Raw genomic sequence first — 124,991 nt, 5'->3', positions numbered from 1 at the left:
AAGTACTATGATTAAAACAAAAGATTAATAACAAAAGTGAAATTGTTTTCATTATTTTGAACTGCAACTTTTTCTTATTTGAATGGGCAAGAACAAAAGCACTGTGTGTGTTGTTGAAAAACAACAACAAAAGACTTAGCTTGAGAAATAAATTACAGCCCAGGCAAAACTGGAGTGAACTTCTTAATTGAGGAAATTTGGAGGGGGGATGGGGGAGGGAGGGGGAGAGAGAGGGAGAGTGTATGCACGGTGGTATATTGTGTATGGTATTTGTTGTGGCTTTGTACTTACTGAGTGTTTAACTTACAGATAAGAATTAACCAATTAACCCATAGAGAATTTTTTTAAAACATTACATGCTCTGCTGTATCATGAAGTAAGAAACGTTTGCGTCTCACTAAAGATATGTAAAACACTAAAACCAGTCATAATTCATTAGCAAAGGTGCCTATTTGATATCCTGGCTGGAGTGGGACAGGCTGTCCTCAGTATACCCTTGTTATTAAGCAAACAAAAAATTTTAACAGATGCACATGACTTTTTTTTCTCACTTCCTATGCATTTCTTCAGTATATTCTGTGTAACTTTTCTTTCTGCGTGTCTCAGTGCCCTTAAATTTTCCTTTGTAGCCCAGAAGTAAAATGAGCAAATGTATATAACACCTGTCTGTAAAATACTTTTTAAAAGGAAACATTTATATTTATATTACAGCTTGAATTGACCACCTTGTGTACATAGATCATCACAGAGTATTATTTCACATTGAAAAGAAGACAAATATATTGATAACTGTAGAAGTTACGGAAGAGCTTCTAGTTTTGTATTAAGAGTTGATTGGATGAATTAAGTCCAAGAGTATGACACGGTAGCAGCAGTCTTGGTTTTTACTGTTTATATATTTGAAAGCTGCTACTCTGGTTTATTTTCATGCTTCACATGTTTTCAGCAAAACTTGGTTGCCTAGAATAGACTGTTAACTTTACAAACAACTTTGATAAAAAATGGTGATGTTTTTCTAGCGAATGAGAGGAACTTAATATTTGTAAGCACTAGGTTCCCAATTCCAGGTGAAGAGAGATATGAACAACCTAAGAAAAGAACTTGCTGGCTGTATAGCAAAATGCTATAGAATCATACTGTGTATATACTTCAGAAAGAAATTAGTTTAACAGTTTCCTCTGAGCACTATACAACATAGTGAAACTCGGTCCTGTACTGTATTTAATATGAAACATATATGCTTTACTATTTTTATTGAATGTGTGCATTAATGTTTTCACTTTGCATTTAACCATTTTGCTGCTAAAATGTTTCCACCTTTTGCTTTCCTCTTCGAAGACTCAATCCATCTGAAAAGGGTTACTGAGCTGATGTGTTCACTTTTTCTTATTGTTCTGGAAGTGTCAGCCTGCATGCCCAGTCTGAGAGCGGCTGAAAGAACTGCGAAGATCTGTGGTTACATAAGCGTTGGTTTTAGTAGGATGCACACGTACTTTTTCTTCTGGTGTTAGGGATCTTACCCACGTTAGGAAGTGAGTAGTGGAAGGTGGACATACAGCAAACCCATTCCAGAACAGGCTATTACATCTATGCATCTGTTGTTTTTCACAGCACATAATATTTATTCTGTCTCTTCTGAAATACTTGCTTAAGCATTTGGGAAAAGAGAAATTTCTTCCCCAATCCTTACTCCTCCCCTCGCCCTTAGCATCAGAACTGTAGTTTGCCAGGCATGTAGTTGCAGAGCTTTGTGTTGCTTGGAGGGGAAACCCAGGCCTTGGGAAACCGTCATTGAATATTAAGTCCCTTGCTTGTTGAAAGCCTCGGTTACGGTGAAAATTAAGTATTTCCCCTTGAAAGTGGGAGAAGAGGAGAAACAATAGCAGCACTTGGGCACCATCTGCCGGGGGAAAAACATTCAGCTGCATTCAGGTGTAATATTTGATTACATGGTAATTTAACTGGCTGTCTTAAGCTACAAAAATATGTAAAGCTTTAGTTATGAATTTACAAAATAGTAATTTGTACTCTTCCTGTGGTTCTTTATCTCATGCTTCTTAAGTTTCATTCTCAATACTGATTGAAAGTAAAAATGCTTTAACCTTATGTTTCGTTAGATTTAAAATAGTCACGATGGCCTGTTACAGAAGAGCATAAAAATCAGGAATTAAATGAAAATTCTTTTCTATCACTGGGTTCACAGGAAAGATATTATTTATTTATTTATTTATTTTCCCATTGGAGTTCTTTCCCAGCGAAGTGATGGAGTTTTGATGTTCGTGCAGAGGGTGTTTGGCCTTCTGGTTTGTGATGCGAATCGAGTTTTGAGCATGCACACATGGGTCTGTGCACTTGCACATGCGATTCAGTAGTTGTGAAGGGTCTGCCTACAGCTGTGTGCAAGATTAAAGCAATATTCTGATAATAATCTACAATTACTATGGTAACTGTGCAGTAAACAGCAGCAAATGATGGCATAAAAGTCAGATGCCTTTCTAGAGTTTATGTAAGAGATGTTCCGAACAGTCTTAACCAATGCAATTTCCTCTAGAGGAACAAAGGTATTCTGAAGAATGTCTTAATTTTGCATGTTGGGATATAACATTCCCATTTCAGATGTGTTCTCTTCAGAATGATCTGTTCATGTGTACCTGGAGGATAATGCTGAACTCTCGTGCAAATCATGCACAGGTTGCAATTAGACTTTAAATCTTTTCGGAGCTTCTGGCATAGTATGCAGCCAGTGCAGTGATACATTCGTGTTAATAAAATGAAGATCAAGGGTGGTGGCTGGCAACAGAACAAAAGATGCCTTGTGGTACTGTTAGTCCAGCAGCTGGGTGGATAAAACTTCCTTTTCCTTTGGTGCACTGATAAGTACAAGGAGGGATTGGGGGGGTTGTTTGGGTTGATTTGTTTGTTTGTTTTCCTGGAAGCTTCTCTTTCTTAATTGCAAAAGTTGTGGTTCGTTTAAGGAGTCGAAGCATTCAGTGAAGAAGAAGCCTTCATGTTCAAAGCTGCAGTATAATCTGTACATAGTTTTCCTTCTTTCGCTTGGTGCCATTTGCTTTCCACCCTAATGACCTCAAAGTGCCTCATGTGTATATTGTTTCCATTAAACCTCAACTGCTATTTCTTTCTACTAAATGATGTATAATTTAGTTAACTCACCCCATAGGTGTTTCCTTTATGAATATGAATATAGCTTGTTAGTTTGAGTCTATAATGTAAATATGCCTTTAAGTTTGTAACTGGTTTGTTACATCATGTCCTTGTAAGTTGACATAGCAGATAACACCATAAAAATTGTTTTAATGTTTTTTCCTGTAATTACCTGATTAAAACTATCTTGAAATGAAACAACTGATATGTTTTTCCATTCTGTATTGGGGTTACTCAGAACAGTGCATATCAAGTTAAATGTTGCAGCTCGAGAACAAAATAAAAAGATGTAAATGCAGGTAATCATTTTGCCGTAGTATTCTGCTTACTGGTTAAACAAAATGTTCATCAGATCATTTTATGATTTTTAAGACTGGTCAAACTTAACATTGTATTACCTTCAAGTTTCACCATCTTTCATCATAAGAACCATTTTTAAGAGTTGCTGTAATGTTTTAAACAAAAATGTGCCTATCCCAGCTTGCTTTGTATCTGCAGCAGTATTTATCTTTGACATCATGCTATGGAGGTCAAGATTTCTTCATATAAATCGTGTTTGAGTTCCCACTCAACCGCACCACAAAAATGTGTATCTTTGAATAATAAGTCTAAACTTTGTACAAGTTAGAGATATACACCAGAAAAGGAAGGAAAACTAATCAGTCCATGAAGAAAAATGAAGATGAACTTGTTAGAAACCTGTGAGACTATAACTTGAAAGCTCAGTGGTCAGGGTTTAGGATGGCTTATTGCTTCTGGCTTTTGCAAATGTTTTCTTATTAGTTACAACTGATAAAGTAATTCTCACTGTTCATCTGACCAGTTTCTAACTTGAAGAATGTTATTATTGCCAGATGTAATCATTACATGGACTATTAACTGTTCGGCTTTTAACTGATGATTTGAAAACGCAGCCCTACCAGAGAAATGAAACGGGCAAATTAGTTGACTAACAAGGTGAGCAGGTAATAGAGAATATTGTAGAACTATGTGAAGACCACATATGAGAAATTGACTCAGCATTAAACATGATTTCATAAAAATGAAAAACCTAGTGTTAGATCTCAGATAAATCCACTTTGAGGTTGATGGATAATGCACAATCTTCTGGTTTTGAACAAGAAAAAAAGGATAGGTAAGGGGCTCTTATTTTTCTTTTCTTCCTTTATTTCTTTTTTTGACAGGTAAGTCAAACTCAATCGCTGAGCTTTATAAATTAAATCAAAAACTGAAGTTAATCCAATCTGTAGACCAGCCCGTTTCTAAAGAGAGTTCATAAAAAATATCCCAATTAGTCCTTACCATATAGCAATTAATACTCAGTATTTCATATCACTGTTTCTTGAGCCTTTTGGCTTACTGTCATGGATCACTATGTGCTCCCGTACCAGAACAGAAAGACTTTAGTCTGTAGGGTTATGTTGTCACTTCTGTCATTTGGGAACGCTGAGCTATGTAAGGTCATTTAATATCTTGGAAACAGACATAATAAGTAAATGGAGAAGAATAAAAATTGATCCTACATTTCATACCTCTAACTTGAGGTTAGAGAGTGTGTGCATGCACATACAATGGCATCTGACTAAATTATGCTTTGAGTACTGCATAACATGAAAAACTACCAATGCTTCTTTTTACCTGGAAGGAAAAGAAGGAAAGAGATAGGTCAGCTCTTCAAGAAGCTTGTAGCTCTAGATATCCATGCCCTGACTTGAGAAATTTTGGAATTTTTGAGACGATAATGACACTTCACTGACAGAATAAGCTGCTCAGATGAATTGTGATTTCAGCTAAGTGGTGATTTGGCAGACTCCAGGCGCATCTCAGTACCCGCTAAATTATATCCGATATGTTTTTAGCAATGTAAAGTTATTTATGTCAGTTTGAAGTAATGCACAGGAACAATTATTTCATGTTTGGCATTTACTACTTTTTTAATTATTTTTTTTTTAAACCACCAACAAAAAAACCCTTCTGCATTCTGATTCTAAGTAATGTGTATAGAGGTAAGGTAAGCTGACCAAAAAGCTCAGTGTTTGGTGGGAGGATGGGTGGAGAAGAAAAAAAAAAAACACCCATGACCAGGAAAGCTCTTTTTAGTTCCTACCCAGGCCTACACGGTAGATAATGAAACAACTCCTAAATGAAAGCTGTTGCAGTATGACCTGCTGTCTAAAAATGGGACTTCACAGAAAGACAGATTTAGCTGCCTTCTATGATAATGAGCAGCCTTGCTAAGAGAGAGTTCTGATTTCACTATGAAAAGGATAATGTGCAGATGTTAATGAGCTTGCTAACAAGGAAAGTACTGGGGGTTTTGTGATGGTCGAACCACATTTAGAGGGATCAACAATAAGTGTTTGAAAGAGAAGGAATTATCCTTTTAAACATCAATCTGGTATTGATCGATCAAGTCTAGTTTTCCAGTCAATGCTACAATTAGTTGTAAGAAAGCCTGTTAAGATGATTAAACTTGCTGTTGCATGCAAAACTGGCCTTGAATTATGGGCTAATCTCTCCCTACTCTGATATTGCAACCTTCCAAACCATTCCTGTATGAGTTCTCTCCTTCCACTGCTACATTTGTAGAAAACAAATCCATTTACATATATTAAAGACCTCCTAGCCCCCAATGTAGGTAGCTTGCCATTTTGTACCCTATGTAAACAGCAAGTAGTGTAGTGAGCTATTTCTTTCAAGTTGAGGATATGAGACTATTTTTGTTATTTCTTAGGTAAAAGAGGGTTGTGAAAACATTACTGCTGTCAGCAGCGATGGCTGTCCCTTCACCAGAGCTGACTGTCCCTTCGTACCTGCCAATGTGCTCAGGTGCTTCTCTGGTTTTGCTCTATATTGCCTATGAGGGAAGTGTTACAGTGACTTTCTTTTCTATGTTTCGTCCATAAGTCGTTCCTTTTTCCTTTTACGGTCAAAGTCGTCTTTGGCTTTCTCTGCCAGCATATAGAGTTTTTACAGGCTGTGTGGGCATCTGATGATTACAGCTGCTGATTACTGAATGCCCATTTTAAACACTACTTAAAAGTTGTATTGCAAGGGCCAAAAGAGTATGGAATATTGCATCTCTCTTGAATGTGGTAATGCTGAGAAGTTTTCTCTGTTATGTGGGCATCCAGCCACAGGCTGACCAATCTGAAGAATTGGTTTCTGAGTCTGATATGGTTTTACCTAAATTTTCATTTTCTCTTGCCTATTTGCATATAACTGTCTATAAGATAGGTAATGGGATGAACTCTCCAGTACATTATTGGGCAACTCTTTCCAAGGGGAGGAGGGAAACCAAACCCTGAAGCTCTAAACAACTCGTGGTTTGCTCTCTTGCCCTAACAATCAGATCAGTAATACAGTTAAATAATTTTAGCAGTTGTTGAAACTATGTTGAACCCAACATGGTGGAACAAATTCGTTTGGGAGGGTTGTCACTGTCAGCCTTCAACAGTACTAGAAATGCTGTTGAGTCACCAGCTGTGCAGGATCCCCTGTTCTTATTTTCAGTGACGTTACAGCTATGTGTTAAAAATGTTGCTTGTGAAGGAAAGAGCTCTCTTCCTTTCAGGGCTACTTCTATCATGAGAATGATGAAATGACTATTCTTTCTTCCTTGGGCTTGGTGGTCTTCAGTGAGTTCTTAGAAGCCTGGAAATTGGTGGAGGCATGAGATATGAGAATGGTAATCCCTAAACTGAAGAGGTACAGTGTGGGACAGATGTTAAATTTTGTGTATGTGTGGAATAATGGGACTGGAGAGGGGGAGCAGAGGAAGAGGAGAATCGTCTGGGCCCTCTTCACAAAATTTAACTACTTCAGGATGAGTTGACAAGTGATACAGTATTCACAAGAGATTTCAAACTTTCTGAATGCAGCTATGCAGCTTCTGACTTCCCCAGGGCCTTTGAGCCTCATTGTGTACCTGAGTAAATATGTAAAGTCTGTTACAATCCAGATCCTGGCTCTTCCATAATAGGTACTGTCTCTGAAATCCACCAAGTCATAGGACAGAGCACTTCTCTTTGTAAATAGTGCTTGTCTGGGATTTGCACAGATGAATAGCTAATTGATTGATATTGAAGGTTGACTGCTCTCCAGACATTTCAATTAACACCCTGTTCTAAAGTGGTGGCAGTATTCAGACTGAATAATTTTAGCTTGTGGCAGACTTGCATAGGCATCTCTGTGTTAGCTGTGTTAGTAAAGTAAACTTATATTTCTAAAGTCATAGTTGTAGAGGAGTATCCAGAGGGCTTTAGTGTGTTTGGAGCTGGTTGCACAGAGAGGTGGATGAGTCTCTGTCCTTGGAGACCTCTAGAACTCATCTAGGCATGTCCCTGAGTAACCTGCTCAATCTGACCCTGCTTTGAGCAGGTGGGGTTGGACTAGGTGATCTCCAGAAGTCACTCACAGCGTAAGCGATTCTGTGGCTTGTTTTTCAATAAAATGAAGATTTTTGGAGAAGTAAGAGAGCAGTCTCAGAAAAGTGATGTGATTTTTGTGCCTGCTAAATCTGGTCTCTAATTTGGAGACAAATTCTACTGTTAATGCTTGAATGTTTCAAGTACCGCAGAAGGATTGTCATTTTAGTCATGTCATCGTTATACTTCAACATTTTTCACTGACAGAATTATTAAAATATGAATATATTTCATGAACAAAGGCTTCAATATAAGTAATAGGTATTAGCATAGTATTGAGGTGAGGGGGAAAGATATTCAAACTGTGAGTAAGCTTAAAAATATGCACAGGTGTTTGCATAAGTACTGAACAGCTGCTTCACATGCTTTTTTGGCACAGAAGATGTTTTCCCAGAGTTGCTAACTAACTTTAGAATGGTTTAGTAAAAAAAAAAAAACCACAAAAAAAACCCCAAAAAAACACAAAAAACACATAGGGCCCGCCAAACCTTTTCCAGATTACCAATCTAGCTTAAAAGCGTCTCTTAAACCTCACTCGAATCCGAGACAAGTTTCCTGAGTGAAGCCAGGCAAGAATGCCTGAGCAGGGTGCACTTGGAAAGCACACACACGTGCTCAGACTGAAGCATCAGCAGCGGGGTGAGACTGGACACGGGCATCCTAACGCACCCAGAGCTAGCAGCTAGTAATGGCCATGGCCCTGGGACCCTCTGCCTACTACAAAATTTATACTGCACTCGGTAGCCAGAGCCAAAGGATGAGTGGGGAGTTGAGGTTGAGTCATTCCCCTTCATGCCTCTCCTGAAAAATCAAAGTAATCTTACTGCACATGAACATCCATCCTGGTTTTAGACAGACATTTGGTTTAAGTGGTTACTAGAATAGATTTTAACTATAAAATTGCCAGTTCACATGTCTTAGTCCTGTCTCTCTCTTACAAAGTTTAGAATAATGAAAGATTCTGGAAACCTTGGCCTTTTTTTGTGTTTCTAGAAAATTCGAAAGTACCCGAACTGCATTGTTTGCCTGCTGGGTATCTTGTTGTCCATGGATGCCTGTAGCTTACCTCCAGCCAGTTCTGAAGTGGTAATTCTGGCTCATCAGCTTACTGAGTAACATGCTGATCATGACTCAAGTCCATCCTGCATGATCCTTGATGACTTCATGCTCTCTGTAGCTTTTCTCTCCATTGATCTACCAGTCTTTCAAAAAAATGCGTAATTATTTCCCTTTAGTCTCTCTTCCCTTTAGACCTTTTCTTTCCGCTCTGTCCTCATTTGTTCAGCCTGATACCTCTGAACTGACTCAACACTCACAAGTGTGGTGACAGTTCTGACCACTGACAGTATTGTCTTCCTGTATTTTTTAATTGCAGATCTCATTTCTTGGTAAACACTGCCTTGAGGCCTCACAGTAGTGTAAGTAAAGTAGAAGGTTTTTGCCTCAAGATCAAAAAAACCCAAAACATAAAGCAACTCCATCTCTTCTTGGACATCAGCGACATGGATGACGGCATTGAGTGCACCCTCAGTAAGTTTCCAATGACACCAAGTTGTGTGGTGCTGTGGATTCACTTGAGGGAAGAGATGCCATCCAGAGGGACCTTGATAGGCTTGAGAAATGGGTCAGTGCAAACTGCATGAGCTTCAACAAGTCAAAATGCAAGGTCCTTCACCTGGGTCGGGCCAATTCTAGGCACAAATACAAACTGGGCACAGAGTGGGTTGAGAGTACCCCTGAAGAGAAGGATTTGGGGGTGTTTATAGATGAGAAGCTCAACATGAGCCGGCAGTGCGCTCATGTGGCCCAGAAGGCCAACCGCATCCTGGGATGTATCAAGAGAAGCGTGGTCAGCAGGTCAAGAGAGGTGATTCTCCCCCTTTACTCTGCTCTTGTGAGACCCCACCTTGAATACTGTGTCCAGTTCTGGTGTCCCCACCATAAGAGAGACATAGATTTGTTGGAGCATGTTCAGAGGAGGGCACAAAGATGATCCAAGGGCTGGAGCACGTCTGCTACGAGGACAGGTTGTGGGAGCTGGGATTGTTCAGCCTTGAAAAGAGAAGACTTCGGAGGGACCTAATAGCTGCCTTCCAATACCTGAAGGGAACTTACAGGAAGGCTGGGGAGGGACTTTTTACAAGAGTGTCCACTGATAGGACAAGGGGAAATGGGTTTAAGTTGAAGGAGAACAGATTTAGATTAGATCTTAGGAAGAAATTCTTCAGTATGAGGGTGGTAAGACTTTGGAATAAATTGCCCAGAGAAGTTGTGGATGCCCCCTCCCTGGAGGTGTTCAAGGCCAGGTTGGATGGAGCCTTGAGTAGCCTGATCTAGTTGAGAGGCGTCCCTGCCCATGACAGGGAGGTTGGATTAGATGATCTCTAAGGTCCCTTCCAGCCTATGCCATTCTATGATTCTTCCAGCACGGTGAGAAGGAAGCTGAGGGAGGTCAGAGTGGATACATTGGTTGTACTTTTCCATGCTGTGTCTCCTTAATCTTACAGAAATATACCTTTGCGCAGGAGGAAAGGTCACACAGGCACCAGAGTTAACGATTGTCAGCCACTGCAGCTGTAAGACTTGCCCTGACTGCACACCCTGACCGTGTGTCCCATATGTATCTACTGAGACTCCTTCCTGGCAACAGCTCTCTCCAGTCTCTCTTCAGCTTCTCTGTTTCTACCTGTTTTTTTAACATACACATTTACATTTAAAGGGAAAAATAGGGTAAGAATGCTAGCAGATTTGTATGGTAACAGTGTGTTAGGACAGTTACTATTATTTAGAAGAATTTAGAGAACAGGCTCGAACAGTTGAGCTTTATATTTCTAGATGACTTAGAGTAGTTTCAGATCTTCCAAACTAACCTTTACAATGTTCTTTGTCTAGTGCAGGTATTTCTAATTGGCTATATATCTACTGAAGCGTGCTCTAGAAGTTACCTTTAACATCCTCCTAGGGTTTAGGCTTCACACATCTCAATTGCAAAGCTACCTGCTCTTGGCAACTGCTTTTTTCAAGTCCCTGCTCCCTTAATTTGTATTTTTTCACTCTCTTCCTAAGCACCTGCACTTGAAAATCTGCTTTTACTTTATAGAAGCCTTCCCCTTCATGGAGCAGCCCATCTTACTAGAGTCCTTTTGTAGACCTGGACAGAACACCGTATGGGCTTGCACTTCAGTTCACAAGTAGCATGTACTAAATCAGCAATGATTTGCGTTATTATCGTTTATCCAGAAACAAATTGTTAACAAATGTAGGCTTCCCTATCAGGCTGACGGTTAAAGAACTGTCCTTTGCAAGATATCGAAGCGATACAGATTTGCAAATGGTCAAACTAGATCCTGCTATGTGTGCAGACCTCTTCTGAGATCGTGTGCTTCTGAAAATTTTGCATGTGTGAAAAGCCTCACTTTGTGTAAATAATGATTATATTGTAGAAAAGATATTTAAGCATGGCCAGTTCAAAACTGTGTGTGGTAACTGGATGTAAGAACATTTAAATGAAACTGCTCCCTTGTGTTGCGAAGGTCATTTAGGAAAGGTTGACATCATGAGTGATTCATGTCTGCAAAAACAGAGCGACTGGCATACTATCACAACATCACTTGAGATGAAAGTCTTGGCTGTCAGAGCATTTGGTGAACATGATGCCAGGACTTGGTGGAACTTGGACATCTGTGATGCAGCCCAAGGGGAACTTCAGTTTGCATGTTTACATGGATGATCAGATGGCACCTCATCAGCCACAGTTCATCTTGCAATGAATTTTTTTTTTTCTATTTCCACTACATGGTGTAGTTAGGGCTTAACTCTGTCTTTGACTTGGAAGATCAACTCTACTTGCAGTAATCTTACCAGCCAATGACATGTTTGGATAATCACTTACCAGACTTTAAACAACTTCTGAAATGTGGCTGGTAACAACATGCTAATATAGTTTTTCAGTGAATTCTTTGTTTCCTTTTTTGGACAGTAAGTAGCTTGTCAATAACACACCTACAGTTACAGTTTAAAGAAGATCGTGAAAGATTGTCAGTTCACTCTTATCTTGATTTGTTACAAAAGTGGAGAAAGCTAGTCAAGAAGAGGCAGATATCAACGGGTGCTTCTTAGTGTCAGTGGACATAGCTAGAATGCAGAAGTATTGAAAAGCCTGCTATGTCATCGTGTATCATCACGACACCTGAAAAATTAGTGTCTTGTCTTTCTCTGTTTATGATACTGTTAGATGACAGTTGACAATAATCTGTGATGTCAAGTCAGGACTGAAGCAAAGATTCTCCCCAAATGGGTATCTTTCGGTAGCATCCCTCAAGTGAATTATATGTTGGAATGTCGCAATTTATAGTGGTCATAGAAATTAGGCATTCCAGATGTAAAATTGCTTAAAAAGTTAAGTGGGCTCATAAGTGGGGGCCTACAAGAAAGATGGAGAGAGGCTGTTCAGGAGGGCCTGTTGTGATAGGACAAGGGGTAATGGTTTTAAAATAGAGGGAGGTAGATTCAGGTTGGATATTAGGAAAAAATTTTTTACCATGAGAGTGGTAGAACACTGGAACAGGTTGCCCAGAGAGGTGGTGGATGCTCCATCCCTGGAGATGTTCAAGGCCAGGTTGCACGAGGCCCTGAGCAACCTGATCTAGTTGGAGATATCCCTGTTTGTTGCAGGGGGGTTGGACTAGATGACCTTTGAAGGTCCCTTCCAGCCCTAACCATTCTATGATTCTATGATTCTATATACAACATGGCGAACACAAAGAATTGCTGAGTGTACAATTTTGGTTTCTTTCAAAAACTTTAGCATGCTGAAGACTCTTATGTCCTGTAGCTATGCCAGTGAGCAAGCAGCAGTTTGTCAGTCAGCTAGATAACACTGTAGACAATGTCTTAAAATGGCTTATTGACAGTTGTCTTCAGGTGAAATAGCTCCTGATGAGTTATTGAGGGCTGATGCTAAACATCAGCGGTATAAGATTTCTTCAATTTTTTCAAGTCAGTAATGGACTAGAATGAGAAAGCTGAAATGAGGTTTACCTTGGCAGCTTGGTATTCAACCTTGCTCAACTCCTGCGTTAGTTCTGCTCCTGCAGCCGTTTCAGCTCTTCTACCAACACAAATATCTCACTCAGCGCTCGGCAGGGCATGAAAAGTTTCTTTTCAGTGGGGCAGAGCTTAGTGAACCACAGCACGTCCCCAGGAATGGCAAAAATATCCACTCCTATCTTGAAAGAGAATTGATGTCTCAAGCAAAATCTCTGCAGCCAGGTGATTCCGCTCCTCTTATCACCAAGTACATTCCAGAAAATTTTGTTGGGGTTTTGTCTTGTTCTCAGTCACTTGTTTGCTTACATACAGTGTTCCCTGAGCAGCAAATGTACATGGTTAAGCTCTTATGCTGTTTGCCACCTGTAGTATTAAAAGGACATCAACTTCGGGAACGTTTGTAGAAGTGTATTCTCTATATGTATGCTGCTTTAGAGTCCTTTTGACAGAGTCATGGCCAGCTCTTCAGGACATCTGTTATGAGCTTGAATCTCTGACAACAATCAGACAAGACCATGATCGATATCGCTTGTGGTCTTATAGGTCCCTGTGGTGTGAACTGAAGCCTCCTGATGCTTTTGTTAGTCTGGCAGTGACAGTGTTACATTTCATCAGGCACCCCAACAATTAAATTGCAATCTTGTGCTAAAATGTACAGACCAATTCAGAGTTTTCTACCAATCATGCCCTAGGAACAAAGAGAACAAACTTGCAAAAAAAGCATCTCCTAAACAACATTTCGGGAAAGTGTATATTAAGGTTTCCAACAATAATATCACAAAATTCTTCAGTTATCAGGTTAGAGGGCAGTGTACCTTCAGCTTGAGGTCTCAGCAGAGGAAATTGATCCTTTCCTTTTGAAATTATGAGGTCTGATTAGATGGACTCCCTAATCTCTTTTTTTTTTTTTTTTATGCTAGCTTTCCTTCTGTGGATGCCCCATTCTTGGAATTGTTGAAGGCAAGGCTAGATGAAGCTTTGAGCAACCTGATCTAGGGGAACGTGTCCCTGCCCATGGCAGGGGGGTTGGAACTAGACGATCTTTAAGGTTTCTCCCAACTCAAACCATTCTATGATTCTTGCCTCAAAACTTCCATTGTGACCCCACTCTATCACCATTTAGTGTTTTCATTATTTAAGTACATTTTTAAGTGCTACCTGTGCAGCTTCAAATGCTGCAAGGCTAATCTAGCCTTTTACCGCTCCCCCTACATGTCCTGATAGGCCAGGTGGGAACCCCTCACCCACTTCCTATCCTACCAAAGCTCCCAGATACCTAGTTTAACCTTTATAAATTGAATCACAACATAACAACGTGGAAAGTGGCACTGTCAATGCGTGACTCTCCTGTGTGTGGTGTTCCATTGGCCTTGTTGTGCTCTGGTTTTAGCTCACTTTCATACTGTGGTTGTCCCAATTCCACTTTCTCTCTGTTTAGCCCAGTACATCCATTCCAGCTGGTAACAGGTCTCATGAGTTTTTCATTCCTCCATGAATGAACCACATTGATAATGTTTTTGTAAGTTGCATGGAGAAACCCTGTTGTGCTTTTCCTCCTTTACTCCCTCTGCTGTAAGAAGCTTGCATAAATTTTAGTTTCACTTAGTCACACACAAATAAGACTCTTTCAGTGCCGTGGAAAAGAAAAAAAGTCATTGAAAACCCAGTCATGAAAACAGCTTTAATTTCCCTTAAATCCAGTAGTAGCTGTATATATTCATTTTAACTCTGGATTAGCCCTTTAGCTAGTAGAACGTCTTATTTAGGTGCTGTTATTGTGCTATACATTTTGAGTGAATACTTTTTTCAAGCAAAACTGCATAATTGTGTGGATTTCAATGTATGAATTGAGGAATATCAACAGAGAAACACATTGAATATTTCGAAAATGGTTTTAACCCAGAAGTGGTTAATGTTAACATTTGTCTAATGCCAATAAAGCTAAATTTATGTGGCTCGTAATTTAGGAAATTGAGTAGGCAGAGAGCTGGTGGATGCCTTCTTAGCTGAAAAAAAATGTTCATTTTCCGTTAAACGCTCACACACATTTGTCATAGCAACCTTGAAGGTGGCCATAATGCTAAGCAAAATAAACAGTGCTAGCATAATGTTCACTGTAATAACATGTCTCATGAGCTAGTTCAGTACTCCTTTTTATTACCTTATTTTCATTGCTCATTCACTGTGTTGGAGTTCTGTTTTGTGGTTTAATCATTATTACATCATTTTCCTTTCTTAATTTAAAGCCGCTGCCCTTTTCCTGTCATTCCAAGCCACCTCTTTACTACGTGCACGTATCCCTCTTAACTTGCTTTATTTCTTCACAGTGAGTTCTCTACTCTATTAGTTCCCAATAAGGGCTGATAGTTGGATAAATGTTGCATAAATGTAATTCGACGATGCTTTGTCATTAGGTGAGAAAAAATAAAACATGAACGATTAACAGGAAAAGGGCAATATAGTTAACAAAGTATGACAACACAAAATGCATAGAAAAGTTAATCAAAGTCCATTATAGTCACATCTATCTGAAACAAAATTCTGAAGTTTATAGCTAATGCTCATTGAATTTCGTAAGTCATAGTCAAAGCACTCAATATTTTGCACAAATCCTGAGTTTAAAGTAGAAAAACTGTTCTCTATTCCAGTCGTCTTCTATCCCCCTCTTCCTTTTGTAGATGAAGAAACCTAGGCAAAATTGAGCATGTTTACAGAACAACACGCCAGAGGTTTCCAGCAGATGGGCAATCGCTTCCCTATGTGCTTCCTCAATCACTCCTAATATGTACGGCAAAATCCCTGCTGACTCTCCCTGGGAAAGGCCACCTGCCAGGTCAGAACTGAAGAGGAGCAAGGATTCAGGGCTGGCACTCTATTTTACTCCTTTTACCCTTTAATAATCAGCATAATGAAATAACTGAACTGCTTATTCTTAAGCAGCATATATACGTACTGTATGAACAGAAAAAATGAAAATACTCTATTACTTTTTTCCCTAAGAAGAACATGCTAGTTCATCATTCAGGTAGCTATTTTTATCTGGTAATCCTCCTCATCTGAGCGATGAAACTCTGTTCACCTCAGATGGCTCATGTAGCAGAAAAGAAACTCTTTTCACTCTTCAAAAATGGGACTTCTGAGTCCCATTCACTCAATTCTATGTACACTTGGGAAAACAGCCAGTTTTAAACAAGTTTCATATTGTCCATCCTCTGATATTGTGTCCAAGTCTCTGTGCATAAATGTATGAAGAAATGACCATTGTAATGCCCAAAGTACGTCTCATAATGTTTATCCTCAGTGCTATATTCACGGAAAGACTATCTAAAAGTGAAGTAGAGTCCTCCAGGTTTTAGTGAACAGCAGAAGGAACCAACAGGATGACAAGAAATCAAATTTAATGATACATTATGTATATTCACTTTATAAAACCCCAAAGCAAATGTCACAAATCCTTCCCCCCAACCAAAAATATAATCCACACAAAATACACTTGTTTTCAGGAGCTTTTCCCAGGTGTTGATGCTTCAGCTTCAATGATTACCGATGCAAATGGTCCAGTGCGCCTAAAGCAGCAAAGTTGCTCTCATTTAACTGTCTGCACTGAAATATGATACCATTATTATTGCAATGGTTGTGTGGTTTCTCTCTTTTCTCACTAAGCCCCCTCTCCCTGTGCAATGCTCATCTACCAGAATAACAGGGAGGAAAAGTCATTAGGCAAAACTCATTTCCAAAGGTCTATCTCATGAGTAAGGACTTGCTTGCAAGAGTGCAGATTGAAAGTCTGGGTCAAATTTGGCTAAAGCATGATAGCTTCATTTAAAATGAAAACAAATAAAAAAAAACCCCACCTTTCTAATTCCAAATGAAACGTAAATCCATATAAGCAACATTCTATAAATGGAACAAAAGGTCTTTACTGATATTTTTTCAGCAGTACAATGTGACCAGTTATGGAATTTGGTTTATTTGAGTATATACACCCTAACCTTTTCATGCGATGGTATTCTGAAGAAAATAATAGATTAGCCAAAAACTGGTGGGCTAATGCTGTTTGTCTTTGTTTTATGATGTTAATTAGGTTTACTTGATCGTCTGCCATTTACCTCAGACCACAGGATTAACTGAGTGCCCTTCATATTAACTCTCTCATCAGATAATTATCATTGCTTTTTTTCCATGCAGTATTATTACATACAACATTTACTTTAATTTCCTCCAAATATTGAATAAAAAGTGTATTCATTATATAATGTATTTAATCTTAGAGTCATGAAGTCATGAACTCATTTTAAGGACTGAGGAAAAGAAGCAAATACAAAACGAGTATGGGCAAGACATGCTGTCTGCCTCAGCAGTCAGTTTAACGTCTCTCATGGAGAAATGTATTTTCCAAGGCCAATTGTGGCACAAGTATTTTTAACTTGCCCTTGCTTACACTGGTTTAAATCTGGAGTAACTCACTAAAGTTAGAGAGTAGAAGCCTGGATGAATTCCACAAAGTGAGAAAAGAATTTGGCTGCTAGCATATAAAACTAAAGCTGTTAATCTTCCTTTTGATTCTAGAGTTGGTCATTTCTTTATAAATGTTTACTACAGTTGTAGTACCTAGGAAGAAACTTAACATTTTCAGCTGAAAATATATTTTCTCCTCCTGAAATCTGTATCTCAAGAAAGTGTCTTTTTCTAGCAAATACATTAACCTCCCTCCCTTTCTGTACAGCTGTACTGCCTTTACACTTCTCAAACTTACCAAGTGGTTTCCTTTACAATACATCCGGGAAGTGAGCATACAATAGTATTCCCGTTCCATGGACAGCCACCTGAGTCTCATAGGGACTGTGGGCTAAATGCAGAGCAAGGATTTTTTCCTCAAGTGTCTCTGTAGGCACTCACAGAGACATTTAGTTGCCTTATCTACTCAACACGGAAAGGCACCTAAAGTCACTCAATACCTAATATTTTGTGTGTGAAGTTATGTCATCTCTTGGACAGACGCACAGGTGCATCAGGCTGCAACTATATCAAACAACTAGCTGCTGGGCAGCTCCAGAGCTCTACCAGGATTCACAAAACAGAGGCTCCTTATCCTTTTTTATCCATGATTCTTGATCGACTACCTAAATCTGGAGTATAAATTCTCCATTAAGACGGGCATATGAGGTGATCCCAATAGTTCAGCCTGAGTAACCCCTTGGGCTGTGGGTCCCAGGCTTGAGCCTCATCAGTGCTGGCATGATGGCTCCTACATGATTGCCCCGTCCACCAGGTGCTCTGGCACATTTCTTCAGTGGAGTTTGCTTTCTACAGAACACGTGTTTGCTATACCACAAAGGTGCGTTTTCAAGGCATGCAGCTGGGCAGGGGAGGCCTGGGTTCTAGATATTTCTCTGTGAAACCAATTTATTCATAACTGATCTAGACATTTCTCTGTGAAACCAATTTATTCATAACTGACAATCTTCAAGAAGAGGGCTTGCCTGAGAAAGCCTCAGCCTGTTGGCCACACAACAGAAGTTTGAATTTTGATCTCCCACAATACACAAAATGCTGGAATAGCGAGTTGAAGTATACCACCTCCAACCCTCTTTTCTGAGCTACTAAAAAAAGAATTTGACTGTCAATTAGAAGAAGAACAGCAACACTTAGACCCTTGCCCACCCCTTGATGTGTCCTGCTATCTCCTGCTCAGATCACTCAGTCTGATGAACTTCACCCTTCAACATCTAAGTCTTTTCATTCTTTATGGAGTATAGGCAGGGCACTTGCATCAAGGTGTGCATTACAGCTGGTAGCATGCAAAACCCATCTGAAGATTTGAGCACCTCCATTAACTTGCTTGCAAGAAGACTGACGGAGTCAAAAACTAACCTGGAAACTCTGCTCCAGCATGTTATCCTGATTTCTCCTTCTGTCCACCATATTCGTCATGTTGAAACACAGCAGTGTCTCAGTGGAATCACAAACTAACCCCCTTTTTTTTTTTTCCATCTAAAAATACTTTTCACTACCTTTATTTTGTCTTTATGTTTAGAAAGATAGCAGGCAGCACCAAACCTGTGTGAGAAAGGAGTGGTGAAAAGATCCTTGGGTGCCCACACGGTGTACTCAATTTGACTTAAAGAGCTTTTCCATTGACATCATGGGACTAGAGTGGGCCACTGACAATGTATACTTTGTACATGCTGTGATTTGTAACTGTTCCCAAACAAATAGCTTCCTGTCTTGCAAGACGCTGAATTCTTGATCTTAGTAAAGCCAATAGGAAACAGCATACCTCAAGGCTCGGTCGTGTGTCAATACTATTTACTTTTTCATTCCTGTTTATGATTGGAAATGTTATAGGTAGTCTGATGTCTGAAGGGATGTCTATATTGTAAAAAAAAAAAAAAAAACCAACACAAAATAAGCACGAGCAAAAGCTCCTACAAGAGAACTCTTAATTATTACTAACTTGTGTATAGGTGTCAACTAGTGATGGGAACAAATAAGAGGAATGATAATTTGTGAAGATCAGCATCGAAATGTATTAAAAGTAAGTTCATTGCCAAAATGAGGATTTTGAAAGACTATTAAGGAATATTATTCTCAGATAAGAACATAAATGGAGCTACATACTGAGCTACATATAGCTGTGTGTATGGGGCTTACAATGAGAATCCATGAAGTTGTGAAGCAAACTTGTTTGCTAATTTGTTTTTATTGACTGTCTTATATGCTGAAGCAGAATCCAGAAGATCTACTGAAGCAAAAACTCTCTAAGAGCATACCTGAACAGAAAGAGGAGTTAGCAAAAAAAAAATAAGGGGTAAAAAGTATATTTTAAGTTGATATAACTAAAATTATAAATACCTTGAATTTAATATACTTTTTCTCCTGATAAGTCCTTTCTATTCCACTAAGGGACAGCTACATAATAATGATTGTCTACAAAACCACCCTGTGCACACATGTGGTGTACGTAGATAGTATACAGAGCACCGTTTACCGACATACGAAGAGCATGAAATGTTCTTCGTTCCTAAATCATTTTCATTGCAGCTCATAGAATCATAAAATCATAGAATCATAGAATCATAGAATCATAGAATTTCTAGGTTGGAAAAGACCTTAGAGATCATCCAGTCCAACCGTCCCTAATCCCCCATTAAACCATGTCCCTAAGCAGTTCATCCACCCTTTTCTTAAACACATCCAGGGACGGGGACTCATAACTGTCTATGATTTTAGTTTTGTTTCACCCCACAATCTGTCCTTCATTTAGCTATATGTCTTCCAACTCTAATTCACACTATAACATGAAAAAGGACTATGACGCAAATGAAAATACATTAGGAAGTAATCAGGCTAAGGACTTGCTTTTCCTATGTCTCCAGCCAGCACATGTCCTCAATGTGATGATTTCTGTGAGTAATCACATCACGTATATAGTAATACAAATGTGAATTAAAAAAAACCCAATAATTTTATTGCATTGGCAGGGAGTAAAACATGCATTTGTAGAGGCCATAATCTCTCATTCATTTTCCCAGTCTGCATAACTTACACCAAATCCCAGTTTGGATGAATTCATCTTTCACGACAGTAGTCTTAACTTTGCTTGCTTGTGGGAAGAAACAGTCGAAAGTAATGTATTACAGAGATCACTGTATCAGCCTCTCCTGTTAAGCTGAGTTTAAAGGTTTTAGTAGACTATTTGAGAGCTGTAGATCAAGTATCACTGTCCTTACTTCCCTCAATCAAGAGGAAGTGGTGTATTTCGCAGTCCCTATTCCTCTGGCTTCCACCAGGCATACTGAAGTTGAAATTTCAAGACTGCTCGTAGCGGTTTTACTGCTGTCACCCTCCAGATATGAGCCTGTGTCCCTGAAGTGGCTCAGATAACAGTAGTTTGCTGATACGAGATAGTGCAGCTATGGGACAGCTGTATAGAGCTCTGTGGGCTAAATGTTTCCAATGTAGATTTTTTTCCTCTCAGTTTTATAGAAATGAAATGCAGCTCCACAGAAAGGATGTATGAATGACAAAAGATGCCTTGGAAATAAAAAGGAAGTTGTCTTCCTCACTTCTCTGTTCCATAGTATATTAAATTATTTAAAAATAAAATTAAAAAAAAAAAAAACAACAAAGAAAGGGAGCAAGAAATCCAGATACTTTTCCCTATCTGTGTAGTTTAGCAACTAGTTACTCTGTGTATGAATTAGCAATGCAAATAGTGAGAGGGAGAAGAGTATTTACGGAGTAGCTGGAGGATTTGTGGAAGCCGTCACGCATGCATGATGGCAGTGTCTTGGTTTCACCCACATTACTCCCTCTTCTCAGCTACAGAGCCCCCAGCTTTTTGAGGATCAGCCATATGGTTAGGGAGAGGGGAACTCATGCTGCACAGACAGGATTTGGGTGTTTTTCTGTGTTCTCAGACAGAGATCTCCTTGGGGACAAGCTGGCCTTAAGTGGTTTCATAATTTTGCTATATTTCCTAAGAAACTTTTTGCAAGATCCTTTTCAAAGGCTTGCACAATTCTGCTTTTCTTAGTTTATAATCTTATATTTTGGTTTCTGTCTTAATAACTTGTGTGAAGGTATGCTATTGGCAAAAATCTGTCATTGAACAGAGGCAGTCCTTCACAGCACAGCCAATATTCTGAAGGATCATACTAATATTAAGAGGACGCATAAAAATCCTGCCAGATTCTTTCTGAAAAAATTGAAAAATTTCTGAGCTTCCTGAGTATTCCCCTAAGGGATTTAAAAAAAAAAAAAAAAAAGTCATTTGTGGATGACCCTTCTGATTTCTTCTCACCAACAGCACGTTGAGGTCATCTGAGATTGATGCAATGCTGACATTTGGAGAAAGGGAGAGGAGGCTATTCTTAAAGAGCTTCGAGGGTGCTAATTATTGTCATTATATGTTACCAGTAAGCTCAGAAATATATTAGAAGCCTTCTAAGAGCATCAGCCAAGATGTTATCATTTGAAATTGGACCCCCAGAAGGAAAGCATAAGCAATAAACATGCTGGAAGGTCAGAGGAAGAATTTGGCACTGTCAGAATGGACTGAGTCTAAGCATTTTTCCTGATGGGGGAAAAATAGCCATTAGAAAAATAATTGTTGCTATTTATGAACATCAGGTTGCTAAGTGACATCATGTGACGTTCACTGCTTCCATCGGCCACCCACAGTTCTCAAGGAATAGCAACAGAGGGGGTGAAAGGGGTGAAAGAAAACCAAAAGGCTGAGTTACTATTAAAAAAAAAAAACAGGCCTGCAGTTCAAGGCAAAGCAAAATAAGCTTTCTAAAAATACCTTTTCTTTTTCTAGGAGAATCCGATAGAAATAGGTTAAGCACTTTTTACAAAAGCAGTACATAGGTGAATCATCTGAAAGAGAGAGCCTAAGAACCAAAACCTACTCCCAACCTCAAATATAAGTTAGTGACCTTCTCTTTCATATACATACGCATGTATGTGTGTTTGTATTAAATGTTTCCATGAGAGGAAGACTGTATGCGTTAAAGGCCACGTCACACATTTTTAATTGCTTCTGATGTTGTCAGACTTCAAACATTTGGGCTCAGATGCTTCATGCTCCTTTAATTTGCTCAATTTTTTATTACTTCAGCCATGTCAGCTCAGCCGCTTCACGTAGATTAGATTATTCAAGCAATGATTGCACTGAACCTTTAGCACTTCCTGTGCTTTGCAGTCTCTTGAAATTCATGAGGGGAACTGGGACAAGGACAAGATTGAGATGGAAAGGAGAAAATGTCTGGATCAAACACCCCAGGAAAGCATGCATGAGAAACTGATGAGCTTGGATGTAGAAAGAGAGAAGATGGAGGAAAGACAACCGATTGGACAATCCTTTTTTTTTTTTTTCTGTTGTCTTGTAAGAAAACCTCCAATGGCATGGGTTGGAGGCCAGCATCCTAATCCCCACCACTTCCTATTTTGGATGCTCCTCATGCTCAAGACTTGAGAGGCATGGGGCATAAGGCAAGTATGCTCAGCCTTTCTAGCCAGTGTATCTTTTTAGCCGTTAATATTTAGCAATTTTTTAAATCTTTTTTTTTTTTTAATCACCTCTCCCATTATGGTTTCTCTTTGATGGCTTTTTGAATGCTTTACTCTGAACCACAAATATTCATCTTAACTTTATTGATGCTTTGCTTTAACCTTTAATATTAATATATAAAATGATCATATATATATATATATATATATACTCTAAATGTCCCTTTTCCCACCCTCTCACAGCCTCCTGTTGCCTTTCTCCTCTTCAGATTCTTTCAGTCATGTTATCCACATACTCTGGCAGTTTTCATTTTTAATAAACATAAGTACAACAGGTTTGACGTCTGTTGTCCAGAGAAAGCCATTTAGGATATTGAATTAATTTTCTCTGTTCTCACATACAGTGATTAGAAAGGAAAGGCAATTGGCAGTAGTGAGTCCTGGGATAAATGTGTTAGCCAGGGTAAGTTAGGGGGAGTGTTTGTTGCTTTTTCCCTCGCACACACATGATTATCAATAAGTACCCATTATCAATACATCATTATTAACTCTCCGAGGCAGTATGCACAGAGGTGAGTAGCCTGTTTACAGTGTGAGAGTCACAAGTTTATGCTGACTTACATTCAGGTCACACTTTGATTTGGAGCTTAATTCCCTACCTAGAAGGGAATTTCTGTCAGAGAATGCAAAACGTCAGGTTCTAATCTTGCTTGTTGAAGCCTTTCCATTAGCAGGCTCCCTGAAAACTGCTTGTGCAGCACTACTGAAGCCTTTAAATTAGAAGTGTGTCTTCTTTTAGGGAGGGGAAAATAAGAATTTCATCTCACGCACGCTTCTTTGTTGACATTTTCATTTGTGCTGTTGAAAGAAAAAACCCAATGAAAAGACAAATATGCCCTCAGTTCATTTTCCCATGCTAACAGAGTAGCTTTTTTTCCTGTGGCAAACACACCTTCCAGACAGGGAGTTGCTTTAGGACTTCAGTGGTTTACTCCCTTCCTGTTGGAGACCAATTACGTCTCATTTGCAACACCATTAGTCAAGGAAGTGGCTACCCTGAGGTCACTCCTCAGCCCACCCTTCCTAAATGGCACTGGTATGCCTTTCTTCCAAGCCACCGGCCATGAGGTTGGGCCCTCTTTGTGGTGTAGGCTCCTCCGAAGGTACAAGCAATGTAAACCTTTCAGGACTGGCCACAACTAGTGCAAGTTGAAATCCTCCAAACTAATTTGAAACCTGTGGTTTGAAAAATGATGCTGGCTATTTATTAAAACAGCAAGTATGATCAGACCAAGCCAACTTGTTGGTTTAACAGATGGAAGCTTGTTAAAAATCTTTATTCCAATATGTTAAGAATCCAGTTTTGCTACAAATTGTGAAGTATGACTTGTGAGTCAAGCCCCAGTGAAATGGATGTCTCATACTTTGAAAGTCTCAGCTTTACATTCAAGACCCAACATTTGCCACTTTGTGATGTTTTGATTTGGGTTTTTTTTCAGAAGTAACCTATTCCCATCATTTAATAGTATTTCATGTTTCCTGTCTTTTATTTTAACCAGGACAGATATTCTGAGACTTTACATTTTATCAGTTGAGGAGAGGATCATGACGATTATTATTTCATAAATTTATTAAGATCTGGTCTTACCATCTTTACTACTCAGATAACACTGTTTTTTACACCTAAAGCGCAAAGAGTTTTAAGTGATTTCCCAAGGTCACACTGTGTACATGACTAGCAGAGAAATCATTTTGTCTTACTATATGCAAAAGATCTTCCTTTCTCGGATTTCTGTTCTCCTCATCAGAAAGAAGCTAATAAGGAGAAAAAAAAACCACAGAAAAGTCACTTAACTGTGACAAATTCATGGACTAAAGAAACAGGTAGTGATAAAAAAAATAAAAAAGAGTCGTGAGCTGAATGAGGGAGCTTTTGCAAATCTATATGCCTGGTTTCCCTATGGATGCAGCATATCTTTCCCTATGGAGGCAGCATAGGGCCTGTGGTGTTCTTGTACATATATATGCCTTCCTGGAGAACTCTGCAGCCTTCCAGTGTTATTCACATAGGCTGCAGGGACTCAGTAGCTGTTTTTTTTAACTCAATCTCTCAGGCAACTCACATACCTGGTCACTTACCCTCTTCACCATTTAAATATTCAGCATATTTTAATTAAACTGGTATTTGCATAAGAACTATCATAAGACTTTTGTCTGTTGTACTTTCTTAAAATGAAAACAAAATAAGTATCAAACCGGCACCTATGACTGTGTCATATATGAATATAAAAGCTTAAAATAAAAATTTGTGTACATTTATGAGGACACTAATTTTCAACCAGAAAACCTAAAAGTAGGAACACTTTGTGCTTGTTTTTTCACTCCTGTAACTCTAGTTTTGAGCTGAGATGAATAAAGTTACCCTTCAGTGAAATAAGTGAAAGAGGACAGAGAACGGCTGCAATACAGGCAGCTCCTCACAGCGAAGCCCCACCACTTAACTTCTAAGAAACAGTGTCAGTGTAAATCATGATGTGATGAATGCTTCACTGCAATGATTCACGCCATATGGTCTGAAGAGCAAAATGGGCAGAGTTTATTTTTAAAAGAATGAGAAATATGGGCTTGGAATATTCATTGCTTTGTCCTGCCAGGCTGAACATTTGCTGTAGCAGAGGCCAGGCTTACTGCAGGCCTGTCTTTTTTTGCTCACTTAATATGTTGCAGTAGTTTGAGGCTTCAATCTCATTCATAATGGAATAATGTCCACAAAATTATGATCGGTACTCAGCAGCCTCTTCTGCACACAAATGTTCACTGGGCACCTACAGACTAAATGATCCTCTTACTTTCTCTTTGAAAAAATCCATGAGAAACTTCAGAACTAAATCGTCCTCATGGTGTAATGACTATCTTGGTAGTGAGAAGACAATTAAATTGAGTCCTCTGACAGAGGTGACAGGTGCTGGCAATTCCATGAGTCACTCAGCTTTCCCTTTTGTAAAGCTGCTTATGGTCAACATCTTTCTTGCTATATTGTTGTGTAAGAATACTTTCAATGTGAGATTCCACTTAAGCAAAAAGAAAGCTAGATTCTTCCAACAGTCATAACGCTCCTCTTGTAATGCATCACTAGAAAAAAACAAAACAAAACAAAACAAAACAAAACAAAATAAATGTAGATGCCTGGTCTGCAAAGATTTTATCAAAGAACAGTACTTATCAGTGATGATTTATCAGTGATGCTAAAAGGTACAAGCACATCTCTCTGAAATATTTAGGCCCCACACCTACTTCTTCTAACGTAAATGACAAAAAACTCAGTAACTTCAACTATGTGCAATTAAATCTATTAATTATAAGCACAGAGCTAGACTGTGCCTTACTCATTTTATTCCAACTCAAGAACAGTGAAGAGCCACTGTCTCCTTAGACAAATACTGGAAGAAGAGGACTAGTCAGTATGTTGCAGTCATTGTGCAAAGTGTTGAGGACTGCCTGCTTCTGACCTCTCCCCCACCATCTCTGCAGAGAGGTGTGCCCCCAGAGAGTAGTTTGAGAGCAATCCATTTTCAAGAAATTTAATCTTTCAATCTGCACAATTTATCGCTGTGCGTGATTTCTCCAAATAATTCATTTTGGATTGAAAACTTTGATGTCATTTCTTGAGGTGGCTTGGCTTGATCTGGAAATGTTAGAAGGGTGCTTTCTAAATCAAATCAAATGTTTGTAATGGGAGATCAGCTTCACTTTCAGTAGGGTAGCCCTTAAATTGATGGGCAGGATTCTTGTAGCTAGTATAAATCTGTTCAGGTTCAGTGAAGTTAGTATAACCATCATTCACACTACTTCATTTGCAATAATGAAGTAATTTATATATAGATCAATTTTAAATTGCAGTCCAGTTCCACAATGATGTCATTAAGCTGATACTGCCTGGGGTAGGTACTCCCAAATCATTCTGAAAGATAAGAAGGGGTTTATAGAAGGATTAAAAGCAATTTAACCTTTGTTTTTAAAAAAGCAAGCTACACTTCTTTAAAGGTCAGCGAGTCTAAAGAACAGTACCTTTTTTTTTTCTAATAGGTTAAAAGAATGTACTGTGCTTATTTACAGATGGAAGCTGAACAGGTTTAACCTGTATCAATTTAAACTGATGCAAAAAAATCTGTGTAAAGTAGTTACTTCATTTTAACAGTTGAACCTGCTATTGATCTTTTTGAAACTCAGTTAATACCAGCTTCTTATATCGACTTAACCATGCATAAAGTGCTGTCTATTCTCAATCATTTTTTAACTGTGCACACACAGTAGTACCACATCGCACGCAGGCAAGCTTGTGTCAGAGGAAAACATTCATTATGTAGTATGCTCAATTCCTTCTCCACTCCTATGATCCCCTCTAGTGGTCAGTAATCGCCTGCTAACCGTTTCTAAGTGCTACAAATCATTTGTACCGCTTCTGCGTTAAAATAGAGACTGTCTCCTCCTCGTTTGAATTGAAGAGATCTGTTTTTTCATTCCTGTGCTGCCTGTGAGAAGGACAAAGCAACTGAATCGTTGGAAATACGCAGCTAGCATTTCTGTGGGCAGTTTTACCTCGCTTACTAGGAGCAGGCAGGTTGCACACACAACACGCAACCAAAAGCCTGCTCCGCTGGCAGCGCAGAGCAGGAGGTGCCGCTCTGCTGGCTGCAGCAGTAAGCAGGACCCTTCCACCCCACCCTGGCCGTTAGGCAGTACGAGAGCGTCCGGTGCCCGTTTGCAGGCCTGGCCGTGAGAGCACGTCTCCAGCAATTTTGAACAGCGTAGCGAAGTATGACTTGTCATATTCGTACAAGTAGTTCGGTAAGCGGTTGAGATTTACCTTAGTTTAATGTCAATAGGAAACAGAGTTATGTATTTTGGGTTTTAGTAAGATGACAGGCAACTTGCAATTGTAGAGATTTAATACCAGTTGGGAGAAGATCTATCCCCCAAATTCCTGTCTTCACCTTGCTTTCAACTCAGGGTACTTTCCAATATATTTGAGAGGTGTAGACAGCCACAGGTGCATGCACGATTAAGGTGCCATTTCGTATCAGTTCAAGTTGATTCCAGTCAGTGAAAAAGAAATCCTGGCCAAAACCGAAAAGCTCTAGGGTGCCGATGACCTAGCTGAAGCCATATATGCCTTTCGCGTGAAAGTAGTGGCTGTATGCTGAGACCTCTTCCTTTGGTGTTACTGTTTGTGTATTACAAAGGGCACGGAGCAAAGGTGAAGTCCACTCCTTGTGGGTGGAGAAACATAGGAAGGGACATGGAGAAAGTTGTGGACTGAATGAACAGCAAAGTTGTGAGAAGGTGTCAGGCAACCAAAATGCCTTTCACCTGTGGGTCTCAAGACACAATTTGTGAAATTCAGACTTGTATTTCCTCATATACATAATATCTCTACTATATAGAAGGGTTTGGATTTTTCAAGTAATTCTTGTGGAATTAAAACAGTGATTGATGCATATGCTTGGCTATCCTATATATGCAATGTTATCAAAAGACAGTAAGATAAATTACTGGTTTATGTATTGTCCTGTAACATAAATTAGCAAAATATGTTTATGACACATAGCAAAATTTACAGAGAGGCACCCAGGGAATAGTGCTGCCACCTACTTGTGCCACACAGTACCACTTAAATTACCAGATTACTTTTCAGTTTTAGATCATGTTATGACAGTTTCACTTCCAGTTCACTTCCACTTGTTCCCAGTTCTTTTTCTTAGCATGCACTGTTGAGCGGTATCTGTCCACTTGGTTTCTCAGAACAACTGTCACAACAGTGACAATTCACTGCGGGTAGCATAAAGATACGACACTAGATAGGAAAGGCAAAGAAAACTGTCTATTCCTGGCTATTTCTGCGTATCTTGTTTTCTCACTCTATTAACTGGACACTTTATTAATTGGACATTAATGTTGTTTAAACAGGAGTAAGAGTTCTTATTTTCAGAATCTCCACTCTCAGATGCATGCTCCTTCATTTGGAGAAATATTATGTTAACTCATTTGAAACAAAAGTCCTCTGAAAGTTCAGTCATATGGAGCGAGACACAGCTGAGAGTTGTGAAACAGACCGCTGGCTCTGGCACAGAGCTGCTGGCACTGATGTACATCATGTGGTCGACACAAGCCTATCAGACTTTAAGATGCTCTTCTTCACACCGACTGCCATAAATAGTGTTCTTAATTTCTAGATTTCTGTCTGTGTGTGTGGGAGGGTGTCATGGCTGCTCTGATTCCCATTTTTTGTTAAAGCTCAGTACTCAACAAAGCCATGTCTTGTGCTAAGTGGAAATAATTCAAAATAATTGCCTCAGAAATTGCGCAGATTTCACTCATGAAGAGTACCTGTGTTGTGCATACTTCCATCTGATTGCATGGCTTTACAGGTCTTCATCACGGATTCAGCTGCTGGATTTTCTGAAGGCCCATATAAGGCAACAACACTGGTAAAAAAAAAAAATTTAAAAAATATAATTTTCCTTCTAGTTAATAGGAAAGACAGGAGTCTATGGCTGAGCTAAACAAAAACCAAAGCTCTGAGGAGCTAATATAGTATTTTGGAGGGAATCTGGGAGATCTTTCAACCAAAATGGCTGTGAGTGTGGGATAAAAAGGGATAGTTTGGGACCAAACAGAAAAAATAAAGCTGGAGCTAGTTTATATCTCTCTCTCAACATTGCTGTTGCTAGGAAAAGCTTGGAAAAGAGGACCCAAACATCTCAAAAGAGAAGACGAAAAGAAAATCGAAGATCAAAGTCACGTGTTTTGAGAGACCTGCCTTCTAGTTTTCCAATTAATGGGTCCAATAGTGCTGAAACTGGTAACATCTGCAGGTCACAGGACAGAAAATTGACATTCTCAGCGAGGCCCAGCAGGTCGTCCCACTCCATTACATGCAGCACACAATTCCATATGGGCTACAGAGCTGTACGCCGCTTCCATGGTCTTCATAATCATGGCCACGCCCAGCTGGAAACCCTGCATTCCTTGGACAGGAGCAGCTGGCCATGCTCATTGCTGGTACCATTCCATGTGTCCGCACAACACAACGCACCTATCCCAGCTTTCCTCCGTAATTTGTTAAAAATACAATGAACAGCCTGGATTTTCAGCTCAACCAGGCTCTGGGAGCTTCCCACCAGGCCCACACCCCTGGAACTGGGCTGAGGCCTGGAAGGGCGGCCGCGGGCTCTCCCGGTGCTGTGTTTCTCCCGGCGGCTGGCAGCCGATGGAGGGGAGGTGGCGAGTGAGCGGACCGCAGCGGGCGGTGGTTCGCGGCCAAACCCGGCCAGGAGCCAAGCCGCGCCAGGGAAGGGCTGGAGGATGCTTGGATGCTCCTCCGCAAGGCAGGAAAGCACGGGCCGCCCTTTGCCGAAGATCACGTCCCGTTGTGCGACTCGGTGGCCCAGGGCGGAGGAGACGGGGGCAGCCCGGGGCCCGCGGCGGCGGCGGAACGCAGCGGCGGGCGCGGGTTGCGGAGGGCCGCTTTGAGGAGGGCACAGCGCGGCGCGGCGCGGCGGGTGGCGAGCCGCCGTGCCGGCATGAGGGAGCTGGCGCCCGGCCCGAAGATGGAGTGCGACATCTTGGACGCGCTGGAGGCTTTGGGGTAATGGAGGAGCGGCAGCGGCTCGCCCGTCGCGGGGCGGGGGGCCGAGGGGAGCCCGCTGCCGCGCTCCCCGGCCGTGCGCGGAGCCGGGCCCCTTCGCCGCGGGCGGGAAGCCGGGCCGGAGGCGGGGAGCGGAGCGGAGCGCGGCGCCGGCGGCGAGTCGCGGGGCGCCGGAGGAGGGACGGGCCCCGCGTTCCGGCGGGTGCCGCGGGAGGCCCGGTGGCGGCGGGGCCGGGCCCTGCGCCTCGCCCGGCGGCGGGGCCACGGGTCTGCGTTGGGCTCGCCCTGGTTGTAGCGGGAGAAGAGAAGGCAGCGCGGCTGCGCGGGCTTATCGCGGGGTGCAGGGGGTTTAAAAGCGGTGATGTTCCGTGCTGCGGGCGGGCCGGGTCTCCCACCGGCCGGGCTGCCCTCCTGGGGTGTTCGTGCCTCCCTCCCTGGCTGCCTCGGAGGTGCTTGAGATGCAGCAGAGCGGAAACAATGTCAAATTTCGTTTAATTTTCAGTTGTCTTGTTGCCGGTACTTTAGGCCAGCGAGCTGTTAATGTTTGTTGTCTGTTTAGTGTGTATCGAGACATGGTTTCACATACACACGCGATATGTGAAAACGCCTGCCTTTTTTTTCTGACAGACCGTTTTGTTTATAAATTACCACTCGTTTTCTGCTGTGTTTAAAAAAAGTCTGAATTATTCCTTGACAAAAGTAACTTACAACGATTAATTCTTTCAGTGTAGTTACTAACTAGTTTGCAATAAAATTGTTTTTAAATGTGTAGATTTTATGTTAAACTTGCTTCTTATCACTAATGTTTCTCTCTCCGTGCAGGTACACGGGTCCCCTGTTGGAGGAGGAGGCCCTGAACAAGGCGGCAGAAAATGGATTGTCTTCACCAGAATTTTTTGAGCTTTGCGTTTGGTTAGGTTCCCAAATAAAGTCACTGTGTAGTATGGAAGAAAGCATCACTTCAACGGATGGTATATGAACGTTAATTTATTACAGCAATTTAATGTTTGTGCAGTGGATTTAGACCCATATTGTTCAGCTGATAGTGAAATTACAGTGTTGAAGTTTAGAAGATAGCTGAAAGGTAACCAAACTGAGGCTGATATTTGCATTTATGTGGCTCTTGGATTAAGGTCTTGTCTTGTCAAGATTCTTTCAAAAGAAAAAAAAAAGATGCATTGGGATATCTACATAAATATGAAAAGTCCATTCATACATCCTGTGAGTGGCTGTTATATGTGATCATATTTTGATGGCTTAAATTCTAGTGCTTGGTATTTTCAGCTAGTTGGTCCAATGCAGTGTTCCATGCAGCACTTGTGTAAATACGTGAGTTGCTCATTAGCGCTACCTGATTCTTTCTGTTGAGTGCTGGAACTCAGATGAGATTTTATGTGACATTTTATATTTTCACAAAAAAGTAGTAAACCAAAAAACAACCATTGAAAATAATGGGCTCATGACTCTGGTAACTTGTTAATCAAGAAATGAATTGCATTGATATGCTGTTTTGTGACATAAACTTTTCGCTTCCTAGTGATGTTCATTTGCATTCATGTCTTCAAAGACTGCTGTAGCATCACTTTCTCGTTCAAAGCATGAGTACAATATTGCTCTAGCTATTAAAAGGCTTGTCTGCTTGTATACAGGACTTCTTTAAGAAGAAGGAAAATGTTATAAGGTGATAGGTGGTAAATCTTTGTTTGGGCTATTGAAACCTGCAATTTAAATGTGACAGTTAAGAAAATTAGATTACAATTTCATGTTTCTGTAAAAAGTCATTAGCTTTGCATGTATTTATTTCCGTAGGTGAAAAAGATATAGAGAGCTTCCAGCTTGAGATTAGTGGCTTTCTGAGAGAAATGGCTTGTCCGTATTCATCACTTATATCTGGAGACATCAAGGACAGATTACGAGAGAAAGAAGATTGTCTTAAACTCCTCTGTAAGTTATAACCATTTTTCCCATTTATAATACGGTATTTTACATGCATGCTCTATTGTGATTGTACAATTTACATTAATTAGTTCTCTATGTCCATTTAAGTATATGAATGCAATCATTACAACTTAGCTGAGGGTGTACCAGCTCACGTGTGCAGAAGTGGAAAATAGAAAACTATTAGAAAACTATTTTAGTAGAAATTAAAATTTCCTTATGAAGTGTGGCTCAATCTACTGAGGCCTCCTGATCCTTCTCTTGATCCAATTCCAGCTCAGCTCAAACTGGGACGTTGCTTCCCATGTTTATGAGAGATTTCTGGGCAGCTTGAAAGAAAATGTTATATTATTTGAAGGAGCTGAAAACAGAATTGAGTGAAGCAAAGTCTAGGTTGAAGCTGGATGTGGACAAAGCAGTAACAGCAGGAACTAGTGTGATAATGTGAAACTAGCCAAGGTCTGGTGGTGAAAGTGGTTGAATGTGATGTGTAGATGAAAGGTAGGACATCAAGTGAGAGTTCGTTCACATGAAGAATGGGAAACTGATACCGATCTGTCTAGGAGAGAACTGAGAAAGAGTCTCCCTTTTATCATGGTCTTATTATAAATGTATATATTGTGTTTGTATATGAGAACATGGATGCAGAAATATTCAAGTGTCTCTAAATCTGCTATTATGACACTTTTCTCTCTAGTATTTCTAAGTACAGAACTTCAGGCTTTAAAGATATTGCACAGCAAGAAAACTAAAGGCTCTCATTTGGAAAAGCACAATGAAATTTATCAGGAAGTGCAAGCCATTTGCGATGCACTGGGCCTGCCAAACTCCTCATCTTCTGGTATTCCTCCCTTGTTAACCAATGTGGAACAAAAGGTATGGGCTTCTATGTGTTCTGTCTGCTGTTGAACTGTAAGCATTATCTCTGTAAGCATTCATCTTAGAGTTAAGGGCCCAACAGTCTAATCCATAAAAGCAATATCTGACAAGTACAAAGGAATTTTTGTTCTGAAAGCCAGCTTAGTGTTTAAGTTAAACTGTTTTAGTTAAGATGTAGTATTTCAGCATTTCCCTGAGGATGCGATGTACCTGATGAGGCATACTTTGCCATGAAAATTTAAGGTATGAGTTGAAGTAACATAGTTTTCCTGTTACTCGTTCAGTTGTGCTGCAGCAAGCAGAAGACTTTGGGTAACAACTGATTGCACATTTATGTACCTGAGTAATTTCTGGGATGCATTTAAATTTAATATCAAAACCTTAAATTTTTGCTTTTTATTTTATGAATTTCTTGATTGCAAGTATTGATTTGTTAGTGCCGTTTCCTTAGTTGCAGAAGAGGATGAAAATACCTGAATTACCAATAGCCAGTGAGTAAGCCAACTTAAACCTTATTCAACAGTATAGTTCTTTCAGTTGTGTCCCACCAGTTTCTGACTCGTTTTGCTGATGTGATCCTTAATCTGACTTCCTCACTGCAGAATGTAAATTCTGCCCCAAGAGCCTATTTATCTTCTGTCAGGCAGCTGAAAGTTTTGCACTTTGTTTCTCCCTAGTATTTGGGGAGAGAATCATAGAGTGGTTTGGGTTGAAACAGACCTCAAAGATCATCTAGTTCCAACCCCACAGCCATGGGCAGGGAACCCGCTGCTACACCAGGTTGCCCAAAGCCTTATCCAACCTGGCCTTGAACACTTCCAGGGATGGGGCATCTACAACTTCTCTGGGCAACCTGTTCCAGTGCCTCACCATCCTCTGAGTGAAAAATTTCTTCCTTATACCTAATCTAAATCTGCCCTCTTTTAATTTAAAGCCATTGCCCCTTGTCCTGTCACCACATGCCCTTGTAAAAAGTCCTTCTCCAGCTTTCTTGGAGGCCCCCTTTAAGTACTGGAAGGCTGCAATAAGATCACTCCGGAGCCTTCTCTTCTCCAGGCTGAACAGCCCCAACTCTCTGAAACAGCCTGTCTTCATAGCAGAGGTGTTCCAGCCCTTGGATTATCTTCGTGGCCCTCCTCTGGACTCCCTTCAGCAGCTCCATGTCCTTCTTGTATTGGGGACTCCAGAGCTGAATGCAGTATTCCAGGGGAGGTCTCACGAGAGCAGAGCAGAGGAGCAGAATCACCTCCCTCGACCTGCTGGACACGCTTCTTTGAATGCAGCCCAAGATACGGTTGGCTTTCAGGGCTGCCAGCGCACATTGCCGGCTCATGTTGAGCTTTTCATCCACCAGCACTCCCAAGTCCTTTTCCTCAGGGCTGCTCTCAATCCATTCTCCGCCCAGCCTGTACTTGTGCTTGGGATTGCCCTAACCCATGTGCAGGACCTTGCACTTAGCCTTGTTGAACTTTATGAGGTTCTCACAGGCCCACCTCTCCAGCCTGTCAAGGTCCCTCTGGATGGCATCCCTTCCCTCCAGCATGTCCACAACACCACACAACTTGGTGTCACCTGTAAACTTGCTGAGGGTGCACTCAATCCCACTGTCCATGTCGCCAGCAAAGATGTTAAATAGCACTGGCCCCAGTACTGACCCTTGAGGAGCACCACTCGTCACTGGCCTCCACTTGGACATTGAACTGTTGACCACAACTCTTCGAGTGCGACCATCCAGCCAATTCCTTATCCAGAACGGGTGACTGATCCCCTTTAAGAATTATGAGAGATACACAGAATGAATCTTCCTCTGCTGCTGAGTCTTTGAGTTTAATAATTTTACATGATTATGCTTCTTCGTTCTTCCTCCTCTTCTCCTCGGCCAGTGGGCAGCTGAATGTTAAGAGATTTTGGGAAGAGGGCCTGTTACTTGCGTGTTTTTTTTAACATCTGTACGTCTTTAGTGTGTCGAGACAAAACCTTTAATAGATTTATTTACAAGAAGCAGCATCCAGGTGACAGTGAAAATGCCTGTTACCTCCACTGTTAACTGTGCTTGATCTATTTAGTTCTAATGAAAGCTTTATATCCAGCCTTTCCATTAAATATTTTTGAAAGGATGAAGAAACAATTCTAGCACTGTTTTCTGAGGATTACAGTGTCAGAGTTCCATCTAATAACTAATTGATTGAAACTTGTCTAGTGCTGTTGATCTCCCTCTCTGAGTGTTAGCTGTGTTCACGTCCGTGTGGATTTGTAGGCTGCAGCTACAAGGTCAGTGGCCTTCTCCCCTGTTAAAGGGGTAGGGCTCTAGTTCTGCAATTGCAGGACAGCAAGACCAGACCTGGGGGGCCAGTTCCTTCACGCACACATACACAGTCTAGAAAGTTTTCTTTAAATTATTAGACTCCTGGTTTCTGTCACCTTTTGCAAAGTCCAAGATTTCCTTACAGACAGGATCACAGGCTTGAATTGATGTGTAGGGTGTTACTGTTTATGTAAACTGTTACAGTTTCATAAGTACTAAAATAAGTAGAATCTTCAAAGTGTGTAATCTTTTTTTTTAATTTATTTTTTATTTTTTATTTTTTTTTAAATACTACTACCTGGGCTGTTTTGCTATGGTTTTCAAGTCTGTCAATTACACAGTGGTTATACCACTTGTACTCACTTCAGAGTATAGAAAGTTGGAAAAACTAGTTCGTTCATCTTCTGTGACTCCAGATTAATAGTGTAATTTGTTCTCTTCGTGTTTCATCCCTTACAAACAATGGATTTTTTTTCCCTACCTCTCAGAACTTTTTGTAGAATTTCTACTCTGTTTCCTTGTCCTTCATCCCTTACTTTAATATAGGACAGGTTCAGAGTTATTTTGATACAGTACAGAGTTAGACACCTACCTTGGTGGATGTAGCTGTGCTAGACTGGTTCTGATATAATCATGTTCTGTGTAAAATTGCACTATAGATTTTTAGTATTATACTATATAGTTTGCAATAAACTATGTTTATTGGAATGTTCAGTGGAACAGTTTGCCCAGAGAAGTTGTGGATGCCCCATCCCTGGAAGTGTTCAAGGCCAGGTTAGATGAGGCTTTGGGCAACCTGGTGTAGTGGAGGATTTCTCTGCCCATGGCAGGGGGATTGGAACTAGATGATCTTTAAGGTCCCTTCCAACCCTAACCATTCTATGATTCTATGAAAAGCTTACATACTAATCTAGTATTTTTATTGAATTTGCAAATGTGTCTGCAGCATTTCAACATGTCTACTTGTTGTCTCTGTCTAGCATCTTCAGCATGGTCAGTAGCTGTGGGAATAGTTCTGAGAATAGTTTGGCTGTGCAGCAGCAATCTACCAAAGGGACAGATCACACATTGTATTTTGGTATGGAATGTTAGACCATTGATTGTTATTAATAATTTGTCAGTTTATTTAAAAGACTAGTATAAAATCAGAATTGCTTTCTTCCTCCAAACTATGAGTTTTATAGTAGCTCAAACTTTGAATATGCAGTCCAAGGAAGTACCTTTGAAATTTGCATCTCCTGTAATAAACTGGGGCAGTGGTTATCAACATACATAAGAAAATGAGAGATGAATTGACAGTATTACAGCCTCCTACTACTAAATATATTTTATTTTATTCTATAGCACTGAAGAACTATTAGTAATTTTTTAGTTGTTTTTTTTTAAGGTGCTGTTCCCTTGAAGAGTATATTTACAAAGAGTAACTCTGGGAGGCATTCTGAAATTTAGTACCAAAAACCCCATAAATTCTAAATGAACATTGATCAAAGATTCAGAAAAGTTTGTGCTGGTGTTGTGCTTTGTAAATCATGCTCACATCTGGCTTTTTCCCAGTCAAGACAGTGTGAATTTCACACCTAATCACAAAGTGACATTCTCATACTGTTTATTTGAAAGACTTATTTGTACGATACTTGAGAGACTTATAAACTTTTTTTTGTCTGCATTACTTCTTTTCTAATATGTGAAAAGTAGTGCCTTAATAGTAGAGGTTGAAAAGAAACTATAAGGGGTTACCACAGGAATTAAACCAAAGCTAAGCTAAAACGAGATCTAAGTGAAACATGACAAGAATATCTTTGAAAGTATTTGGGAATACTTCCTAGCATTTATTCATGTTTAAGGTAGTGTGTTGCTTCTAACTGTTAGTGTTCAGTAATTTTACAGACATAATGGTGCCTGTACATTAAGTATCAATGTAGTTGCAGGGAACAAGACGAAAGCATTGTCCTGTTCACCAGACATAAAGGTCAAACAAAAATGGCTCTGAAGTTAGATAAATATTGAAATTAAAATGATCTGCAGGTAAATTGAAGAGAGGCAGAGCATGCATTAAGCACTAATTAAGACAGTGTTCCTTTCTTAAACTGTTGATAGTTAAATTAATAAAAAGACACCTTTCTCCAGGTCAGGTTTTTTCAAAATCTTAGAAACCCTGGAGGTGCATACATGTATAACGTTTGTCTGTGCAAATGATGTTAAACATAAAAATTAGTGCTCTTTTTTGGCAGATGGTAAAGATGATTAGTAAATATATGAAACATGGTAGTGAAATGTGAGCTAAAATCTTTTTTAAAGGAATGTAGACTTATAAAACAGGTGAGAAATGTCATGTTCAATACATAAAGATGTGCTTTATTTGGTAACAGTAGAATAACCGTATATTTTTGTACAGCAGGTTTTGAAGTCAATATTTTTGTCTCAAACAAGTCCAATAACTGATTTGTTTTTAAAGAATTTTTAGAGAGTGTGTGAACTTGCAAAGCAATGCCGTAAATATTTAATGCTACCAAGGTCATTGATTACACAGTATGTCGAACAGTCATACATAGTCATCTCCATCTAGCTTTTAATTTGTTGGTTTGCTTTCTACAGCTGAGTGTGTGAGAACTTTAGGATGGTTTGGCTGTTACAATTTGGTTTGCATTTCTATGAGTATGTTTTCACTGCTCTTTTATCTGGGCACTGCTTTTGGTGTTGTTTCTGCTTACATATACAAACTTCTTTCTGGGTTGTGGTGGTGGGTTTTTTAAACCTCTGCTTATCCTTCTTAATCTAGGGCAACTGTTGTGTTTAGGAATGTGGGTTATAGTGCAGACTCTCACATCAGTTGTATTCTTGTCCTCTGGCAGACATGTCTGTCAAAGCTCTTGTGCTCATAGCCCTGCCTTCAGTCAAGGCTGGATGATGTGTTCTGCGACTGTGAGGCAGCTCAGCTTGTTTCGCCATTATTGTTGTAGGATATGCTCTCAGAGTCCTGCTGGTGGAGTGAAGGAGTAAAGTAGAGATTCAGAAGCTCATCAGTGAAAAGATTCCTCTTTAAATGTTACTGGATTAATAAACCTGTCACTGGATAGAATTACGTAGGTATTCCCTTTAACTTGGAAAGAAAAGGTTGCAGAAATTTGAGGGCAGTTTCCCAGTCAATAAAGGATTGTTTCATTTAGCTGCTCTTATTTCTTCTAGCTCTGATTTTCACTGGTTCTCATCTTTAATTGTTCTCTTTAAACATCCCTTGATTTTTCAGTTTTTGGAAATCAGGAGTGTGCAGTTTAATTGTGATTGACTTGTGATGGCTTTTGTATGTGTTTTTTTTTTTTTATATGATGATTTTTGTATGTGGAGCCCAGTGTTGTATTTACCTCCTAGCTGCCCTTGCAGCTGCAAACTTGCAATAATTCTAATCTCTGGATAGTAATCAGCATCACTGGTTTCCAGATTTTCTTTCACTCTGTAGCTATAAATTACATTGAAGATCTGGTTTGATTTTGTTGTGTTGGTTTTTTTCTGGCAACCAGTCTCAGTTTAATAGTCTCTCTTCCTTTCAACTCATTAGAACCTTTCAGGTTGTATTTCTGACCTTAATGGTATATGGATAAACATCTCTTTTGTAATAGCATTATTAATTCTTCTGCTGTTTATTCCTTCTTCTATACTAATTACTGATTTCTTCATCTCTTGCTGTCCTGTGCATCTTATGATATTGTTGATTATTAACTTAAGGTTTTGATTCTTCAGACATTTGTTTGAATTCAAGCATAGTGTGTGCTTAGGTGTGTTTTAATTTTGAAGTAGACTATGAGAGGCTTCATGTACACACTTCACTAAAATCAAAACAAGTTGGCTACGTTTAGAAGAGAGGCAAATCAGTCAACCCTGGAGGGCTTTTTGTAAAGGAAAAAAAGGTTGCAAAGGAGCAAGAATTAGGAGGGAAAGACAAGTGTAGGGAGCAGCAGGGTACATGAAACTGAACTTCACCCCTTACTGTAACCTCTTTTGATATGGATGGAATATAATAGCAGGGGATATTACAGTAACTAGATGGCCACTTTCCAGATACTACTAGGCTGTCTCTTCTGCTGGAGTCAAAACACTGTTTTCTCATAATTTGCTCACTGCACAAAATTTTTTACTTCAGAGCGTTTCTGGGGTATTGTGTTTTTAACTTGCCACGGTGCTGCCCAAAAGTGGTGTAAGAAGAACAAAATACACACCTTGGTTTTCACGTAACATTTGAGATCAGATTCTTTCTTGATCTCAAATCATGCTGGGCTCTTGCGTGAATGAGAAATGAAGGGTGCTTTAGGTGACTAAGGAAAGGGTAGATGCCAAAAAAAAAAAAAAAAAAGGAAAATGAGATAATTACAGAAACCCTGAAATATGATCTTTTCCAAGTAGCTTCCTTTAGTCAATTAACTAGATGCTCTAGAATTTGATTTCTATCTCCTGGAGTTGTTTTTTTTTTTCCGTAGTGAGTAACGGAGATGATATTTCTATAGTATGTAGAGCTCACAGCTCTCACTAATATAATACTGGACGAGTGAGCTTTGAGCGGTACCTTTATGATAAATTTAATGTAAATACGTGTGTGCCTACATAAGGTCTTATAATCCTTGCAAACGTATCTAATGGCTGTCCTGAGCTACAGGTTTTATTGTAGATCATGCACTACCTTAATCCTTCCTTGTGACACGTAAAAGAAAATTAACTCTAGTTTTAGTCTTGTTTGACTTGCTTCCTCATAATTATTTACAAAAGCAAATGAAGATGTAGTTCTTCTCCTCATCAGACTGCATGCAAAACTTGCAGGAACAATAATGTGTATGCAGTCTGCTCCAGCTGAAAAATCAGTTGGCCAAAAAGTTGTGTACAAATGTGGGCATTCATGATAACGATTTTAGAATAGCTGTGTCAAAGGAAGTTCCTTCAAGAAGAGGAGGTAGAGGTTTCTTGTAATGAGAGAGAAGAATGCAGTGGAGTTTGGAAGGCAGAAAGAGAGAGCATGCTTTATTCCTGATTATTGAGGACAAAAAGTGATGGAAGAAGTATAAGCAAGGCTAATTTGGAGTGAGTGCAAAAGTCTTAAACATAATGTTAAATGGAATCAATTATAGGATTAGAAGAAAATTAGTGAGAGAATGACCGCATATGTATCACATCTCCTGCTTTTCTTACTCGCACCCATCACCTGATTTTTGTAGCCAAGTCTAGCATTTGGCAACAGAACTTCTAGCTTCCAATTGTTACGTTTCCTTAGTTGTAGTTACAATACTTAGTAAAAGGAATAATTTAACTAGTCCTACTGCCTATATGCACCTGATAAATTTGACATGTAGGTGTTGGTCTGTTATAATTGGGAGAGGAAGTGGTGTGCCATAAAGTATTTTTGTACAGAGGTTGGTCATATGGTAAAAGCATTAAGGAAATCTTTTTGTAATGGATGATAAGCCAGAAGATGCGTATTTGATTTTATGAGTCTGCTAAAATAAATGTGCTATATTTGATCTTATGAGTAGCAAATTGTAATTGCAGCAAATTGTGATGAAATAAATGTAAAGGAAATTTGTGTTCTGAGAAGAAGTATGTGTTTTGTTTCAGATAAAGGACGTTCTCTCGAAAGTTCAAAATAACCATGTGGGGAAATCACTGTTAACAAAACCTCTGAATTCTGACCAAGTGGTAAAAAAAGTCTCCATTTCTTTTTCATTACTTTGACAGCATGGTCAAAATTAATGCATATGGCTTCATCTAACTTCGTGTTTTACAGTCACTGTTCTGCTAAATACTGGTACTAAAATTCAATTGCTAAATATTAACAATGCTAATCAGATACTTCCAGAACTAATGTTATAAAACAGACTTTGTGTTGATTCATCCACTTACTAACTTTCAAAATATTTTGTATCTACATACTGCTGTAGCACTACACAGATGCACCCCTAATTTTATGCAGTTTATAGTGGTCACCTGGGGATAGACATCTTAGTTACTGAATGGGGTTAACTTTAAATTGACTGCTATAACTTTATAGATTTGAATGCTTGGATTTTTTTTTATTGTAACGCTGCAGGAAAGATTGGAAAAAATCAATGATGCTCTTCGCAGCGAGTACGAATGTCGCCGACGCATGTTAATGAAGAGACTAGATGTGACAGTCCAGTCTTTTGGCTGGTCTGATAGAGCAAAGGTAAACTTGCTGCATTTTTTGCTTCCTGTAGGTGGGAGTCTGCTACTACTCCCTAGATCTTACTACCGAATATACACAACATGTAAATCCACTTCATAACTGTTGTGGTCTTTCCAAACAGTTTCTCATCCCGGGTTGTAACATCTAAGTCCTAGATATTGAAGAAGGGAAAGATTTGACCAGATGGCAGAGTCTATCCTTTGTGACTCTTTATAGCTTCATAATTATAAATTCTAGCATCCTCCGTTGGGGTTTCTCACTTCAATAAGTTCACATCTCCCTTTTTCCTTTCCTATATCTACTCCCTTCCGATCAAGTAAGCAAGGAGAGAACATCAGCATTTCTCATGCAGATGCAAGAGGAAGACAAACACTGGGCCTTAACATAGATAGGGTGCAAAGAGTGACTGCCCATAAAGTCAGTGAGATCACAGTGACTGCTACCTATCCTGGACTCAAAGCTACTGAATAAGCCAGATGTCAGTTGAACAGGTTATTTGAATAGCAGCTTGTATGAGAAAAGCACAAAATTACTTGTAATCCATCGAGCGACTAAAAATTCCAAACCACTCCTCTGGATTTTCTCTGCTGGTATCATTTTAATGGCAGTCATTTCATATGTACTACTTTCTAGCAATCTGTATATTAAAAAATAGTCATGATTTAACCAGGCTGATGTTTCTGAGCTAGAAATATATATTGTTTCTATCCAAGAGAGTGGGGAGATAAGATACAAAAAGTTTGTAATTTGATAAATACACATGTGGGAAGCTGGAGGCAGAAGTTTTTGCTCATGACCAACTTTCCTTCCAAAGGCTTCTGTAGAAAGTTTAAGATGGATAAGTCTTAAAACTCGAAAACTCACTGAAAGTGTGGATTGTTCCAAGTATTTCCGGTGCTATAATTTGTTGTTGACTTGTGCAGAGAGAATCGGTTTCCTGAAGCTCACTAAGCATCGCTGGAAGACATGAGTCTGGATGCTGCTGTGCTGCTTTAGAGTGGCTCTCTATTTAAGTTTTGCAGGGGTTGTGAATGCTCTTGTGGTGCGAGGAAGGGAAAGGAGAGCATTAGCTCACAGAAGCCAGGAGGTGTCCCTCCATGTATAACTTCCTTATAGCTGTACCAATACAACTATATATTTTCAAATTTAAAGAATACTTCTAAAATGTAGCTGATGTTAACTGATGACTAACTTAAACAGACTAAAATTTTAAGTCACTTGATAGTACACCGTTCAAGCAATGTGAAAAACAATGAATACACTTTCACAACAGAACAATAGTTCAAAGAGATTTTTAATGATGTAAAGTAGTAAGATGATTCGCTTTCCTGTCTTATAAATAAGACTGTTGACGTGAAATAGTGGGCAGTCGTAGAAATAACCAGGTTACATATTAATTCAAAATTACACATGATTTTTAACTTTTTTCCTCATTTCTCCTGTAGAAATATTTGTTTATAACTTCTCCAAGAAGGTTTCTGAGATTGAAAATATTTTGACATTGATTTAATTTTAATGTTGTTTTAAGCCAAGAGGCAAATTGTTGTCCTTTTTTAAATTTATTTCTTAGCTTGCCTTTTTTTCCCACGATTAAATAGGTACCTTTCTCTGCTTTTGATGGTGTGACATTTTTTGTGGTTTGTTGTGTTTTTTTTTTTTAACTTGTTCAATCCCCAAGAGGGGTAAGTTTGCAGAATGAAATAGATCCATAAATGGTGTAGTAATTCCCTAGCAAAACAGTCATGTAAAGGAACAGCACCTGTTGCCTGGTCCATCCAAGATAATTATTTTTTTTCCTCTGAAGATCGTTCTAGATATTCCCAGAAAAGTGTATTTATTTTTATTTTTTCTTAAACATATGAAACATCAAAATGTATTTGGAAAAAATCTCATTTTTTCCCCTTCTCAGTCTCACTTTTTCATGGTTTGCAGAAGTGTTCTGCTGCATTGATAACATTTTAATTTTTTCCCCCTAATTGGCCTTCCTTTGAAACTGCTCTGTTTTCATCACGTTCAGAAGTGATCTGTTAAATATGGCTATGTCATGCTCTTGAGAGTGCTCTTTGGGCTCTTACGTTTTAGTCTTCAAGTATGTTGGAAAAGATCAAAGAATCTGTATGATGCCAGTGAATAGGAGAGTTTCTTTTGAAATGGTGTTAAGTTTCAGCATCAATTAAACACAATCAGCAGCAGTTTTTATACGACAGCTCCATCAGGATGAAGAGACTTAGTAAAAACTGGCACTGTGTTTTGTGAGATAACCTAGATTTTCAGACGTGACACCGTGTGTTCAAATCGAAACTCACGGAGACCAGTACATCGTTTACGGTAAGTGTGGTGGTGTGTCTTACGCCTAGCAAGTAAGTCGTGTTTGATTTTATCATTTAGGTAAAAACAGATGACATAGCACGAATCTATCAGCCCAAGCGCTATGCGCTATCTCCAAAGTCGACTATCACATTAGCTCACCTTCTTGCTGCTCGAGAAGATTTATCAAAGATCATAAGAACAAGTAGTGGATCAACACGGGAAAATACAGTCTGTGCGATCAACAAGGTATGCTTTTTCTTTCTGGGATGTGATGAAAGGACGTGGGAGTTCACAGACCTACAAAAGTAATGCTGGAATCACAGTCTTTGCTTAATACTTTAATTTCTTTTTGCAAGGGAGGCTTGCAAAGCATTGCAGCAACTTCTTTTTTTATCTTAGGACACAGTCAGTCCTGCAACAGAATGAAATAGTAGTCTAGATGAGAAGGAACAGTGGTGGGGGTGGTGTATGTGTGCATGTGTGTGTAAATGGCCTCTGGAGTTCAGTGGAACCACCCACCCCAAGTTAAGGATACAATGTACGTTTTTCTGGTACCAGTTTCTGGGCTACCTGTTGACAGGATTGTGTTTGTTCAGTTCGTAAACCAGTGTCTTTAGTTTATCAGTGTATTATAAATCACAAAAGTTTCTGTGGAAGTGTCATTTTGCTGCAAAGCAAAATTATTTCATTTGGCTACAGTAATAAATCAACATTGTACTGCTTTTTTGTGTATGATAAAAGCTGAAGCTTGTGAGTAATGACATTGGTTTCACCATTCAAATGATGACTACGCCTGGTTTTATTAATCCTGTATTTACAGATTTTTCTCAAGTTTTGTGCCTCATTTAGATACCCTTTGATGTGTTTTGATCCCAAAGATTCTGAAATGTCTTAATTATTGCAGGATCTCAGAAAAAGTGTTTTTTTCTTGAGAGGACTTTAACTGGAGTGCCTGGGACTGACCAGAGTATGTTAACATTTGTCACACAGAGAGTTTAAGAAATATGAAAACAACAAAAAGACCTACTTGAATACCTCTTTGTTCTTCAGCTTAATGTTTTGTGTAACTTTGTCCAGTACGGTCTCTCTTCTTGCATACTGAGTGATATCCACCAGTCAAGATCCCTTTTTTTTTTTCTTTTCTTGAAAGTATTACTGCAGCATGTTGTGTGTTTTGTCCACTCCAGCTCTGCTGAGTGTCAGTAGTTTCTAATCTAAGGCAAACTGGTGTTCCTTTCAGAGTTGCACATCAGTTTGCCGGTTTTTGTTTTTTGCCAGCTGATCAGGTTTGAAATTGAACTTTGAAATTTAAATAGAAGAGCCGCATCATAAGGAGTCTTTTCTATAGGACTATGTATTTATATATTCATATGTATTATATATGAATTACGTGTATTGCTTGTTGTAATACTAATACTTCACATGCATGTAGTTTTCCTCATAAATACTTCACAAAAGTAACATGAGCAAATTAGCTGCAGTTATTTCAGTTTTACAGGTGGAAAATAGAATCACTTTCAGTTTTTTTTTTTGTGTTGTGGCAAGTTACAAGGACAGGAAATAGGGATTTTGCTGTCAAGCTCCACACCGAGGGGACTGTATTTCCTGTAAAGAGCAGGCAGCATGTCTCTGTCCATACGAGAAGAACCTTGTGTCCGTTCAATTTGAGTTTTTTTGCTTGTTTGTTTTTTTAAACTAAAAATGGCCTATTTTTCCATGTAGGTTCTGATGGGGAGAGTACCTGACCGTGGAGGCAGACCAACGGAGATTGAACCACCTCCTCCTGAAATGCCTCCTTGGCAAAAAAGACAAGAAGGTGGTGGAAGAGGTGGCTGGGGAGGTGGGGGTGGTGGTGGGAGGGGCAACTGGGGGGGTGGAGGAGGTAGAGGAGGAGGAGGTGGGGGTTTTGGAGGTGGGGGTTTCAGAGGTGGTGGAAGAGGTGGAGGTGGCTTCCAAGGTGGCAGGGGAGATTATGGTGGCAGGGGAGGTTACGGTGGCAGGGGAGGCTATGGTGATCCATATGGTGGAAGAGGAGGGGGAGGATACCGAAGATATTAAAATACTGTAAATGTTAACTGAGTAACTGACGAAATATAGTGGTGGTGTTTACTGGTATCAGGAACTTAGATATGTTAACTTGGGTTTAGTTTAGAATTAAGTACGACCATATGAATCATTGCGTTAGACCAACTGATGTTGTCACTGAATTCTTTTAGTTAACAGAACTTTTATACTAAAATGTGATGACTAAAGTCCTTGTTTTTCGTACTGCTCATATGGTGTTTTTTAGTATGTCATTTTATTTAAAATAAGCCTCAGAAAACTGAATAAAACCCTTTCTGAACAAACAAAAGATATATATAATGTTCAGGCCTCTCCAGTTATTGCATGTTGCATGTCCACTGCCCTGCTCCAAAATGCTGTGTAGAAAAAGCAAGATAGGACTAAGAACCAGATCAAAACACTTTTAAAAGACTCTATAATGCTGCTTTCAGGCTTTTTCTCTTTATCTGGTTTTCATGTGGGACATGTAAACAAATTTTAATGTCAAATGTTAAAATCCTTAAGGCTTTGGTCAAAATTATTCAATTAGGTTTCTTATTCTTCCAGAACTTCACATAAAAGTAACATTCCGAATTAATACTCTGCAGAAGCTAATAAAATCAGGTTGTGTGTTCATAAATATATCGGAGCCTATTTGAAGGTCAGAATGTGTACCATAAACTCAGAATCATGGTGACTTTTGATCGTGTCTTTTCTCATTTTACCTATTTTCCATTTTATTGTTGTTTCATTAAAATATTTTAAGATAGATTGGTCAGGAAACTTCTGCAGCCATCACATCTGGTAAGAGTTCATTTATATATTCTTTCTGAATCAGCCTTGAGACATAAAGGTTGAATAAGCCGAGCTGCTTTTTTTTTTTTTTACTTCCTCCCCCACCTTCTCTACATTTGGGAATCACCAACTGCCCAGCTAATAAGACATCTCATCCAGCAGTTGCCCTTCCTCAAGGACTGACACACTCTCTCTCTCTCTCTCTCTCTCTCTCTCTCTCTCTCTCTCTCTCCCCCCCCCCCCTCCCCCCCCCCGCCCCCAGCTCCCCCCACCCAATTGGTCTGATAACCTAAAAGAAACTATCTAGATATGGTATGGGTGCCTTCTCCTTCACAGACAGCATTACTCTAGAAGGAATTAGCTTTCATACAATTACAGCTGTAAATACATACAGACAAGAATTAAATTCAGAGCTGTCAGTTAAAGACGACAGTTCTTTTTTCCTGCATCTTTTAGATCTCCTCTCCTGCTGTGAGGCCACTCCTGAGTACAGAGGTGGAACAGGGAGATGATGCCCAAGTATATACTCATGACTATTTATCAGGGTCAGGTTACTACAGAGAGATTCAGGAAGGCATCTGATAAACCTGGAGTTGTCTGTTGATTGCTTAGCACAAGAACCTTGAAGCACTTTGAGTATGGAGCTGTAGGCTCAACTGCCTGGTTGAACTTTAGGATTTTATTTTGGTTTTTTGTTCCACAGTTCTTTCTGCTCAAATATCCTATAGGTGTCCATATTCGGTATGCTTTAAAGATGTTTTACTTTCAGGAACGTGCGTCGTGACTTGTTTCATAGGCAGCTTTGTGGATGTGTGTAAAGCTCTGTTCAAAATCAAATTATTATGTCTTTCAAAAGCTTGTGTCAGATTTTATTAATCGGCCATCACAAAACTTTTCACTGGAAATTTTAATCCAGATAAAAGTTCTCTCCTGTTATTTCTTCTCTAATCATAGTATGGTTGAGAATGCTGCTTGTGATGTAACAGGTACAGCCTTACTCGCACTTTAGGGTCCCAGCAGGTGCCTAACAAAAAAGGGCAGGAGTTTTCCTTACTTTGAACATGTTAGCTTGGATGTGAACTCTTGAGATAGTGGCTTAACTTCACCCAACTGCTACAATATAGCTCCTTTGCCAATTTTTTTTCTACACTCCTTTCTGGCCTAAGACAGTGTCAGCCTCTGCACCCATTATGGAGAGACTCACATGGGTCACATGGGAGCATAGTACTGGTTTTCTTGCTTTTGAGCTTATTTTTTGCCTAATGCTCTGGAATAGCTCACAAATTGATGACATACCAAGTGAGACTGCTGGCCTTGGAGGTGAAGCGTTTGTCAGCAAGGGAATGGAGAGAGTAGTTTTAACAACCACAGCCTCCATATAAAATTCTGTTTGCTCATCCCAGTGTTAGTTTCTGCTTCACGTAATTTCCGAGCAGCAGTCAAGCGTTTAGCTTCACCAGGGAAATATGGTAGGAAAATCAAATGGCTTACCTATCCGCAAAGGTTTCGTCAGTCTTGAGATGCAAAGTTGCACTGGTTTAGTCAAGCCGTTGTAACGGTGTATGTGGATGTGCTTTGGCACTTCCACACACGTCAGTTTATCCTGTTGGCAGCAGGCAGGACAGTTCTGAATGACATAAACCATCAAGTGAAGCAGCTGTGTGCCCACATGTAATGGTAACAGTTAAATTATTTCAGTGTCCTATTTCAGTTACATTTATGTAGGCCATGTGAAAGATGGAAATTTTTTAATAGATTGGAGATTTTTCTTTTTTTAACCTGGCCACTTCAGTTTTTCTTGAATAATTCCAAAATGTGAAGCCAGTAGTTGAAGACTAAAGTAAGCACCACCACATTTCATAAAGGTATCCTTTTCTGTCCTCTGTTGTCAGAATGTATGTTTTTAATTTATCAAAAGATGCAATAATACCATGAAAATAATTGATTTAAACCTCTTCTCAAATTTTGTATGTTTGTCTTGGAAGAAAAAGTATTTTCAAAAATTCTGTTGTAAGTAAAGGATTTTCATACATATGTTTGTGAGCATTTTTGTGTTTATTCACGCTTAGTGAGTATCTATCTGAGTATTGTTTTGTTTGATCAAGAATTGAAAAATAGGTTGGGTTGGGTTTTTTTTCAGAATTTGAGAGACACTTTTGTTAACAGCTGTAAACACTGAGGAATAAAGTACTGTATTTGAAGTTATTTGCATCACTTGTGTAGTGTGATTTGGATCCACTATCATATGTTCCTCCTTTGTTTGTAAGGAAGAATTCCTGCTGGTGATCTACAGCAGTGATGGAACTTACTTTTCACGATAATGAAAAATAACAGATATATTTTGACCAAAATGGAGAAGGCTGTAGATACCAATATAGGAAAATTTCAGCAGACAGGGCATGTCACAAATACATCCCTGTTACATTGTCTGGGATTACTAAGCAATCCCAGTTAAATTTTATCTTTGTGGAAAAAAAAAAAATTACCTAGGTCTATATGATGATTACTTTTGTCTTTACATAAACTAAGGAAATATTCTCTAATTACTTCTGAAGCTTTATTTTTTTAATTTCTATAATTATGAAGTTAAATACAACTTGTTTTGTATGTGCAAGACTGTAGAGCAGATTTGCCCATATAAGTAGGAATTGTGTTTTCAGTAGTTAGTCTGCACTCCTCGTTTTCTCCCCTCACCTCCCTCAGATGAAGACAACTGAATGAATGTTCATTACTTACTGAATTAATGTGTTATTTTTTCATAAAAACATATTTGAGATAAGATAGTTTGAGGTTTACTACAAGGTAAGGAATACCAAGTCTGCAGGATGCTACAATGCTGCCTGTGTAAGAGCCAGCATTAGCAGGCAGTACTGAAATCTTGGTTAAACTTGGCTGTCATCCTGTGAATTCTTTTCAGAATTGGCATTCTTAACAAAAGTGAGAAATTTGTGCTAATGAAGAATTGCGCTTTGTAATACTTGGAATATTGAGTAGGAAAAGAGTGTCTGTACTGGCTAAAATACAGAAGGTGAAGCTCAACGAGGGGCTCTGGCAGTCGGGTAATCCTGCAGAAGTGCCTCAGATGACAGAGTCAAGGAAGATGAATACAGGTTGTTTCGATTTCTTTGCGATACAAACTCAGAGGCATGAAATGTAATTTTAATATTTTTTCTTTTATAAATATTAAACCAAAATCTTACAATTTATATAAAATCTTTACAATCTGTACACTTTTTCAATCTTCTCAAACAGCATTTAAACAAAAATTTTTCAAGTTGCCATAGAGATCAGTTACAACAAAACACAGATTGCTACTGTAACAAAAACGTATTTCCAAAAACATACATAAGCTACTTTAAAGGCAGTTGTGTTTCATCTGAACAGTAACCCTGCCTTGTTAATTGTGGTATTACTCACTATATTTACTTTTATCTTTAAATGATCAGAATTCACACTGAAAAAATAAACAGTAGTTGGGAGGAGGGTACTTGTTTTTTCTTCCTTTATGTACATGAAACACAGGTGAACCTGGAGAAGGAATAAAGGTGAATGCTTTTCATTTAAATTAGCCACGACAAGATAAATTTCAAATCAGTGTTTGCTACCATGACTTTTAAACAGCACTTAGTACGTTAATTGTATTTTTTTCCTAGCATAAAGCAGCTTGAAGATTAATACAGATGTGAGCGGTTTTTGTTCAGTAGCTTTGTCAGTTTTAGCAGTATCCCTGTAGTCAGTTTCTGCTATTAGTCTTTCATGCAGCAAAAAGGAAGTCCCAAAAGAAGTAAGAAGGGACTACTACCATTTAAAAAAAAAAAAAAAAAAAGAAAAGAGAGAGAGAGACTCTGAGGGAATACTCTAAGGGACTCTGGGCACACAGAGGGATCCTGAAGGTACTTTGAGTGTTCTGAAATTCTCCAGGTATCAACTGACTTCTCTCAAGCAGGAGGCTTCAGCATACATGAAACACCACATACTTGTTCTGTAAGACATTCCTGCAAACAGATCCCTTTTAAGTCATTCAGGTTGTTTGTAGGAACAAGAAGACAACACAGAGAAACATTGTTAGCATGTAATACTGTGCAGATCTGTGGTTGTAACTCAATTTTGACTATTAAGTACTCAACCTAGTAACACAGTAGCCTTAGGGCCAGCTGCTGATGTTAGGGGAAATGTCTTTTTACATAAGAGTTAAGAGTTTGTTCATAATCTCCACCCGCCAGCGTAGACAAAGTGTATATATACACAGAAATTCTATCAGAATCCAGTTAGACCACAAGTGAGCAGTTATCTTAGCTGCACAAGATTTATGGGTCTTAGCTGCTCTTTTGGGGTATTTTTGAAATATGTGAAAATATATTAAACTTCTATCTTGTTTATTTTAATTGTTGCAGAAACAGACTTTTATTTGCTAAATGCCTATTAGAAATACGCTTTGCTGTAGTTCCCTGAACAGAAGACAAATTCAAGAAGCTCACAGAAAATGGGCAAAGCAAGTTTGCCGACATGACCTGAAAGCCATTGTGATTGCTTCATTGATCAAAGTGCAATTCCATGTTAATTGTTAATAATTGAGGTTTAGTGTATGAGGAAAAAAAGCTGCACAATCTTCACAGCTGCTGGGTTTTGTCCTATGCATTTCAGTTATTTACAGTAAGGTAACAGAAAATCCACTACTACTATTTCCCTCCATTTGTTTTTACTTACACATGGAGATACAAGCACAATGCAAGTTCAAAACAAGAATTTAGAACCACTAAACTAGCAAGTAGTTTCAAATGGACTTTTTTAATAAATAAAGCATTCATATACTTGGTAATGACTTTAAATTGTGGCTGAAACATAACATTTATACCACTTTGACCACAAAGCGCACATGCTATTGTAATAAGCTGACTAAATTTCAGTCTATAATGGACTTGTAAGTTACAAGTTTTGAGGAGCATTAGGTGGACTTATATATTTATCTACAAAGTCATAAGTTTCTGATGTTTAAATGCATGATGACAAATCCCTGTTTGATAAATGCAAGCCAGTTCTATACAACTGTATAGAACTGTAAGTGTACATATTCTCTTGGAATGCAAATGCAATTTTAAAATTGGCTACTCTGACAAGCAGATTTATCAGTAACTTGAAAGAATATTTTGTTGTCTCTTAAAAATATGTACACTTTGTAGCTTTAAGAAAACTAAGTTACCTCCCTAGCACCTTTTACTGTACAAAATTTACACACTTAAGAGCACACTCTTCTTGCCTCTTTACCTAAAGTGCATGTGAAATAGAGGAGAGAGAAAATGGAGAAACCTTGGTTAGAACCAGAAGATGTTAAGAGCTCCGGAATACAGTAACTGTTGCACTGGGATTACTGTACAGTTTCCCTCATAACATGGCCCTCGAGGTTCTGCTCAACAGTGGCATCCACTTTGACAGAAGAGAAAAATAATTACCCTTGTCTCCTGTCTACTGAATGTGGACAAGTTATCCCTTAAGCCAAATAAGTAGGGCTAAATGTTCCAAGCTGTGGCATGGAACACAAAAATGGAAGCAGTAATCAATATAAGCTCTCTATAGTCTCATCTCTTTCACCTTAACAAAGGTAAGCATTAGAACAGCAGGACTTCTAAAGCTCTGAGAGAGGTTTTTTAAAAATTGTCAGTCTGATACTTAAGACTTTTTTAAGATAAAATAATCAAATATCGTTAGCTTAACTACTTATTTTAATATTCTTCTTAAAATTTGGAAATAAAGATGACAGTTCACGATTTTAATTGGTTTCAGCTACAATGAGAAGGAACCGTTTCTCTTAATGGAATATTTCTACAGTTTTACTGAAATACTCAGCTTTATCAAACATTTGTTTCTACAAACGTGAATTTGGGTCAAATCTGAGGTGAGAGTCTTACGAATAGCTACTTTGTCAGAACGCTTGTAGAGTGAGGCGTGCTGCTAGCAGCCAAGTCACTGGGGAATTCACATAGTCTTCATCATGAACAGAAACTTCAGCAACGTCACTCCTTTTAAAAGCAAACCAGAAGATATTATTTTCCTTGTACAGATAATGCTAAATTACCTTAGAAAGTCAAAGGAATTGATTTATACATTTGGGAGTGTATGTTTAATATGGAAATGTGTTGAGTGAAGACAGTATTTCCATTTAACATCCTTCAGACTCTCTCTCCCATTCACTTGGTAAAGCAGCTTTTTCACAACGTTTCCTCCAGTCTTACATTCTTCCATAGGAGATTTCCTCTCTCACCTGCTAAGAGCAGTCTCTGTGTGATAGGTTGTCAACTACATGGTTTCTTCTCTGGATTGTGAGAGATTCAATTGTTTTATGTGCCTGTTCCAGTTGGATCTTTAAACCTTCATTGTCTGCCTTTAGAATGTTTCTTTCCTAAACAAAAACAAAAAAAAAAAAGAGAGAATGGTATTTTATTTTGCATGTTTCAGGACTGTCTGGTTGTATGTTTGGGTTGACTGGCATAAACGTAAGTAGCTCTTATCAGTGGAACAGAACCAGTAATTTATTTGAACATTTCCATAGTCACTGGTCTATCCTGTGTGTGTACTCTTAAAACTTCCCTGCAGCTGGTGTCTGACAGCCATGTCCACAACCTGCATTTATCCACCCTCCTCTGCTCCTCTCATGACAGCAGTAATCTAGGGGAAACAAGAACACAGCTCACTTTACTGCTCTACTAATGCAGAAATCAATGTACAATAATCTAAAACATTAATTTGTAACATCAGCTGCTGTTCAGTAATGAGGTCACGATCTGCTGAGGGAGCAAGGACAAGTGTAAATTGTGGGAGTTACATGAATGGGACATTTTAAAGAACCAGATCTTACAAGTACAGCCACAGTTTACATCCTTGTCTATACTGAATGTACTGTTGACTGAAAGAGAAGTCTGTACTGGAAGGTTCTTGCTAATTGTCTTAATCTCAGTGTTAATAAACCAATTATCTTTCATAAAAGATAAGCTCACTTTATCAACAGCAAAGGATGCTTTGAAAGTTATATTGATCATTCAAAGATCAGGCTGTGGTCCTGTTGTTGGACTGTTTCCATGTTGGTCCATCTCAGAATAGTGATAATAATGAGTAAAGTAGGAAAATAAGTCTGCGTTTGTTCCTCATAATCATATCTGGATCTATCCATCAGTTGTGTTGTTGATACTGTGATAATCTCTTTAATCTGTCTGGAAAGGTGTTGTTTCTACAAACGTGAATTTGAGCCAAATCTGAGGTGACTCGGTCTTATGAGTAGCTACTTTGTCAGAACACTTGTAGGGTAAGGAGAGCCACAACTCGGCTGATGCATGTGAAATCTAGGAAGAAACACTATGTCTCTTGACACACCAAAATTTCTTGGTGACTTGAAGTTGTCAAAAAAAAGAGAGAGATTCACTGTCCATTGAACAAAAGCAGAGCTCCCTGCCTGCCCTGTATATTCTGTCACTTAGGGGAGCAGAGACCAACAAAAGCAGGAAGATATTCAGGACTATGCTACTTGTTTTATGGAGTAACATCCTGTCCTAAGCGATTGGATTATGGCCACGTTCTTGTCTGTCACTTTTAAGACTGACAAGGATCAGTGTAATCTTAACAAGAGCTTCAAAATTTATTCCCTAAGTCCTATACTAGTACTAAAATTTATGCTTAAAGTGAAGCGTTGCTGGAGTTAAAGTGGCTAAGAGCTTTTGATGCTACTCATGGATTGTTCTGGCAATTAATTACCCTGGAGTAAGGTAACACTTTCCCACCCAGCCACTCCCCCACATCCTCCAACCACTTTATGGTACTGTTGTGTAAAACAGAATTTGTTTCATCATGTATGTACCTGCTCAAGCTCCTGGTATGAGGGTTTACAGCTGTGATGCTCTTCTTTCATTTTCTGGCTGGAGTCCTTGTTTTCCCACTTAACATACGCCTTTTTGCGGCCTAGAAATGGGCTTGGACATGGGGATGGTGGAGCTGCCTGGAGATAAGGGTTTTCTGGCATCCTATGTTCTTTCTTCTCTGTCTGTCTACGAGATACCTCACCAGCCAGCAGTACAGGATCGGTCTGTGTACCTTTATGAACCACAGCTGGTTTCAGTCTCACTGAGATTTTCTGAGCTGAGGAACCCATGAGCATAATGGTTCGGTCCTTGCTGTCTTCATGGTGTTCCACTGCTTCTCCATTAGGAAATGTGAACAGTCCTTCTTCTTGCCCTGTAGAATATATATGATAAAATGCATCAAGATCTTTTCCCAGGAAAGGATAAACAAGAGGCACAGTAATTAAACATGATTTTAATAAATAAAACAACATTTACTCTTTATTGATTTTACATTCATTGCTCTTCAAAATAGGTGTCACTGGAAGTTTCTCGATGTTGCGTCTCTTGGAACAACTCTTTGCCTTGTCTCAGTAACATAAATATGGATCAGTAAGAGGAAAACATCAAGGGTGCACATCAAGGTCAGCTAGAGAAAAACCTCTTGATGGCTCAGAGGTTTTATATAGACCGTTGATCTTAGTGATGGGGCTGGAAGATTAAACCTGGGTGTTTAGTTCAGTATTATCACAACTTACAGCTGTAAGATACAACTTACCCACTTTATAAAGGTGAAACAATGACGTACTTAATTTTACATTGCTTTTGTATAGGTCATCCTAAAATACTTTTACTTTTGCAGTTAAAAGTAAAAACTGAGGTGAGGGGAACCCCACAATGTTAGAAGAAGTGGGCAAAAGATGTGATCAAAGGATTTTAAAAAGACCTGTTTCAGATAAAGTAATTTCCGTTGTTTGGGAGAAAACAAAATGAGACTGCATGTTCAAACACATAAAGGGAAAAGAACAGAGTCAGTCCAGTAGCTGCTGCAGGCTCTGGAGAATTAAATAAGGATGTGCATGAACAGTTGAGGCTTACACCTTCAACCCAGACCTGAATTCTCATTCTTCGACATGACGTAGCATTGAGAGATACCGTGTTCTGGCGCACCGGGTGATGACGGGGCAGTACGCTACGGTTCAGTCTCTCTATAAGCATGACATCCCACGAGGTGGTTATTACACAGTGCTGCAGCCACTGCAGGTGCAACCACAGAGATGCACATGGTCAGTTATCAAGAGAAATTGGCTGTATTGCGCTCCACATAAGTGCTAACAGGAAGCCTAAGATGAATCCAGCAGTATGAACCTTAAATACAACACAGAAGATTGATACCAAAGTGGCAAGAAGTAGATTTGAAGAACATTAGATACAGACAAAGAGCAGGAGAGAAATTCAAAGAAAGTGAGTATGGAGAGAGATGGAAATCATCAAAAATCAAAAGAGAAAAAAAAACAAAACAAAAGTAGCCTGAGGTCTTACTCAAGGACAACACTTCCTCCTTTGGAGGCCTACACGGTAATACACAATATGAAAAGTTTATACAGCTTGTTTGATAGAAGGAGAAAGGAACAGAGAGGTCAGAGAGGTGTAGATTTTTCATTTCCAATTAAATTAAAGATGGATGGACGAAGAGGAGTTGTAGATCCAGCTACTGAAGTGGAAAAAATAAACACAATTAGCTTTTGCTCTTCCTAGCACACAGATACGTAAGTAAACTGACTTTATAAACTCTACATCAAAATCTGAGTCAGAATGGTAACAGTACAGTAGTCGCTTAATGTGGCAACAGTGGAAAGAACTGGTGTGGACCAAGACCTGTTTGTCACAAGGCGAGAGAGTTAAGGGAATCTCTCATCTGTTCAGTTCATGGCACGTAGTTCTCATGAGAGTCTGGCAGAAGATTTACTCAGTTTTTGTGGAATTTGTGCACCACATATTGTGTGGTGTGACATGAGATCTCGCAGAAAGGAAGTCCCTACTCAGGCTAGAACTGGAATGGTATTACTTGGTAAAGGCTCACTTACACTTGGTTCTAGTTTATATGTTGATAAAACACTGCTGTTAACTAACAAAACCTAAAACAATGCTGTACAACTCAGCTTTAAAAGAAAACGGAGCAAAGGAAAGACTGTGATCTCTTCTCACCATGGAATTGCTCTTTGACTCCTACTGGGCAGAGGCTTGAAGGAAGAGTTGATGTTGGGCTGCTGTCTGCAACTGAAGTTTTGGGTCTTCTCTTGCACTCTATCACAACCAGGTCTTTGCATTGCTTGTGGCAGTTCATTCCACAGTCTGTAAACAAAACAAAGTTTATGTGATTCAGTGGCTCTGTTGTAGTGTCTAAGACCAGCTCTCACACAGTGCTGCCTCTCCAGGAATCAAGAAAGCTTCTTTGGTGTTCTCTACGTTTATTACCCTGTAACAACATACATCTGGTAAGCAAACCAACAACATCCCTTTGCTATACATGCCTAAATCTCCTTTTCATTGTGAAAACACAAAATAGCAACATTCAATCTCAACAGCATTCTGACTCTAGGGGTTGCAGAGAAAGCAGGTACCTGTATGAGAAAGAAAACTCTGCAAAACACAAGTTGTGAATGTGCTGCACAGTTTTCACACAGTGTTGGTGTTTCCGCCCATTGGAATAGAGGGTCTGTTCCCAATCCCTCTGAATTCAGTGCTGTTTTGCAAAGGGTTACTATCAGTTAAAAGTCCCTTCATCTTTGCGTTTCTTCTGGACCATCTATCTGTTATACTATTCTTGAATCAGTCTTCTCCCTGAGAGATCAGATTAAATAGGTCCATAGACATAGTAATGGATCTCAGGATGATCAGGTTTTTTTGTCATTCACCATCAATTATAGATTAAAATTAACAAAGTATAAAGTATCTTACCTTTGCATCTGTATCCTTGTTTAATGACTCCCCATAGCTGAAATTCAAACAAACAGAAAGACTATGTATTAATAATATATTTCTCTACACATTTGATACCTCCAGATATAAAAAGCCACTAACAGCTCCACTAATTTCTAAGATCTGAGCACCTGCAGAATATCTTGATTTTCTACCCTTTTAATGGTAAGGTCAAAATATGAACTATTTACCTCTTTAGTATAAGGTAAACAAAATATTTTATGTGTTCCTCAATCACAAACAAAATATCTTGAGCTGGTCTCTAATGAATACATCAGCAGATCTGACAGCCCCCAGATAAGCTGTGGAGGTGGAGTCGATGGAGGATTCTATCTGAGTATCCTTGTTTGATCCCAGCTAAACTGGGAATTGGTTGGACAGTCAGTTTTACTAAATCTTTCTGTGCCACAGGCAGGGGGCATGTCATGTCTGTGCCAGGACATGAGTTCTAACAGCCCCATGGAGTGGAAGGCTCTGGATTTGGATGTCTTGCCTGAGGCTGTGTTTGGTGACATAACTGAACACCACAAAGTAGGAGCCATGTTTAAACAGATAATAATACTGCCAAGAAGGGTGTAAAGGGCACCTTAAATAGCTACATAGGCAGAAGCCTGGTGTTCTGTATAGCTTCATTGGTGTTTTCACACAGAATCACAGAATGTTAGGGATTAGAAAGGACCTCAAAGGATCATCTAGTCCAATCCCCCTGCCAGAGTAGGACCACCTAGATCAGATCACACAAGAACGCGTCCAGGCGGGTTTTGAACATCTCCAGAGAAGGAGACTCCACAACCTCTCTGGGCAGCCTGCTCCAGTGTTCTGTTACCCTTACTGGGAAGTTCTTCCTCATGTTTAAGCGGAACCTCCTATGTTCCAGGTTACATCCATTTCCCCTTGTCCTATCATTTATATAGATCTATTTCTGTATATGACACATGGTGATTACAAGATTAAAAAAAACATCATTCCAAACAACGTTAACATAATTTACTAAAGAGTAAGCTTACAAATCCAGCACAGTTGTCGCAGAAAGTAGGCCTTAAGTAAGTGGTCTCCTGGAAGTTGTGAGCAAAGCCAAGTCCTAATTTGGAATAGATTGAGCTAGCCCTCATAAAGTAAGCTGTTATTTCATCCCTGCTAATCAGACCTTCCCTGAAAATAAACAAGAAAAGTTGTTTGTAAGACATGCATTTTCTTAAAAGCATAAGGAGAATTAAACATATCTTTCTTCACAATTTATAATGGCAATAGTTTAATGGGCCAAAACCTACAGTGATCTCAGTAATCTTGTCAGCTGTTCCCAAAGTCTACAGAAGCTTATCTACACATTTAAAATGCAGCCTGTAAGGATAAACGAAATATCTGTATATGTGATGCAACCTCAAAACTACTTCATAGAAAACCTCTGAATAATCACTATTGTATTTTTCAATGCTTTAATATGTTAAGAAAAATATTCTTAATTTGACCAAAATATACATTTGCTAATTCTTTATTTTTGAGAGACAGGTTCACCTTAGGAAAGTTCCTTAGTAGTACATACTGAATATAATTAAAAAAAAATATTTATTTTTCTATTATCTGTTCTTCCTCCCACATCAGCCTAGTTACCACTGCTGTAAGCTCATGAAGATGTCATTCACAACACATATAGAAGACACTTTTGTCAGTTATGTTTTCATTTCTATTTGTGGATGAAGAGGATGATTTTACTACCCTAATGATAGAAATAAAATTTTTAAGAAACAACCCCAAATTCCCCCCCAAAACAGACGCTACAAAGCTGATAGCAGAACTAGGTACTCACCAGTCCTTAGCCATTACACAAAATGAGAATGGAAAACTGGCAGCTATCTTTTCAAAATCTTCCTGGGAAATGTATCCATCCTGATCATGGTCATAATTTTTGAAGACAGACTGTGCAAGATAATAGTAGAATAGTTTATAATGAGGACGGGCTGAATTATCACTTTAGAAAGTCTCCACAATACTTATGGATTTCCCCTTCCGCTTTCTCCCAGCATCTATTAAACAGCACAACAGTCTAACTGCTTTTTTTTGCTTGGTACAACTACAGAAGCATTATGATTTCTTGATTTGTAGCAAAATGTAGATAAGTCAACATTGGCTGGACTAAATGCTTCACTGCACAATGACAGCTCATTTTCAGTTTTGCTTTAAGATCATTATATCCAGGCCTACACAGACAACTTGTACTAATGCTCTCAACTCGTGCTCTCAGTGATGATCTCTTTGCCAAATCACTTATTTCATCAGATCAACGTTATGTGAAAAGTAGTTATATGACAGAATTGTCAATGTAGACATCTGTTTCCAACTGTGGAACAACATCCCTGTTTGTCTCTGGCCCTAAGGCAAGGAGCACACCTAGGCCAAATTTAGAAATATATTCCAAAACAGCATGTATCAAAGGATACCTAGCAGTACTGAAGTGCTTAGAAAGAAAAGAGATGAAGCAGGGATGCTAAGACAAACTCTTTACACCTCTCTGTCCATCAGTTTTGGAACCAATCACCTGAGCTTACTTGATGGTTCCCAGTAAATCAAGTGACCAACTGAGAGAGAAAAAGCAATGGCTGCTAGTAACAAAGCCATTGAGAAGCCCGCTTTCAGACTCCACCAATAACATGATGTTGGAGTCTCTGGTAGAAAGAGACTCCCTGGCTCCTTGGAAGAACAACTCTGGAAGTATACAAACCAGCATTCATGCTCCCTGCTGGTTCCTTAGCCATTTAAGGAATTTCCTTCCATGCCTCACCGGCCACTGCTGCAATTTACAGCCAGGCAGAAGTATCTGTTTGTGAGGACAGAAGTGCTTACAAACTCAGCACAGCTTTGAACGTGTCCAGTATTTTTTCCCTTCTTTGTATCTTCTCACACCAAGAGATTAAGGCTACGGCTGACAGGTAAGGTAAACGGGCCAACCATACTTACATCTACCATCCTCTGAACATGTTTGCTGACGGTTTTTGGATCGGGTTTTGGGGCTACTCCTGAGGCCCAGTCTGCAACTACTGGTGGTCTGGAAGGTGTCAAAGGCTAGAATGAATTGAATGGAACTTCATTAGTACCACATGGAAAGATTTTCAGTATTACACTTCTTCCATTTGTGACAACGGACTATGTGATACAGGACTGCAGAAAGAGCCTGTTGGACCCAACATCATACTTTTGATACATGGTACTTCAGAGGAAGCTCTTCCTTGAACTGTCCAAAACAGTGGTAGTTCCTTAAACTGTCACAGTTCACTGACAGGCCTGTAAATTCACCATCTTTTCCATATTTATAGAACAAGAACAAAACTACAATAACAGCACTCCTGCGTTTCATCATTTGAATCACATAAGAATTCTTCATTTAAAAGAACCAGTATCAATTGCCAAGATTGAGCCCAATGTCACGTATCTACTAACTTCATTTGTATTTGTGTTCATATTATAAAACCTGATACAGTGTCAACTCTCCCATATATTCTAGCTTAGGCTTCACCATGAACCAAGTAATTTATGCTTTAACAGATTTTTCTCAGTCTATGAAGCTGAAAAGTTTTCAATTTAGCATACAAAAAACAAATTGAATGCAAGAGATAAGAGTTACATTACTCAAAAAAAAAAAAATCTTTAAGAATTTGGAAGGGCCCTTACGGCAGCTCGGTGACTTCGTGGCTCTCGTGCATATGAAAGTTCATAAATTTCATCTTCTGTGTAGTAAAGATCAAGGGACAGCTAAAAACAAACACAAGATTAGTTTAATCCCAAAACAGTCACTACTACTCGATAAACTTGTTCCTGGCATGCATTAGTATTTCTGGGTGGATTAATTTTTAATTTGGGTTGCACCCAGAAAAAACGCAGTTGAGCTACACAGATGTTCACAGTGACGTGAAATGAGTACATTTCTAAATTCCAGACTGTTATTGCCATTATCTGGAAATCTGTAACATTACACATGTACAGTCATTATCACAGCAAGAGACTGTAGGCATAATTAACAGTCAGTTAATAAGTAACCTGAAAAAAACCTGTTACTCCCATAATATTCAAGTGGTCTATCATGCAACTAAGCACAAAAGCACCATTCCAATGAAACCGTTCGTCAACTCAAATTCTCAGAAATTCATGTTTAATTCTTGTTTAAACATGTCATATTTATCCAATGCAGCTGCAACCATGTTGAACTAAGAAGTATATGATGATAATAAAAGATGGACTTGTATGTATTTAGTGAGAACCTTTAGCTGTCAACAGCAGTTATGTAAAGCAAGAAACATTACGCCTGAGTAAATACAGGAATTTGAAAAAATCATCAATTTTCTACCTTTGCTTTTGCATAGTTCCTGGAAAATAGTACAGCAAATATTTCATTGACTGGAAACAAATTTCAAGCTAAGATTGAAGGCTGGTAACGTGACACTTTTTGAATATTTACATGGAAATATTCACACTAGACATGTAATTGAATAGAAACGCCAGATGTAAATGTGTTACAAGCCTCAATCTATGGCAAGTCCAAAGAAAATATAAACTTGTTACAGAGAGTCAGGATTGCAGCAGTCATATGTATAGAATCATAGAATCATAGAATGATTAGTATATAAACTAAGTATATAAACTTAGTATATAAACTAAGAAACCAAAATATGCAATTTTGTCCAATGAATCACCTTACTGAAATTGCAATAACCTTCTTGTGAACAACTGCAAGAATTACTGTTGTAGTCACAACAGTGAATAATTTTAGATTATTGAGGGAAACTTAAGCAATTTCTGACACTCAAAAAACAAAAGTCCAAATGTTACAATACTCCTATGAATTACTGACTTATGCACATAATTACTATTACCTCTTCAAACTGATTTCCCTGCTAATGGGAAAGCATATGACTAATGGAAACAGAAGGAGAAATACTGTTGGAAAAATCAGGAAACAAACAGGAAAATTATGTGCCCTGGAACATTAGAAGATTAGAAGCTCCCACTTTGAAATGAACTATTTCTTTTTATTTATGTCCTGTCATACATAGCTGCATGAAAGCTGGAGAGGGACTTTTTACAAGGGCTTGTAGTGATAGGACAAGAGGCAATGGTTTTAAACTGAAAGAGGGCAGATTTCGATAGGATCTAAGGAAGAAATATTTTACAATGAGGGTGGTGAAACACAGAAACAGGTTGCCAAGAGATGTTGTGTATGCCCCATCCCTGGAGGTGTTCAAAGCCAGGCTGGATGAGGTTTTGAGCAACCCGATCTAGTGGAAGGTGTCCCTGCCCATTGGAACTAGATGATCTTTAATGTTGCTTCCAACCCAAACTATTTTATGATTCTATGAAATTGTGACCAAAGTTCTACCATTTGTAATAGTCATTTCTATAAAACACTATTAAAAAAAAAAATAAAGAAAAAGGGACTTACAATAATGTGAGACAAAACATTTAAAACATTTAGCAGGAAGAAATTCACCACTTTATGTAGCTCTATTTCAGACTCTGGGCATACGTGCTTAATTTCACACACGAGTGCTCCCAGAGAACAAATAACCTCAAGCACATAAGCATTTTTATCTATTAGCTTTTTGCTGAAACAGGGCCTGTAACCAGAAAGTGAAAACAGCCTATCTAATTTTTCCCAGCTGAGGTACTTGTTAAGGCCAAACAAAACTGAGAAACAAAAAGGTAGTTTTACTATTTTAATAAAAGGTAGTATTTATAACTTAGTAGGAGAAGCTAAAACTATTGTTGTGACATACGTCCTAGGTAGTATCTATTTTGTTAGTAACATGGCACTGACTAGATATGACTGGAAAAGTAATACAACAACCACATTTGACTAACATTTATGTCAGACATTTTTTTTAGTACTAGAAGAAACTTGGCTAGAAATGTGATATGTTTAACCCTACGCATCTTGAGGGACTGAACTTTTATTTGAAAGTTAGTGTGTTCAACCCAAGTGTCATGGTTTGATGTGTGTGGGGGAGGTTCTGGTGGCAGAAGCTGCCCATCAGAATGGACTCCCATCCCCCTCGGGGCTTGAGCCAATCGGCGCCTCTGTGAATTGCCCTATTTACGTCGGACAAAGGAACCGGAAAGGTGTGCTTGTGCCCAGGAGCAAGGAGAGGGGAGGGGGGCACTGCCCCCACTCCCCAGCCCCCGGCCAGGCCGTGGCCCGGGCCAGGCCGGTGCCACCCGCTGAGGATGGTGGCGGCGGAGCCGCTTGGGGAACCTGGGGAGAGTCCCGCTCCCGGGGTGCCCACCGGGCCGAGTTCACCCAGAGAGGACTGAGATCTGAGAGAAACAGCCACACCGACACCAGGTCAGTGAAGATGGAATGGGACGAGGTGTCCTGGAGCTGAGTTTCCCCTGCAACCGGTGGCAAGACGGCAGGTGGCCCCCTTGCAGCCATGGCGGTCCCGGGGGAGCAGAGACCCACTCACAGCCTGTGGAAAGCTTTGTATGCAATCTTCTGCCTCCAAGGTGCATCTAAGGAAGCTTTCTATTTTTCTCTCTATTTAGGCTTAATCAGCAGAAGATTCAGAGCACTTCCTTACTGAAAGTACAGACAGAATGCCTACTACTATAGTGAAGCAGAAAAAACCATTTTGTTTCCTTCCCCTATAGAAATAATTGAAAGCATACTGCTGAACTGGCATCTCTACCCTTGCTTCCAGTTCAATCAGTATCACTAACTTTTTCTCTTCTATTGTACATTTCCTTAAGGAAAAAAAAATATATATTCTTACAATATTATGTATTTATAATTAATGGAATTCTCTACTTAGTTGTTTGAGAGGTATATTAAATTATTTTTAAAATGGAGGTATTTATCTCATCTAACAGACTTACTGTAAGCAAATGAACAAGATCCATATTAGCCTCCAGGGGAAGTGGCATTTCCTGGAGTTGTATCAGCTCATTTATGTGGTTATATAGAGAGTATAGTTTGTATATGTTAACTTTTTTGTCCTCTAAGTAGTCTGGCATGCCCTCATAAAGTGATATCAAATCTTTCAGGTGGACCCCAAGGATTGGGATCTTAAAGTTACTGCACTCATTATAGGCACGTCGGTAACTATCGTAATTTCTGTAAGATGAAAGCAGTTCTGTCATTTCATTAAACACCTAAAAATAAAAAGAAAACAAAAAATCAGAATTGATGACTTTTTTTGTTCTTGTCATACAGCACAAGAATTTCACATATTATTGTGAAGGGGTTTACTCACAATGACTCTTGAAACAGATTTTAAAACTTTAGGCTTCCAATGAAATCCATGTATTCACTTCACCTAATTTAACTATAATATGTAATTATAGATAGTTAATCTATAGCCTAATCTATAATGCTGGTCTTCCCACATGCCCTATTCAGTCAAAGAAAACAAATAGAATCCTCTCAAATCAAGGGGATGTGTATGCAGTTAATGCTCAAGAACAGCACAAGCTCTCTGACCTTCATAAAAGCAACCATCTTCATCTTAAAATGTGGAATGCTCTTCTCTGGCTTCCAGGTCACCAGCTGGAATTGCTCGAATTGGAAAGTCCTGGCAGAGAAACCCTACGCTATGCTATGGTCCCTTCTCAGTGTGACCGAAACTTCTACTACAGTTCAAGGTAGCACATCTGTGCTTTTAAGAAAATATTTTTTTGCATGGAAATGAGGAAGAAACAATATATTGGACTTATAAAGGCTTATTAAGTCTAGCAGTATAAATATTTTCCTTGTGTAAAACTATACAGGTACGAAGCTGACTTTTAACATTATAAAAATCAATGGACCAATGTTTCCTTGTGGAAGTTCCTGTCTAACCCCTTGATTTTTAACCTTGACAAACTGTTATAGTTAAACTTTAAAGTGTGTTCTCTAGTCACCAATTACCAGCCTTCATTTACCTGCTTTCTATTAGCACTTGTATACAATTTGTCAATAAAAATAGTTATTCAAATGATGAACACATATGCAGTCCACTCCTCATAATGACAAAATTTGTAGAACAACATGCTTTTAAAATAAGCTTGCTAACTTGTTTTATAGATCCTGAGAGCTGCAACCAGTATCAGTGAGAGGTCTTACTTCTGGTCTATATTCCAGGTATGCACTGTTCATTCAAGCTGATCATACTGTGATCAAAACAGGTTCGTTAGATACCTATACGAAATCTTTCAGGCCCCAAACAAGACACAGTAATAAAGCATATTAGTCTCTTAAGAAGAAGTCTCTTAAGAAGCCATTTCACCGCTAAAAAAACATTTTTGCCTTAAGGAATTCAATTTTAGTAGGCAGAATCTCAGCAAAAAAATATATCCATCTGTATTTCACAAGAATTTAACCGGAAATTACAAGTGATTTCTAACATTCCAGTGTTATAATGTGTGTGTATTAGGGCTAAGTTTGTTCAAGTCTGAACTAGATAAAAATCTGTTACAGGAAAAGATCAGATGAACAAAACCAGTCCTTTCAGTTTTAAACTCAAAGTGCAGACCTCTGTGCTAGCATTTCACAGACTCAGGATGGTCAGTTTTGCTATGGATGACAATAGTTTTGTTCTCAAATGTTCTAGGATCCAATTTTCTGCTTTCGTGTTTGAATGCTATTCTGTACTACTGCATATAAATGAAAATGCAGCTTGTCAGATCTGAGTATTAAAAGAGAAATTTTAGAGAAGCTATACAAATCTTTAAGAAAAGTGGGGTTGGAAGTGTAGGAGTAACTGGCGTCGTAGAGATGAAACAACAAAGAAAAATCCTCCAAAACCAAAGGAAGTCTTCCTTTTTCTTTTTTTCTTTCTCTCCATCTTAACCAATGAAGCAAGGTTGTTTTTTGTGTGTGCAATAACAAAAAAGTTAAAGGTTATATTATTTGTAAAACTTAAAGGCACGACACCAACCTTAATTACATCATGAGGAACACAGGAGCTTGTTTCCTTGAGTCTGGAAATGGAACTGTGACAGAGACCTCCTATCACTGCCATTAACGTATTGAAATTTTGCAGCTGGTGGAGCTTCTGTGTTGACATACAAAAAAAAAAAAAATCAGAATTTATTATTTAAAGCTTCAAGTTGTTCAATATACACATCCAAATTCTACATTTCCTCTGTTGTCTTCCTCTGAAGTCTTACAGATTTTGTGCCATTATCCATTTGGCTTCATTCATTTTGGTAATGAGTTGTGATTTTACTGGATGTAACTTATTCTGGTTACTGGTATTGATGTATACTTATTCTACTGTTATTAAACCAGACATTAAGTCTGCAGATATAGTAAGTCTTCAAAGTACTTCCTCAATACTTCTTCCTCTTCCTATTGTCTACCACAACTAGGAAACACTGCCTATTATCTTGGTTATGGCTGCAGTTGAATTAGTGTGCAAAGAATACCAACAGGACCATAGCTCAGCTTCTGTCCAGTAGGGCGTATCTCATAGGAATGCTTCTAAGTACAGTCAAATGCATGATAGTGGTTCGTACTTTGGAAAGGTATGCAGTCACAGCTTGGAGTCTCACCAGCTGATTCAAAGGCAAGTCTAGTTTTTCAGTGAAAATAACTTCTTCAAAAGGATACGAGAAAGTCATGGTGTCATGATACTGTAATATCTGAATAGCTGGTATGAAACCAGAGCATACACAAATACGCACGCTGTACATATGAATCAGGAGACCAGTGCCAACACTCCCAGCTGACTCTACAGCAGGAGCGTGAGAAGAGCAACTAAAGGGCTGTACCAGAAAAAGACAAAATAAACACCACACATGTCAAAATTTAACTGACCTGTGCAACATGAATGAACTTGATGAACACTTCAGCCCGAAGCTGTGGTGTTGGTCTGCTGAGAACCATTAGCTGCACCCACTGAGAGATACCATTGCAAAGAGCAATGGATCTTTCCATTGTTGGATTCTCCTTCACACAACTATTCACAATGTAGTTCTGATAATCTAAGAACTTGAAAAAAAAATAGTGTAAATGAAAACTCATCTACAGTTTCATACACCTCATGATCTGTGTGCAGATACAGGTTTGCTTTTCAAATGAAACATACAAGATATATTTCACACCTTAAATATCCAGAAGACTGAAATATCTCCTTTGTCACAGCTTTGTTCAGTCCAAAGCTGAAGCATTAAACTAACTGAATTAACTGAAAGCACCTTTTTGCCATAACTTGTATCACATCATTTGCACCATGTATATTTCAGAAGCCTTGGCTCTTATAAACCCTAGAATGAGTAGAATTGGGACTTTCCTCCCAGCCCCAGTGGCTCCATAGATTCATTGAATCTAGGCCTCTACAGGGAAGGTTAAATTGAATTTAAAGTGTAACCTAGTAACTTAGTGATAGTTTAAGGAAGTTTAAGCAAGTGTTCAGTTTATGTAGCTACGGCACACTTCTGAACTAAGCTACACTTATACAAAAACTAAGTTCAATGAGATAAAGCTATTAAGAATGAGGGCTACGGATTCTTTAACATTTTTAATACGGCTTATGAGATTCTCTTATTTCATCAGAGTGATCTAAAATTGTTCTGTAGACATCTATATGTGACAGATTTTTCTTAAGCCATTCTTCCCATTAAGATCAAAGAGAAGCAATCATTTGTTTTTGTTGATGCAATGTTTATCCATTCTCTTGATTTATCCATTAACAAGAATACACAAGAATTTGAATCATCAGAAAATGTGACACAGGATTTATACTATGACCACTAATATCACATCTTACCAAAACCATTCATAGCTGTAATAGACATATATTCCTTTCTTAAGGCCACAGGAATATGCTGAATGCATTGATCCTTAAGAAAAGGTCATGAATTGTCAGGGTGCTGCTTGTTTCTTGCTCTCCCTCTCTCACTTTCTCTCCACTACCTTTTTTCCATCCATTTGATAAGAACTACTAACACTTTAAAAAGCAGATACGAAAGTAGACATGTCTGGATTTGTCCTCTTATTAAATTAGAAGTGGAGGAAACATTAACAGTAATAAGTAGAGCTGTCTCTGAGATTACATAGTACTTACTTACAATTATTGTTTGAATTTTGAACCCCAGCCAGATTTGGCTGGATCTGGAAATTTAACAAACTACTCTATACAGATAGATACTTTTTCAACATCTGACTACATAATTATGGACTTCATGGCAGTTTCAGTACAATTATGAATCAGTTTGATTAGTTTATATTTTATTCTCAGCAGCTCTCTCCTTCAGAATTTTTTTTTAAATGCTGAACAAATTTATATCTAACATACTACTTAAAAGTTTCGAAATAATTTTAGTGTAAGAATTTATTAATGAGGTCAGCTGTAACAAGATTATTATGGCAGATACAGTAAAGAAGTCCAGGTACTTAAATAATGCAAGAGTCTGGTATTGCAATGACTAACTTATGAGCCTCAACAGGAAAGCAGAATTCAGATTCTTACAAAAGAGTGTAGCCTCCCTGCATTTTATAACTATAAATTAAAATGGTTTCCAAACACCAGCATACCTGCAGTCATTACTCTGTGAAAAACACTGCCTGCATTTTTCTTTGCTGCAAGATACACATTTTCTTATGGAAAATTTTGCTGTGTGCTGTACATGTTCAGGGAATTAAGTATTCCTTTCTGACTTTCAAATGACCGAACCTACAAATAGTTATTCCAGTGACTGATAACACAGCAGGTCACCTGCAGCCTTTCTCCCAGTATATACTGCCATGTTAGACTAACAAAAGGATTCTGTGGCTTAGCATATCATGAACACATTCTGCAAAAAGTTAATGAATATAGCTATTGATTAATTATAATACACATTATTTTCTGATCTGAGGTCTCAGTAAACTCAATTTATACCAAAACATATGCAGGGACCCTGAATATAAAATGTACATAAGTATGTAGCTCTTGGAACACTATGACACACCTGACACTCTGACGGCAATCATACTTGTTATGCTCATTAATCGTTAATTACTTTATGTCTGCACAGAGCTTGAAAATGTTAAGAGTTATATAAGCTTTGCATATTATTACTGCCTACAGGCAGCAATCTGTGCATGACTTTGGTTCTATGGCTTTTTGAATTTAACACAAAGCATGAAGAGTCATGTACTGTCAGCTCAAAATAAAGTTAACACACGACTCTGAAATCTTCCGCAATCTATTGAGAGGCCCTTTCCTTGCAACACTTCATCTTCAAATCGTAGTGTTTCAAAAAAACCCCCACTGTATAACCAAAAAAACCCCAAAAAACCCTAAACCCCCCATTTTGCTTTCACTGTTATGATCACACTGACTTCGCAAACATCTTAGATTTTGTTCTCTAATGTTCACTTTTTCTTTTCCATGTGTGAACTGTATCAGGTTTGAATAGAAGTAATGTTGTAGCATACAAGGATGCAAGTGAAGCCAAGGCACATAGAGAAGTTAGCATCTTATCAGCTACCAACCTAGCTGAGAAAACAAGCAAATGAAAGAAAACATAAATGAGATAAATCCTTAAGAATTGTTTGTGTACTTGAAAGCTTGTTCTAATAAAATATTTTAAACTCCCCTTACATTTAAAAATGGTATTTTCTCAAGTGCTTTCTTATCCCTAGTCTTTATTTTGTAATGCACAATCAAAAATGGCAAGCAGAGTCCAATGGACATCTTCTATACAGACAGTCCATTAGTCACTGCACAAGAATGCTGCAGTTTCCTACAGCCACAGGAGGTTAGCATTCTAGGGGAATATTCCAAGTTTCCTTCATCCCATTTCAGCTTGTGTACTGAGTCAAGTCAAAGGAGGTTGCTTGTTCCTGTGCCAAATGACACCACTCGTTCTAACAAAAAGAGATTATTTGGAAGAAGATCAAATGGTTTATTCCTCTCCTTCCAACTGACCTGGCCCTGACTCTGTCCCACAGTTGCTTAAAAGGTTCACTCTTTCTCTCTGAAATGACTGCAGCAAAAGGATACGTACCCAGAATAAGTACACTGGCCACCTTCAATACTAGTAAAAGTACAGACTAAGCTTGTCCAACAGCTTGCACTACAGAATAATCCTGTAATACTACCCCTCTCCCATCTTTTCTTCATCCTTCCCATCTTTGTTTAAAATAAATCAATAAGTAAATAAATAAGTAAATAAAAATCACTTACTGATATTCTTCTGAAAGACTTAAATTCAAGATAGGTAAGATGATCTGACAGCTCCTCTGGCTCAAGGTGATCAAAGAGAAGTGAGACTTTCCGTTTCTTACTGGTGTTGGCCTTTACACGCTGTGTCAGCTTTCTAGACCAATCCCTAGAATTTCTTTTAGACAAATTTTAAAACAGAATTACCCTGAGTTATTTTCTGAAGAGCAAACTTTTCCTCTCTCCTTAATACAAAAGTAATTTTGTTTTCATGCCTTACTGTAATAAAAAGTGAATTATTTGAATTTCTAAACAGCAAGCTCCTTTCACATATTAGAGATTATATGACAAAACATTATTGTTAGTCTTTATTGTATTAGTGTAACACCTAAGTACAATACAACTAAATTACTAAACAGCATGAGATTGTATATTGTACTTCCAGGATTGCTGTCCATAACTTTGTCTTCATTGAACACATCCTGTGCTCCTCCATTCAATAATTCTTACAGATTTCCTTGACCAGCTTCTGAGTATGAACTTGTTCCCCTATGATATTCATCCATGATGTAATGAAATCTAAGGATTTGAAAAACTAAATATCCTCTTTCATAACCAGATATAAAACGTATGCCAAATTCTGCTTTGCTTTTGCCTGTGCATTTCCAATCAAAGTATGAATTGACACTGTTATACAGCTCCACAGAACTATCTTACGCAGAACTATCTTACTCTCATATAACAAGGAAGGTTCTCTTCCTAAGAAAGAACTATGCGATGCATAGTAGTAGGATTTATTCCTGACAGGTCAAGTAATTTTATAACTAAAATCACATAAAATAGTATCAAGAGTTTGACAATGTAATAAACTATATATTCTCATTTACCTTTGGCGTTAAAAATATAAATACACTTTTTTTACCTCATCTGTTACCCAACCAAAATATAGTCTTCCTTCTCACTGACTCCCAGTGATCTTTCAATATTATAAGGCCTCTACGAACTTTTTAAGTTCCCTGGATAGAGTAAAAATCATCTAGCATAGAGAATCAGCAGAGAGTCTACACAGCAGTTAAATTCAACCTAAGCCATTCTTGAAAGGCATTCTGTTCCTCTATGTAATAACTATTTCATCTGTAACGATGTATAACTCTTCTAAGGCCAGATAACACATGACTTACTAAAATTAACCCAGTGTAGGACTATTATCTTGCTATACTGGAGAGACATTATATTTGGATAAACGAAATTCAGAGCAAATGTTTGTTTTCCGAGCGTACTGAGACTTTGGCACTCACATTTGAGTTGTGTCAATTAGACGACAGTGTGACTCCTCACCATTAGCTCTAACCAGTTCTTGAAATTCTTCCATAGTTGTGGATAGTTTAGAGTCCATTTTGAACATAACCCAGAACTCTGTAATCCAGTACCTATTGCACATTGAAAATACAGAAACACAAAATAAAGGTTTTGCTCTAACATCAGTAAGGCTGAAATTTAGATAGTTGCTTCTGTTTATGAGTTGTATTTATCCTTGACCAACTTCAGGGGATAAATCTCGCTTTTAGATGATTTTGGCAGGCTACCTTGATTTTATCAAAAATCAAAATTTCAGTATTAAAATGAATTAGAAACTACTTGGCTTAGTGCTTTATAGAACTATACTACATATATGTTTGCAATAAATTCAATATTAAAATTTCTACTTTCACATTAAATCTAGATCATATGCATGCTGATTTTTTCTTCATGAACCTCTAGATAATTTTATATGTTCGTTTAAAACTTGAAATTATTTAGTCTGGACATCAAAAAAAAACGCACTATGCTAGTCAGAATTTTATCTATTAACTGAGGAAAAATTTATAATTAAATATATTTAATAGTTTAATGGTGATTCAGTTTCAGATGCACAAAATATTTTCAGAGAACTATACTCTTCTATGTTGGGCATTCAAATTGTTTCAGTCAATAATGTTTTGTATCTCAGTTCCTATATGTGATGTCACCCATTGTGGTGGGTTGACCCTGGCCAGCAACTAAGCACCCACCCAGTGGGTGGGGCTCACTCACTCCTTCCCCTCCCCCGCAGCAGAATGAGGGAGAGAACAGGAAGGGCAAAAGTGTGAAAAATGTGTGAGTCAATGAGAGAAAAAAGCCAACCAAGCAAACAAGTGACGCAAAGGCAATCACTCACCGTCTCCCACAAGATGCCCAGCCGGTATCCAAGTAACAGCTACTTTGGAATGACTACCCCCAAGTTTCCATTGCTTAGCACAGTGCTGTACAGCATGGAACACCCCTTTGGTCAGTTCAGGGCAGCTGTCCTGGCTGTGTCCCCTCCCAACCTCAAGCTCACCCCCAGCCTACACCCTGGGGGTACAGAGTGAGCAACAGAAAGTCTAGATGCTGCGCAACCAGTTCAGCAACAGCTAAAACGTTGGTGTGTTTTACTCACAGATGCAAAGCACAGCATCATAGGGGCCGCTATGAAGAAAGTTAACGCCAGCCCAGCCAGACCCAGGACAGCCATGCATATAAAAATCTGTGCTTGTTGGAAAAATGGAAACGCACATTTCTTATGGATGCATGAATGTATGAATTTGCCTAGAAGCAAAAATATTCCCAGGTCACATATAATACCAAAGCTTTCTGATCTAACCAATAATCTGCTTTGAGATAATAAAATCACCACCATTTAAAACAAATATTACTGTCCTGTTGCTACTTATTTCCCATTTTGTGTAAAAAGGAGATATCATATGCTAATCTATTATCAGAGTTGCATTTTTTCCCTTGCTTAATATAAAACAGGTGCAATATTGCACTTCATTTTTTTAATAGACTGGCATAATAACATTAGACACAATGCTACCAATTCCTGAGTACTGTTGATTTTCACTGATGTTTAAGATACGGATTCATACGGACTCAGTTCAAAACTGTGACCCAGCAATTCATGCACTGACTCCAATGGATTTGTACAAAGCTGTCTGGGCCTTTTTGGGAAAGCTGCTAAAGTGAACCTTAAAAAGCTAAAGCAGTATAGCTGTTTCTCTTTTTAAGGTCAGCTTATGATATGCAAAAGCATTCTCATGTACGGCAGGCACATGGATAGCTGCAGACTAATAGCTATCACACAAGAATATTCTTACCTCACAAAATAGCATATCTTTACACACAGCATGGAAGATTTATTTTCTAAAGCATTAAGATAGGTAGAAAACTGTTAAGGAAAACCACATCCATTCATACATGATATGAAATGTAACATCCTTGATAGTTCCCTACCTGTTAGCAATATAAATCATTCTACTGATGGCATATAACGTCAGATTAGAGTTTTACACAAGTGTATACAAAGTATATCCCAAGATTTCTAGCAAAAGTTTAACGTAAATATGACTACTATGAGTAATACTGATGTAGCCGCCCAGCTACTGAGTAGTGTTAAGTAGTGAAACGATTCTGCTTTCTACATGTGTTTCTTTGCAACATGCCTCACAATTTCTAACAAAACTCATGCACATCTCACTAAAATTCAAAACAGTAATACCAAATTTACCAATTACTGCTTTTATGAAGAAATCCTTTTCAGTTAATTACAATTCACTAGAGCTTTTCTAAAGAAGATGCTGTCTTCTTTTAAACATAACCAGTTGTATACAATGGTAGAGGGAAATGTGAAATGCCTCTCCTTGCTAAGCTCATCTTTCTAACTATGCAACAGTTTTCATTTGCCTTGCTGCGGTAACTGGAAAGAAACACCCACATTTTTAGTCTATCAAACATGTTTTGATATTGTAGCCAATGTCTTTTGAAGACATGGAAAATCTGTTTCGAAAATGTATTACGCGTATCTTGATTCTTCTGCTGTATATTGCACACATGTTTTCAGCACTAAAAAACATAATTTAATGAAAATACCTTGTCAATCCTCACACTCTGATTGACATCAACTGCAGCCTAAATCTACCATAACTGAGGGGATATATCATCCACAATTTAAGCACCCATATTAAGCGCTTAAATTAGGCTGACTACAGAACTAGTGAGGTCTGAATAAGTTCCCAAATATTTTGAAGGGCCCAGAACTGAATGTCTGAAGTTAGATGGCTTACAAATCATCCATAATCGTCTAAAATCACCCACATAATTTAGAGGATGGAAAACGGTGAAACTGGGACATTTGCAAGGTTTTTAAAAATACAAGAGCCCAGACTATCTGATACATTCAAAACTGTCTTTACCTTTCAATGTCTTTACAGGGAGCTATACACAGAGTCAAAAAACAAGCTTGCAAAACATGTAAGTTCGATAAAAGTTTGAATCACTTCTGTGATTATAGAAAATGTTAATTCTCGGAAACATGCAAGTAATTACTGTCCTCCATTTTCAAAGAGCGCATGAGCCTAAGTTATAATCAACACCATACCACAGTTGTAGCTTAGCACACTTGATCTAACGCTCGTGGTTAGAGAAACAGCAGGACAGTCAGAATGCAACACTACAGGAAAGCTCTGCTGTAAATGATGCTGGTTTTAAAAACCAGTAAGACACAGAGTTTGAGGGAAGAAAGAATTAGCTGAACTAAATTGTACCAAAATTGGCTAGAGGCTCTTAGCATGTCAGGTCTGCTTCCTGTACTGTCCTTATCTAATTAGAAGCAAATATTCTGTAAAGCTGAGAAGTCACGTAATATATTCAACAATTAAAACTTCCTAAGAAAGGCTGATATTGCCAATATGATCTAGTAGCTTCATTGTGAAAAATCTAATATGCCAGTAACACTCATAACTGACGTATGAGTCCAGGCAGGGAACATATAGGAAGGAAAAGCTTAAGATTTATTTCAGTGCACTGTAATTTAGAGTGTGAGAGTAAGAAATAATATCTGTTGAAAATTTTCTTCTCCAAGTGATACAATCAGAATATTTTCAAAAATTACACTTTTGTTCTCTGTTCTTGTACTTGTATGGAAGACAGAAAGAGAGAGAAAGTGATCTGAAACTTAGGCCCAGGTTCACAGTACCTAATAGAGGTGCCTACACTAATCTAAGACCTGCTAGATATTCCCTCCATGGCCAATGGAGGGTGATTTATCCTACTTATAATCTGAATTGGTGTTTCATCTTTTTGTCTGTGGATGATAAACTAAACCAACCAACCAAACAAAAAATCCCAACCCTAAACCAAATAAAACCACACTATACAACCAAAACTGTAAAGAACAAGTATATTGTTTAATTAGTGGAATAGCAATACACCCATAGATTAAATATCCTCTACTTACCCCATTTCAAAATTGTCAAGTTATCTAATATTACCTTAACAGTCAGTGATATTACAAAGATATAGATCAATGAGTTTCTGGAGCATTTCTGCAGAGGAAATGATAAACTGATGCATGCCAGAATTATCTTAGCAGCTGGTTGTTTGATATGCATTTCCCTCTAAATCTGAAAAAAGAAAGAGTATTCATATTGAAATCTTGTTACACTTGGTAAACAACCTGCATGAGGCTATTTCAGAATAACTAATTGTAATCAGGCCTCTTCACCTACGTTATTTCATGATAGTACTACTAACTACTTATTAACTCAGAAAGTGCATGATTTTCTGATGAGAGCTGTATAACAACAACTAATTTCACTACCAGGATTTGGAAGACCTCTATCACAAAAAAAAAAAAAAAAGGCAAGCAAAAAAAGCAGCTGTGTCTCAAGAGCACTCAAAGTATCCAGATAATTATACACAATGTTCTCAGCCCAGCAGTGCACTTAAATTCTTGTAACTTTGAAACAAATTAAAGAATGGCAGAGCAAAAGAATTCAGTTACTGATCCGTATCAGTCAGTCAGTGGCATGACTGAACTTACCAAACAGAATGCTGATATTCTTCAGTGTTTGTGAGGCTTTTTGTACAGCTGACATACATAACACTAAAGTACATGCACAGGTTAGGATCTATACCTAGATGTGCATGGAATCAGATGTAACGTATGCAGAAACCCAGAGGTTAACCTATGCATGCTCCTAGTGTTGGACTTATATGTCCCAACGCATTTTCTTGAATTAGTCATTACAAGGATTTTACCTGAAGAAGGTTTTTAGACTGTATCTATCTTCTGGGTCTTGTGGTTTTTTTTTCCATATTCAGAAAAGATCAAAGACATCAAATGTAGCAGAATGTTTAAAAAAGTTTCCATTTCTGTAACAAACACAGTACTGAAAGCGTTTGTAAATACTAACATATTTTTCTGCAGCCTGCCATGAGAGAACCCAAGTAGCTTGAATGGGAGACACTTTTTCAAACAGAAAATAAAATTTACCTTTCTGAATAATTTTAAATACATTGTCCTCTACAAGTGTAGTTATCACTTAAAATAGAAATAACAGGAACAATATACAGAAGCAATGCACAATAAGGCAAAAGGGAAGAGGTAGGCGAAACAGCAGATTTGCAGCATATGAAATGGCATCTACTACTATGGGGAGGGGAGGGGGGAACCACCAAAACATTTTTAAATTGCACAACACCAAAAAGGAACATCAAACTTAGTCCACTTGCAAAACAATATGATCCATGTAAGCCATTGAGCAAGAGTTTCCACACCCTTCTACAGGAAGGTACCAAATGTGAAGAGAGACCTCCAGAGCCCAGGCCTTTCCTTTTGAACAATACATTGGATCTTTGGTAGAAATAATAAAGCCTGATTTCCTCTAAATCTGTCTCTTCCATTCTTCACTCCACAATAGTCCTATTCATGCACTTCATCACTATAGTCTCCCCTGAAAGCCTTTTCCTTCTCTTCCCCACAGCAATGCCATATCTCCTCACTCATGCTTAAAGCTATCGGCTACACAAAAGCAATACATGTGGTGGCTGAATCCAGGCTGATTGCCCAGAGAGCAGATCAAGTCAAACCAATGCTGGGCTCACAACAGCTGCCCCTACACCAATGTGGGCATCGATCTTTCTTCTTTCTTTCTTCTACACAAGCAATTCTTTGAGATTCCCGTCTTCCCAAATTTCGTTTAAGCTGGCAGACAGACTGACTCTGGTTCATGCAGCACAGATGTAGTTTAGTAGGAAGGTGACTCAGAACGGACTACCCCTGTAGTTTACAAGTTATTGGTTTTAAGCCTACTGAAGCCTTGAAAGCAGGGACATGCTGGGCATCATATACCTGGTGCAGGTAACTTCATTCTTCTAGCAAAAGCATAGTCTGTTTGGAGGAAACTTAATACAACAAGCAGTCTTGAAATATCTTACTGCAGCCAGCCTCTCTGGCAAGACAAGCAGAAAAATCCTCATTGGTAAATTCCGGCAGAGTCTATGTGAACATGCAGCAACCCACTCAGCAGTATCAAATCAAGCCCAGAATGAGAACTTCATGCATCAGGTGATCTTCAACACGAACATAAGAGACCATTTTCTGAATCTACTTTCTGTAGTTACACTTGTAAGGAGCAATTCTACCTACAGCGACATGGGCAAGGGGAAAGTCTGCCTGTCCCTCAGCCCCATAAATGAGAGCTGAATATACCCCAAGTAAATAAAAGTTCTTGAGCTGCCTTTTGACTTATACTACAAGTTCTCAGTGTTACAGCATGAACCGAAGTTTATCCTTGTTCATGTTCTCACATACTCATTACCTAAAGATCTTTCTGTGATATAAAATGCCTAGGGTATTGCAGCAGATGCACAAGGGCAAATGGCAAGTATTCAGCCAGAGAAGGAGAAAATTTGCAGAGGAAGGCTGGGACATCAGGGGATCAGTACGTATTGAGGCCTTTAGTATTCACGTTTTATACTCTTCCAGTGTCTTCAGAAGAGTAAAATATTTTAGGCCTTGCACTCAGAGATCTGTATCAATTTTCATCCATTTTACAAATCTTGATATTCGCCACAGCCTCCATCCAATAGCTCTCATTTAATCAGAAAAGCAGTTCAATACATGCTTAACTCGGATGAAAATGGTTATGTGCACATGTACTATTAAGTATACACAACTGTAATTAAATCACTAGCTTTTCAGAAGTGCTCAATATAGAGATCTCCAGCTGACAAAGACCGCGAACAACTTTCTCCGAGCAGCTTCTCCTCTGTGCGTATTCCAAAATCCTCTGCCATAACATAACAGAGGTACCAGCTGGCAACAGGTTCCAGATTGAATTTGTCTGTCTTCTAGAAGGTCTCTTTTGCATTTTACCTTATCCATTTTACAAAGATGCAGAGAAAACAGAACGTTTGCCTACTAGTAATAAGATCAACACATGGTATTTCTTGCTATAAAAGTGTAGTTATGCTTCACAACATCCAGATCTAATTATCTCACAACAGACAGACTTCATTATGATGACACGCAATTACTTTGCACACATCAAAGCAGTACGACGTTTGTGCTATCCATTGTCTCATTCAACTAAAGGCTCATCTCCACAAAGACAAACGTGTATTAGTGATGGTTTGAAAACCAGCATAAACACTCTGCAGCAAAAAATCTTAAGGTTCCCAGTAACAGTTCAGCGCTGACAGCAAGCCTGCATTGAACTGTAGCAGGACATGATTTTACAAACATATGCAGTATCAAATATTAATGTCATCTCTGTCCAATTTTAAAAGGAAGCACTTTACATCATGACACAGCAAATGTTACTGAAAAGAAAACCATTTAGTCTGATTCCTCTTTCAATTTGTACTTCACAAATTTGTAATTCACAACAAAATCCATGGAGTTAACTGGTAAAAACGGCCTTAGGTGAGAGCAAACTCCAGCTCAGTCTCAGTTTCAGGACTGTCATTGGGTTTTTCGCATCTCTGACTACCAGGTCACTTCTTTTTGGAGAGCTAACCTGCTACACATAGCTCTATGTAAGGAAGTAACAAAAGTTATCGTAAACGATCTTCGTGCAAACGGTGGAGCAAATCAGAGGGCTTTCCTGACTCTGTTGCAAGAGTGTCTCTGAATACCTCTGCCGCATTCTCTTGAACCTCCAGCAGTTTGTTTTAAAACTTTGAGACTCATTTTCATTTCCGTTTGTATACCTGTTTCTAACCACACACCCTGCTGAGCAAAAACCACTAAGTGAACACTAAATAAAGTGGAAAGGGTGTGTTTCAGCTAGTCAATTTACCTTAAAGAAAGCTGCAAAATACTGCATAAGCCTTAGCTTTGTTTCACTGCTGCAAAATACAGATAACTCACTGGTTACATGCTTTTCCTCTTATAAATAGCTTTATCATACTAAGATGCTTTAATAAATATTCTTTGAAATAAACAAGGAAGCAGGAGTTGAAAATTCTTTTCCAGTATTTAACTACATGAGTGAAAGCACAAAGACATTTAGGGCTAAATATTTTACTATCTATGTAGAAACACAAAGCCAATAAAAATTACAACTACAAAATTTCCATTGCATATGTGAGACTCAGAAGACACAAGGGTAAGAACGTCCCAATCTAGGCCCACCAGCCACTCTGTTGCATGATGGTGGCTCCCTGTAATTCGCGACTTAGAAATATCCAAATTATCACTTTTTCCTAGAGTAGTTTGAAGAGAAAGTACTCAAAAACAGTAAGCCAGGCTTTCAGAACAAACTGCCTGCTTTTATTACCAGGTCTTGACAGCCACCAGGTCTGTGGTAAATACACTTACAGAAAGAATATGTACAATAGGCAGGTTGTTGTACAAAGACCTTCCCACTCAGGAGTGCAATGAGAAGGCAACAGGAAGAACACAAGGATGTCTTAACAGAACTGAATTTGCAGAAAGAAAAGTTAGCTTTTCTAGGTCTAAGAGACCTTATTTCATAAGAATTGTCTTTATTTCATAGCAGGTTCCAACTCTATCACCTAGTGTACAACTTGAAACAAATCAGAAGTGAATCACAGAGCACTGATATCACGTGATCAGTGAACTAAGCTACTAAGAACTTGAACAACATCTTGTAAACTCCCTTAAGTCTTCCATTGGTTATCAAAAAGTAGCACCAAAACCAATGTAATGTAAGAAAGCATCAAGCAACTGCCAGGCGGTCGTACTAGTGCAAAGCTGAAAGTTGTGGGTCGCTATACTGATGTGCTACATAGAATTCTTCAAGATTTCTGCAAAGTGTTTTTTTTTTCTGGTGGTGTAAAGATGATGTTATAAATGTCTGCAAAGATTATTAAAGCAGCATGTGATTTGAAAACTGGGGGAACTGATGTTCTTAAGGTCTCAAAGACATGGATGAAACATACAGACATGCATGAAATATGAAGGTACATGTGGGAGTACCTGCCAGTGTTTAGTAACTGAATTGAAACTGTCATAAGTCAATGCCTCTGCTCCACATGGAGGTGCAGTACTACAAAAAACCTTATAATGGCTAGAAGCAACCAAAATTGAATTAAATATTTCATGATTTCACGGATAGTTCCTGGAAATTCCCTTCACAAATAGGAAACACTTTGTTGCCCTTCAGCTTAAAACTTATGCAACATATAGTAATCTTCTACTACAGGCTTATTACTGTAGTGTTGTAATTTGGTATCCCATACAGTGGTAGTCTAACTCTCTTCATTAAATTGATCACATGTGGTCAAATCGGATTCATAAGGTGGCACCATCTTGCTCATCGTTTATGACACCACCATTGAGGATCGGCAAGCAGATTCAACTTAAACTATGGTGTTTACATTTTGAGTTAGAAATAGCTTTTATTTTGTAATGACAGCTGAAAGCTCACTTGAAGGCAGAAAGTCAGGCTAGGAGCTAAGGTACTCTATTCTCCTGCGTCATGCAGAACCAGCTTTCTCGAAGCCAGTATGATTCACACCAGTTAAATTTGTTAGTTAAAATTCTACGCAATGAGGATTTCACAGCCTCTGTAGGTGACTTATTCCAGCACTCGAGTATCTCCATCATTAGAGAGTTCTCCCTTACTGTCTTATCCAAGACTTCAGAGGGCAACGTAGGCAGCTTAAGCCCCTTACTCGTGGCCCTCCGCAGACAGAAAAAAACATACTCTTTCCTGATCAATATATCTTCTCTATTTAAGGATTTTTCCCTCATCTCTTTTCTGAGCAGGGAAACACTAAATTTGCCAATTTCTTTCCTGAGAAGCCAGGTTTTCTAGATCTCTCGTCAACTTTGATGTTCTTTTCTGAACCCTTTTTGCAGCTTGTACCTTTATGAGGCAAACCTGAATACAGTACTCCAGAAGAGATCTTAGCATCAAAGTTAGAACATTATTTTTAATATCCTGTACATAATACCTTTATATACATTTTTAATATGTAAATGTATGTATATAATGTATATATATAAAAAAATCAAAATAAGCACACACATCCCTCTATGCATGCACTTATCTCCCTACAGTTTCTGCAGTGGTACAATAACATTAAACCATTTTCAGTTTTAAAATTTATCTTCACATTCAGATCCTTTTCTGAAGAAATGCCGTATATCAAGGACTTTACTGTACTGTTTTTACAACGGATTACCCTACGGCAGAACTTCGTACTTGTCCTTAGTGAATTTTTCTTTATTTCAGATCATTATTTTAAGTGCTTAATATCGTTCAGAAATAACATAACTTTAATTAAGTCCTTACATTAATTAATGTCCTTCCAAAGATGACACGTTAATTAGGTAAAAGAATTATTGTTTTAATTTTAGCTGCAGCAGAAAGCAGGTGAAGACTTGAGCTCTCCAGCTTACATTTTAATTCCATACAGGACGGTGGTGCTCTCCCTCATGCAACAAGAATGATATAATGTTTAGCAGACAGCATCAAAATACTCAGGGAATTGCGCTAAAGTTTAGTTGGTTTTTTTTAAAGTGGCTTATTGTCCATACATGATTGTAACTATTGAGTGAGTCATGCATAAATTTATTTACACAAGTAATTGGTCTTAAGAAGAAAAATTCCAAAATTAAAACGAGAACAAATCAGTATTTTCCAGAGAGGAAAGATCATACTACTTTGTGATCATTCCTGCACCAACAAAACCCTAAACAAGCCAAGTAAACACAGATGTTGGAAGAAACCCTATAAACTGGATGTTTCTCCAAGTCTAACTTCTCCCTTCAAACTCCTACAGAAGAGAGGGGAACCCACTGCTGTTCAAGTACTCATTAACAATGCAGATATATCCAAGACCGAGTGAGTCTAATATGCATCCAAAAGGATAATAAGACTGTTCTGTGTGAGGGTAGGGAACATTAGGGGAGAAAAACCTCAAGGGAAAGCCATTACCCTCTCTCAGAAACAGCTTTTGGAAAGCTACATCTTACAGAAAGAGCTCGGGTGGGTAATTCTTTGAAATGAAAACAAGATAAAAGCTCTTGTCAAGGGGAAATGGGATGATTTTGAGAAATTAAAAGGTACTTCGAGAGAACCAAATGAAATGTGGGTGGAAAGCATTCCATTAGCCTTGGAAATTCGATCAAGTACACAGAACAAGATAAAAAGTTAACACCCACCCATACATTGTTCTACTGCATGTTTAAATATTGATTTTAACAAATTTAGATGAGAACTTTTTAATCAAATAGTCTTCTTCTCTAAAGCCTACAAAACATACTTTGAGCATTTGAGATTTTTTCAAAGCGTTAAATCATGATACTGGAGCCACGTGCAGCTTTAGAGGTGCAGGCAACTCCTGAATAATTCAGGTGTATGCCTGGCAACAGAGCTGTGCTGGTGTAAGCACTGATGGATAAGTCAGATGAGACTCCTTGACCAGAATCAGAACTTCTGAGGCCAGTATCACTAGTTGACCACTGAACCCAGCTGCATGCTTAGCACTTTCATCCCAGAATTGCAGTGTTTTATAATAAGCTTCTCTCTAACCGCATGATTGATCCTGGAGTAGTCAGTCATCAGATCCACGGAAGCACAGCCCCATCCAAAGGTTCAAACTTTAACTAGCACACACCAAGCTGCTTTCCTCTTAGGGACTTGAAGATGTTGCAGATCGCTTAGATCCCAGTTCCTAGCCGTAATTTTCACTCCTGATGCATACTCCAACTCTGCTCCTGCTCTAATATTTTGACTTACTGTTTCAGGTTTTCCTTCTCTTACATACCTCAGCTTCCTAGTCTTTGCTCTAACTTCTAGATATATCTCTGGAATTAGCATTTACAGATGCTGTGACAAACTACGTTCTAACACAGCAGTTGGGCGTGCCTTCTCACACTGCCCACCAGCAAGTAGCTGGGGGTGGGCAAGAACTAGGAGGCCACAGCCAGGACAGCTGACCCCAACTGACCAAGGGATACTCCACACCATATCATGTCATGCTCACCAATAGAACTGGGTGTAAGTTCCCAGGACTGTCGCTGTTCAGGGACTGTGCTGGCATCGGTCGGCTGGTGATGAGCAATTCGGGGTTTTCACATCACATGTTTTTCTCCGTTGTTTAGGTTGTTGTTGTTGGGGGGTTTTTTTTGTTTTTTTTTAAACTTAAAACGGTCTTATCTCATTCCCATGAGTTGTTCTCGCTTTAACCCTCCCATTCTCTCCCTCATCCCACTGAGGTGTGGTAAGTGAGCAGCTGTGTGGTGCTTGGCTGAAGGTCAGGGTTAAACACAAACAGTTCATCCTTAGGACTGAACATAACTTGTTCAATCATGACCAGAAGAACCAAAGTTTCAAAAAACCCCGCAGCCTCACTCCAAACTTAAAACATACCTAATCACCAGGCAGCACTATCAAATATCTGCATACAGAAGCAGCTTTCCATTGCTGATCAAGCTAGCTGCAGTATGCCAAATTTTCATGAGAGAAACATTCTGTAATGTGTTCAAGTGTAACCTTTTTATTGGCCCTATTGTGTCAGATGGTTTATCACAGAACAAGAGTCTTGTGTTGCAGGGTATTCTTAATGTTACTAATAAAGGTATCTGATTATTTTCTGTTATTCAACCTAAATGAGTACTTTTTTTTTTTTAATGTATACTTTTAAAAAGAGTAGCAACTACATACTGAGATTGACATTAAACATAACTGGTTCTCCTGGAGGAAGGGAGATTACAATCTCACCCATACCAAGAGTGAATATTTTGAAGGTGAATCTTTTTCAAAAAAAAAGTAATGGTTAAAAAGGAAAAGAAGCTCTTGACCTTCTCACACTGTTGTTCTCTGCCAGAGTTCGTATTTCAAAAGAAAAATATTATGTTATATCTCTAAAATGATCTTTCATCACAATAGATGTAGCACAAGGCACAGAATTTTTCTTAACATGACCTCTACATACACTTGAGTATTAGAACTACAGTGTTTGGGGATTCCTAACGCCATCTCCAACACAAGTGTAATCTTAATAGCTCCCAGCAGGTACTCTCTTACCTTTGCCTTTTGCCAGTTGTTGCACTTGCACCTTCTTACCTCAGTATGGGGGAAAAACAGTGGTATCATGTTTACAAAGCATCTTAGCTTTAATCTCCAGCCTGTCCTGCATAACAGAAAGATTTACTGAACTACATAACTAAGGGAAGCCCCTTCTTCTTCAGACTTTAAAAAAAGCAATACAAAAATATGTCTTCACACGTGGCAATACACACCAAAACACTGAAGACTTCAGACTAAAGCAACACAAATACATACAAAGCAAAATACATGGGAAGCCTAAAGACAAGTGACTTATTTCTTGCTTCAACTTCCTACCAAGATTGAGAAGAAAGACTATTCATACTCGTTCTCAGGATTTCCTATTACTAGCTAAGTTTTTTTGCATTGTTAAATAAAAGTTATATTGTTTTTTCTGAAGTTAGATTGAGGGGTATGAAGACAGAATTTTCTGTCATACCCCTGTGGTAAATACAAGTAAATGAGAGACTGTAAAGCAAGAAGTTTAAGTTTTCTCCATTTTCTTTTATCACTTATTTCTCGACTTTGTAAAATTATATTGAAAAGACTGAAGTCAAATTAGCTAAATAGAACTTTAAAATATACATAAAGACATCTGAAGTTTCTTCTCTTCGGGAACATTTTTTCCACAGACATCAGGTTAAAAAAGAAACTATTTTCGTTTTGGTACAATGACAATTAACTTTAATAGTTAGCTAAACAGCACTTAGTATTCTCCAGAGCAGTAACTACTCTTCTGTTCCCACAGTGTCATGCATTCTACAGTGCAGTAATGACTCTTCTGTTTCCACAATGTCATTAATTGATCATTAATTTAGCTTCTGTTGCCAAGCAATACTAAGGTTTCTGTACTGTATTTGACCAAATCTCACCCAGATTACTCAACACAAAATGATCAACAACATTTTAATCCAGAACAACACCGTGAAGAAACTTTAACTACTTTTGGCAGTTCTGGAGATCTCAACATTCAGCCTAGACTTCAGGGGCAAGGGCTGGGACGCTGCAAGTTTAAGGAGCATGAGATAAAAAGCAAATGACTGTTCAGGCAAACCTAACAGAAAAAAGCAAATGACCAAAGTTGCCTTCTGTGGGTGTGCATATGCCTTGAAAGATGTAACTGCTTTTGAGTCAGAATTCTATGCCAGAATTTTCTATCTGGTAAATTTGGCAAAGGGATAAAGATAAACTCAGTACTTGAACTGCAATTGTTTTACCAGTTATTGTATGTTTTAGATAGACTGGAAAAACGTACTTATGTTAAAAGCAGAGTGGATATTTCTAGATAAACTGAAAGGGGGAAAACTGGATAAAACTTTCAGATTTTCTGCATTTTAGAGGAGAAGATGGCTATGGTTATCCTAATGAGTGAACTGTAACCTGTCTGTTTCATTGTTTGTAAAACAGAGGCAATACTTACCTGGCTCTGAAAGAATTTCTAAGACTCAATACATTTTTGCATGATATTGACACAAAAGTGAGCTATAAAAATATTACCAGTTCACAGAACTAGACAGCTCTGCTAATGTAGTTATTTTTATTCTAGAAAATTTTAACTATGACTAACATGTACGGTTCTAGGCAGCTAGCACCTAAGAGGCAATCAGCACCTTTGCCAGATTCCTGATTTCTATCAAAACAATTTCATGGAATCTTTCATCCAGATCAGTCTGGAAGTGGTTTACAGAATTTGTAAGGTTTGTTTACAAACATCTCACTTTACCACACATTGAGGCAATAAGCTAGTTTACTACTGATCAGACTCTACAGAACAATTTACATCACAACTTACTCTTAGACTTAGCTGTCTAAGAGTATTATGACCATTAAAAGTTGCAAATTGCACTAAGTTCACATAAATTCTATTAAGAACATTGCTAATCTTTGAAGTCATGATTTTTAACTTCTTTGAAAAAGTAGTAGCCATGGGTTTAAATCTTATTTTAATTATTTTTTCTTATTGAAGATTAACATAGCAGTATAAGCAACTAACTCCACTGCAAACGGTTTATCAATGGCTGAGGTTCCACAAAGAATTATGCTACGTGCTCTGGGAAATATTTCCGTTGCTTTCCTAAAGCCCTTTACTTAAGAAATCAGACATAGGGACACTGCATGGTGACATACATTTAAAGATGACGTTTCGTGCTTTTCTTTTTTTCCAACACTCACCTTGTCCAGCAGTAACTGAAGTGTTTCAATTGTAGGACAAGCGTAGGCCATCTGTGTGCTACAGTAAACAGGCTTTCAGTACTCCAATGTAAGAGGCGAACGAGTAGGATCTCGCACTCAAAGGTTAAGGACAGAATTGCCTTCATAACATTAAAATTTTGAGATCTTAGGGATTTCTCAGCTCTTAAATGACCCTCCAATGTTTTTAGGAAGACACAAGTGTTTGTATAAATCCCGATTTTCAAGTACACTCTTGGAATTGTTTGTTAGGTAGTTCTAAGTAACCTTTCAGGATTTTACTGCAGACAAAGCGGGGAGATAGCAAATTGACACACTATGCTGAAGATATGTTTTGTCCCAATTGCAACAGAGTTTTTAAACACTTGTAAAAACAATTTAAACAAATGTTTTGTGTGGCCAAGGAAAAGGCCCTCTGACCCTACATGGTCTGTAAGCTTGAATACATGTTAAATGAGCTCATCAAATCTTTGAAAAGTGTATTTGTTTTAAAAAAAAAAAAGCACACTCAAACTATATAGAAGATATCACTATATTACTATAAGAAGAACTAGCAAAACCTCGGGCTGTGCTACTAAGCATATGCTTCCTGTGTTCTACTGAACGGTCAGCATTAAGTAGTCAATATGGCCATGGACCAGCAAACTAGATCCTACTCTGTTGGTTTCAACAAAGCTGACAGAATAAGCATCTTTACAACTAGCAACAATGTAGGAGACAAAGCTGTATTGACTTCCAGAGAACTGTCTGCCAGTCAAAAGTACATTCTTTTACAGGCATTTTATATACTATATAAAGGAAAAACACAGATGCAAAAGGTTAAAGGCACTGTTCTACTTACAATTCCACTCCAGGATCACAGTCACTAATGAAGATTTCCTCCAGAATAAATTATCTCCCTTCTGAAGCCATCATGTTCCAAGCCAAGATCTATTAATTACTTCTTTGCTTCCCTGAACTCATCACTTCAGCCACCTTGTTGCCAATAGAACATCTACCTTCAATTTTCTCTTTATGATCTTTCTGCTCAGAATTAACCTCTCTGATGGAGAGGTTTCACTGAATTTAACCTTTCTACAGTCTCTGCATTTTCTAGTCTTTTCAATCATTTTACCCTACCTGCTGCTTTTCGTCTCTATGCACTCTCCTCCCTTCTTTGATTTCTCTTTTCCTCCACTTCCCTACTGACTTCTCTTTTTTTCCACACAATCACTTTTTTGTTTTTTAAAGTTATTGTCTGCTCCAGTTATATGCTACCTTCCACCTCTTTTCTGAGGCAATCACATGTGATGCATTTACTTGCACTCTACAGCTCTTCTTGTCAATCCAGATCATAGCAGTAACAGCATCCTGTAGCTACTTATGGTGAGAGATCTTCCAAGCCATGTAGAACAGGTTTTGAATCACTGTCATATATAACCAAATCTCTTATCTTTAAACTGATGAGGGCAGTTTCAAGTCTCTACAAATCTCCTAAGCTCAGGACCAATATTCCTAAAACATCTCCTGCCTTTGATCTCTCATCATGCTATTTTTCTTGAACTCTTGCTCTAGCTTATGTCCTTTTCTGTTGCCTTTACTTTGGGGCAATTCATTTGCAGAATGATTTATCTTACTCATCCTTATGCAACCTTTCATGGAACTTGAAGAAACCTCTAATTTCAGCATCTCCTTCTCATCATGCTATTGAATAAACACCGGCGTAATGCTGATCTCTCAGAGGTAGTGATCATCTACATGACTTCACATACCTCATATGACCCTCACTGTTCTGTCTCTAAAGCACATGCCTATCATTCATCAGTTCAAGCCAAAGACCAAATTTGAGAGGTGAAAGAATACACAGGAATCATCCCAAAGTAGATGTTGAAGTTAATTACACTGAATAAGCTTTTGGTCTTTTCTAAAGAAAAAAAGAAACAAAAGGCCTCCTAACTTTTACTTTTGGAATTAGCAGGTACAACCACCACTATTTGTAATTCATACTGTTCTGTCTACTTCTAGCATCATCTTTTGCCCAGCACTGTTGTAGACCTACAGATATATCACTAACTCCAAGATACATCTTTATTCCTTGCCTCCTTAGCACAGGTTTTGGATTAGCTTAGCTTTCTGGACAAAACTTGTCTTTCTACAAAACATCCTGGAATCCATTTAGAACACTGTGACAAGCTTAGCCTCCTCACTCTTAACTTCAACTTAGTATATCCTCCTTTCTCATTTGTTCCTCCTTATCTATACTGTAAGATAAGTAACTTGTACTTGTCTTCTTCACCGCTGCAAGTGTGCACTAATTCTTAATACCTGCTTGGTTAAACCTTCACGTATATTCTCTGCATGTATGGTAAAAAGCTGCCAACTTCCCCTTACATACCATTGCTGACAGCAGCCTTTTTTAGACATTATTTTCTTTTTCCAAACTTGTATAATTGAGCCCAAGAACATAAATTCAGCTGCATACTTTATATAGGAATTGTATTTGTAACTCTATTCATAATGTTAGCAAGTGCAGTATAACATTAACATGATGCAGTATATATTCTGAAACGTAACACATCATCATCGCTGTCTACCACCTATTGCTCTCCTTAACCCTAAACAGCCAAGGAATCGAAGGCTTTTTCCAGAAAGTAAACTTAAAACATACAAAGGAAATATGTGCTTATGTCTTGGGGGTTTCTCTGTTTATAATATTGAAATAAAACTTGCTCAGATCACAATAATGAATTTTTAGAATAATATACAAAATATTATAGGTCAGCATATCTGAGATTGAAGATACAACCTCAGTCTGAACAGAACTATTAGAGTACAGCGTAATAGCTTTACTTTAGTGCTACGCACGGGAAGAAACTTGCGGAATGATTACAAGTAACCCGAGTGATTGAGCAACTACGCATTTTTACTCACTATTTTTCTCCCTACCCCCACCCCTTCTCAAACTCCCAGATTAAAGTTTTTTTCATTGCTTTTTTTTTTTTTTTGGTACAACGATGTGAATGAATTTTTCACAGTGTTTTTGTTGGTAGCTACAAGAACCTTCTTTAAGGAACTTCGTTATGTAGGTTATCTATGGTTTTAACAGTTGCACTTTACAATTTATTTAAATACCCTACTGGGAAATTCCAACACAGCTTAAAAACATGCGTAATGTCATAGAAGATGTACAAATATAGAAACTACTACAAATTGCCGAATGAAGAGTCTAAACTTCTGCAGCATACATCATAATTCTAGCAGCGCTCAGTGAGTTTAAGATTATGTTTGCAGACGCACTACAATTCACTTTGCTAAACCTATGTACCACTCGTCAAGGTTCAAGAAAACCCTATTTAGTGGACTATGGTAAATCTTCTACCTGAAGTAGGAAATGCTTCAGAAAGATTCACATGCATATACAGCTGAACTAGACAGGTACACTTGCTTTTCTTTGTGACCTTAGTCCTTATAATACATGCATGCCCAGGAATCTGAGAACACATAAGCATGAGTATGATGATATACATACAGTATTAAAAAAGTATTAAAATAACTACGCCAACAATAATCTCCCATTCGGTTTCACCCAGACTACTTGAAACCAATCACCGTAATCATTTTACTAGATTTTCATGTTACATTTACAATACCTGTTTTCATTAAAATACGAACACATTAATAGAGGTCAAGTAGTCACAATAGTAAAACTGTATGAAGGTATTACATGCGCTTTATATGTCTTATCTCACTCCCAGTGAACCAAAATAAAAGTATAAATCGACAACTGTCTAGGAATTAGGGCTTTAGAGCAGTTCAGTGGATATGTTCTTTACAATAATTAAATGGAGGAGAAAAGAAGCCAAAAAAAGGAAAATGTTACTGACAATTACATGTTTCTCAGACACACGTTTCTCTGCACATGCTGATTAGAAGGCTTTAAAGTTAAAAAAAAAAAAAAGCATTTCCAATGAACGTGAAAGATTAGTCATTGTTTATACAGTATTTATGTGCTGTATCACTAGATCAGCACTATGTGTTACTATTTAACTATATAGGTTAATTATTTTAGTGCTTAGTCGGTATTCAAGTACAATTATGTCGTGAGGACTACTCTACAACTAAGACTGCCACGTGTGCTTTCGGAATAGCTCATAGCACTGAAAGGCACAGCATCAAACAAACAAGTACATTACTTACAAGTAAATTATTCAGAATCATTTTGAGCACCTACAGTACTAACATATTTTAATAAAAAATAAACACATTTACTAATGAAAAAGTTGGAAAAGGAAACTACGGATATAGGTCTCATGCAACAGTCATGCTTCCACATATTACCATTCTATTGTAAAAAGACAAACGGATAACTGATAGGCTCAAAAAGGTATACAGTTGTGATTTTTGTTTGGATTCCTTCTCTTTTGTAGAAAATCACTGTGAATCCATACTGATATGCAAGAAGCATCCAATGTTATTTCACCTAGTTTAAAAATAGCCCTGCTCATTTCAAAACGTTTACAGTAAACACACTGTTTACACACATTATGAGAATATACTACAATATGCAAAAATATAATGATTACTTTGCTAACATTTACCAAACTGTTGCTTGAAGGAACAACAAAAAACACACATAGAAGTACAGATGACTGACATTTGTCTTATTCTCTGAAGAAAAAGCAGTAGTCACGCTAATCTCTCAGCATATATTACACCATACGCATAAAGAGACCCAAAAACGTAGAAAAATATGCAGTCACGTACAGCATAGAAAATTCTCAGTTACACCTTTCTGCTCTACTAATAAATCAATGTAATTCACTAGTAAGTGGCCTAACCTAGCCAGGGACAGAAACAAATTAATACGATTTTAAAACCTCCAGACACTCACCAAAAGACTGAATGCAGGTTTCAAGAAGATCTTCCAAAGTGGCCCCCTTGGCTAAGTGCCCCAACGGCACATCGTCACCTGGGTAAGATTTGAAAGGCTGGGACTATGACTGATCTGCTTCAGCTCAAGCGCTGATTCAGGGGCAGTGCTGCATGCTTGTGCGGGTTGCCTAAAAGAAAGCACAACAGTGAAGTAAATATGAGAAGATCGAGTGGAAATTTTACACTGTCTGGAAAGGAGGAGAGATTTAAAGGACAATTAACTCCCGGTAGCTAGGGATGCTGAAAGACATAACCCTCCCACTTAATACGTACACCAAAGAGACTGCTCAGTAGGTGATTTTTTTTTCTTCTTTTTTCTTTTTTTTTTTTTTTCTGCTAAATGTGATTATGGAGCACACAGTTATAGAGCTGCTTGAATGATCTGTCAAGATACAGAAAGCTTGTTTTCCTACTGGGGAGTTAATGTTACATTACCATTTCAGCACAAGCATAAAACCCCTCAAACTATGTAACAGGAATACTGTTACGCAGTAATCTACCACCACATATTTGTTTGCCCACCAAAGGTAAACAAGAAAACAATCATAACTGTAATCAAATATACACATGTTGGAAAACACCAGACTAGCTTTATTAATTTCATTTGGAAAATCACAATTAAGTAAACCTAGTATCAGTGCAACTTTAGAGTGGAGTATTTCACTATTAAAAAAAAAAAAATGATTTGCCTCCATTCTATACTATTATTTCCTACTAAGTTGTTTTAAAATGGCAGTACATGACTAAATTGATGTCTTTAGTAATAAAGGTAAAAGAGATCAAGTAAAGCACGTATCTAGTTTAGGCTTGTATTTTGATCATAGAATACCTTAGATTTCAAGAATGCGTATGTTTACAGATAATATTAAAGGCTGCTCATTGTTTCCATGCAAGTTCATAATTCTGTATGAAACAGTAAATACATACAATATTGTATTGATGAAAAGTGCTGAAACATTTTTACCCTGCAAATAACATGAACCACTTCAAAATCTGACTTGAGAGTATAACCATACAGTTCACAGAAGGGCAATAACCACTGCTTTTTCAATAAAATTTGGGTTTATTTCAGGAACAATTACACTCCCCACAGTCTTCCTAAACAAGTGACTCCAGCATCTTTAAGATGCCACCTTCAGCTTTCATTCAACTTTTCTTGGAACACCCTGCCAGACTTTATTAACAAACTGATAGTCCTGGGAAGAAAAGGCATAGAAATTTATCAGATGTGCATATTACATACGATAGGAAGGTAAAGACACCAACACTCCTGTATAAGCACTCCTGATGAAGACTGAAATATGCACACCTGCTGAAGACAGACTGGACCCTCTCTCATCCCTGTGAATTCCAAGCCTTATATTAAATTTCTGTCTCATTTGAATGCTGGGAAAGCCACGAAAACTGCACGTGATGTCACTTATAACCCAACGCTGACCCCACGCCTCCTCATTTCAAGGTCAGGAAAGTACAGGCCTGACCTTGCAGAGGTAGTGACCATCACTCAGCTCCTCCATGGTTAAGCTGACAGTGGCTACGCAAAGAAGGTTCTCTTTCCTTCCCCCGTTCTCTAAATTTCCCTCTTAGCGTTGTGATCCGACTTCCTGTTCTCATATAAAAAGAGCAAGGGCCTGATCAGCTGCAGGGGTTTTCCTTTGTACAAGGTCTACACCCCTCTCCTAACTTTATTCCAGTGCCTCTTCAACACAGGGCAGAAGATCCTAGCAGCAACACAGTAGTAGTAAAGTGGGAGTTACAGCAGAGGATATTTTAGGTCTTGGCAACAGAGTGTAGAAAAACTAAAGCATCCACACCCCAAAAAAAGTTACAGTTGCGCTGTGGCCGAACCCAGCGACACCGGACAGGCAAAACTCAGCCTGTGACACGCAGGAAGTAACCATTCCTCAGAACAGATCCCCTTGCAGGAGTTTCCTGACATGAAAATAGATTAAAGCTGGGCTGGGGTCGGCCCAGAAGAGGGGCTAGCACCCCGCATCGCCACTTGCGCGCTGTTTGGCCACAAACAAATCGACCATCAGCTCCCGAACCCACACCGGGCAGGTGCCGCTTCCCCCGGCGAGGAGCGGTCAGCCTGGCTCCCCGGGCCCGTCCGCAGCTCCTCGCTGGGCGCCCCCACGGCGGTTGCCGCAGGTCGCCGGAGCCGGGGCGAGGGCCGAGCTGGCCCCCCGGCTCAGCCGTCACCCCTGGGCCGTAACACGAGGCTCTTTCCAGCCCGCGCTGACCGACCCGCCCGCGCACACTTGCGCTCAAAGAGTGAGACAAAATCCTCCCCTCCCGCACCCCTCCCGCACTTCTTCCCCCCGCTCTCTCCCACCCGGGAGGGCCTCGGCCGGCCCCGGCGGAGCCCAGCCGCCCGGACTGCCGCCCCCGCGCCCCATGGAAGCCCCCGCCACCCCCGCCGCAGCACATCGCACCCGTCCCCACCGCCCCGGGCGGGCACCTCACGCTCCCGGGCGCGGCGGCGTGTGGCCCCGAGACCCGCCGCCGCCGATCACGCCCGGACCGCAGCCGGCCCGCAGCGGGTCACCGTCCCGCCGCCGCCGCGGGGAGCGGGAGACGGGATCGAGAGAATAAACGAGCAACGGCGAACTCACTGGCTTTCTCCTCCTTTTCCCTAAGGTTCCCATGTCGGTGTCAGCCGCGGCTCCGCCGCCCGGCCGGCTCTGCCAGCAGCGCAGGGAGCGGGGCTACGCGGGGCGGGGGAGGCCGGGGGGAACGGCGCGGCCCCGCGCATCGCCTCCTCCCGCCTCGCCGCTCTCCCCGCTCCCCGTCTCGCCTCGGGAGGAGCCTGAAACCAATTCAAGTGGGGCAGCGGCGGCGGCGGCAGCCTCCACCCGTGACGAGCGCAGGCGAAGATCTTATCGGCAGAAGGAAGTACTGCGCTACTGGGCTGTTCTTCTCTGAAGCCACTGAATTTACCAGGTACCGAAACGCGCTCTCTCCCGCTCGCACCGCCCGGCTCTAAAGCGGCCGCAACTTTTTCCACGGCACAACTTCGGCAGGGCAGGGCAGGGCAGTCCCGTCCCTCCCCTTTGGGCAAGCCCCCTCCCCGCGGCGGGCTGATCCGCTGGCGCGCACGGGTGCCTCACAGTAGCCCGCCCGCTGGCCGAGGACAGCCGCCACCGGGACACCGGGGAAGGCTGCGCCGGGGCGGGACAGGGCGACGAGCGCGGCCAAGCTGCTGGCCGAAGCCCCGCCGCTCCCCGCGCCGCGGGCGCAGCGACGCGCCAGCGGCAACGGCACCGGCCGCGGCCGCGCCCCTGCGCTCCCCCCGCGGTTACGTGGCTGCGCGCGCTGATTGGCCGGCTCGCCAACCGCCGGCGGAGGGGCGGGGCGGGGCGGCCGCGGGGGGCAAGCTCCGCGCCGCGACCTGCCGCCGGCGCGGCGAGGGGCCGGGCCGGGCCGGGGCGGGCCGGGGCGAGGCGGTGGCGAGCGCGTTGGCGAACGGATTCCCCGTCCCCACGCAGGCCCGGGGTTCCTGGCTGGCGGGAAGGTGCCCGGGTCGTGCGCCGGCGCGAAGGCGCTGGGCTTCCCACCCGTGGTACAGGCGGCTGGAAGTGACCGTCTGCGCTTTTGCGGGGGCACAAAACTGAGATACCCGCGCGGACGTTTGTTACTTTAAAGCCTCTGTGCTTATTTGGCACCTTACGCTCGCCCTCCAGTTTAATCGCAAGGCAAGGAAAGGGGGACTCATTAGTTTTCATGGTCCTTGTATCTCATTGCAAGTTTCTGAGAGCTCTTCCAACTCAACATTGCCGACTCCTTCACTTTTGAGGAGAAACGACCGGGCAGAAAACCTGAAAGGGCAAACTCACCCCGTATCCTGTAACTTACAGTTTGACCAAGAGGTCTTTTGTTGAGAGATATGCTCAACGGAGCAGAACACAAGTACTGGGTCACAGGGCACTTCAGCTGCTGCACTGGTTACAGCTTATTTTGAGAACTCAGTTTGTGTTCTTAAAATTTACTTAGGCATCATGATGTGCCTCTCATTGAGATCCAGACAGTTTTCATGAAGTGTTTCTTGAATTTTAAGGCTGACTGGTGAGGTTCAGGTATTCAAAGTAATTATCCACCAACAACCAGGGCACATTTCTCTTTAGGTCTAGAAAATGATCAATTTTGCAAAGTATGCAGCTCACTGGCATTTTCTCAGAGGCAGTGGTAACAACCATTATCACAACAGGGGCTGTGCAAACCTGACTTTTGCTGTACTGAAGAACTCCAGGTAACAGGAAAAACCCTACATACTCCTGGAAATCACATGAGTGATTCAGTAGGTGACATTCTTCTGAGTAAGTTTAAGCTCCTTCTAGCATAGAGCTTGAGGTCACTGTGGTTTAAGAAACACCACTGTGGGTTAATAACACCAGTACATTAATATATATCCAGGACCACAGGCCACGTAGTCTGTGATGTAAACTGTAGCAATTATGTTGATAAGCCAATCTCTTGGCTGAATTCTACGCCAGAGAAGTACATCCCAGCTATCTTTTCTTAACACATTTTCCTTGAGAAGTTCATGTGCATGCTTACACACACACAAATACATGGAGGTTTGACAGAAAGAATACTCTCTTAGCTTTGTGGTCAGAAGGTAACCCATATGTAAATCTTACAGTACACAATCTCATACAGAAATTAAATTGTAACTACATGCCTGTACAGCAGTCTGACATACTGATCCTTGAATGTGACATTCTTCAGATGAAACAATCTCCTACTGTAAAGTAGATCATGCCTGTTTTGTGTCCTTAAGAGGATCAGAGATTTGCTCCGTGGAAAAGCAAGATATTTTTTCTACTGTCAGAGATTTAATCAGTAGATGATTACTTTAAAATGTAACTTAAAATCCAAAGGAGCCATACTAATAGAGTTGCGTGATGATGATGGCTAGGATGGGCCATATTGCTCCTGAGGTAACATGACTCGCTAGACATTTTTATACTGTGAGCTAAGATTCCTGGAAGATCTTGCAACAATAGTAACTTACAAATTGGATTTTACCACTGGAACCAAGTGAAAGGACCAACTTACCACCTCAGCGCAAACTAGATCTTTTACATTGCCACATTTAATTCTGGCATCAGGGAAAGATACAAGCTTTTATTTACTATAACTGAGTTCAAGAGCGTTGTCATCATAACTTATATGTCCCTCTAGTAGCCTATAGCAAAATAGTTTTCTTTCCTCTACGGTCTTTTAGAATTAATGAACTTGGTCAGTTTTGGTTGAGGTCATCAGGAAGCTTATGTCTACGTACAATTTACCATTGATTTTGATAAGAATTTCACAGAAATGAATCTCCTTTGCTTCCTTCTCCCACTCCCCCAAAACCCCAACCATGCTGCAACACCTTCTTTCTTAAAGTGCATGTGTATAAAGCATGGATGCATAAGGTGAAAAACAGCTGGTACCCTTGAAGTAACTACTGTTATCATTGTCCAGAAACAGTGAAGCTCAAGATACAGAAAGGAAAAGCATAACAATACTGCTAAGAATGCTTCTTTTTGGTTCACCGTCTGATTTAAAAGAACAAAACAGCTACTTAAGCAGGATGTAGATAACATCATCCCAAACTTCCCTTTGTAAACATTTTCCAAGGAGATAGTGATTAGCTACTTCCTTTACAGGGTATCTCTTGGTCAGCAGCAAAAGGCAAGACACTACTCACTAGAAATATATTAAGCATATTGTTTTAACCTTTTAAAAGTGATTTTACAGATAAATGTTATGGATATAACAGTCCTTTTGAAAGTATCACAGGATGAAAGTTGGGCTTGCAGAAGTAGGCTGGGGTTTTTTTAAGTAATTTTTCTGTTTAGGCAAATCGCAGCTAAAATTACAGTGCTCCTTTGAGTTGAAAAGAAAGGTAGATATGATTCCATATGTTTTGGTTTTGACAGGGCTGCTTCAAAATTTCCAAACTGAGTGAGGAAAATTTAGTCTTCCTGCTGCAGTGTTCAAGGCCAGCATTAATGATTTTGTGCTTGTTACGTGCAGTGACAAAGTCAGTGGTAGTGACTGTGTGAAGAAGCAGGAGTGACAGCTGAGGTGAGGAGAAATCAGGAGTAATCACAGGGGTTTCACAGGATTGTGGGTGTGTAGGAAGTGGTGTTTCTCTGCCCTTTCTGATCTCATCTGCAGTGCAGGAACCTTTTCCAAGGGGATTTCACCCTGAAGGGCAAGGTTATGCTGATTCGAATGGACACTGGATTGAGTGCGGAAAATGTAGGTGGACATGATACGCCACATAGACAAGACCCATACTCCTTCCTCTGCTGAGGGTCTCTCTTTCCTTTTGCATCGCTTTAAGGGAAAATGCTCTTTTCCCTTCTCACCAGGTTTTGCTTGCCCCTCTCTCTGTTTCTGTTTCTCTCTGTATGCTCAGTATGTGAGTCAACTGGAGAGGAGAGGTGAGGAGTGGAGAGGGGAAGAGCATTTTCCCTCAAACCCATTCCAGCAACTCACCAGAGCCCTCGGTGCTGGAGAATCAGAAGGAAGCACAACGGGACTAAGAACAAAGGCAGCGTGGCTGCAGACAATAGCAGTGGCTGCCAAGGGCTTTCTATCTTCTGTTCTTATTGATACAAGAATTAACAGTAAGTTTAGTGTTATTTAAAAGGTAAAAAATCTTGGTTGTGGGCTGGAAATATTTACCAGCCATGTGTCTGCATGAAGGGAAAGATTAATCTTTCTAGGACTCCATTTGTCTCTAGTGCTCTCTTGTTCTCAGTTAGTCTGTATACTTATGGCTTGACCTGGAAGCTATTTGCTCCACATGTACTGCAGAAGGAAGGTGGCTGACTGAAGAATTTATTTAATGCCTTTTCAGTTGAACAGAACTGATATTTCATAACACATTTGAAGGTAGTTAGAAAAAATCCTGAATTTTTTCAAAGCTCTTTACAAAAAATTTTACACACATCAATACTTTGTCGAATTTCTACTTTGTTGAGTTTCTACTTTGTCCCTGAAGAATATCATCAGGATAGGTCAATGCACTAGTCAGTCTCTGTAGTTCTTAAGGTTATTAAGAACAAATGGAGAAAATACCTTGATGAAGTGGGTGACCAAAACACCAGCAAAACTGCTCAGACTCTTATAGGAGAATACTTAACACCCCTATGTTGGTGACATTAGACATCTACTTATGTGAAGGGAATGTAAACCTGATCCTCAGTTTGCTGGATTTAAAAGACACTTTGCAATAGATTATGTTGGGAACAGGATAAGGCAGATAAATGCCATGAAGAAATTTTGAGTAAGCAGAGAGATAATGGACCACCTTTGTTTGTGGTCCATTATGGCTAGATGTAAAATGACTAGGGGGAAATGTCAGTTACTTAGACCTAAAATGATGCAAGTTTTCCTGAACTCATAAGATCTTTTCCTTCTTCCAGTTTTATACATCCTTCCCTTCCCAGCTTTAAAGCAATGTGTATTGTTTCCTATTTTAAAGGACTGCTCAGAATAGCAATATTGTCAAGCATTACTGTCACTTTTCTGGATTAGAAGGCATTATCTATTACTGGCATCAGTTTAATCGAGGAGAGTAGCTATAGCAGTATGAACAGAATGTAATTGCGAATATATACTGAAACCAATGTTCAGTACCATATCAATAGTCAAATCATTTGAAGATATTTAGGCAGCAATTCAGCAAGCACATTTAAACCTACTCTTATTTTAAAATGCCAAACAGGCAAAGTCTGAAAACTCATATGCTGAAAATTAATCTGGTTTAAAAGAAATCCTTATTTGATAGAAGTTCCTCGAGTAGCAATATTAAAGGGGCTCTTGTAAAGCCTCAGCCCAAGTACGTTGTTAAGTTCAGGAACTTAGTCTCTAATTATAGGTGTCTCTGTGAACATCTAACTTAGAAAACAATGCACAATTGTCAAGATATACTAAACACTTTTAATACTGGTAGTCAGGCTACAAGAGGGTTAGGTAAATTATTAAAAATTTTTGTAGCCTCAAGTAGAAGTTTTTTTCAAAGTAATCAGTTTTCAGCTTTTTATTTCACCCCTTCCATCATCTGTAAAAAAGAGTTAACAGTATCTTTCTTTAACACTTTTGAAAGCTTCTAAAATCCTGTGGTATAAACACGAACAGTGAGGTATTATGACAACTTGAAAATAACAGAGTAGTGAAAGTTAGAGATTCTATTGCTGTCTGAAAAGTGCTTGTTTGGGTGTGTTTTCTCTCTTCCTATCTACCTGCTCTATTTATCACTTCTTTGGAATTTGAAAGAAAGGGTTGTTAATGTTTGTTCAGGATGACTCACAGGTTAAAAAAAAAAAGTGTGCTATTTCTTTGTCAAATACAAGCACGCTTTAAAATTTGAGTTTGAACTTAGAGGTATCTATCTTTAAAAGGTCAGAAAACAAAGAGGAGGAGGGAAAAACATTGTCAATAAATTGTGTGACTAATGAGTCAGAGTAACTGAACTAGTATTCTTAATGCAGATTGGTTTACATCACTTTTAAGAACATGCCAAACTATCATTCTCAGCATCAGTTACAGAATATTATTGAAGAATGTGGACAAAAAAGTTTAATGTGTGTTTCCTTAGTAGAGGGAAATGACAATAAAGAAGGAAAATTGTGCTTAAATGGACGTCAGGTTCTACCAATATTCAAATCACTATTTTACAAGGTGCAAACTATATTCAGGCAGGAAGGCTGTTTAAGTGCTGTTGTCTCAGTCTGTGATTGTGGCAATGAAAAAATAGTTCAAACTTAAACAAAATAGGTCTGTAGATCTGTCCGCTTTTTTGCAGGACAGGTGGCAAAAAGCAGATAGTAGCACCCTGTAGGAATAATGGCTGTTAGATTCAGAACCTTATACCTCTTTTACCTAGCTTTCTGATTTCTCTGGCACACAGTGTATTTATACACTAGTTATTGAGGATTCAGTTTGACCCACCAGTGGGAAGCATTCATGTGCCACTCTGACTTTACAACATTGTTCATCACCATTAGAAGTTGGGCAAGTATGTAGACGTGCTAGACCGTTTCATTTTCATCCAAATTTCCAAGACTGTGCTATGCTAATAGTTGTGGTGATGATGCTCAGATAAACAAATACAATTTTAATGTTTGACCTGCTGGCACAGGAAGTTGTTCCCTTGGAGCTGTGTAGATTGCAGAACTTGCTTATGTATACCACACAGGACTGAAAGTTATTTAGTTGATTTTTTCTTTTGTTTTCATGTTTTATTTTAACTGCTGTATTTACTTATGCACAGTTCAAGTTAATATGCATCCACCATTTCAAGCATTGTTTGTATCCCTTAACACTACTTTCATCATTTACTTCATTCTCCTATTCCTTGAACTCTAATCTCAGTGCTTTGGAAACATCAGGGATAAGGGGAAATTCAGGAGGTCACCACAGCTGTTAAACAAGCTTGTATCAACCATCTGCCTTTTCTCTTTCATTTTGCTGCCAATTGTGTATAGACCAGAACATGTTGTTGTTTTTTTTTTAATTTTATCATCTCTTGTGTAAATATCTCCTTTTCCTTTTTTATTTCTTTGTATCTTATCTATCTCATTGGCTCTCACAAGGCAAATTACTTAACAAGACAATTAGTCAAAGCGCTCTGCAATTAGCTTAAGGTATATGTTTTGAAAAACAACAAAACCTTCCCACTCTACAAAATCCTTGTGCTATCTTTTGACTGATTAAATACTATACTTTTTGCAAGCTTAATCCTTTTAATCCTTCCGTGGTCTTATGGTGGTAATTTCTGATTTTCTCACAGTTTTAATGTAGTTAATCACACAGAACCTGGGACAGGTAGGGAACTACCAACATTGTCATTTTACTAATGGACAACTGTTCAGCAAGATTGACATCTTGGTCCTTAGAGTATCTTGTATTCCAAGTTCTTTAGATCTAAGTTAAAACTCTTAATACCCTGACATAGCTTTTTCCTCAGTCTGGTGGCATTTAAAGCTCTGTTTCTGGACAGGCTAGTAAACCCCCAGCAATCAAAATCCATAGGCTATTTGCTCTTCTGGCTATGTTGCTTGAAAAGCTTGATCCAAAGACTACTTAATATTAAATATAACAGAAATGGAACCTAGTGTCTCCCCAAGAAAGTGTTCTGGTAGTTGGCTGCATTAATGTTTGTTGCGTGCATTCCTTGTGCACTCAAGGTTCTTTAATTATTGAATAGGAGAGAGTGAGAGCACCCTTCCCTTTTAAACATGCTGTAGCCTGGCACTTAAGATGTTTTTCCACTGAGATGTGGGAGGTAAGGTTTGAATTTCCACAGACAGTGGAAGGAATTGAACCTCATTGTCTCATATAATGATATCATGAGTGCTAGAGACCTATCTATGAGTGAGAGCATCTCTACGAGGGCTCCTAGCGTCTGAGCCCTTTGAAGGGAATCTATCTTGAGGAGAGATTCCAGAACCTCAAGTAAAACAAGTGCCTCCTTTGAGCAAAGACTACTTATGCACCTCAGATGATGTAATTTAAGATGCGATCTCTCAGAAGGAATTACTATTAACCATGTTCGGCTGCTCCCAGCTCAGAATGCAGCCTTTTGTCAATCAGAGAAATTTAAAGTTCTGAATTCTAGTCCATAGTCAAGCACCTAAAATGGCTTGTTACTGCTCATAACTTTTAGTTAACGCCGTGTTTCACTGGATCTGAACTGCATGACATGGTCAAAGTCACAAAAGAAAGCTGTGGAAGAGCAAAGTAATGAATTTAGATGTCAAAAATCTGACGCTAACATCTTAATAAAGTGCCAGCCTTCCGCTCTCAAATATTTCATCATAATCCAATGAAGACGTAATAAGCATGCTGTTGACTTATGCTTCCATCTTTCCTTGATAACATCACTTTCTTGCATTGCAGTTGTATTGCTGCTGTTTGAAAGTAGCACCCTCTTTAAATGTGTAATTGCAGTGATTGTGCAATCAGCCTTATCCGCTTTCGTTACTATAGCAACCAGAATAAAAACATTCCCCAGCCCATCACATGTAAAAAATTCTTAGGTTTTCAGCTTCTCTCCTTCCATTTTAAGCTTATACTGAGTGAACGTGTGTGACACAATGGAAATTGTGTGCTTTGGGTTGGTTGAAGGCTGCTCACATTAGTGAGGGTGGAAAACTGAATTATCCTGGAACCTTTGTTTTAAAAAGAGACAAGATTTCTGACCTGCTCAGCAATACTCAAATGAAGCACATGTACCCTCCCTCCAGCTTCACTCACACACTTTTGGCAGGGTATCTCACCAGCTAGGAAGAGGAGCAGTGCTTGTAAAGGAGAAAATAAGTTCCAACATGAGACAGATGCTCAAACTGCATATTCTGATGTTAGAACTTGAATTGTTGCTTTCCCTGAGCCTCAATGAGGCCTTGTCTACACTGATATTTTTGAGTAGACCTTGCCTAATTATAACATCTGAGATCACTACCATAAATATTCTCAATCATGAACATAGCTTCGCCCCAGCTGTCATCTGTTTCCTTCTCTTCTTTTAAATACAGCAGTGGGACTTTCTGCTTCCACCAGTTTTACCTTCTGAAGCACAGAGGAAATCTGAATGGTCTTGTGGATGAAAGGAGAGATCCACTTGCCATCCATGCATAAGCAGTTATTCTAGTTCATTATTTTATTATGAATAATATGGTATTTGTCTTTCTTCCTTTATGCTCCAGTTCCTAATGCTGTGTTGTTTCGTGAGATTCCGTTGTTTGTTGGGTTTTTAATTAATCAATTTCTTTATATGGAGGAAAACGCTAAAACCTAGCAGTTTCACCACCTAGTGAGTGGTTCGGTTAACATCAAAACTAAAGTAGTATGGTTTCTATCAATCACATGAATTTTTTTTTCTCTCAGGCTGTGGTCTGTCAGCTACAGTTGTCCCCCTGTTTTTATAACATTTGTATTACATTACCTTTGAGACCAATACCCTGGAATTATATTATCTTTGAGACCAATACGTTGTGTCCAATTTTGCTACAGCTTGCCAATAGGTTCAAAAATTACTACTTGAACAGCTGTGCAGGCACCCATACACCCCACTGTGATTGCACAAGTTTCGTTTCCTTAGGAAACCAGACTGAAAACAAGAGGAAAAAGCAGAGAACTCAAAATTGGATCTCCTAATCCAATATGCTATCCACATTCTAGCAAGTGAAAAAAATGGAGTATTTCATTTCCCCTGTAAGCTTTACAGGTAAAAAGCAGCCTGATCCACTGCTTATTGGGCTTAAATGCAGGAAATCTTGATTCCTTTGTTCGCTATTAGTCAGTTGCGTAATTCTGGTCAAATCCCCCTCTCCCATTTCCCCTCTTGCCTGTTCAGACAGTTTGGTCAGGCAGGAGCAAGCACTTTGTCCATGTCTTTACAGTGCTTAGCATGCTGATGTGCATGAAAGACTCTACAAATCAATTTGAATACATAGTGCAGCATTCCTCTAGTTGTTTATTGTACAGAATAAACCAGAACAGAAACATCTGAGGACTTCAGTCACCAATACACCAGAAAATAGAGCTGTTCACAGCAACTTTTTGCAATCTTCCTGCAGATTAGAGAGGGTTTGTTTATTGAATCTGTGGACAATTTTAAACTGGTACATCTTCTTCTGGGTCATTTAAAAGCAGGAAAAAAAAAAAAAGCAAATAATTTACTCCTTATGAAGAATTAATCCAAATCGCTAGTTTCTTCCACTCTTAAGCACTCTTCTTAAGGATTCTTCTCTTAAGCACTCATTTCTTTGGCTAATTAGAAAACACAGAGATCCTAAGAGTGAATTATGGTCTTACTTACTGTTTCTCCTTTTTCTAAATTGAGAATGAAAACTGCATTGAGAAATTCTGTCTAGCTTTGATGTTGCTGGTGGTGCAAGATCTAATAACTGCAGTAGAATTTTTCAAGTGAATTCAAAAGAGCTATAAAAGCCTGGCTTGCTCAGTGCCTTACTGTAAACAGACCAAGGGATGTGTTATATGGTAAGATAGTAAACATGCACCACACCCTAGATTCAGTTACATCAGAAAAAGTGACAGGTTTTCATTCACACTGCCTCTCCGAGATGCTGTTTCCCTCTGCTTTTCTTTCAGCACAGACTAAAATATGCTGCAGGTTTAACATCTATAAATTAGGGTTCTGAGCTGTTAAAAAGCCATCCTTGACTTAACCATAACTGACATAGTCTCATTTTGCGTGAAAAATGTGTGCTGTGCTTTGGACTAGTATAACAGTGATCCCACAAAGCCTGTGCAAATTACGAGGAATGGTCAGTGAAACTGGAGTTTAGTTTGAATTAGATGTCCATCATTCTCAGTTTAGGTTAAATCAGTAACACATTTTATATTGACAAAGACACCTCCTTCCTCCACTTACTTTTAGGTCTCCTTCTTTTTATGCACAGTGTGTTTACAAAGGCCTATTTCTCTTTCATGCACTATTCTAGGAATTTTCAATGTTCAGAAACTTCTGATTAGCTTTCCTACCTGATTGATAACTAATCAGAATTTGTTCCTGATTCATAAAAGGAACTTTAAGAAAAAAAACTTTGACAATAACGTATGACTAGTATACATAGCATCAATTAATGGCCAAGTACTAAAAAAAACCTTTAAGCTGGCATTAGCTGATGCTTTATGCAAATTAGCATGAAAAGCAGTAGCAATGAGTACAGTTAAGCTGATGAATAGAGGTTGGAATAGTAAGCAGAAGCAAATATGCTGCCTGTGCTAGGAACATGAGAACTGTCACTCTAGAATGCAACAATGCTCTCTCCTTTCAACCTTGAAACTTGCATTTGTATAATACATTGCTTCAAGCAAGACTTAAAAAAAAAGTGTGTTTTTACTTTTTACTTAAGCAAATGTTTCCATAATGTGTTGTTGTAGACTTGATAATAGGCTATTTTGTACTTAGACTGCTCTTTTGGAAAGAATCCCAAGTAGTTGGAGTTCAACCTTGTAATGAAAGCAACAGTACTGTCATGAAACAGGACCTTTTTCAGATCCTCTAGGTGGAAAGAAATTTTACTTTGGGGCTTAATTCTATTTCCACTTTTTTTTTTTTCAAATGCCTTGTGATGATCTTTGAAGCAGCACATTGTGCGAATTGTGTGCAGTAACTGAATTGTGTGCAGTAACTACTGAACACTTGCTTTTTTAAAAAAAAACAGATATTGCCTCTGTATATTGAAGATCAGAGCTGAAGTATCAGGACACTGGTGTCAGGGAACGCATATAAAATACACTACATGGATGTTTTCTGTAGCTTAGATATATGACGCTTGTCCCCACACATCTCTGTGTATGTGGCACAGAGAAGAATTTTTCAGGCTTTGGGCAGGATAAGAGAGATAAGATGTGTGTTTTTAGGATAAATCCTTACAAGTGAGATAAGAGAAGTTGCTGTGTAAAAAGATTCAGACAATAAATAAGGGAAATAACTTGACAACATAGAAAATATTACTTAACATTGTTGTGAAAAAAAAATAGCACAGATATTTATACTTTTTTTATCAGCATATTTATGAACAAAATTAACTTACCAAGCTTGCACATTTATAAAATCTAGCTCATAGGTTACCGATTCTGCCATTCATTAAACATTCATTATTAGACCTACTACATCTCTTAAAATGACTCATGCACTTGCATGTAGAATTTCAATAACATCTTGGTTGCTAGGGTACATGTGATTGTTCTGACATATAAGGTAACTGTTAGAAATAATTTTTTTTTAAGTATATAATGAACAAATTTGTAGGGTTTTTATTCAAGAAATGTTTCTACCAGTAGCTGATTATGCAAAACAGTATGACATTTTATGCCTTCGAATGAATATTGAGTTATATTGTACACAATTGGTAATTGATGCATGCATATGACAATTTTTTTTCTTTTTCCATTTCTGTAAACAAATTTTATTTCTGCAATATGTGTGTGATACAATAGTTTCCTGGGTGATTTTCCTTGCCTTATTTTTTTCCCCACCAGCCCACTCTGTCAACATTGTTGCTTGCCTATAATTGGTTTTTAATCTCTGTTTCAAGCTTCTCCTAGCTTTTTCTGAGGACCAGTACAAAAACATTACCTCAAATGTGCATATATGGCTTTTGATACATGCTGTCTGTCTTCATCTTAGAACTACAGGCTTGTTTATGCACATAGCACTGTGTTTGTCCCTGCATGAAATGCTTTCTTGCAGACACTGGGGAGATTTGAAGGTGCTGTCACTCCTCCATTAGTCCAACCTTTTCCAGAATTTATACTCATGGATAGCGTAACACAATCTGACTGTTTCCACCACACTGTTACTTAATTTTAAATTGTGTCCTGAAAAACGTGTGTTAAAAGAACACTAAACCTGCAAAGTGATGGGATCAGCATATGAGGATTTGTGCTGCCTATAAAACTAGAAGTGGGTTAAATAATTTTTTTGTTGTTCTGCTGCAAAATCAAAAGAATCAGAAAGTACATTCATTTTATGTCAATCCAAAAGATTTTTTTTTAACTCAAAATATGTTTTTCTTAGTTTGGTTTCACAAAAAATACTTCATTGTAAGTCATTAAGAGTTTTATTCATTTATTTCATGTTAATTGTTTTTTTTCTTTCTTTTCAATTGCTTTTAATTTAGCTTAGTAATGAAACAAGGCCTGATTTTTCAAAATGAAACATTTATGAAATGAAAACTTTTGTCTTAATTCTAGCAAAACCTTGAGTTTAATACTCCATACCTCTTAGTATTATGTATTAGATTCAACTAGTGTTTGCAAATAGTGTTAGTACAGTAGAAAAAGACATTTTTTATTGTTAAAATTCCTTAGATTTGTAGAAATCCTTACTTTAGTCTCTAGGTAAACATACATCATTAGACAGTCTTTACCTAAATAAGAACATATTATTTCTGCAGGACTCTTGCCTAATGGCTACACATTCAGTGCACATGATAATCAATGCTCACTAATTATTGAAAGCACTAAATCGTGAGGGAGGAAGCTAGCTGAAGATAACAAGTAGCATTGAAAGAGAAAGTGCGGTTTCCAGAGCATGATTACTGGAGCTCTTCAAGGGTCAGTTTTTCAACAGTTCTTGTTTAATAATTTCATTAATAAGCTTAGCATGGAGATACAAAAGTGTGACAACTGAGCTTGCCAATAGCAAAAAATATGTCTGTCATTAACACAGAAAAAGGCCGCAATATCCAGGAAGACCTGGATAAGGACTGGAATCATATACGAGGGATGAAACTTAATAGCATGAAGTACAAGTACTCTTCGGGACTAATACTGAGAGTTTCTGTTAATTTGTGAGCTCATTGACTGGAAACAGCTGTGGTGGGGACAACTGTAGTGAGTGGTTGATCACAGAAAGATTTATGAGTCAGTGGTGTCATATGGCCGTGGAAAAGGCAAGTGTACTAGACAATGCTGGTTACAATAGTGCTGGAAAGCAGTTGTGTTATCTGATGTGGAGGAGCTGTCTCATCTACAATAGTTCTTGGCGTTCAAGCTCAAGAAAGATTAATTCAGAGTGAAATAAATGTTATGGAAGGACATTTCTCTGCTCCATTTCTCTGCGATATTCCAATCTGTCATTAAATCTTCGTTCATTTAGCTGCATATAAGAAATTTCATTCTAAATGAAAACATTAGCACAAGGACAGATAGAAACTTCCCATGAATAAGTTCAGATTGAGCATTAGAAGTTTCCGGGAAAATGGTCAGTAAAATCCAGAGGTGGCTGGGTGATAGCTTCTCCTATTATGGGCAATTCAATAATCCTTAAGACAAATTTGGAACAAATGGAAAGGATTAGATCATGTGGTTGGCTGCAATTGCAGGAAATTAGATTTGTGGACCCATAGCATCATTTAGGTCTGATAGTTGTATGGTCCTATAAACAGTTTGCTATTTTCTGAAGTATACTGCTCTATGAATTATTTACAGTTTATTGCAGTCTGCACTGAATACAGGGTTAACTTCCATTTTACAATTTCTGGTGTTCTTATTTAATTCATTTTAGTAAAGATTGAAAGAAAAACTGTCTATGTTGTATATATGGAATACAAAAGTACTGAGAGTAAAACCCAACAGTTAAATCAAGAAATGTTGGGTATCCCATCTAAGATATCTATAATCTAGTTTTCCAAGTATTTAGAAATATGTATTCAAATCATACTTATCACTAACTTCTGCTTAGGAAACTCAACTCTGCTGCCAGTCAGACCACAGATGCCTTTATTTTTTTCTATGTCTTGAGTAATACTTAGATTGAGGAACTGTATGGAAGATGCAATTTAATATAAAATTCTCCATTATGTTCTATGGCACTAGTTTAAGCTGTAGCAAAAGACAATATTTATTTTCACCTGATTTGTCCCTAACAAGTAGAGATGTTTATCTGAGTGATGTTTTATCTCAGGGTGACTTAAGGGTTGAAACCAAAATCGTGCCGATATGCAACTTATGCAAAGGACTTAACTAGACAACCTGGTTGAACTAGTATCATTTGTTAGCTGCTCTACCAGTCACTGTTGTTATCCTCCTGAGTTTTGGTTTAGAGGATAGCCCCTACAGGCTCTAATTCCACTATACAGGGCTTCAGTGGTAATGCCAGTAGTCTAAGGCATTGCTGTCTTTCCCATGCCTGGACATATATTACTCCAGTGCTGCAGTTCACATCTCCTGCCTCGTACCTGTACAGCTGACTGTGGGACTGCGTGGTGAACTAACTCCGCCAACTGATCTGCCTTATTTGTGCATGTTTTCTTCTTTCTAACATAAATCATTTAAGTCCTCCAGTTCACAGAATGACTCACAAACTGTTGCTCTGGCTTAACCTAGAAGGGGGACATGAACTATTGCATGAGTCTAGGAACAAGTAACCTGAATAGCTCCTCAAGCCATGGTATCATAGAACAATGACTTCTGGGTATGTCTTTGTTGGACACTAGTTATGTGACCATTGCTTGGGTAGACAAAAGAGTTCAACTGTAAGTTGCTGTTTGGTAAAAATGGCTGTAGTCATTGCAAAATTACCAGATGAAACAATTTTTGATCAGGGCAGGCAAATCCACACCATTTGAATTTAACAAAGCCTGGAAAGATTGATTATATCCTCTGGTACTGTGCATAGGTTGATCCTATTACTTAATCTTCCCAGTCTACAGAAGTCTAGAATGTAATTTAACACAGTCAATACAATGTGTTTTCTCTTGATTTTACTCCCAGAAATAGTTCCATTGTGGTAGCTGAAATTTACAGAAACACCTAGCTAGTGGCAAACAGTAGCATGAAAATTTCAGCCCAAATAGTTGCAGTTTGCAGTTAGAAACCAGAAAAAGTAAGTTCTTATTATGAAAAATTATAAGCATTATAACATTTACAAAATGCTAACCTTGTAAGCATGGCACTTATTGCCTTACTTGAAAAAAAAAAAGAAAAAAGAAAAAGAAAGAAAAGGCAGGAATGTTGATTTTAAGCTGTGGTTTTAGTCTGTCCTTGCCTGCTCTGCTTTGATTTTGACACAGCCTGTATGAGTGCTTCTAAAAACTATGATACGATAGGTGTTTTTAAAGTGTGCTTCTGGGAAATCTTTGTGCCTGTCAGGTAGTGATTTTGTAAAATCTGACAAAAAAAGAGAGCATCAATCTCATCACCAGATACCAGTTTCTTCTTTAATTTCCTTTCTCAGTCATGTGCACGCAGTTTCTATTTAGTCAGAATTCCTGAACAGTAAGACCTGAACTTTTCTCACACTGTAAAGTGCTGCAGGTTGCACAGGTGCATTTGAGAAGTATTTTCACTCAGATGTTTATTGAAGTCTTGGATTTAAGTCAGAATTTGTATGTTTATGAACTTTATGTTACAGCATTCTGTCAAGCTCACCTGCCATATGTTTTAACTAAGGGGGTCATTCTGCTTCTTCTACCATTCCTTTCAAAGAGAAGGTAAAAACTGGAAATTTTAGCAAACAAGGTAATTGTAGGAAAACAATTATGTTTCTTTTTGCATATGCTTCTCATAGGTATCATGTAAAAGAAAGTGCCTATGTTTTTGTTTTACCTCATGTTGAGATAAGTTGAAGGATAGCCCTTCAAGTTACTTTAATTCTGGAAACTGGGAATGACTGCTTAAAGAAGAACCCATGTTGCAATCTTTTTGTATTTTTTCTGTTCAAATTTTGCTCACCAACTTACTAGCTAACTCAACTGTGGTCTTATATTCAGTCTGAAAAAGGCACTTGTGACAGACAGATTTCAAATGAGTAAACTAACCTAACTTGAATGTAAATGCTATATGTTACAGCACTGTGACATCCCAAAGTCTTTAGCTCATTTATAGCCTAAGTTTGTGGTTTAGAAAGCACTCGTTTCTGGTTTGAAAATGGGGAAAACTTATAAATAAATAAAATAAAAGCAAATAGATACTGAAACATTAATTCTAAATGAGTAACGGCTGAAGTCCCGTTCTCAATCCAGGCTTTTGTGTAAAGGAACACTACCTATATTTCAAAGAGTAAATCCATGAGATGAAAACACAACTTCTTTTCCTCTCATTCCAGCTAAAAGCACAGACAAGGCTCCCTGTGAAATAAATGCTTATCCAGTAAGAAAAGTATCATGGAAAATGAACATTTCTTTAACAGATAGACTCTATCTATCTGTTTGTATGGCATGTAACGCCTGACAAATAAGACCAGACATTTTTAAAATAAATTATACAATTGAGAATTATATTTAACTCATTGAACAAATTAGTTGAGGGAGAGAAGGGAGTAAAGTTCAGTGCTGCACACATCACTGAGTAGAGAAGACAAAGCCACATTTCTTATTGAAAAAGTTCCCAGGCATTGGTTCACCTAATGCAAAATTTATTATTTATTAATATTTATTTATATTAATTAGAAATATTGGTTTCACATCTCTTCTTTCTCTTCCGTGCACTCCCTCTCCTCTCAGAGTAGTAATTTATTTGCTGTCTATTGCAAAGTCACAAATGTGTTCCTTGTTATATAAAACAATAAATTATATACTCTTTAAAGAATAGATAGTAACAGTGTCAGAGTAGAGTAGAAGGAAGGAACTACATGGCCTTTCTGCTGAGGTAGTATGCCATGTGTGCTTAATGGGAGACTACAGCCTTCTTACTTTAAGTCTATGCCTAAACAATTCTGTGCCTTGTAATCTCTATGATTCACTGATTACTTGAAACTTAGCTGCCTAGGCATATAAATAACAAGTATAATTTAAAAATTAAATTAAAAAATCAGACTTAAACTCTAGCCTACTGTCTAGAGTAATAATCTGTGTTGTAATTTCCACGCCAATATATACACAAGCATTCAGATGAAAGACCAGGGATGAGGACCTCTATCTTGCTCTTGGGTGAACACTGTACCCAATTAGATGTGTCTCTGGCTGAGTACATGAGATAGTGTGGAGGCCTGAATATTGTTTTCCTGCAGGGTGTCAAAAACTAAGACAAGAACAGACATAGGATACGTCCTCCTATTTTGATCTACTTTCACCCTCACAAGAAAAGGGTAATGTATGTATTTGTCATAGAAAAAAAAGCCCTTTTAGTGAGAGCCTACGTTGCCTCTCATTCAATATTTAATTACATATTCAAGAGACAATCTCCACGACATACCTTTCAGCAGCAGTGCAAAGGAGTAATGGTTTGGAAGAAGCCGTTTTCAGAGATTACTATAGATAAGTACATAAAGTTTCAGATCTTATCAGCAGTGTTTCTGAGCTTTGTAATGGTTGATGAAAGAAGCAGCTATGTCACTCAGCATTGACCCAGAGAAGAATAAATATCCTTAGGCTCTGAAGAGATCTTAAATAGATGTTCCCTTTACAGCCCAAGTATGTGTTGGAACTAAAATGGTAAGAGAGGAAAAGAACAAAAAGTTCTATAAGGATACATTAAAGGCCATTAGAGAAAGAGCTTTTAAAAAGAAGACAGTAGCATATGGCAAAATGATCAGGCAAAATGATCAGGATAATATTATTATAGTGAATAATAATATCCTGATCAGGCAAAATGATCAGGATAATATTATTATAGAGAATAATAATATCCAGCTATTAAATTAGACTGACAGACTATATTTTGAAAGCAATAGAACATTCAAAGTGTATAAAACTTGGCTGTGAGGTGTTTTCTTTTTAGTTAAAAGCTATTTTTAAAAGAGTTATCAAAGAATAAGCATTTGTTACTTCTCTGAATTCATTTACTATTTTTAATAGAAAAGAATATTTTTCCTATATTACATATAGGTAACATCTGGTTGTTCTAGGCTGAAAAAAATATATAGATAAAAAGAGTTCATCAAGTCTACCATTTTAATGCATTTGAATAAATACCTGAAACTCCACATCGCTTAGTAAATAAGAAAATGTTTTAATTAAATGGAAACATTGGTTGACAAAAGAATGACTACTTTTAGTCATATCGATGTAATGAGGTCATTTTACATTTAGTAACTCAGACCATTTAGCACTGAGATTAACTGATAAATTTTTTCTTCAAGTTATTGCTAAACAATGTTCTCCTTTAAACCCAGTTAAATCTAGACCTGATTACAGCCTACAAATACTTGAGAAGGGATGGCGGGGAGGTGGGGGAAAGGCTCTTTACATTAGTGATGGGTGATAGAACAAGAGGAAATGGGTATAAGCTTAGTCAGGGGAGATTCAGGTTGGATGTTAGAAAGAATTTCTTCTCTGAAAGGGTTGTCAGCCACTGGAATAGGCTGCCCAGGGAGGTGGTTGAGTCCCCATCCCTGGATGTGTTTAGGAAAAGGGTGTATGAACTACTTAGGGATATGGTTTAATGGGGGATTAGGGACGGTAGGACTGGATGATCTCTAAGGTCTTTTCCAACCTAGAAATCTATGAAATCTTTCAGTATATATTCTCGTGTCTCTACTTTATGCTGAAAATGGCCTTTCTGAGAACATACTGACTACATGGCGAATTTTTAAGTATTGGAAACTTTAAAATGGCTTAAAATGCAAAGTGTCCTTCTGAACCTAGATCCAGACTTTCAAAGTGTAATGTTATTTGAAATCTGAACTCATTTTAAGATGCAGATCCTTCATTTTAGAAATGCTTTCTCTAGTAATCAAGCAAAAGCACAACTTTACGCAGTCATCCAGTATTGCAATATAGTAAGAAAGAATTCGTCATGGCAGTTTCTCTGAACTGAAATAATCTTAGCATGGTGCAAAGGGTAAACAGCTGGGCACATTTCTAAAGGAAGGAAAGGGCCCATTAGGCTCTTCATTCTTGTAGGCTCTTTAGAAAATTCAGTTACAAAGAATATATGAGCAAGCATATGATCTTTTGAGCATACCATAATTTGTTGGGTTTTGATCTAGTTCTCAATCTCCTATACTATGAGCTTGATGTGATAAAAATAGGCTAATGTGTAGCTTTGGTAATAGGGGAATAAATTAAAATACTGAACTTGAGAAGTGTGTAATCCAGAGTAATTCTGGTTGTAAATCAGGGCATTAATAACTCAAATGTTTGTAGATACAGTATCAATTAACTGCTACAAAAAAATATTTTTTAATTGAGGGTGGGTTTTGAAATTATTCCTAGATATTGCCACATTTTAATTTTGTATCTTTTTTTCATGATCAATATTTCAGAATAATTGAGTCTGGAAATAAAAATCAGTACACAATGTCAAAAAGCGTAGAAATACAAATGTAAAGAAGTACATTTCTAATTTATTTTTCTCAGTTCTGATTTTTGTTTTAAGGCTGCTCAGTGTACTTGCCAAGGGACCAACAACTCATATTTTACTGAAAGAAATGAGTTATTTACAATAGCAACTTGAATGCATGTTGTACTGGAATGCATATGCACGTCATTGGATGGATTAGAATTGACGTTTTGCACAGTACCTGGCCTGCATAAAGGAAAGAATCTTTTTTTTTTTTTTTTTTTTCATGGTTTTGGTTCACGTGATATGTGACTGGTGACAATAATGTCATATCATCAGGGTGATTCTGGTGCCTGTTTTATGAGAAAATACCAAAGAGAAATGGGGAGCATGTGCTGAGGATATCTTCCCTTTTTAACTCCAGTTTTCAAAGTGAAGATTTGTGCAGGAAACCTGCACAGACATTCTTAGGTGCTCTGCTGAAATATCCAGAAAGATACTGTGCTGCTACATCCAAGACCAGTCCTATGGATTTCTCAGGAAGTGTGTGTGCAGCTTTTCACCCTTTAAGAGTATGCCAAGTAAAGGATTTGTAGAGCATTTCTAATGCTGTAGAAGTCTGTCAGACAGTCAAGGCAATCAGAATGCCCATCATTCACTGCATGGTTCTCTCACACACAAAGTAATATATGAAACCAGACAGCCTAAACGTCTAAAAAATGCTTTTTCTGAAATTACAAGGAAAGCCAATTGGGAAAAAAATCAGGAAAAGATATCTTTACTAGCCTAGCTAACTTAAAAGTCCAAGTATAGTTACACGAGTTAGGAAAGTACAGTAATGCCAAAACTGTAGCTCCATAGAAGCAACTCACCATTTATCCTCAGTGCAGTGCATGAGGGGGGAAGGAATGCTTAAAAATTTTCCAAGCTCTTGCACATAAGGAGTGACACACCACCCACAGCAGAATGATCCCTTGGCTAGAACTGGGGTTGCACTGTGTTGAGACAGAATGGTTAACTTCCAACAGGCAAGATTTCCTCTTGGTTAAGAGTTTGCAGAACAAGAACTCTCATACTGCAAATTTTTCTGATGTGACCTGAAATGAATGGATTTCTGAGAGTAGGCTTTTTGACAACACTGGGTGGCATTGTGCAATATGTAACATCATAAAGCAATAGAATATGTATATGGATTTTTAAAAGTTTATCATCTGCCCTTCCAGCCCCCAGATTGTAAAAATACTGGGAGGACCTCACAGCTAGATTGGATACACATACTTGTGTAGCAGTTTTAGCTCCTGAGCACACAGAGGGACATGATGTCTTCATTGCTACCTCTCAAAGGAAGCATTCGTGTCTTTGTGTATAATTTGCTCCACTGTGAAGAAATTCTGAGAAGAAAAAGGCTTGGTTATCTTGTTAGACTTGTGGTTCAGCAGGGTCGGGCAGGTAGTGAGGAAGAAGAGAGGGTTTTGCACTTAGTCATAAGTGGTGCTGGAGGAAACTAAAATCGTTAGTATAGACTAGCTGTGTGTAGGATTCTATTACCAGCAGAGAAAGAGAGATTCGCATTCTGAGAGTGGTTTCAGAGAAATGCTGCAGGGTGGAAATTCCATTCCCTCCAGAGCTCTGGACCTAGGGGCTCGTTTCCCATTAGGGAACAAGAAAGAAGAAGACAAATAAATTTCTGTGCAGAGAAACAACACCCGTGCATCAGATGACACAACTAGACACAGATGTGAATGTTTTCCTTTTGGTTTTTTGGTATTTTATAGTATCTAGCAAGTAAAATTTGGCATGAAATGCTACTGAAGAGGCACATAAGCAAGTTCAGCATAAACACCTATATTTAAGGAAATCAATTGAGTTAATATCTAGATAATTTGAAAAACAAATTAGAAATAAAATTAGATGACTTACCTGTCTTTTACTGTTATCTCTGTGGTTTTACCTCATGTAATTTCAATGTTTGTTTTTCCTCTGTTGTTGTACAACACAATTGGTAGGACTCATTTGACTAAAGTATATCTGATAGGACTTGATATACCTGATTTTTCAGCAAGTAATACATGGCAAAACAAAGAAAACCTTTTTCATCTTACTCTTTCAGTGGTAGTTAGCTAAAAATAAAGACAAGCAGCTAATTAAGTTGCAAGCTGTTTTTAATAGGATGCTATTTCTTAGGAAATGGTGCTTAAAAATCTGTTATTATAATACTGTACAGGTTAAATTAATTTGATAAAGAGTAATTGGAGCCATACTGGAAATGGCTAACTTCCCATAAAGTAGCAAAATGTTTGAGATGCTCTGCCTTCTCATCATAAGATCCTCAGGGCAAGGGCTTTCCTTATTCATGTCTGTACAGATTTTATGTCGGAAAATGAAGAAGAATTATTTCCATTCTCAATTTTAGGCCCCTGATTTGGAAGACTAAATTAGGGCTCTACAGTCAATGACAGAAGGAAGGCACTTCTATGGAGCTATTCAGACCATCTGTGTTAGAAGTCAAATTGCTGACCCATTTTAGATGGTCTGAATCGCCTTACAGAAGATTCCTATCTTTCCCCATTAATACATATAATTTAGGAAGCCTGTTCACCTATATAGAAACTTAATGTAGCTGCATATAAATTGGACAGTACTATAACAATTTCTGTCTACAAGACCAATAAAGTATAGGTATGCTCTTCACAGGCATGAAATAATAAAAGTCACTGTATCGTTTTTACTCTACTGTATTTATTTGCAATTGAACCTAATCTTGTACATTCTCTTACTGCTCTCCTCCATATTTATGTTTAGATGGCTGAGAATATAAACATGTTACCCTATTTCTTCTTTTAAAATCTGACATGACATTAATGATTCACTTTTCTACATAAACCCTTCTCTGCCCCACCCCTCGCCCAAAGAAAGAAGTGGAATTTGTAAACATAGGATTAGAAATTACTTTTTGAGTCATTCAGTCTACTTCCCATTTATAGACAACCATGATTTTTTTTTTTTTGTAAAATAATAAGGTGCCATTCTAAAGCCAGTAAGGTTATTTACCCCATTACTCCCCATTATTCCTGTTGTAAGGCAATTTTGGAACCTTAGTTTCCTGATGTTTGGAAATTTTCTTTTAATTTACAATCTAAATGTGTTCATACCACATAATATCTACTTACGTCTTGACTATCATTAGCCTTAATCTAAATAGTATCTTACTTTATCTCTGAAGGGTTTCTTTAACTAATGCCTTTCTAGACAATTGAGTTTGTTGGTTTTTTTCTGCACAAGCCAATTCTTTTAGTCTCCCCTCGCAATACATGCTCTTTAGTCTTTTCATCATCCTAGGAGCTCTTTGGATTGTCCTGTCAGCAAAGTATAAATATTTTCCAATGGTAAGATAAGAAGGGGATAAGAAGGGAAGCTAGATTTTTTTAATCTGTCTAAAAAAAAATCCCAACAAAATATTTACACCAGTCTTGCAGCCAACCCTTAGTTTCGTAGAAGGATGAATAGTCACAAGATTGGCATGTGTCATTTGTGTGATATTTTGAACTTCTAGAAGGGAAGCTGCTATAGAAAAGTATATAAGGGATTTGCTTCTTATAGTGAAACCTCCATGATGAGAAAACATTTGCAAAAGAACTGAATGAAGATCCTAATTTATCTCTGCTATTGTACAATGTGCAGATTTTACATTACTTGACAAGAACTTCATCTAAGAGTTATATTTTTCTAGGCCAGTAAGGACTGCTCTGATGTTCTGCTCCTACCTGGTTAATATAAACCGACTTACTTGATTTTACTGCTAGGTGGTCTCTAATGTTGTTGCATGTGAACAACCACATTAGTTCCAAGCAAAAGTTATATCAAAAGTTGTGTAATAACTTCTATTAAATTATGGTTGTACAAAATTAAAGTCTACAGTGATTTCATCAAGATTTTATGCGTTCTGTTTAGCTCAAATTGCAATGCTTATGTATGTGTATGTATAAAACTACATATTTATATAAATTTCAAGAGAGACGTTTAGACAGTACTTTATTTTGTCTTAGACCACTTAGAACACTACAAAGCCAGAAGGATTTTAATGGAGTTGCTGTTGATTTACAAGTTAACTAGCCTCATAATCAATAAGAACCAGGAGAAACAAGTGTTGATAACAATGGATGAGAAGCATTTTCATATCCACACCCATGAGTTTTGAAAATCCTTAAATTGATAAAATCAGAGCATTTAAAACCTTAAATCTATATCTGGACTTTTTTTTCAAAAGTACTAGTGACTCTGGATATTTCCGTTTTCTCTGCACTTGATCGGAAATCCAGGTCTCTGGGGCTGCCCATTAGTGAGTACACCAGTTATTCTTAGTGGTGACTATTGCTGTGCATCAGTTCCTAGATCTTCTGAGACAGTCAGTCAAAATGGCATTTAAATTCAAACAGCTCCTAAAACCCTACGGCCCTTCTTTTAATTATTAAGTACTATTCCAGCCAACTTTATGAAATCCATTTAACTTAGGGGCCCAGGACTTAATGGTAGCAGCTAAACTATAACACTGACTGTGCCAATGGTTTGTGAGATCATTTTCAGCACCTGAAGCGCTGTAACCCCTTTTCTCCTCTCCTGTATGCACCTTTTCTTTGTACCCTGTCCCTCGGCTGGCCACGTCATGTTAATGGAGCCACCCCTGCCCTGTGGAGCAGTCATGTCCCTCCATCATGGGACTGTATCTCAGAGGTGCAGCAGATGGATGGGAAGTCAGGGCCAGCAAGCTGTGGAGTTACTTCTACTAGGCTTCCTGTGCTCAAGCCCTTCATACAGAAACAGGTTTCAAATGCACAGTGGGGAGGAGACAGGGGAAGCTTGGCAGAGCCACGTGACTGACTTCAGTCCTGGCATGAAGAAAAATTCCTGGGGATTAGATTAGGAGACCTTTAATGTGGACCATGAGAAGGTCTGTGTTTAAGGGCATCCTATCGTATTCCAGAAATTAAACTAGTCACACAGGCCTAGCAGCACTGAATACAGTATTGCCTAAATAGTTTTAGAAGCTGAATACTTAAGATAATGAAGCTGTTTTCTGAAAACGTATTTTTTTAAAGTGTTAAAGCCTAAGCTATTTTTATTAATTGTAATCATTTTAATTGTGGAAAAACTTGAGTTTAAGTTGGACATTAAATACACTGAACATTTGGCTTTGAAATGTAAGTAGAAAAACTAGGAGTCAACATCACCAGACAAGAAATAAATAATAAATATCAATGAATTTATTTTAATTTTTTAAAAATCCACAAAATCAATCTGCTAAGTACCACAAGTTACCTGTTGCTCTCTTCACATTGTTCTTTCCATTGTCAGTCATGTAACAGACACTATCCTGGCACCATGGGTTTGAATCTTGGTAACTGACTTGAAGAGAGTGGGAAGGATTTTAATTTTTAAAAAAAACAGCAGGTGGAAAGTGACTTGGTAAAGATGACAGTTAACTGGAAAAAAAAAGCAGCTGCCTACTCTTTAGCTAAATACATGCTCTTTGGAGCAGCTGAAACTGAAAATTTTGACACTAAAGAATGCAGTTTGCTTTCCTTTGTGCCATATCATCACATCCAGCAGTATTGGCAGCATACATCATCCAGAACATCTTCTTCACAGAACAAGCAAAACATTTACAAGCTGCTCTGCATCAGATGCGCTTTAACGCGGTAACTGCTGAAAGTGGAGGACTTCTCAAAACGTACCTTTTGTTCTGCAATTAGCTTACGGTTTCTCAAGCAGGAAATCAGCTTCAGGGGTGGTGGTTTTTCTGCAGCTAGCAAAACCAACGTAGGAATTGTTTGATCTTTGCAGGTTTTTAAACGGATAGTTTTGTGCGGAGTCAAAGGAGAGAGTTAAGTATTTCTGTAGCTACCTGAAAATACCTCATAAAGCTATAAATAAATGGATGTAGAAATTACTGAAATGAGAATTTCTTCACATTCCAATATTTTTTTATTCTACATTTAGCTGTCTTGAGAGCTTGTACATTTATGTATATTTATGAAAGATTGAAACCAAAAGGAAGAAATAATATGCCTATGCAAGAATATGCTGATAACTTTATTTCCTCTAAAACATGAACAAGGGTTTTGCTTGTTTGAGGATTACACAATGTAGGTTATTTAAAGAAGTATCAGACTCATAAAGAGAAAACTATCTGATTTGAAAAGGGGAAGAGCAGTCCTACAGTTGTGACACTGGAACTGGTGAGTGCCAGTCTTTCATTCCCGGCAAAAATCTCTTCCAAGAAAATGTGCAATCATAGTCTGTTTCTATTGGAAATGTTTCATTTTCACTTTTCCTTTCTGCCGGAAACAATTACAAATACCACAATCTGAAAAGTGCAGTATTTCTTTATTTTGCTGTATTCCTTTTTAAAATAGTTTTGAAGGAAACATGGATTATAAACATTTACTTGCTGGAATGCAGTACTCACAAGATATTGTGGCAATTTAAGAGTGAATTAAAATTGGATGTAGCGTGGGAAGCTAGGATGACATGTAGCGTTTTCCCCTTGACAGCCTTTCACTGGGGGTGGCACAGCAAAAGATCTTGACACATCTTGACACCAGTGTGAATACCTTCAAGTGGAAGGCAGGTAATTTTTTTCAGAAGCAGTAAGAATCTAAACTTATCAGTAGTCATGAAACAAAAAAAAGCAGATAATCTTCTGCATTTCCTAGATGAGTGCTGATCTTATGTGTATTTTTAGAAGCAAAAGTAAGTAACTAAAAATAAAATAAATTTTAAAATAACATATAAATAACACGTATGTAAAAATAGCTATATATACATAGCTAGAACTAGTTACACTAGTAGAGTAAAGCTGTGAAAAAAGTCCAATGTGGCAATTTGGAATATTTAGATATTTGGAAATGTCACGTTAAAAACAGTGCAAAATTCCAGAGATCACAAAGAACAGAGGAAATTTAAGTATATAGCAGTAGGTTCTTATTTGCCTCTTTTGTCAGCTGTCTCTTTTCCGTTCTTTTTTCTTCTGAGTTACTGCCTTCTCTTACGTTCTCATTCTCACTGTATTTAGTCTCTTTCAGTCATCTTTCATGTTTTCTTCTAAAATAATTGAAAGTAATAGATGAGCAGACACTTCATTCTAATCCTGTAAAATAAACAGTTTTACTGCATGGAATTTCAAGTTTATTTTAATAGGATTGCTGACAACACTAACATTAAATATGGTCAGTTTTCATTTATCTAAGGTGCTGAGGAATGAGATAACACAGTTAATAACGTACATAGTACAATACCTAGGTAATAAAGCTAGAAGAATATACAATGACATGTAATAAAGAAAACATTAACCCTTGAACGCTTAGATGTGAAGTGCAGACAGTCTCAAAAGCCTGCAAGCTCACACAGTGAGACATGCCACACACATGTGTATTGGCGAGGGAAGCTGCAGAGCCGTGGTCGTGTGGTGCTGCTCCCAAGTGACAAACCTTGTCCCTGAGACTGGGTCACATATGACCGCACCAGACATACCTGTGTATCCAGTGAAATGGATTAAGATCCACTCACAAATAACAGAAAGGTATCTATATGTGTAAGAGGTTTCAAGATTGGGGCTTTGTAAGTAACAAGACTGTTTCTAACTACATTCACATATAATCCTTATGACAGTGAGATGCCAGTGCTATCTAAAAGTTAACTGTCAAAAATAGGAAAAATAAATGTGACCTTACTGCTGCCACCTACAGTAACGCTGCATGTGTCTGGTTTTCCATAAAAGTTTGTCATAGACTATTCAGACCAAAAATGAGTGATAAAGAAGTTATACTGTGGTCTCTTAAAGCAGTCACATTGTCTAAATTGAGGTCTGTTTGGTTTTTTTCTCCATCATATTTATTAACCAGTCCCGACTTGTGAAAATGTACTTGGTGCATTGGTTAAACTGTTTGCTTAAGCCTGTTTGAAGGCACGCTCCCTTTACCGATTTGCTCTTCAATGAGCTGGACTCAATATCCATTGGAAGTCTTTGTATTTATGACAAAGGTAACAGGATCAGGCTGTATAGGAGAAATGTATGTCTAAAAGTCACACAGTACCACTGTTTCTACCCAATTAGAATTACTGATGCTTTATGAAAAAAAGAAGTTGCATAGGTCAGTGGGTGCTTACTGAGACTGAATTTCAAGAGAGCTGGATTCTGTATTTAGCTTAGCCACTGACCTTCCTAGACAAGCCATATCATCGTTCCGTGCCTCTTCTACCTAATAATACATGCTACCTTGTGTATTTTTGAATTCCAAGCTTTTCCTAATAGGTCCGGTCTCTTACTGAATTTACTTAGCATCTAGCATAGGGAGGCTAAAATGCTTGCTGAGTCCAGCAGGCAATCTGTAATATAAATATAGAAAAAGAAAGGGAAGGGGAAAAAAATAAGTAACAAAAATAACAGTGAATATTCTTGTCCATACACAGTTATCTTTTCTACTGGAGGAAAAAAAAATGAATTTGTATAAGGAAATCAGATTAAAGCAATTCCAAAGATTAAAATAATGGGAAAAGAATTGGGGTAATCTATTAAATAAACCTATAAAATAATTATCTACTGTCCTTTAAACAGTCAGTAGACAGAGAATCTTTTACAGACAGAGGTTGAAGAGATGCCCAGGACCACACAGCAGGAGAAAGACAGTTAGAAACAGGGGCCAGATTTCCCATCCCAAGCACTGGAGTATCATAACAACCCTACAACAAACAACTATGTAACTGATGAGTGTAGGATGACCGAGGCGGGGAGGGGGGAGAACTGAGGTAGGAAAGCCTGTGTGTGCTCTTCACAGTAAGTTTGCTTAAAACCACATATCAGATTGTTGTTCAAGGCCAAAGAGTGCACTTTGATTACAGTTATGCACAGCAGAGCCCTTCAGTGACATGTACATCACTATGCAGTCTACAAAACTAAGCAACAATGCCATCGTGAATATTATCTACAGATTTTATTTCTTCAAACACTCTCACTGTTGGTATGTTAAACAGCTTATTTCTGCCTCACTGCACACAGGAAAAGCCCATTCCAAAAGAGAAACACAAAATGGGGTTAAAAAAGGGAATCTGTGGCTTCTATTCTCTGCTGTATTCCAGTAAAGGTCTCCTTCGAATTGGCACAGGAAATTTAGTTACGTCTTGCTTTTGTCCAACCCCAACTCTAGCCCTCGATACAGCAGCATGACCCTCAAGCCTCCACTGAGTTCCTAAAACTGCATACATTCCACTGCAAAACGATCTAGTGATCATTGTATCTAGTGATACATTACAATCATAAATTGTTTAAATTATAAGGCTATTGCGAAAGTAGTTTGAGACAACTGATCTGTAGTGACAAAAAATACTTCTATAACATTCAAATCCTTTAGCACCCTTCAAACATTCCAAAAACCAAAGGACACTAATTGTGTAGGCATAGCTTTAAGCTTAAAAACCTTTTTATGCAAGAAATTAAGTCTTCATCAAGAAAATAACTGTTGAAATCTTAATATCTTTCAATGACAGCCACATTTGAAGAGCAATTTTATAGCATAATGATCCTTGTTGCATAATTTGGACAGGCTTTTGTTCTCATTTTAATTTCCCATACACAGCTTGCTTTACCGTCTCTCCTTCCTACACTAACTGAAAGGGAAAGATCAAAAGTCAGGAGAGAAAACATGAAGATTTGGGTCTGGAGTTAAACTTCTAAAGACTTCAGAACAGCTCCTACTTCAAACATGCTATGGCATATCTGACCAAAGTCTTGGGTGCCTCATATAAGACTTGGGCAGCTGCATTCCACCTGAGATCCCACTGTAGGCGCAAGTCCAAAATATCAACTTTAAAACTCCCACTCAGCTTCCACCCAGGACTAGAAGTATCTAAACTTCTTGCTCCTTTATTTTTATATTCTTAAGGCATCTAGAATATGAACCTGCCCAGAATATTTGACTGAAGAAGACACATTTTTTTTCCCTTCTACTTTACCCCCTATCAAAAGTTATCTGAAATCTAGAAATTAATTCCTTAGTCTAAACCTTCCTCCAGTAATGATCTGACAGGGTTCATCAAAATAGGCCTATAGGACTGGGTAGACTTATAAAATGGAGTTTCAGATTCTTGCTT

The 124,991-nt window shown here is 38.5% G+C and overlaps 3 protein-coding genes across 3 annotated transcripts; 1 reads left to right on the top strand and 2 right to left on the bottom strand.

The window, feature by feature from the left end:
- Positions 1–30,238: 30,238 nt before the first annotated feature.
- On the top strand, positions 30,239–46,926 carry TSLIG3B (tRNA splicing ligase complex subunit 3B). The gene is made up of 8 exons (XM_086613383.1): positions 30,239–30,303; positions 31,126–31,274; positions 32,113–32,247; positions 32,939–33,117; positions 41,024–41,104; positions 41,496–41,612; positions 44,001–44,168; positions 45,645–46,926. Exons 1-8 carry the CDS (start codon positions 30,239–30,241, stop codon positions 45,978–45,980), a joined length of 1,230 nt encoding a protein of 409 aa, XP_086469509.1. The 3' UTR covers positions 45,981–46,926.
- A 6,076-nt stretch (positions 46,927–53,002) lies between these two features.
- On the bottom strand, positions 53,003–59,485 carry LOC104369728 (RAS guanyl-releasing protein 1). The gene is made up of 6 exons (XM_086612817.1): positions 59,376–59,485; positions 58,576–58,720; positions 57,548–57,584; positions 56,795–56,941; positions 54,607–54,980; positions 53,003–53,157 (listed from the first exon to the last, which is right to left on the bottom strand). The coding sequence occupies exons 1-6, from the start codon at positions 59,387–59,389 to the stop codon at positions 53,023–53,025; spliced, it is 852 nt and encodes a 283-aa protein (XP_086468943.1). The 5' UTR covers positions 59,390–59,485; the 3' UTR covers positions 53,003–53,022.
- Positions 59,405–94,792, bottom strand: LOC147528601 (RAS guanyl-releasing protein 1-like; the record flags this gene model as incomplete). Its single annotated transcript, XM_086613615.1, has 9 exons — positions 94,611–94,792; positions 71,979–72,110; positions 70,705–70,858; positions 67,350–67,523; positions 66,475–66,585; positions 64,430–64,504; positions 61,235–61,315; positions 60,524–60,628; positions 59,405–59,485 (listed from the first exon to the last, which is right to left on the bottom strand). Coding segments are annotated over exons 1-9 (1,095 nt in total), but the record flags the coding sequence as incomplete, so codon positions are not given.
- Positions 94,793–124,991: the final 30,199 nt, after the last annotated feature.

Source organism: Tauraco erythrolophus, chromosome 6 (assembly GCF_009769465.1).
Source record: "Tauraco erythrolophus isolate bTauEry1 chromosome 6, bTauEry1.pri, whole genome shotgun sequence".
NCBI lineage: Eukaryota > Metazoa > Chordata > Aves > Musophagiformes > Musophagidae > Tauraco > Tauraco erythrolophus.
Note: the sequence above shows the minus strand (reverse complement) of the source record. Positions and strands in the feature narration are given on the sequence as shown.

What these genes read in the sequence shown, in the direction of transcription:
- TSLIG3B (XM_086613383.1), top strand. Translation starts at nt 30,239, where the DNA reads ATGAGGGAGCTGGCGCCCGGCCCGAAGATGGAGTGCGACATCTTGGAC. An exon ending in AGATTGTCTTAAACTCCTCT is followed by an intron (nt 32,248 to 32,938) that starts GTAAGTTATAAC and finishes TTTTCTCTCTAG; the next exon opens with TATTTCTAAGTACAGAACTT. An exon ending in CTCTGAATTCTGACCAAGTG is followed by an intron (nt 41,105 to 41,495) that starts GTAAAAAAAGTC and finishes GTAACGCTGCAG; the next exon opens with GAAAGATTGGAAAAAATCAA.
- LOC104369728 (XM_086612817.1), bottom strand. An exon ending in ACAAGGATACAGATGCAAAG is followed by an intron (nt 56,942 to 57,547) that starts GTAAGATACTTT and finishes TTTTGTTTACAG; the next exon opens with ACTGTGGAATGAACTGCCAC. An exon ending in AGTCAAAGAGCAATTCCATG is followed by an intron (nt 54,981 to 56,794) that starts GTGAGAAGAGAT and finishes TATATTCTACAG; the next exon opens with GGCAAGAAGAAGGACTGTTC.